The sequence below is a fragment of the Pempheris klunzingeri genome, chromosome 24 (genome assembly GCF_042242105.1).
Source record: "Pempheris klunzingeri isolate RE-2024b chromosome 24, fPemKlu1.hap1, whole genome shotgun sequence".
Classification (NCBI taxonomy): Eukaryota; Metazoa; Chordata; class Actinopteri; order Acropomatiformes; family Pempheridae; genus Pempheris; species Pempheris klunzingeri.
This window is the reverse complement of record NC_092035.1, coordinates 3,676,956-3,794,519: the sequence shown is the minus strand read 5'-3', so window position 1 is coordinate 3,794,519 and position 117,564 is coordinate 3,676,956. Positions and strand designations below refer to the sequence as shown.

At 44.1% G+C, this 117,564-nt stretch overlaps 4 protein-coding genes and 1 long non-coding RNA gene across 16 annotated transcripts; all 5 read right to left on the bottom strand.

Annotated features, from left to right (window-relative positions):
• Positions 1-5,500: 5,500 nt before the first annotated feature.
• On the bottom strand, positions 5,501-6,222 carry LOC139223905 (uncharacterized). The gene is made up of 2 exons (XR_011586056.1): positions 6,190-6,222; positions 5,501-5,632 (listed from the first exon to the last, which is right to left on the bottom strand). It is a non-coding gene; the product is annotated as an uncharacterized lncRNA (long non-coding RNA).
• Positions 6,223-30,959: 24,737 nt separating this feature from the next.
• jam2a (junctional adhesion molecule 2a) lies at positions 30,960-42,646 on the bottom strand. The gene is given in 11 exon segments (XM_070855579.1): positions 30,960-31,805; positions 31,992-32,025; positions 35,263-35,278; positions 35,411-35,518; positions 35,971-36,073; positions 36,327-36,505; positions 36,608-36,757; positions 37,585-37,695; positions 37,886-37,951; positions 42,266-42,359; positions 42,361-42,646. Coding segments are annotated over 11 exon segments (963 nt in total). The 5' UTR covers positions 42,424-42,646; the 3' UTR covers positions 30,960-31,766.
• Positions 42,647-45,394: 2,748 nt separating this feature from the next.
• Positions 45,395-52,576, bottom strand: mrpl39 (mitochondrial ribosomal protein L39). The gene is made up of 10 exons (XM_070855540.1): positions 52,418-52,576; positions 51,530-51,736; positions 51,178-51,317; positions 50,800-50,899; positions 50,602-50,669; positions 49,900-50,012; positions 49,573-49,638; positions 49,322-49,475; positions 48,417-48,464; positions 45,395-45,558 (listed from the first exon to the last, which is right to left on the bottom strand). The coding sequence occupies exons 1-10, from the start codon at positions 52,452-52,454 to the stop codon at positions 45,493-45,495; spliced, it is 999 nt and encodes a 332-aa protein (XP_070711641.1). The 5' UTR covers positions 52,455-52,576; the 3' UTR covers positions 45,395-45,492.
• Positions 52,577-53,404: 828 nt separating this feature from the next.
• Positions 53,405-63,630, bottom strand: LOC139223579 (ras-related protein Rap-2a-like). Its single transcript, XM_070855541.1, has 2 exons — positions 63,317-63,630; positions 53,405-54,609 (listed from the first exon to the last, which is right to left on the bottom strand). Exons 1-2 carry the CDS (start codon positions 63,628-63,630, stop codon positions 54,372-54,374), a joined length of 552 nt encoding a protein of 183 aa, XP_070711642.1. The 3' UTR covers positions 53,405-54,371.
• A 1,652-nt stretch (positions 63,631-65,282) lies between these two features.
• On the bottom strand, positions 65,283-116,503 carry mbnl2 (muscleblind-like splicing regulator 2). Of its 12 annotated transcripts, none has more exons than XM_070855529.1 (10): positions 116,279-116,503; positions 105,798-106,715; positions 83,624-83,788; positions 82,433-82,636; positions 80,388-80,648; positions 77,052-77,105; positions 76,452-76,602; positions 74,635-74,670; positions 73,389-73,483; positions 69,082-69,222 (listed from the first exon to the last, which is right to left on the bottom strand). In XM_070855529.1, exons 2-10 carry the CDS (start codon positions 105,969-105,971, stop codon positions 69,208-69,210), a joined length of 1,155 nt encoding a protein of 384 aa, XP_070711630.1. In that variant the 5' UTR covers positions 105,972-106,715; positions 116,279-116,503; the 3' UTR covers positions 69,082-69,207. The 12 variants fall into 12 exon arrangements, with proteins under 12 accessions (XP_070711628.1, XP_070711629.1, XP_070711631.1 ...); XM_070855533.1 differs by having other exon boundaries at positions 73,389-73,441; XM_070855527.1 differs by lacking the exon at positions 73,389-73,483 and having other exon boundaries at positions 65,283-69,222.
• Positions 116,504-117,564: the final 1,061 nt, after the last annotated feature.

The window sequence follows — 117,564 nt, the reverse complement described above, 5'->3', positions numbered from 1 at the left end:
ATGTTCCTTCTCATAATGAGCTACATTTAGTCATCATTCTGGTGAACTTGGCCGCTGGCTGATTTGTTTATCCGCCTCAAAAAGCAGCAAAATGTTCACGTGTTAGCATGGTTAGCATGGTTAGCTAGCGTTAGCTAGTTAGCTAGCTGTGTGTTGTGTATGTTTGTTTGTGTTTGTGTTCGGCCACTCAGCCTCAGACTGACCTCATTAACCAAAGACAACTCAGTGTCTTCATGGTGTTTTCCTCCGGTAGTTTTCCAGTTTTCTTCTCCTCCTCCAAACATCTTTTTTAAGCAGAAAAACGAGCCGCAAAAAAACGCTCCAACAATCCGCTCAGGCTCCGACGTCATCTGCTGCTGCGGAAGTGTCCTGACGTCATTTCCTGTGTTGCTAACTTGTTGACTTTCACTAAATCTGGAGACTTTTCCGGTGTTTTGGAGACTCTGCAGAGTGATACCTGCTTTCACATCAGTCACTGTCCTCACCGGGCAGCAGGTGTTGCCGTTAGCCCCGCCCCCTCCCTAAGCTCTCACAGGAGCTGCGCAGCCGCAGAGAGGACAGAGCCACTCCGCGTGCACGCTGCTTATGAATCGCGCACGCGCAGAGCCGCCACATTTGAGCCACAGAGCCTCAGTCACTTCCTCACCTGGTCCACTGTGTGTGTGCCTCTCTGGGACAGAAGCTAATCTAGCTAGCTGGCTCATCATGTGTCGGTCTACAGTGTTCGATCAAAAACAGAGAAAGGAGTGGGAATCTGGTTGAAGCCGTTTATTGGAGACGATACACGAGCACGCTGCCTGGATTGTAAGGATGATTTCTAGTCCAAACTTTGATCTAAAAAAAAACATGACAACTCAAAAACATAGTGAAAAGACAAAGCCTTCCAACAGTTCCACCCAAAGCAAGCTGCCATTAATGAGGAAAACACTGAGTGGAGCCACCGTGACATTAGCTATTGCTGAACACTGTTCCATGCTGTCATGTTGACCCATAGGAGCTGGGCATCAAACCCCCGACCTTCTGACTGAGGGAGGACCCACTCTACCACTGATCCACAGCTGCTTCCTCAGAATCCACTGCCGCTCCTCACTTCAAAATGCTCAGGACAAAGTGCACGGAAATGATGAATGGTGTTCTAGCACCAGACTTTCTAAAAAAGATGGTCCAGATGTGGGTGAGCAGCGTTTCAGCCTCCTCCTCCTCCATGAGTCCACTGATGGAGGTGTTTCTAAGGACCTGGGGGTTGTGATGAGGTACTTTAGTGACACCAAACACACAATCGTCTCAACATTTCTGGGGCTTGTTGAGTTGGAGGGAGGAGATGCCAGATCTATAGCCCGAGCTGTTGTGGCTTTCCTGGAGAAGTGTTGTCTTGAAAAAGACAAAGTCCTGGGGACAGGGACTGACAATGCCTCCGTCATGACGGGGATTATCAATGGGCTCCATAAAGTGCTGAAGGAGGAGTGTGGCCTCAAAGATGTGGTTCTGATTCACTGTGTGTGTCACTCTCTGCAGCTGGCTGTAAGTCATGCTTCCAATGACACCACCCCGTAGTGTGGAGCACTTGGTACAGGAGACTTAGAGCTGGTTTTTAGTGACTTCAGGCGCAGGGAGGCCTACAAAGACACATATGAGAGCATCAACTGTGGGGAAAGGCAGGGTCACCCTGAAGTGGTCGCCAGGCAATCACAGGGCCACATACAGAGACAGACACACACTCACTCTCACACTCACACTATGGCCAATTTAGAGTCACCAATTAACCCAGCTTGCATGTCTGTTGGATTGTGGGAGGAAGCCAGAGTACCTGGAGAGAAGCCACGCTGGCATGAAAAACTCCACACAGAAAGATTTCAGGTTCAAACCTAGAACCTTCTTGCTGTGAGGCAACAGTGCTGACCACAGCACCACCATGCTGACCACAGCACCACCATGCTGACCACAGCACCACCATGCTGACCACAGCACCACCATGCTGACCACAGCACCACCGTGCTAACCACAGCACCTCCGTTCTGACCACAGCACCACCGTGCTAACCACAGCACCTCCGTTCTGACCACAGCACCACCGTGCTAACCACAGCACCACCGTGCTAACCACAGCACCACCGTGCTCACCACAGCATCACCGTGCTGACCACAGCACCACCGTGCTCACCACAGCATCACCGTGCTGACCACAGCACCACCGTGCTCACCACAGCATCACCGTGCTGACCACGGCACCACCGTGCTGACCACAGCACCACCGTGCTCACCACAGCATCACCGTGCTGACCACAGCACCACCATGCTGACCACGGCACCACCGTGCTGACCACGGCACCACCGTTCTGACCACGGCACCACCGTGCTGCCCCCTTTTCCATGTACAGTGATCCTCAAAACATCTTGTGTCTGACTTTTCTGAAGTCAGTGCTGGATGAGGTACAGTTGGCCATCAGGGCTTGTGAGGGAGAGCAGGTAGATCCTCTTCAGCTTCTTGACAGCTTGGTTAACCTGATACAGTCTGTGAGTAGCAGGGTGCTGAATCCACTGGCAAACACTGATGTACTCAAAGAGCCAACTGATGGATCCATCAGTCCCAAACTGTACCCTGGTTACCTTCTTGAGTCAAAGGCAGCTGAGCTCCACTTTGCGCCTGAGGAGAAGAACAATGTGAGAAAGCGGTGTGTCGCCTTCAGCATCTCCCTCACTGACGAGCTGAGGGTGAGACTGACAGACAACACTGAAGCATTGCAGCACATGTCAGTTTTCAATGTAGAGGAAACTCTAAAGCACAATAAGAGCCTGGGAGAAACAGAAAGTTAGCCAAGCTCCTGGGCTACTGTCCTGCAGAGAGAGACAAGATTGTCCAGCAATGGTTTGGGCTTCTGGAGTGAGATCTGGAAGTTCAGGGATGCAGCTGATATCAAGTTTCAGGAACTTGCCATGGCTGCTGTGTCTGTGTTGTCCTTGCCACACTCCAATGCTGAAGTGGAGAGATTATTCAGCCAGATGAGGGTGATAAGAAGCAAACTTCAGACCCTTAACTCCATCCTGAAGTTGTCTGCTGAGGCTTGCTATGAGCACAAGCTGCCTGATAATGTTTTTCTCGTTGAAGTCAGCTCCCTCAGCTGATGAACCTGCCATAGAAAGCCTTGACCAAAGAGAAGATGACCTGCTCTTTCTGTGAGCCAGCACAGTGTGTGTGTGTGGAGGGGAAACAACCAAACACTGAACCTGAATCAGGGCCAGACTGGTTGGCATCACTTTCTCACATTGCCATCGACAGTTTTTTCTACTGTCTGTTTTTGGTCGGTTTATCGGTTGTTAATGTTGTCAAGTTAAAACCGTCTTTACAAAAATTTTTTTATAATTATAGCTACTTTCCTTCCTGAGGAGTCGGCAACACTGGTCATTTCCTCGACCTGAGAAACGTCGCAGCGTAGTGACACAAACAGGAAAGTTTAGCAATAACTGTATAGATCCAGTAACTACGGGTGTTAATCGTTCACAGAAAAATGTAATCAATTATTTTCAGATAGTTCATTCCACATTTTCTTTTCATATATTATATCTTTATATATCTTTACTTTTCACGAGTCATTCAGTGATGTGTGTTAGCACTGATCATGTGGGATAAATAAAAACAGTGTGAAGTGTGTGTACCTGCCCGTCGTGCTCTTTTCTGTCCAGGGAGCCTCATCTGGCCAGTTTTCATGAGCCAGAGCCCGTCTGCCCTGAGCCACGGCTCTGTGCAGAAATCTGGCAGTTTGAAAAGAAATGACACAGTTAGATTAAATCCACATGCAAATGACTTCAGACTGTTGATCCATCACTTTGAGCTGTTTCATTATTTCACTATGTCAGACACTTTTAGTTGCCCATTTCAACCTCTTTGCTCGCTAACTAGTGTTCAGTCTTTAAAACCCCTGCCAGGAGTGACTGGTTTAAATTGGTGACTGTGTTCATTAATACAGGTGAATCTCAAAAAATTAGAATATCGTGAAAAAGTTCATTCATTTCTGTAATTCAATTTAAAAAGTGAAACTCATATACTATATAGATTCATTACACACAAAATGAAATATTTCAAGCCTTTATTTGTTTAAAGAATATAAAGATGAAGAAAGAAACTCATCTGACCATGATTAAATCCTCCCCAACTGGACAGAAACAGTCATCCTACAGCAAATGAAGTCAGGACGCTCGTGACAGGAAGTCCGGCTCTTTACAAAGATTCAGCTCTGACGGCTCCTAAAACTCAAGTGTTCACTCTTCCCCAACGCGCCTGCGTTTAAGTCCTGCGGCTCTGTACCTGGACTGTACCACTACTAGCTGTCTTCAGAGGGTCTCCATTAGTACTTCCACATAATGGTACGATCCAACTCTGTCCTCGCTTGTGATTGGCCGCACGGTGTGTCCATCTCTATAAAGGCTGAAGGTTCACAGCTCCAGGTGCCAGACGGCTTTTCTCCTTCAGGTACGAAGAACCGGACGGTTTGCTTCTGCTTCATGAAGTCTTTGGAGGGAGAGAGGAGGAAAACACCAAGGAGACGAGGAGTTGTCTTTGGTTACTGAGGTCAGTCTGAGGATCAATGGCTGAACAAAGGCAAACAAATCTGTGTTCAGTAGCAAGCTAATTAGCTAATGCTAGCTAACATGCTAATGTGGACGGCTGATACATTTCACTGCTGTCTGAGGAGGATTTATGCTAATATAGATCTGTATATGTTAATAACGGCACAGCAGTCTTACTCTGTGATTTTTGGATCTATTGGTGGTTTCATTGTGGCTGGTGAACCTGTTTAGGAACAAAAGTACCAGATTACTGTTGTAATAAACACTGATGGTTCTAATGTTCTCTGTTTGCACTAGAACCAACAGAAGTTCCTCATCAGGCCTCGTTGATCTTTGCAGCTGTTTGCTGTTAATCAGCTGCTGCAGCAGGAGAGTTAAAGCTCAGACTTAGTGTAATGTTAGTTAAAGTTCAGTTTCTTTAGTGTCTGCAGTGAGTTTGCTGCTAATGACTGGACTACAGGATCAATAATCACTGATCACTTCCACCATGTGGCTAATCAGTGGCTACCATGCTGGCTAGTGTTAGCATGTAGCATTTAGCATTAGCATGTGGTTGTTTATAACAGGATGTTCTTCAGGAGCCGAACCACAAAGTTTAACCAGCAGCTTTGAAGTGAGGAATCACAAACTTTATCACATTTAGTCTGTTTGCAGGTGAACTTAACCTATAATGTCATTTCCTTTTTACTTGAGTAAAGAGCTGTAGTTTTATTGTGAAAATGTCTTCTGTTGCAGGTGGTGTTTCCTGTCTGGACTGAAACTGAAGAACCTGTGACAGGAACAGCTTTTGGTAAGAACACTCAACTTTACCTCCAACATCAGATGAATGTGTTTAGACCTGAAATGTGAGCTTTTATTTTCTCCTCACATGTTGTCTCTCTTGGTGCTTGTTTGTAAAGGTAGAATCTAAAGTATCAGTAAATAACAACACAGGATGTCATCATGTCAAACTTTATTTAAAATGAAGAACAATTTTGTTTTTTAAAACTTGTCTCCTTCTGTCTGACAGGATCTGCCTCCATGTTCCTGCTGGATGTCCAGTGAGCAAAGCAGCATCTTCACTGTGTCTTAAATAAAAAAACTGGTTTTGTTGAAATCTTGTTTCCTGTGTCTTTTATATTTTGAGTGATTTTTAACTAGTCTAACTCTTGTTTCCTCCTTGTTTTTCTAACTCTGTCTTTTATTTTTAAATTGTGATTTTGCCTCTCTCTCTCTCTCTCTCTCTCTCTCTCTCTCTCTCTCTCTCTCTCTCTCTCTCTCTCTCTCTCTCTCTCTCTCTCTCTCTCTCTCTCTCTCTCTCTCTCTCTCTCTCTCTCTCTCTCTCTCTCTCTCTCTCTCTCTCTCTCTCTCATATATATATAAGCACGCTGCATGGAAACACAGGATATAAACAAACTTTATTTTGGGTACAAAAAAATAAAGCACAATACTATTAAAGTGAAATATTATCAGGTCATAAACTCATCTAAAAAAAAAAAAGCACAACATTTTGAAGGTGAATTTTTTTTTTTTTTTTTTTTGGAAAGGTGCTATATAGATGTAAGCTATTATTAACAATAATTTACAATATATCAAATAGTACAATGATGCTGATGAATAAGAAGTTATGAGGATGTGGACGAACCTGAAGAATCTTCCTCAGCAGTGAACACCAGCCCACCTGAAGCATGAAAGGAAAAAGAATGAATCAATAAGTGATCACAAGTTACAGCTGGATCACCTTCATGTTCAACAAGGCTGCACACATTTGATGGATGAAATAAAAAAGTGGATATTTGCACTGATGACTTTTCTCTCATTTCATTCCCTTTACATTTACACTGTTGAGATACATTTTCAAACTTGCTGTTAAACTTCACTAACTCAATATTTAGACATTAATGATGATTACTGACATTTCAATGAAAATGAGCTTAAGGAAACACCGAATGATCTATTTCTGTTCCTAAAGGTGGTAAAAATCCAGCCCAAACTAGAAACACTGCTGCTGTGTAACAGCAAGCAGCTTGGTTATTTAAATAAACATCATCCACAGAGTTACAAACTAGAAATAATAGTGAGTTTAGTGTTTAATGTCTGTTGCTGGGCTTTTCTTTCCTCATGTTTGTCACTGTAGTGAAGCTAATCCACAGGTGCTGCTGATTTCCTCTGATAGTAACAGTGTGAAGTATAAAACATGTTCCTTCTCACAATGAGCTACATTTAGTCATCATTCTGGTGAACTTGGCCGCTGGCTGGTTTCTTTATCCGCCTCAAAAAGCAGTCAAATGTGGCAGCCACGTGTTAGCATGGTTAGCATGGTTAGCTAGCGTTAGCTCGTTAGCTAGCTGTGTGCTGTGTGTGTGTGTGTGTTGGTGTTCGTGTGTCCACTCAGCCTCAGACTGACCTCTTTAAACAAAGACAACTCGGTGTCTTCGTGGTGTTTTCCTCGAGTCCTTCTCCGCTTTTCCTTTCGTCCTCCAAACATCTTTCTCAAACACAAAAACGCTCAACGATCCGCTCAGGTTCAACCTCACCTGTTGTGACGTCACTTCCTCAAGCCGAGCACCGTCGCAGCGGCAGTGACGTAAACAGCAGGAACGTTTAGCAGCAGCTCTGTAGATCTAGAAACTACGGGTGTTAATCATTCACAGAAACATCTAATACATTATTTTCAGGGAGTTAAATGGTAAATGATCAATGTTCTGTATTTGTCTCGCGCCTTTCTACTTATTTCAACTGCTCAAAGCGCTTTTACATCACATCCTCATTCACCCATTCACACATCATTCATCCAGGAGGGTCTGATGTGGAGGACACTCTTCCTTCATGCTCATTCCCACAAATGCAAAAATGCACCTGCACATTGGGGTTCAGCGTCTTGCCCGAGGACACTTGGACACGTTGAGCCATCGGAGCTGGTGATTGAACCCCCGACCTGCTGATGGAGGGACGACCCACTCTACCACTGACCCACAGCCGAGCTCACTCCACAGAGCAGGTACAAGTTTGGCCTCACGTGTTTTGCATCTGTGAGGACACAGCGCCCTCTTGTGTCCTGTAGGAGGAACTATTCATCTCTGTTCCTCCACTCCTTTTCTCTTTTCCACTGGTTTGTCTTTTCATTTATTAGATCTTTATGTCATCTCTTTACTTTCCACTCTGGATTTTACTGCCTACACATTTATTATAGGAGGTATAATGGAGCTCCTTGTGCCACAGGTGCTGTTATTAAACACACGACAACATTTTGTGCTCCGAAATGATAAAAACCGACAAAAATTGGTCATTGTCATACACCAAGTCTATGATGGGACAGTGAGGGGCAAGCAGCGCTGAGAGTGACCGCTGACCCTCCTTTTCTCTAACCTCTAGGCTCAAACTAACTCCGGTGTCGCCTCCAGACTTGTGATGAAGCTCTCACAGTGGACCCTCACCTGCAGACTGAGGTTAGTGGCCTTTCTCAGCACACACAGCACATGAGCCAGAGCCTGTCTGCCCTGAGCCACGGCTCTGTGGACAAATCTGGCAGTTTGAAAAGAAATGACACAGTTAGATTAAATGACTTCAGACTGTTGATCCATCACTTTGAGCTCTTTCATTATTTCACTATGTCAGACACTTTTAGTTGCCCATTTCAACCTCTTTGCTTGCTAACTAGTGTTCAGTCTTTAAAACCCCTGCCAGGAGTGACTTTGTTCACTAATAGATAGATAGAAATACTTTATTGATCCCCAGGGGGAATTCTGGTGTGACAGCAGTAAAGGAGTCAAAGTGAGTCAAAGTGACCACCACCATGAATACAGACAAATAAATAAGCAGATAAAAAGATAAAAATGTGCAGATTAAAACTGAAGTGTGATTAAATAAAACTTTAGTGCAAGTTGAAGAACAGAAGCACATATTAGTGTTAAACAGCAGAGGGAGCTGAAAGCTCTCTGCCAGCCAGAGATGGTAACTGTGATAGATAGATAGAAATACTTTATTGATCCCTGAGGGGAAATTAATACAGGTGCATCTCAAAAAATTCAGTGCAAAAAGAGAAACTCATATACTATATAGATTCATTCCACACCAAATGAAATACACTACTCACTAACAGTTAGGGATATTCGACTTTCAGGTGAAATTTCTGGAAAATGTAAAAAGTGAATGCTACAGTGATATTATATCATGAAAGTAGGGCATTTAAGTAGAAGCATGCAATGGTGATCTCTTCATTTTAAACAATGTATTTGAAGAAAAGCTAACAACAGTGGTAGGTATACCACAGTAAAACATTTCAGTGTCTCAATAAATTGGGACGTGGCCAAAGGATGTCCACTCCTCTCCTTTCTGTGACTCTTCCAGTCTCTGTATCACTGTTCCAACCTCCTGATGACACTCTGTGACCCTCTAAGCTCAGTGAACACCTCCGTCTGAGGACTTCCTGTTTGAAGCCTCCAGTGTTGAGGTGCTGCTGATCAACTGTTAGGTGTCGTCTTGGTCTCATGATGTCAGAATGTGAACAGCAGGATGAGGAGGACTGTTTAAATACCAATTCTAACTGAAGCAGGAAATGGATTGGTGGATTCACCATGTAGTGTAGTGGAACAGGAATGATGGAGAATCAAATCCCAAACAGTCCATGAACCAAGAAATGACACGTCTCCATTGCACTTCATCTTATTGACCACTAGATGTCCTACTGGAGCTCTGTGTCATTGAAGCCTCCAGTCATGAACCATTTTTGGAATCAAGTGTCGAAGCTTCAACAAAGCCTTGAAACACACTCCTCACTAAAAGTTAGGGATATTCAGCTTTCAGGTGAAGTTTCAGGATGAACCTAAAATGCATTCTAACCTTTCCAGGTGAACTTAATGTGACCTTCTCTAAACCTTTGAATGCACATGTCCAACTGTTCAGTGTCTCAGTACTTTCTGCACCAGCTGCTGTTCTCTAACAAGAAGCTTAACAGCAACATTCACAACAGGTTTGATCCATGAATCCACCAATACATTTCCTGCTTCAGTTAGAATTGGTATTTAAACAGTCCTCCTCATCCTGCTGTTCACATTCTGACATCATGAGACCAAGAGTTTCACTTTTTGAACTGAATTACAGAAATGAATTAACTTTTTCATGATATTCTAATTTTTTGAGATGCACCTGTATTAATGTCCCCTCAGGGATCAATAAAGTATTTCTATCTATCTATCACAGTTACCATCTCTGGCTGGCAGAGAGCTTTCAGCTCCCTCTGCTGTTTAACACCAATATGTGCTTCTGTTCTTCAACTTGCACTAAAGTTTTATTTAATCACACTTCAGTTTTAATCTGCACATTTCTATCTTTTATATAATATATTTTATATATATATATTTATCCATATAGTATAAGAGTTTCACTTTTTGAATTGAATTACAGAAATGAATGAACATTTTCATGATATTCTAATATTTTGAGATGCACCTACCTGTACATACGTGTCACCATCTCCATCTCCGTGGTCAGCAGCTCAGGGGAAACTCCTCCGACTCTCTTCACCTCTCGCTGTATTTGATTTTGACCCCGGCGGTCGGAGCCACTCGTCCCTGCAGAGCTGGGTGCTGCAGGAGAAGCAGGGGGGAGCAGATCTGTGGTGTTGGAGTTTACTGGCACAGAAGGGGCCAGCAGACGAGGACTCAGATCACTGGCAGACGTTTTAGCAGATTTAAATGGATGAACCGTGTTGTTGTCGTCCCACGAGGAGTTCCATTTCTAAAAGAGAGTCATTAATCAGTGATTTCTTTCACAAATGTGAGCATAGCTAATTTTTTGAATAGTTGAATAGTGGGCGTTCAGCAGGCCAGCTGGCAAATGTGATCTCATTTCAAATGTTTAATTGGTTTTAGTAGAGTGGGGGTGCTTGAAGAACAGGGCAGAGGGTGCTTGTGTAACTGTTGATGAGTTTTTATTAAGAAATAGTTTTACTGACTATTTCCCCAGCCTTGGAAAAAACCCGTTCCCCCGGCACAGGTGAGGCTGGGCTACACAGGAAGTGCTTTGCTGCTTTGTACAGGTTTGGGTGCACAGTTCTGTGGGTGGCCCAGTATGTGAGGGGGTCCTCAGTTCTTTCCAGGGGAGGATCAGACAGGTACCGGGTCACTTCCACTAATGCATTCGCAGTGGCGCTTTGCATTTGCCTGGCTCTGCTGGCATCTTCATCCAAAAGCCTCCACAGGTCAACTCCTGAAAAACTCCTGAAGATCATCAGCACCAGAAATGTCATTAGTCATTCCTTGTTCATAATCAAATCAAAAAGAAATACCTGTGGAGGCTGCTGCTCATGCTGGAGGACGAGGCTGAAGTGGTGGTGCTGCTGGTGGTGCTGCTGGTGCTGCTGCTGCTGGTGGTGCTGGTGATGCTGGTGCTGGTGGTGGTGGTGGTGATGCTGGTGATGCTGCTGGTGGTGGTGGTGCTGCTGGTGGTGGTGATGCTGGTGGTGGTGATGCTGATGGTGGTGGTGCTGCTGGTGGTGGTGATGCTGGTGATGCTGCTGGTGGTGGTGATGCTGGTGGTGGTGGTGATGCTGCTGATGCTGGTGCTGCTGGTGGTGGTGATGCTGCTGGTGGTGGTGATGCTGGTGGTGGTGATGCTGGTGGTGGTGGTGCTGCTGGTGCTGCTGGTGGTGGTGATGCTGGTGATGCTGCTGGTGGTGATGCTGCTGCTGGTGGTGGTGCTGCTGGTGCTGCTGGTGGTGGTGATGCTGCTGGTGGTGGTGGTGCTGCTGGTGGTGGTGGTGCTGCTGGTGCTGCTGGTGGTGGTGATGCTGCTGGTGGTGGTGGTGATGCTGGTGCTGCTGGTGCTGGTGATGCTGGTGATGCTGCTGGTGGTGGTGGTGCTGCTGGTGGTGGTGATGCTGGTGGTGCTGGTGATGCTGCTGGTGGTGGTGGTGCTGCTGGTGGTGGTGGTGATGCTGGTGCTGCTGGTGCTGGTGATGCTGGTGATGCTGCTGGTGGTGGTGGTGCTGCTGGTGGTGGTGCTGCTGGTGCTGCTGGTGGTAGTGATTCTGCTGCTGCTGCTGCTGCTGCTGCTGCTGGTGATGCTGGTGCTGCTGGTGCTGCTGGTGCTGCTGGTGGTGGTGCTGGTGGTGGTGGTGCTGGTGGTGGTGGTGCTGCTGGTGATGCTGGTGGTGCTGGTGGTGCTGGTGGTGGTGCTGCTGGTGGTGCTGGTGCTGGTGGTGCTGGTGGTGGTGGTGATGCTGGTGGTGGTGATGCTGGTGGTGCTGCTGCTGCTGCTGGTGGTGCTGGTGCTGCTGGTGGTGGTGCTGGTGGTGGTGGTGCTGGTGGTGGTGGTGCTGCTGGTGGTGCTGGTGATGCTGGTGGTGCTGGTGGTGCTGGTGCTGGTGCTGCTGGTGGTGCTGGTGCTGGTGGTGCTGGTGGTGATGCTGGTGCTGCTGGTGGTGCTTGTTTATATTGATTATTTCTGTACATTCTGTTATCAGACAGTCTTTCTCTGACTGGTGAATCCAAAGGTTTTGAAGCGTGGCTCCAATAGTGGAGCGACTGCCAGTGAACTCTCTTCTTCCTTGTCCTGCAGTCTGTCTGCCAAGCATCTGATGAGCTTCTGTGCCAGGTGTTGTGCCATGGGGGTGGTGAGCTGTGGATACAACTGTCCTGTTGTATGTGGCAACACTCTGCAGAGGGGGACGACCTTTGATGCTGAAGCTCTCTTCTCCTCGGACAGCTCCTCTAGAGCTGCTGCCGCTGCATCTCTTTCCTGATGGAGACGTTGAAGCATCTCCAGGCTGCTGTTCCATCCTGTGTCCACCTCCAGTCTGAGCTTCTTCACGTTGCTGCTGCATTTGTCTCAGCCTGTGTTTTGCAGCAGTGCTTGTTCTGAAACACACCACCATCTTCCTGCTCACAGCTCTGACTTCATGAAGGCCAGGAGCGGCTTCAGTGTTCTTCTCCACAACAACATCCAGGCAGAGTGCGGTGCATTTACACCGCCTTAAGTTCAAGGTGTTGGCTGCAGCCTTCATGTTGCTCTTGACAGCTGGCCACGCCCCCAGCGTGAACGTTTGGTGGAGACTTTGAAGAACTTTTCATCGTTCATGTCTTTTCTAGCAGCGGACCAAGTCTGAAGTGGATCCCTTCAACCCCCTCGGACTAGTTGGTCCTGGACCGGAGACTTAGTGAAACTAATTCATAGCTTTAAAACAGGTTTCTGACGACGGGAGCCCAGGTGGGTTGAGGGTGACGTAGCCGCTGGTGTCCACGTTCCTAAATCCCTCATTAGCGCCATTAAGTTAGCGAGGAGAAGCACTGCACTTCCGGTTGTCACCTTCAAAATAAGGGCCTTAATTATAGCAGGGATGTGTAATGTGATCAGAAGAGAAAGTAGAAATATATATACAAAGAAAAGAAAGTAGAAATATATAAATACTAAGAAGAGCAGTCTAGTCTGTAAACACAAAGGCTCTTGAAAGGAACCTTTTTACATCTTAAGGTCGTCCTGACATGTTGGAGCATTTTTTAGATTTGTCTTCTGTCCTGTGACTCATGTCCTCAAACATATAAAGATATTTGGGTCCATCATTGTGCTCTTTCTTTTGTCCAGTTTCGATGTGCTATGTTTCAGGGGAATGTTGTGTCTGTTGCTCCACTGCTTTTATCTGACAGGTGGAGTTACTCTTCTGGTCAAGATTTTAGATTCAAAACAACTATCCAGAAATGATCCTGTTTTTCTACAACAAAAGTCAAGAGTGGAGAAAAGTGCAAAACAAAGAATTAAAGTGGTGAAGTAGAATCTAATCCAATAATGTCAGTTATTACTGAATGAACTCTTTTTGATACTTTAAGTATATTTACCTGATCTCTACTTTTAATGAAGTATAATTTGTTTTGACAGTTTGTTTGCCAAGTACTTTACTAACTGACGGAGATCTTATCCAGACTGACGACAGCTTTCCTTCCTGCAGACTTTATGTAATGTCGCCTCCACCTATGTGCTTTGTATTTATTGCTCTCTCTGTGCTTTTCTCCTTCTCAGGCTTTCTGAACACTGATCCCAGAATCCACCAAAGCTGTGCACAAGAAGAAGACGGTGAAAGAGCTGCTGCTGATGAAACGCCAGGTTAGTCACACAGAGACCTGCGGAGGTATTTGGACAAACACGTGAATGAGAAAAGTTTAATACTACTTACATATCTTATATATCATTTATTGTAGGGTTTGGATTTCCTGCTCCATTATTAGTGTTGTGTATGTTAAATGATTAAAAAAGGGTTAAAGCTCTATGTCTTCATACATTTGATCATCTATTTAGTTTTCTTTATGAGGATGGACAAACTTTGAGTTCTTTCATGATGAGGAAAAAGTTAAACCTCCGTCCACTGATATGACTCCAGGCTCCACATATGGGTGTACTTGTTCAAATACCCCAAGCTATGCTCACATTTGTGAAAGAAATCACTGATTAATGACTCTCTTTTAGAAATGGAACTCCTCGTGGGACGACAACACGGTTCATCCATTTAAATCTGCTAAACCGTCTGCCAGTGATCTGAGTCCTCGTCTGCTGGCCCCTTCTGTGCCAGTAAACTCCAACACCACAGATCTGCTCCCCCCTGCTTCTCCTGCAGCACCCAGCTCTGCAGGGACAAGTGGCTCAAAATCACTCTGTTTCACCGGCAAATACAGCGAGAGGTGAAGAGAGTCGGAGGAGTTTCCCCTGAGCTGCTGACCACGGAGATGGAGATGGTGACACGTATGTACAGGTAGGTGAATCTCAAAATATTAGAATATCATGAAAATGTTCATTCATTTCTGTAATTCAATTCAAAAAGTGAAACTCTTATACTATATGGATAAAAATATATATATAAAATATATTATATAAAAGATAGAAATGTGCAGATTAAAACTGAAGTGTGATTAAATAAAACTTTAGTGCAAGTTGAAGAACAGAAGCACATATTGGTGTTAAACAGCAGAGGGAGCTGAAAGCTCTCTGCCAGCCAGAGATGGTAACTGTGATAGATAGATAGAAATACTTTATTGATCCCTGAGGGGACATTAATACAGGTGCATCTCAAAAAGAGAAACTCATATACTATATAGATTCATTCCACACAAAATGAAATATTTCAAGCCTTCATTTGTTTTAATTGTGATGATTGTGGCTCACAGCTCATGAAAACCCCAAATTCAGTATCTCAGAAGTTTAGAATATTGTGAAAAATAATAATAATCATTTTATTTCTTTACATTTGTAGGTACAAATGTCAAAGTGCAAAAAGTTCAGTATGGTAGACTCACAGTGTCTCACTGTAATCAGCTAATTAATTGAAAACACCTGCAGAAGTTTCTCTCAGTCTGGTTCACTAGGCGACACAATCAGAGGGAAAGTGTTCCCAGAGTGCTGAATCCAAGCACATTCAGAGGAAGTGTGGTCGGAAAAGGTCAATCAATCAATCAATCAATCACTTTATTTGTCCCCAAATGGGAGAATTAGTTGTGCAGCAGTGGAAGCAAAACATAAAATACATGTACACTTGAAAAACACAGCGAATAAATACTAAACATCCAATAGCACGAATACCTTAAAATCAAAATAGAAACAAAAGAAAAAACAATGGAACAAATAGAAAATCAAATCAATCAAAACACTGCAGGCAAGCTACCTTTTCCTCCTGGAGCTGAAGGAAATGGCAGAAGGTACAAAGGAATGTTTGTATCTGCTGGTTTTAGCTCGTGGACGTCTGAACAGTGAAGCGGATGGAAGAAAGTGAAACTGTTGCTGTGAAGGACGAGAACAGTCAGACAGGAGAGATTTAGTTTCTTCTAAAGCTGTTTGTTCTACAGATCCTGCGGGGTTTCTAGAGCAGTGCCACTTATTTTACTGCAGACATTAACCACCTTGTTCAGGACATTTTTCTGCTTTACCTTAAGTGACGAGGACCAACAGATGAAAGAAGAGGTCAGCACAGACTCAATAAAAGACCTATAGAACATGGTCATCAGGGATCAATCAACCTGGACTTTTGAGAGTTTCCTTAGACAAAATAGACGCTGCTGACTTTTCTTGTAAATTGTGTTGGTGTTACTCACTAATGTCAGTTTGTTGTCTATTATAGTTCCTAAATGCTTATAGGACTCTACAATTTCTACATCCTGCCCATCAATCACTGTGCTGTCAGGAGGCTGCGAGCGTCTAAAATCAATACACACGTCCTTTGTTTTTGATCCATTCAGAGATAAAGACGAACCCTGGCACCACTTTAGAAAATAATCCACCACAGGACCGTGAGAGGTTTCAGTGCTGTCATGATATTCTAATTTTTGAGATGCACCTGTATTAATTTCCCCCCAGGGATCAATAAAGTATTTCTATCTATCTATTAGTGAACAAGTCACCAATTTAAACCAGTCACTCCTGGCAGGGGTTTTAAAGACTGAACACTAGTTAGCGAGCAAAGAGGTTGAAATGGGCAACTAAAAGTGTCTGACATAGTGAAATAATGAAACAGCTCAAAGTGATGGATCAACAGTCTGAAGTCATTTGCATGTGGATTTAATCTAACTGTGTCATTTCTTTTCAAACTGCCAGATTTGTCCACAGAGCCGTGGCTCAGGGCAGACGGGCTCTGGCTCATGTGCTGTGTGTGCTGAGAAAGGCCACTAACCTCAGTCTGCAGGTGAGGGTCCACTGTGAGAGCTTCATCACAAGTCTGGAGGCGACACCGGAGTTAGTTTGAGCCTAGAGGTGAGAGAAAAGGAGGGTCAGCGGTCACTCCCAGCGCTACTTGCCCCTCACTGTCCCATCATAGACTTGGTGTATGACAATGACCAATTTTTGTCGGTTTTTATCATTTCGGAGCAGAAAATGTTGTCGTGTGTTTAATAACAGCACCTGTGGCACAAGGAGCTCCATTATACCTCCTATAATAAATGTGTAGGCAGTAAAATCCAGAGTGGAAAGTAAAGAGATGACATAGAGATCTAATAAATGAAAAGACAAACCAGTGGAAAAGAGAAAAGGAGTGGAGGAACAGTGATAAATAGTTCCTCCTACAGGACACAAGAGGGCGCTGTGTCCTCACAGATGCAAAACACGTGAAGCCAAACTTGTACCTGCTCTGTGGAGTGAGCTCGGCTGTGGGTCAGTGGTAGAGTGGGTCGTCCCTCCATCAGCAGGTCGGGGGTTCAATCACCAGCTCCGATGGGTCAACGTGTCCAAGTGTCCTCGGGCAAGACGCTGAACCCCAATGTACAGGTGCATTTTTGCATTTGTGGGAATGAGCATGAAGGAACAGTGTCCTCCACATCAGACCCTCCTGGATGAATGATGTGTGAATGGGTGAATGAGGATGTGATGTAAAAGCGCTTTGAGCAGTTGAAATAAGTAGAAAGGCGCGAGACAAATACAGAACATTGATCATTTACCATTTAACTCCCTGAAAATAATGTATTAGATGTTTCTGTGAATGATTAACACCCGTAGTTTCTAGATCTACAGAGCTGCTGCTAAACGTTCCTGCTGTTTACGTCACTGCCGCTGCGACGGTGCTCGGCTTGAGGAAGTGACGTCACAACAGGTGAGGTTGAACCTGAGCGGATCGTTGAGCGTTTTTCTGCTTGAGAAAGATGTTTGGAGGACGAAAGGAAAAGCGGAGAAGGACTCGAGGAAAACACCACGAAGACACCGAGTTGTCTTTGTTTAAAGAGGTCAGTCTGAGGCTGAGTGGACACACGAACACCAACACACACACACACACACACAGCACACAGCTAGCTAACGAGCTAACGCTAGCTAACCATGCTAACACGTGAACATTTTGCTGCTTTTTGAGGCGGATAAAGAAACCAGCCAGCGGCCAAGTTTACCAGAATGATGACTAAATGTAGCTCATTATGAGAAGGAACATGTTTTATACTTCACACTGTTACTATCAGAGGAAATCAGCAGCACCTGTGGATTAGCTTCACTACAGTGACAAACATGAGGAAAGAAAAGCCCAGCAACAGACATTAAACACTGAACTCACTATTATTTCTAGTTTGTAACTCGGTGGATGATGTTTATTTAAATAACCAAGCTGCTTGCTGTTACACAGCAGCAGTGTTTCTAGTTTGGGCTGGATTTTTACCACCTTTAGGATCAGAAATAGATCATTCAGTGTTTCCTTAAGCTCATTTACATTGAAATGTCAGTAATCATCATTAATGTCAAAATATTGAGTTACTGAAGTTCAACAGCAAGTTTGAAAATGTATCTCAACAGTGTAAATGTAAAGGGAATGAAATGAGAGAAAAGTCATCAGTGCAAATATCCACTTTTTTATTTCATCCATCAAATGTGTGCAGCCTTGTTCAACATGAAGGTGATCCAGCTGTAACTTGTGATCACTTATTGATTCATTCTTTCTCCTTTGATGCTTCAGGTGGGCTGGTGTTGTACTATTTGATATTGTAAATAATTGGAGCTAGTTTGTGATTCTATGACCTGATTAACATCTTTCACTTTTGTGTTGTGCTTTTTAGATGATTTTCCCAAATGAAGATTAATGTGCCCGGAGATCTTCTAGTGTGACAGGTATCTGTGGCCTGGAGCATGAAGGAAGGCGGGCTAGCTCCCCAAAGGTGGAGTAATGGTTTATGCAGCTCATTTTATTAAAAACCCAGAAACATTTGGCAGCCATTTTGTTTATTATGCACTTTACACATTTTCTGGCTCCTAGAAGGTGCTTTTGTTCAGTGAAATTCAACCTTGTTGGGAGCAGACACCATTGCTGGGGGAGGGGGGGGGCTTCAAAAATGAGTAGTTTCACATGACAATCCAGGACCAGTAAAACACAGGATTCTGCTCCAAAATAAAATGGGGCCAGCTGTGGGTCATCCCTCACTCAGGAGGTCATGTAAAGGTGCTACACAAATACTGACCATAGGTGGATCCACAGCTTTACCTTTTCAGCAGTGAAGTTCAGCAAATGCAAAATCACTCACAATATAAAAGACATAGGAAACAAGATTTAGACAAAACCACTTTTTATTTAAGACAGTGAAGATGCTGCTTTGCTCACTGGACATCCAGCAGGAACATGGAGGCAGATCCTGTCAGAGGAAGACAATGATGAAGACCAATACAAACATGTAAGAGGGGAGCTGCTGGTCTACTTACCTCAAATCAGTTTGACAATTATATACAAACTTTCCATAAAGAGCAGCAGCAGAATAAAAAACAAGACAACTTGCATTACTTTTTATGTCTTTATTTAGAAATCAGTGCTAAACTGAGGCTCTCATACAAACAGTTCTGTTTGGATCCACGGCTGCTTCAGGTTCTCCTGGGAAAACACACACACAGCACAGCTTTTATCAAAGAGTGACCAGACAGAAGGTTAAACTTGTCATCTGTTCATGGATCATTTGGAAATTGTTCTCTTCATTTTAAATAAAGTTTGATGTGACAACATCCTGTGTTGATATTTACTAATTCCTGATACTTTAACTTTAGATTCTACCTTTACAAACAAGCACCAAGAGAGACAATTATCTACTGCAAGAGTTTACAAATCTTCAATGTTTATTTAGAAATCAGTTGGATGAAAATGATTAGTTTGCTCTGAGGAGAAAATAAAAGCTCACATTTCAGGTCTAAACACATTCATCTGATGTTGGAGGTAAAGTTGAGCGTTCTTACCAAAAGCTGTTCCTGTCACAGGTTCTTCAGTCCAGACAGGAACCACCACCTGCAACGGAAGAGATTTTCACAATAAAACTACAGCTCTTTACTTAAGTAAAAAGGAAACAACATTATAGGTTAAGTTCACCTGCAAACAGACTAAATGTGATAAAGTTTGTGATTCCTCACTTCAAAGCTGCTGGTTAAACTTTGTGGTTCGGCTCCTGAAGAACATCCCGTTATACACAGCTACATGCTAATGCTACATGCTAACACTAGCCAGCATGTTAGCCACTGATTAGCCACATGGTGGAAGTGATCAGGGATTATTGACCCTGTAGTCCAGTCATTAGCAGCAAACTCACTGCAGACACTAAAGAAACAGAACTTTAACTAACATTACACTAAGTCTGAGCTTTAACTCTCCTGCTGCAGCAGCTGATTAACAGCAAACAGCTGCAAAGATCAACGAGGCCTGATGAAGAACTTCTGTTGGTTCTAGTGCAAACAGAGAACATTAGAACCATCAGTGTTTATTACAACGGTAATCTGGTACTTTTGTTCCCAAACATGTTCACCAGCCACAATGAAACCACCAATAGATCCAAAAATCACAGAGTAAAACTGCTGTGCTGTTATTAGCATATACAAAGATAAAAACATGTTTGTGTGGCCAATGAGCCTCAGACTGGCCTCATTAACCAAAGCCAACTCACATCTCACCCTCCAAAGACCTCATGAAGCAGAAAGAGGAGCCCAAACGAAGCTTCCCACTCTTTATAGAGTTGGATCGTACCATTATGTGAAAGTAGGAGGGGAGACGCTCCGAAGACAGGTGGGTGAGGTGGTACAGTCCAGGTACAGAGGACATAGTGATGGCTGATGGAGGCTTTGTTGAAGCTTCGACACTTGATTCAAAAAATGGTTCATGAGAACAATGGGAAAAATGGATTGTGTATGCACTGTTCAGAATAGTATGACATGATGTATGAAGAAAAATGTGTTGAGATTTTAAATGTAACACCCATGATGACCTCACGTTCTTTGTTTTTATATTTCAAATAATTGAATTAAAAAAAAGTTAAAAAAAAAAAAAAAAAAAATGGTTCATGACTGGAGGCTTCAATGACACAGAGCTCCAGTAGGACATCTAGTGGTCAATAAGATGAAGTGCAATGGAGACGTGTCATTTCTTGGTTCATGGACTGTTTGGGATTTGATTCTCCATCATTCCTGTTCCACTACACTACATGGTTGTGTGGTTTCAAGCCGACACAATGAAACATAGAAGAAACATGAACTCATGGTGTCTTATTTGGCACGTCTGGTTGCATGAAAAGCAACAAAGCCTCCATCAGCCATCACTATGTCCTCTGTACCTGGACTGTACCACCTCACCCACCTGTCTTCAGAGCGTCTCCCCTCCTACTTTCACATAATGGTACGATCCAACTCTATAAAGAGTGGGAAGTTTCATTTGGGCTCCTCTTTCTGCTTCATGAGGTCTTTGGAGGATGAGAGGAGGAAAACACCAAGGAGATGTGAGTTGGCTTTGGTTAATGAGGTCAGTCTGAGGCTCAATGGCCACACAAACACGTTTTTATCTTTGTATATGCTAATAACAGCACAGCAGTTTTACTCTGTTTAATCAGCTGCTGCAGCAGGTGAGTTAAAGCTCAGACTTAGTGTAATGTTAATTTCAAGTCCAGTCTCACTGAATGTAAGTGTCTGCAGTGAGTTTGCTGCTAATGACTGGACTACAGGATCAATAATCACTGATCACTTCCACCATGTGGCTAATCAGTGGCTAACATGCTGGCTAGTGTTAGCATGTAGCATTGGTCCCTGCGGTGTCACCTGGAGCTCAGGTGTGTCTGCTCCACTGCACCCTTTGAGGTAAATCATCACTTGGTGCAGTTCAGGGACAAAGTTTGTTTGTTCCCTGTCCAACAAAGTGGACTTTTGCCTTAATGAAACTTCAGACTCTCTTAAATTAGTTTTAAAGACCAAAAGCTAAATCTTTCTAAATAAACATTGAAGACTTGTAAACTCTTGCAGTAGATAATTGTCTCTGTTGGTGCTTGTTTGTAAAGGTAGAATCTAAAGTAAAAGTATCCAGGAATCAGTAAATATCAACACAGGATGTCGTCACATCAAACTTTATTTAAAATGAAGAGAACAATTTCCAAATGATCCATGAACAGATGACAAGTTTAACCTTCTGTCTGGTCACTCTTTGCTAAAAGCTGTGCGTGTTTGTGTTTTCCCAGGAGCAGCAGGAGAACCTGAATCAGTCGTGGATCCAAACAGAACTGTTTGTATGAGAGCCTCAGTTTGGCACTGATTTCTAAATAAAGACATATCAAAAGTAATGCAAGTTGTTGTGTCTTTTTTTTACTCTTCTGCTGCTGCTCTTATGCAAAGAGTTGATAATTGTCAAACTGATTTGTGGTAAAAGTAGACCAGCAGCTCATCTGACATGTTTGTATTGGTCTTCATCAGTCTTCCTGACAGGATCTGCCTCCATGTTCCTGCTGAATGTCCAGTGAGCAAAGCAGCTCCTTCACTATGTCTTCTATCTTAAATAAAAAGATTTTGTCTAAATCTTGTTTTCTATGTCTTTTATATTGTGAGTGATTTTTGCATTGGCTTAGCTCTTGATCCCCTTATGGTCAGTATTTGTATAGCTCATTTACATGACCTCCTGATTCACACACTGACCCATAGGAGCTGGGGATTAAACCTCCAACCTTCTGATTGAGGGATGAGCCACAGCTGGCCCCAATTTGTTTTGGTGCAGAATCCTGAGTATAATGTGAAACTGGTAATTTTAGAACCACCAGCAATGGTGTGTGATCCCAACTAGGTTAAATTTAACTATAGAGAAAAGGCCCTGGTTGGAGCCTGAAAGTGGGCCTAAACATTTAGCTTTAAATGAAGCGCATAATGAGCAAAATGGCTGCCTAAAGTTTTTGTAGAATGCTTTTGTGGGTTTTGAATAAAATGAACTGCATAACCCCTTACTGGGGAGAAAAGCTTCCTTCCTGCTGCAGGTAGCAGCCACACACTGGGATTGAACCTGGCACCTCTGCTCCTCATTGTCTCTTCAGGCTGTGACGTAACCCACTACGCCACAAGCCCTGTCATACTTGAAGATGATCTCGGGTTGCATTTAGCATCTTCATTTGGGAAAATCATCTAAAAAAAAAAAAAAAAAAAAAGCACAACATTGTGAAGGTGAAAGATGTTAATCAGGTTATGGAATCACTTTTTTTGAAAGGTGCTATATAAATGTAAGCTATTATTATTATTAACAATAATTTACAGTATATCAAATAGTACAATGATGCCGATGAATAAGAAGTAATGAGGATGTGGACGAACCTGAAGAATCTTCCTCGGCTCCTCAGCAGTGAACACCAGCCCACCTGAAGCATGAAAGGAAAAAGAATGAATCAATAAGTGATCACAAGTTACAGCTGGATCACCTTCATGTTGAACAAGGCTGCACACATTTGATGGATGAAATAAAAAAGCGGATATTTGCACTGATGACTTTTCTCTCATTTCATTCCCTTTACATTTACACTGTTGAGATACATTTTCAAACTTGCTGTTGAACTTCAGTAACTCAATATTTAGACATTAATGATGATTACTGACATTTCAATGTAAATGTGCTTATGGAAACACTGAATGATCTATTTCTGATCCTAAAGGTGGTAAAAATCCAGCCAAAACTAGAAACACTGCTGCTGTGTAACAGCAAGCAGCTTGGTTATTTAAATAAACATCATCCACAGAGTTACAAACTAGAAATAATAGTGAGTTCAGTGTTTAATGTCTGTTGCTGGGCTTTTCTTTCCTCATGTTTGTCACTGTAGTGAAGCTAATCCACAGGTGCTGCTGATTTCCTCTGATAGTAACAGTGTGAAATATAAAACATGTTCCTTCTCATAATGAGCTACATTTAGTCATCATTCTGGTGAACTTGGCCGCTGGCTGGTTTCTTTATCCGCCTCAAAAAGCAGCAAAATGTTCACGTGTTAGCATGGTTAGCTAGCGTTAGCTAGTTAGCTAGCTGTGTGCTGTGTATGTTTGTTTGTGTTTGTGTTCGGCCACTCAGCCTCAGACTGACCTCATTAACCAAAGACAACTCCGTGTCTTCATGGTGTTTTCCTCCGGTAGTTTTCCAGTTTTCTTCTCCTCCTCCAAACATCTTTTTTAAGCAGAAAAACGAGCCGCAAAAAAACGCTCCAACAATCCGCTCAGGCTCCGACGTCATCTGCTGCTGCGGAAGTGTCCTGACGTCATTTCCTGTGTTGCTAACTTGTTGACTTTCACTAAATCTGGAGACTTTTCCGGTGTTTTGGAGACTCTGCAGAGTGATACCTGCTTTCACATCAGTCACTGTCCTCACCTGGCAGCAGGTGTTGCCGTTAGCCCCGCCCCCTCCCTAAGCTCTCACAGGAGCTGCGCAGCCGCAGAGAGGACAGAGAGCCACCGCGTGCACGCTGCTCATGAATCGCGCACGCGCAGAGCCGCCACATTTGAGCCACAGAGCCTCAGTCACTTCCTCACCTGGTCCACTGTGTGTGTGCCTCTCTGGGACAGAAGCTAATCTAGCTAGCTGGCTCATCATGTGTCGGTCTACAGTGTTCGATCAAAAACAGAGAAAGGAGTGGGAATCTGGCTGAAGCCGTTTATTGGAGATGATACACGAGCACGCTGCCTGGATTGTAAGGATGATTTCTAGTCCAAACTTTGATCTAAAAAAAAAACATGACAACTCAAAAACATAGTGAAAAGACAAAGTCTTCCAACAGTTCCACCCAAAGCAAGCTGCCATTAATGAGGAAAACACTGAGTGGAGCCACCGTGACATTAGCTGAACACTGTTCCATGCTGTCATGTTGACCCATAGGAGCTGGGCATCAAACCCCCGACCTTCTGACTGAGGGAGGACCCACTCTACCACTGATCCACAGCTGCTTCCTCAGAATCCACTGCCGCTCCTCACTTCAAAATGCTCAGGACAAAGTGCACGGAAATGATGAATGGTGTTCTAGCACCAGACTTTCTAAAAAAGATGGTCCAGATGTGGGTGAGCAGCGTTTCAGCCTCCTCCTCCTCCATGAGTCCACAGATGGAGGTGTTTCTAAGGACCTGGGGGTTGTGATGAGGTACTTTAGTGACACCAAACACACAATAGTCTCAACATTTCTGGGGCTTGTTGAGTTGGAGGGAGGAGATGCCAGATCTATAGCCCGAGCTGTTGTGGCTTTCCTGGAGAAGTGTTGTCTTGAAAAAGACAAACTCCTGGGGACAGGGACTGACAATGCCTCCGTCATGACGGGGATTAACAATGGGCTCCATAAAGTGCTGAAGGAGGAGTGTGGCCTCAAAGATGTGGTTCTGATTCACTGTGTGTGTCACTCTCTGCAGCTGGCTGTAAGTCATGCTTCCAATGACACCACCCCCGTAGTGTGGAGCACTTGGTACAGGAGACTTAGAGCTGGTTTTAGTGACTTCAGGCGCAGGGAGGCCTACAAAGACACATATGAGAGCATCAACTGTGGGGAAAGGCAGGGTCACCCTGAAGTGGTCACCAGGCAATCACAGGGCCACATACAGAGACAGACACACTCTCACTCTCACACTCACACTACGGCCAATTTAGAGTCACCAATGAACCCAGCTTGCATGTCTTTGGGATTGTGGGAGGAAGCCAGAGTACCTGGAGAGAAGCCACGCTGGCATGAAAAACTCCACACAGAAAGATTTCAGGTTCAAACCTAGAACCTTCTTGCTGTGAGGCAACAGTGCTGACCACAGCACCACCATGCTGACCACAGCACCACCATGCTGCCCCCGTTTCCATGTACAGTGATCCTCAAAACATCTTGTGTCTGACTTTTCTGAAGTCAGTGCTGGATGAGGTACAGTTGGCCATCAGGGCTTGTGAGGGAGAGCAGGTAGATCCTCTTCAGCTTCTTGACAGCTTGGTTAGCCTGATAGAGTCTGTGAGTAGCAGGGTGCTGAATCCACTGGCAAACACTGATGTACTCAAAGAGCCAACTGATGGATCCATCAGTCCCAAACCGTACCCTGGTTACCTTCTTGAGTCAAAGGCAGCTGAGCTCCACTTTGCGCCTGAGGAGAAGAACAATGTGAGAAAGCGGTGTGTAGCCTTCAGCATCTCCCTCACTGATGAGCTGAGGGTGAGACTGACAGACAACACTGAAGCATTGCAGCACATGTCAGTTTTCAATGTAGAGGAAACTCTAAAGCACAATAAGAGCCTGGGAGAAACAGAAAAGTTAGCCAAGCTCCTGGGCTACTGTCCTGCAGAGAGAGACAAGATTGTCCAGCAATGGTTTGAGATCTGGAAGTTCAGGGATGCAGCTGATATCAAGTTTCAGGAACTTGCCATGGCTGCTGCGTCTGTGTTGTCCTTGCCACACTCCAATGCTGAAGTGGAGAGATTATTCAGCCAGATGAGGGTGGTAAGAAGCAAACTTCAGACCCTTAACTCCATCCTGAAGTTGTCTGCTGAGGCTTGCTATGAGCACAAGCTGCCTGATAATGTTTTTCTCATTGAAGTCAGCTCCCTCAGCTGATGAACCTGCCATAGAAAGCCTTGACCAAAGAGAAGATGACCTGCTCTTTCTGTGAGCCAGCACAGTGTGTGTGTGTGGAGGGGAAACAACCAAACACTGAGCCTGAATCAGGGCCAGACTGGTTGGCATCACTTTCTCACATTGCCATCAACAGTTTTTTCTATTGTCTGTTTTTGGTCGGTTTATCGGTTGTTAATGTTGTCAAGTTAAAACTGTCTTTACAAAAAAATTGTTATAATTATAGCTACTTTCCTTCCTGAGGAGTCGGCAGCACTGGTCATTTCCTCGACCTGAGAAACGTCGCAGCGTAGTGACACAAGCAGGAAAGTTTAGCAATAACTGTATAGATCCAGTAACTACGGGTGTTAATCGTTCACAGAAAAATGTAATCAATTATTTTCAGATAGTTCATTCCACATTTTCTTTTCATATATTATTTCTTTATATATCTTTACTTTTCACGAGTCATTCAGTGATGTGTGTTAGCACTGATCATGTGGGATAAATAAAAACAGTGTGAAGTGTGTGTACCTGCCCGTCGTGCTCTTTTCTGTCCAGGGAGCCTCATCTGGACAGTTTTGCAGCGAGCACATGAGCCAGAGCCCGTCTGCCCTGAGCCACGGCTCTGTGGACAAATCTGGCAGTTTGAAAAGAAATGACACAGTTAGATTAAATCCACATGCAAATGACTTCAGACTGTTGATCCATCACTTTGAGCTGTTTCATTATTTCACTATGTCAGACACTTTTAGTTGCCCATTTCAACCTCTTTGCTCGCTAACTAGTGTTCAGTCTTTAATACCCCTGCCAGGAGTGACTGGTTTAAATTGGTGACTGTGTTCATTAATACAGGTGCATCTCAAAAAATTAGAATATCGTGAAAAAGTTCATTCATTTCTGTAATTCAATTCAAAAAGTGAAACTCATATACTATATAGATTCATTACACACAAAATGAAATATTTCACGCCTTTATTTGTTTAAAGAATATAAAGATGAAGAAAGAAACTCATCAGACCATGATTAAATCCTCCCCAACTGGACAGAAACAGTCATCCTACAGCAAATGAAGTCAGGACGCTCGTGACAGGAAGTCCGGCTCTTTACAAAGATTCAGCTCTGACGGCTCCTAAAACTCAAGTGTTCACTCTTCCCCAACGCGCCTGCGTTTAAGTCCTGCGGCTCCGTACCTGGACTGTACCACTACTAGCTGTCTTCAGAGGGTCTCCATTAGTACTTCCACATAATGGTACGATCCAACTCTGTCCTCGCTTGTGATTGGCCGCACGGTGTGTCCATCTCTATAAAGGCTGAAGGTTCACAGCTCCAGGTGCCAGACGGCTTTTCTCCTTCAGGTACGAAGAACCGGACGGTTTGCTACTGCTTCATGAAGTCTTTGGAGGGAGAGAAGAGGAAAACACCAAGGAGACGAGGAGTTGTCTTTGGTTACTGAGGTCAGTCTGAGGATCAATGGCTGAACAAAGGCAAACAAATCTGTGTTCAGTAGCAAGCTAATTAGCTAATGCTAGCTAACATGCTAATGCTAGCTAACATGCTAATGTGGACGGCTGATACATTTCACTGCTGTCTGAGGAGGATTTATGCTAATATAGATCTGTATATGCTAATAACAGCACAGCAGTCTTACTCTGTGATTTTTGGATCTATTGGTGGTTTCATTGTGGCTGGTGAACCTGTTTAGGAACAAAAGTACCAGATTACTGTTGTAATAAACACTGATGGTTCTAATGTTCTCTGTTTGCACTAGAACCAACAGAAGTTCCTCATCAGGCCTCGTTGATCTTTGCAGCTGTTTGCTGTTAATCAGCTGCTGCAGCAGGAGAGTTAAAGCTCAGACTTAGTGTAATGTTAGTTAAAGTTCAGTTTCTTTAGTGTCTGCAGTGAGTTTGCTGCTAATGACTGGACTACAGGATCAATAATCACTGATCACTTCCACCATGTGGCTAATCAGTGGCTACCATGCTGGCTAGTGTTAGCATGTAGCATTTAGCATTAGCATGTGGTTGTTTATAACAGGATGTTCTTCAGGAGCCGAACCACAAAGTTTAACCAGCAGCTTTGAAGTGAGGAATCACAAACTTTATCACATTTAGTCTGTTTGCAGGTGAACTTAACCTATAATGTCATTTCCTTTTTACTTGAGTAAAGAGCTGTAGTTTTATTGTGAAAATGTCTTCTGTTGCAGGTGGTGGTTCCTGTCTGGACTGAAGAACCTGTGACAGGAACAGCTTTTGGTAAGAACACTCAACTTTACCTCCAACATCAGATGAATGTGTTTAGACCTGAAATGTGAGCTTTTATTTTCTCCTCACATGTTGTCTCTCTTGATGCTTGTTTGTAAAGGTAGAATCTAAAGTATCAGTAAATAACAACACAGGATGTCATCATGTCAAACTTTATTTAAAATGAAGAACAATTTTGTTTTTTAAAACTTGTCTTCCTCTGTCTGACAGGATCTGCCTCCATGTTCCTGCTGGATGTCCAGTGAGCAAAGCATCTTCACTGTGTCTTAAATAAAAACTGGTTTTGTTGAAATCTTGTTTCCTGTGTCTTTTATATTTTGAGTGATTATTTTTTTTTTTTGCATTTGCTTAACTACTCTGCTGAAAAGTCTCTCTCTCTCTCTCTCTCTCTCTCTCTCTCTCTCTCTCTCTCTCTCTCTCTCTCTCTCTCTCTCTCTCTCTCTCTCTCTCTCTCTCTCTCTCTCTCTCTCTCTCTCTCTCTCTCTCTCTCTCTCTCTCTCTCTCTCTCTCTCTCTCTCTCTCTCATATATATATATATAAGCAAGCCACATCAGAACACAGGCTATAAACCAACTTTATTTTGGGGACAAAAAAATAAAGCACAATACTATTAAAGTGAAATATGTTATCAGGTCATAAACTCATCTAAAAAAAAAAAGCACAACATTTTGAAGGTGAAAGATGTTATTCAGGTTGTGGAATTTTTTTTTTTTTTTTTTTTTGAAAGGTGCTATATAAATGTAAGCTATTATTAACAATAATTTACAATATATCAAATAGTACAATGATGCTGATGAATAAGAAGTTATGAGGATGTGGACGAACCTGAAGAATCCTCCTCGGCTCCTCAGCAGTGAACACCAGCCCACCTGAAGCATGAAAGGAAAACCAATGAATCAATAAGTGATCAGAAGTTACAGCTGGATCACCTTCATGTTGAACAAGGCTGCACACATTTGATGGATGAAATAAAAAAAAGTGGATATTTGCACTGATGACTTTTCTCTCATTTCATTCCCTTTACATTTACACTGTTGAGATACATTTTCAAACTTGCTGTTAAACTTCACTAACTCATTTCAATGAAAATGTGCTTAAGGAAACACTGAATGATCTATTTCTGATCCTAAAGGTGGTAAAAATCCAGCCAAAACTAGAAACACTGCTGCTGTGTAACAGCAAGCAGCTTGGTTATTTCAATAAACATCATCCACCGAGTTACAAACTAGAATTAATAGTGAGTTTAGTGTTTAATGTCTGTTGCTGGGCTTTTCTTTCCTCATGTTTGTCACTGTAGTGAAGCTGATCCACAGGTGCTGCTGATTTCCTCTGATAGTAACAGTGTGAAATATAAAACATGTTCCTTCTCATAATGAGCTACATTTAGTCATCATTCTGGTGAACTTGGCCGCTGGCTGGTTTCTTTATCCGCCTCAAAAAGCAGTCAAATGTGGCAGCCACGTGTTAGCATGGTTAGCTAGCGTTAGCTCGTTAGCTAGCTGTGTGCTGTGTGTGTGTGTGTGTGTGTGTGTGTGTGTGTTGGTGTTCGTGTGTCCACTCAGCCTCAGACTGACCTCTTTAAACAAAGACAACTCGGTGTCTTCGTGGTGTTTTCCTCGAGTCCTTCTCCGCTTTTCCTTTCGTCCTCCAAACATCTTTCTCAAACAGAAAAACGCTCAACGATCCGCTCAGGTTTAACCTCACCTGTTGTGACGTCACTTCCTCAAGCCGAGCACCGTCGCAGCGGCAGTGACGTAAACAGCAGGAACGTTTAGCAGCAGCTCTGTAGATCTAGAAACTACGGGTGTTAATCATTCACAGAAACATCTAATACATTATTTTCAGGGAGTTAAATGGTAAATGGTCAATGTTCTGTATTTGTCTCGCGCCTTTCTACTTATTTCAACTACTCAAAGTTTGGCTTCACGTGTTTTGCATCTGTGAGGACACAGCGCCCTCTTGTGTCCTGTAGGAGGAACTATTTATCTCTGTTCCTCCACTCCTTTTCTCTTTTCCACTGGTTTGTCTTTTCATTTATTAGATCTCTATGTCATCTCTTTACTTTCCACTCTGGATTTTACTGCCTTCACATTTATTATAGGAGGTATAATGGAGCTCCTTGTGTTACAGCAGTTAAGGAGTAAAAGTGAGTAAAAGTGACCACCACCATGAATACAGACAAATAAATAAGCAGATAAAAAGATAAAAATGTGCAGATTAAAACCAATGATCAAATGTATGAAGACATAGAGCTTTAACCCTTTTTTAATCATTTAACATACAAACTACTAATAATGGAGTTGGAAATCCAAACCCTACAATAAATGATATGTAAGTAGTATTAAACTTTTCTCATTCACGTGTTCACGTGTCTACAGATCTGCTACATTTCCACTTCCTCTGACCTTCAGAAAAGGAGCTTGTTTTCACGCAGTGTTTGTTTCTCATTTCCACAGGACCTAAAGAGTGGACTCACATGCCTTCGCGTGGCTTCTGAGGAGGCGAATGTGGAGCTGTTTAGGATCTCCCTCGACCAGCCGTCTTCGCTGCCGCTTGTAAATGTTAAGGCAAGTTGTTCAGCTGTAATAAAACTGGAGAGTTAACACACAAACTGCACAACATGATGTATGTGTGTGTATTTCAGGCGTTCAGTGGAAACACAGCCCTGCACATCGTCAGATCGCTGCAAAACCTTCAAAGTTATCTTATCGCCATGACAATGCCATTAGATTCTTGCTGCAGATCTGAAATATATAAGAAAGCAATAAAAGCACAGTGATGATCTGAGTTCCCTCTTTTTTTCCAGGTGCAGAACATGTTGTTGTTGTTGAGAATGACACTGGGGGGCTTTAAATATAAAATGTATTTTATTGAGACACCATTCACATAAAACTCTGAACAACCCATTCACACACGGTCTAAAAACAGTGGCACAAAAATATAAAGACAGAAAAAAGTAAGGCAAGTTCTTTACAAAAAACTGTGATCATAGATAAATATGACAGACAACTTAAAAAGGCACAAGGTACATATATATAGATACTTATAAAAAGAACATGCAGGCACATTAGGATGGAATGGGGTTGGCTGGAGCGTTCTCACTCAGATCGTAAGGATCTTTTGTGGCCACAAGATGAAACCCTGGCGGATGCTGAGGTAAACTGCATTTACGTTACAGCAGAGTGACAACAACGCTTTACCTATGGCTTCAAGGAGAGCCTCCTTGTGATGACTCAACCTTATTAAAGCAGACAGATCCCTTCAAATCAAACGGTCAGTCTTTGGTAAACCAAAACAAAGGTAGTTAAAACGATTGGCCTGCAGAGAGGAGGAAACATCAGTAGAGAGCCTCACCAGTCCCTGGATCATTCAGAGAAGATCCATTGGAATTTCAGCATCTGACCACCAGGGGGGAGCAGAGCGCCACAGAGCTGTACTTAATCCCATAAGAGCAGACATGACAGAGGCGACCCACACAGCAAAGCAAGAGAGGGAGGAGAAGCCTTGGCGAGTTTGCTTGTCATAACCCAACCGGAAAGGAGCGGCGGAGGGAGGAGGTGGAAATGAGCGTGTGTGTACTGGAAGACCGAGAGCTCGTTCAGAGTCCAGAGAGAAAAGAAAATCAGAGAATCCAGTGTTGGCACCTTATCACGATGAGGGAGGTGTATTCTCAAAGGAAGGCCGGCTTCTCAGAGCATGAATGACTGGGTGTGTTTGAAATCCTGGGGCTGAGGGACACAGAGAAACAAGTATCAATAAGTGATGAGTTATGGCTCCCCGTGGCGGTGTCATGATTTCAATTAAGAACACAGCAACATTCATTAGATGAGTGTGAGCGGCTCGTGCTTAGGTCAGCACTTGGGGGAGAGAGGGGGGATGCAGGGAGGAAGAAAATACAAAAAGAAAACCCTTACTTCTTGGGGCGGAGGGATGTAGTTGACATTGGACCTGAAACACAAAGACACAGTGAGCACATGGGACAGTCTGACACAGTCACAGAGAGGAGAAGACACTGGAGGCGGACAGCTGTATCCTCAGTCATATCTTGCCCCACATAAATAATGCACATCATACACAGAAAACCTCCCATTGGGTAAAAAGGAGAGTCTGGCTCTGACCTCACAGGAGTGTGTGAGGAAACTGTGCTTCCTGTGCTGGACGCTCAGTTTATTAGGCAAAACCTGATGCAGTCTGATTTAATCATCCTGCAAGAAATCCAGCCCTCATGAAGGTTTAGTGAGGTGCATCTAAAGAAGTGGCAACCAGCAGACTGAGAAGAGGAAGTAGTCGCTGTATCCAGACAAATAATCAAATGAGGGGTAAGTAAGCAAGTTTTTTATTTTATTATTTTTACATTTGGACAGAAGTGGGCTAGCAGTTTCCCCCTGTTTCAAGTCTTTATGCTAAGCTAACTTTTCATGCACTTATTTCTACTTCTGTTATTTTTTCAGGTTTGTCAAATCCAACACTATTTTGTCTGTTGAGCTCTGACTGATCCCATCCACGCTCGTTCGCTCTTCATCAGTAGTGTGATGCTTAAGTTTTTAAGTTTGGTGTCCAAATTTCACCAGTTGAATGTGAGCAAGACACTTTTGCCTTGAAATGTCCCCGTGGACATGTCAAAGAAGGACGTTAAAACAGACGAGTGTATTTACTTTCTTCAGTTGGCCTTTTCTGCCTGACGGTGCTGTCAGCTGTATTAGGTTAAAACATTGCTGTCTGGTGTTGGTGGACTTTAATCTGGTGTAGTCTGCTGCTCTGGCTTCTCTGTTTATTGGATTTGAAACACTGGTATTAGGAAATTGTGCCGTGGAAACTGAGCTTACATGGTGGTGAACTAATTAGCCTCATCAGATGAAGACTCGGGCAGACAAAGGCGAAGGAGGACCAGTGGGCTCTGTATATTTTCACTTCATTTGATTTTTCCTCATTATATACGAGTGTATAGTTTTAAAAGTAAAATCTGACAACTTGCGGTTTGCGGGGGAGTTATATATCAAACTGTTTCTTAGCCGGATGCAGGGATTTGCTGCTGGTTCCTTAATGAGACAGCGGCCCAGGCGTATTTTAAACTCGTTTACGATTTTCAAATTGTTACGACTTCATTGCTTCTGTATCTTTCTGTTGGCCCAAGGGTCACACTCACGTGTCCTCGGTTCTGTGCAGGGTTTGGCTGCTGATGTGGGCTGCACCGTGACACTGGGAGATCCAAAATGACCTGTAGGGGTCAGTTTGTTGGCTTGAAAAAAGGGTCAACAAGAGGGGGGTAATTTTGGACTGACACTGCACACCATGCTTTTATCATGTCATTAGTATGGAATATTAAATCATTCACCAAGGTGTGCTCCAAAATTGACTTTTGTATGTGTGCTTGGAAATACAAGTTTATCGCTGTAACCTTAGTTCTAAGAACTTGTTGTGAAACTCAACTTATACAAACTTTCAACAAAGAAATTACAGGAACAAATCTAATGTACAGAACTAGCATTTCAGCCAAAAAGTTATATTTTCAAGCACAGTGTGAAATTACAAACCCAACATCACACATACAGAGCTCTTACTTGAACTTATTTTCAAGCATGCCTTTATGAATCATTTAACATTTCATATTTTAGCAGCAATGCTCTACAGACATGCAACCAATCATGATGCAGCAGAGCTGAACGAAATACTGAAGTGAGCAGGTCAAGTGGTGAGCCAATCACATGCAGCAATCCAACACCCCAATACATAATGTCTAACTCCTACGTGTCTCTTTTCTCCTGCATCCCTTTCAGGTTTGTATTACAGCTGTGTCCTTGAGTGGGTATTCATCGGTAAGTGGACATTTTGTGTTGGGTGTTCCCCAAGGCTCCACCTTAGGCCACGTATTTATTATCTATCTATTTATTTATCAAAGCATAATTCCTATAAAAACAGTTCCACCTGTGTTTTCTTTGACATAACATAATGTCAACATCATTTTGTTATAGTATCTATATTTACATTACTTTTGCTCTTTTGTGGCACAATTGATAACCATTTATTACAAGATCTTCTAATGACAGTAAATTACACAACACTTGTGAGCTATCATCATCCACGGACAACGCAAGTCTTGTTTTAGCTTTTAGAGTCTTAAATCTTAGCAACAGAAATTCTTTTTCACAGCAACCCTCAGTCTTAAAGTGAATCCAAAACTGGACCCTGGTCAGTGTTTAACATCAACCATTTTTCTCTGAAAGGCAGAGCTACCAAATCCTAAATCTGCATTCCTACTCTGTTAACTTGTTCCTACTATTGGTGCATTGAAAATCATGTCACATTGTCTTTGAGTCTTTGTGAAGAAGCCTGTTCTATAAATAGGAAGTTGACACTGACAGCTCCAGTTAGCTCAGTGGAATAAACATCAGACTTTAACATAGACAAAGAGCTTTCGCATCAGCTTCAAGGAGAGCTCCACAATGACTCTCCATCAAGCTCTGCACAGTAACAAGCCAGTAATCAAATAACATAAAGTCAAGCAAGCGAGTTAGGGCCATTCGCATGAGGACATGCATTTATGTCTCTGTGGTTTCTGGCACAACAGCCAGTCAAGCATCAAAACGTCCTCACGCCCACTCTGGTGTGTTCGCAGGACAGGGCCTGGTATTGTGTGTAAGGGCACAGCACTAACAGCCCTCTGTTATGCCACACTCTCATTCTTCAGATCTCCTCAATATCTAAATAATCCGTTTCAAATTACCCATCCAATCAGTTTAATTGCTTGCGATTTTTTCTACTGCCAATATTTTGCTCCTTGCTGATTAACAGCCGGTAATTATTCCATAATCATGTCGTGCCGATTATTTCTCCTCCGTTAATTGTCGGCATTTTTAGATCATCTGTCTTGCTACGTTTTGACGGAATTTCAACACGTGTACATGTGCGTGGGACAGGCAATCGATTTAAAAAAAAACACCTTATTCCCATGGTTTTTACATCTGTTGGCGCCAATCACGAGATGAGTAGAAACACAGGCGCTGCTGTGGCTCAGAAACACACACAGAGCCACAGCTGTCACTCTATACAGCCCTGACTCAGCACACAGACGCGCAGTCTAAGTGCAACGACAAGCGTCCCCCCCTTCCTCCCCCGATCTTCAGTGTGTAGGGTATTAGCCTGCGTTTGTTCACATCAATGGTAATGCAATCACAGAGCTCTTACCTTCCTCTGTGTCCTGCTGATGGAGGAGGAGGGCCGTGCAAGAGAAAACAGAGTGAATGTCACCTTTTTGTTTTTTTTGTGTTTTGGAGAGAATTAAAAATGTTCACGTTCAAACAAGCAGGCAGACAAACTGAAGGGACAAACTCACGGCTGAAGAAACCGTTGCGGTGCAAGAGGAATCCTCCACATCCACAGATCACGATGACCAGGCAGACCACCACCACCGCTGCCACCACCGCCGAGACGTTGACGTCCTCTAAGGCACGGGAAGGAAGACTTGAGTTATGGTCTGTTCTCAGTACATATATTTGCTTTATTGGAGCAGTAAGTCACAAAAAATGGGCGTCTCCAGAAATCTGCATGAACAGGAAGGCTACATTTCAGTGCAACTGTATCTAACGCCTTCTCCTGTACTCCAATAATATGTCCTATAATTTATCTAGTACATAAAATGGTTGCTTGCATTAACCTTGAGTAGATTATATAATTCATTAACAAGCTGAAGACCTTTCCAAAACATGGAATGTTTACCAAAGTGGCTGCAGTAGCCCTTCACATTCTAAGTTGGTTTGTAAAAGTGTTTCAGATTTTAAAGGCAGGCTTTTCCTCTCCACTGCCTCCCTGATTTTGTCCAGGGCTGAAAGGTGTGGGGGAAGAGGCAGGATAAAGAGTGGAGGGGAAACACACACACACAGAAAAGACACACACCTATCGTCATGTGCTTGCCCTCGCACATCTTGGGCAGTCCCACTCCGTTCGAAGCCAAGCAGCTGTATCGGCCGCTGTCCTCTTTGGCTACAGCTTTAAATTCCTACAGGATAAATAGGTGGGGGAGAGGAAGGGGTGTCAAAGAAAACTTTTATGATGTCAGAAAGAGTGTGCTTTCAATCTCTGCTGAAGTGGCCTTGAGCAAGACGCTACCTCTTATCAAACCAAAGAGCACTTTCAACAAAACTCCACATGCTTCCTTCATGAAGATGTGATACTGCGAGGAGACAGTGTAAACTACTGCCTGATACACACACATCTTTCCTTGTTTTCCTCGTCAGCACACACACACTCACCAGTATCCCTGTGTGTGAGTTGATTAGATGGGTGCGGTTGGAGTGGCTGAACGGCTGGTTGTCCTTGAACCAGGAGTATGTGGCGGGCGGGATGCCCTGCTGGTCCCTACAGCGCAGCTGCACGACTGAGCCCGTCACTGCTCCGCTGGGGATTTCACAGGACGGGGTGTGTGGGGGAACTGGAGGTCAGCACAAGGCAAGAATTAAAGAAACATAAGCGAAACCTGGAAAAACAAGTCAAACGTTCTTTTTCTTCATCATGGAGTCTCTTTCAGTCGTACCCAGGACTTTGAGCGTGACGTTTGTCTCGCCCAGTTTGACCGAGTCGAGAGCAGCACTGATCTCGCAGCGGTACTCCCCGGCGTCCCCCTGGGTCACCCCTTGCAGTGTCACCGTGGCTCCGTCGATGGTCGCCCGGCCCTCAAAGGGACCTGAAAGAAAGGACAGGGGGTCAGGAGGATCTGGAGGAGGAAATGTCTCCCCTGGCTGCAGGCTAAAGCCGCCATGTTGGAGTCATATATCATATTTGTCACAAGGCCAGAGCTCCTAATGAATGTTGATGTTGATCTGAAACTGCTGGATGTGTAAATAAGCACCTGTTTGGTATATCAAGCTAAAAGATGATGATGTAAGCAGCTGAATTATCCAACTGGGGGTTGTGGGCAACTGCCCCGCACCCTAGGGACCCTCAAACCTGGAGCCTGCAGGCCCCCTTACAGTGGATAATCCAGCCAGTGGACTCAAACAGCCATTCAGGAATATACCAGATCTGTGCTGCCAGCAGCTCTTTCGAAGAAATCAGCTGCCACTGTGAAAGCATTAACTCTCTTTTCATGCCACCTTTTAAAGTAAGTGGCCAATGAATGGGAGACTATGGGTCACAGCATTTCAAAGCCTTGACATATTTGAGAAACTTGTCAGGCTAACTGCGCCGTCCATAAAAGAGACTGACCGGGGCAACACTACTGTATGATTTATTATTTATTTCACCCATTAAATCCACATCCTCAACCACAAAGGAGAGAGAGCAAGGATAAGAGACAGGTTAAGATTTTATGCCTTGACACCATTGACACAAAGACTGTGCTAAAATGTCTTTTGCAGTTCATCCATCATTACTCTGTATCTGAGTGGTGTTTTTTTTTTTTTTCTTCCTCCGCCTGTGTGGCAAACCCCTTCCAGCTGGTACTGCAAGCTGATTAAAACAAATGCCTTGTTTGTCATCCAGGGGATAAAGAGCAACAGGCCGCTTTCTCACCTCTGAAGTGTCCATCAAAGTACACGAAGGAGACACCTTTCCCTTTCTTCTTCCACTCGATGCGTGGGTTCTGGTCTTTCTCTGTGCGGAACATGCAGGACAGCACCGCATCTGAAAGCAGGAACGTGACCAATGAGATATTTATGGCCGAGCGGCAAAGCCTTCAATCAGTGGCATTTTTAACTGCATGGTCTATTTATAGCCTCATGGTTTATTCTGTCAGAGGCAATCTGATAGAGGCAGCCACTCCTCAGGGTAGAAGTGACTCGAATGTGAGATGAGCTGCTTTTTTCTGCCTCACCTGAGAACTCGCGCACCTCCACCTTGTGTCTGTTGGTCGACACGGTGACGGGAACGGAGGGGGTACCTGGAGGTGGTGGAGAATAGGAGGGGAGATTACAAAAAAAAAAGAGGGGTGAGAGAGGATCGGAACGCAATATCGCTTGTCATCCATTAGGGGGCAAGGTGAATTGGGTAAAGTGCTCCACATTGCCCGCCAACTGCGAGAGGAGAATGCTTAATGGCCGTCTTTGGTCTCTCTTGCTCTGCCGTCTGAGGCAAACTCAGCCGCCCTCCTCCAGGAGATCTGAGGTAAGGGCAGGATTACTCCCCCCTCCGCTTTAATCCTGCAAGGTTAAGGAGCAGTCCGCCGTATGTTCATTTAAACGCAGGTTAGGACAAGGTCAACGGGCATCTCACAGATTAACCTGATGTATGGGGGGCATTAGCAAGACGAGGGCTGTCCATGATGGTTTCCCATGCCACACACCCACCCACCCCCCCCTCGCCTGTGTGACACTGATACCAACACATCCAAACAGGAAGAGGAAGCAGGAGCTGCTTTTCCTGTGCGCTGATTGGTTTACGGGGCGGATTATTGTCTGTTGTCCTGTTGTTGATTTCAGGTAAAATGTGGGTGAAGGTCACATGAGGGAGAAACATGCAGACTGCAAGGACGGTAAGCACTCTGCACCACAGCCTAAAAAAATGTCTGCAAATGAAGAAAATGGAAAGATTTTTACACTTAAGGCCATGCATTTTTGAAATTACATAATGAATGTTGAATGGGCCTCTGGGGTCCACGCTCTGAACATTAAAGACTTTGGAGAAACTTTGGAGAAACTTCTAATTTGGCGTAATAAAGACGTCACCCTCACATGCTCTTGAGAGAAGAAAGCCTAACTTAACTCAGCCCATGAAACACACCCTCACACACACACACACACACACACACTTACTTTTCCTGCCATTGTTTCTGCAAAAGGCATGACATACAGATTACAATCTCACAACTCTAAATTTACAAGCACGTATACTGAAATTACTATCAGTTGTCCACTTTCCTGTTTGTCAGTTAATTCCTGTGCAGGCCCATTGTTACTGGATTACTATGCTTCATGGAGGTTTGCTCCTGTGAAACAAGGGCTGACGTGGAGGAATGGAGGGCCAGAGAGACAAAGGGCAGGAAGTGTAGAATAAAACAGGAAGGCGGCCATGTTGGGCCGTACAAAAAGACCAGGCGGTTTGCATGCACATCCAAAAAGGTCTGACTCACTCTAATTTCCACAACAGCTATTTCTAAGTTAGCTTTTAAATAAACAACAGCCTATACAATAATAATGTCATCTGCCAAATGCAGCAGAACGCAAGTTTTTTAAAAGCTTTTCCTGAATTTGGCTCAGTTTACACCAGCCTCACTTGGTCAAACTCGGAGCTAAGTGAATTAAAACTGCACGCTCTCCCTCCAGACGCCCCGTCTTCGCCTCGCTTTGCCATGTGTTGACTTGCGGCAGTGTAACAGGATTATCATCGTAGCCTTGGCTCGCGTACCTCGACACCCTCTGAGGAGCATTGTCTCACTAAAGGATGAACAAGACGAGGGAGGGAGATATGAGATTAAAAAAAGGACGAGGAAGAACGACAAAGGAGAGATGAGCGGCCCTAAGAATAGAATACAAATGAAGTGGAGTGGAGGAGAGTGGAGGTGGAAGGGGGGGGCAGAGACCCGCAGAAGCATGAATAAAAGAGAGAGTGGGATTGAAGGCGAGGGAGATCCTCTCAGACAGTAGGACTGTGAATGGGAGAAGCTCTTGTCACATAGTGTGAGACCAAGCCGGCCGCCACCTTGAAGGGTGTCTCTTTGAGAGGAAAGAAGTGTAGCAGGGCTGACAACACGCCTGCTCTTTACTGCTGAACTGACTGACACACACACACACACACACACACACACACACACACGTCAAAAAAAGGCCAAAGAAGCTCGGCATGTGAGGTCCCGCTGCCACCATGTCGTGCTTCATTGTACTACCAACACTGTCAGCTTCAATGGCCTCAATTAGCTGCAAAGGCGTCGAGGCAGACAATGAACACATGGCCCGTTCAGATCGTTTCACAACTGCATGGTGGGTAATGATACCATGGTGTAGCTTTAAATAAAAGCCTCGTTGTCCAAGAGGTCAACAAGAAGTGTTATCCACGTTTAGAGACAAACGTCTGCCAGCATGCAGGCGTGTCACCTCAGTGCTGTGGCTGTGCTGTTGCTCAGTCGTCTAGATGACTTGCCAAGTAAATCTATGAAAAAATCTCCTAGCACCAAATTAAAATGCATGAGGTGCCCGAATGTACAATACAACTCTACAAGGTGTTTAGTCCAAGGCAGGAATAATGGTTCTCCAAAGATGCACATAAACATCTCAGCAGATCTGTACAGACTCATTTCAAACTTCACCAAACCCTTCATTCTCAGTTAGCCTGACGTCGACAGCAACATTGTTCAGTCAAGGCGTAAAGTGTTAGATTGAGTACATTTGCAACACCAAAAAGAGAAGTTTTAATGAGCATTAACCAGAAACTGAAATGGGTTTCAGAAAATCGCTTCTATAGACTTTTAAAAAGTTTTTCATGTGATTCACAGCATCAGGTCTCTGATGCCCCCCCAATGGCATCAGATATGACCACTATGGTGTCTGAAGCGCTTCTGCTAAGAGCCTGTTGTGGCTCTGAAGCACAGAAATATCCTGACGAAGGCATCAACACAGACTGAGACACACACACACACACACACTCACACACACCTTGTGCATGGCATTAATATCAACCAAACACTGCGGCAGCTTACACTCACAGAGGGGACAGCCACCCTCTTGCCTGAGCAAAAATAGAAAGATGGCACGCTCGCTCCTTGGCACGCAGCTTTCCTCTCATTACGTGGTCCGTACAGAGTGTTACAGAGACTGGGGTGGGTGCTGCCAGAGCTGTGCCGAGGTCAAAAGCATGGCGCAGTAATAATTAAGGCACTTATTCAAATTAACAGGGAACAAATGAAAGTGGAAGGGAGACGGACCCATAGGACATATCCTGTCTGGCTGTGTGATAAAGATAGCGTGGACGTGGACGGCACACACGATTCAAGGCTGTGGGGGTACAGGGAAGCACAGGGTGAGGACTCTGTGTGTGTGTGTGTGTGTGTGTGTGTTCTCTATTTGAACAAAGCCTCTCTGTATGACTAACCCTGTGAGCAACAGCTGTCTCAGTCAGACACGGTGTGAATGTGTGTGAGAGGCTGAAATAGGGGAAGCTGGGTCTCTTGGAGAGACACACCCAAAACATTTCCTTCTTTTTTTTTTTTAAACAATACACTCTGCAGGCGTTCAGTCGAGCTGTGGCAGACCTGCTGCTGCTCTGTTAAACTGTTGACATCTATCTGCGTGCCAGATGATGAGTGATTTCTGTCAGGTTGTCCACAGCAGGGCCGGACACACACACACCTCTGTGAACTCGTGACCCGGTGGCCTGACAGGTGGCAAAATGTGGACAACACTGGGTAAAATATGCGTCACTCACTCTCACTGTCTCATCACATCCATCTCCAACTGCTCCTGCTCCCCTGGAGTCCTGACAGCTCTTCTTCTGCTTTTTCTGTTGCTGCATGTCAGACAGGTTTCATGCAGACTTATCATGGAAAGTTAATTTTGTTTTTGCAGTTTAAAGAAGCAGGTTTTCACATGTTCTTCCATGCTTGTTCTGTTCCAAACACCCTCAGCGTCCTGGTAACATCCCAGCTATGAAAACACCTCGTCACAAGGAAAAAACAGTTTGAAGTTTCTGGTGGTTATCCAACCGCTGACCTCACGCACGGATACGCCACCTCTCCTGCCAAAACGGTGCCCACCCGCCACCGCCATGCCGCCCACACCCTTAGATGGCACCACGCCATGTGCAACTTTAGGGCCAACTTGGAGGGACCTAACCTGGCTGCAGCAACACCACAGACCACTCTCACAGGGGGAGGGGGCTTTAAAGTAAAGTGGGGGGGGCTGCAGAATAACACTTAAAGTAAGCACACCAACAAAAAAACATCTACTTTTACATTTGTGATGAATTTATCTTTTTAGAACCAGTGAGTTCAAGTAAACTCTTTAAAGTGTAATTTAATAAAGTCACTAAATTAAATTAAATAAATAAATCTGCCACACAAAAAAAGATCTTAAGCCAAGAAAACTATATTAAATGACTTGTTTTGCAGCGTACAGATCCCAGCACATCCATGGACAGCTACTGTAAAGAGGAAATATTAGACAGAAAAAGTAACAAGATCAGTTAATCTGGTGGAGAGAAGTAGGGGAACACACACACACACACACAGAAACAAGTCAATGAATAGTTTCCATTTGTCACTTACATTGCATCAGTAAAATAACAATAGGAAGATACACGGACGTCCCCTCCATTATCATCCACAACTGTGGCGGAGTCTTGTCTTCCCTGGACGCAGCGAGGCGGCAGATCCCGAGCCTCAGCTTTCTTATCGCACTTGTTCACAACTCTCCAATAATTCATCCAGCTTCCAGGGAATAAACTGTTTTCCAGGGGGGAAGCGAGCGGAGCAGAGCGAAGCGGAGCGGACCGACCCGGCGCGGAGCGGAACGGAACGGAGCGGCGAGGCGGCGGGATGAGCGGGACGCACCTCCGGGGAGGGATCGGTGAGAGGCGGCCGCTGTCCGGGCGGAGGAGTGTGGCTGTGGACGGCGTGCCTCGCTTCCAATCACAGACGCGGGCGAAGGTCCGCTCTCTTCTTGTTGTGCGGTGTGGGCGCTGGTGGAGGTGGAGGTGGAGATGGAGGGAGGGACGGAGGGAGGGAGGGAGGGAGGGAGGGGGTGAGCTTATTCAGACGAGCAGAGCGGCGGAGCGCCGAGAGCGCAGCGCCGTGTCCAAGACGCGCACTGCACTACCAACTGGCCACATGACGGGAGGCAACTGGGTATGGCAGCGAGGTGTGGCACCCATCATACCTCAGCCCGGGGTGACCCCCACAGCTTTGCTTGTTTTATTATTATCACTGGAGGAGTTTACTTTCAGTGTTCCCTCCACTGACTGATCCACAAGTTAACAGTTCATTTTAACATGTTATGGTTGTTAAAGCATCCCTCGCTTACACTTGTAGCTAAAGGTTTTATTCATGGTTAATAAATAATCTACTAACTTATGGGAGGTTGCCAGGTTGTGAAAAGTCCCTTTGTCTGATATATGCAGCACATGAACACTTACTTTGTAAAAGCAAAGGGTGAAAATCTGGACCAAAACCCGTTTGTTAACACCAGGAGACTATGTAAACACAAGAAAAGACATTTCTCACAAGCTGGCAACCTTTCAAAAAAGTTCACGGTACTTAAAGTTCAGCTTCATTTTCTAGGTAGGAGGATTCGGACTGCTCTGATTTTAAGGAGGGGAGAAAGGGATATGGATATGTTTGCTTTGGATCAAGATGCTGTGCTCTAAGTGATATCTCTGAGAGGTGCGGCCCAAAAGAATGAAAGGCTCACAGGATGAAGACACAAGGCCAAAAAGTGAAATGTAATATTTAGTGTCTCGTCTGCCTTCTAGATACAATGAATACTGTCATCAGTCTGCAAAGAAGTGTGTCTTTGTCACCTCAGAGGGGGAGAAGCTCCTCCGATATTGACTGTGTGGTGTTCTTTGATTGAATATTATTATTATTATTTCACCGTCAGCTCTGGAGAAGCAAAAATGTGGGTATTTTTAAATGGGAGTTTTGAATGGGAGGGATGTGGGTGTATGTGGGCCGTTAATTAGAGGTGGAAGATAAACGGGATTAGCAATACTTGTGAAGACAGGCTGCAGTCATGGAGTTTGTGATGCTTTTGGGAAACACTTGCGCCGCATTAGAAACGAGAGACGGCTGATGATCAGTCAGCTTTGTTAATAAGAAGCTCCACTAACTGTTGCAGTCCCACAGATCGATGATTCCCACGTGAATCACTATTGACTGAGCTCTTCTCCAAGCTTTGCAAACCTCTGAGGGGGGGACACACACTCACTGTTGACCTCGTATGCACAAGCTCTTTAGCATAAACTGGAGAAGGGGAGCACATTATAAATTCATTTCTAGGAATGCATTATTCCAAAGTGTTTTAGTAGCTATTCAAATTTAATCATGTTTGAGCAGCACGCCGGGCGTTCCTTAATATCTCCAAAGCAGCGAGGAATTTAGGGCACAGATTCAAACATCTCAATCGGAGCTGCTGGTGTGACTGGCTCTTAGTGCAGGGCATATGTCCCTGGGTGTGTCTCGCACGTTGTCAGTGTGTGTTGGTGTGGGGATGAACGGGGGGGGTGGTAGGATGCTTGAGTGGGAGCAACAGCTGCACGTTGGCCAACCTTTCAGGCCCGAGGTTTCGCTCAGTCTTCAGCCGTCTATTGATGGTGACTGATACAGCTGGACTGTGATTAAACTCAAGGGAGGGGGGGCAGTTTGCGTCATTGAGAAGCAGGATTTTAACAACACTGTGGACTTAAAGGGGCTTTTATGCCACCTTCTCTTGTTGTCTCCTGTAGCTGAGGCTCCAATGTCAAACTGGGGGAGGGGACATGGGTGAAAAGTCTGTGGGGGGGGGCTGCTCGACTTTCTTTATGCTGCCGGTGGTCATTAAACATTAGCAGCTGTCTGTAACCACCTGTACTGTTACTGCTGGGCAGCACGGGGGCTCTAAAAAACACTTTCCTTTTTAAATGTTTATCAGTGACTAATGAGTCATAAAAGATGTTAAAGGAGCAGTTCGACATTTTGGGAAATTGGCACACTTGCTTCCTTGCTCTCTGCGCATTAATACGAGAGAAGCGTCTTCTCATCCAGCTCTGGGCAAAACTTCAGATTTAGTTTTTGTCGACGGACTATTAATGATTGATTGTGTCTGCTCTACTCGGCTCTTTTCAATTAAAATGAGGAGCAACTGTGCCACAATAAAAGTTGTCATTTTACACTGATGTGTAACTTTGGTGTGTTTAAGTGAAGCTTCTGTAAAAAGGTGCCTTATGGGAAGTGGTACCAAACTACAATACAGTGTGGTACAGTGGCAGGGATCTTTTTTTTTTTTTTGGACGAGGAAAAGGGGCGAGTGTTGTGTCTAATGTGTCAAAACGCCTGGAATCCTGGGAAAAAAGTGCCTCATGGCTCGAATCCTCCGGCTTGCTCACACTTGACTCCGAACACACTCTGAGGATTGAGAGCCACCTGTTTGACGAGTGACAGACACAACAGCTGCACTGCTGCCTGACCTTCAGCCAACACACACACACACACACACACACACACACACACACACACACAGTCTGCTTTTGTTGTTAAGCAAACTGCTGACACACACACACGCGTCCATTTTCACTCTTCTCTCTCACTCATTCACGCCCACAGTCAGCTGAACAGTTATAAACCTAATCACCAACCCCACCCCCCAGGGGTGTTTGTGTTTGTATTTCCTTCAGGTTTCGTAATGACGAGTGGGAGTGGAAATGATTTGTTGCATGTTTTGTACACATTTATTGAACAAATAATACAGTTAGATGCATGTCAAAGAGTGTATGTGTCTGTGGAAGGTTACGCGGCGGTCGTTACTGGCTGGTCGGAGGTGGAGTTGAGTCAGGAGGAGCGGGTGGAGTCGCTTCTTTGACTTCGACCTGTGTGAAAAAACAAAAAAAATCCCACATGACTTCTTCTGAATTCTTATAATTGTTGTTACATTCTTTTTCTTGTTATGTCTGACCTATTTTCTGTCTTTGGTGGAAGAATAATGGCTGGAGAAAGAGCCTTTAAAAGGACGTTTCTACAGAGATATCAGAGGGGTGTGGGGGCATCTGTTTGTGGCGTGGGCGGCCGTGTTTCGAGCGCCAGCTGGAGGCAGACGGGGGACATGCTTCCCTACTGCCTGCAGCCGGCTCACAAAACGCTGCCGCCCACGCCTCGCCGCTTTTATAGACCCGTTTCTGCTGAGTTCTGTGCGGTGGCGAGTACAGAGGAGGGACCGAGTAGCGCAAACCTTTCAACTACAACATGACAGAGTACAACGGCACGGCCTTAAAAGCATGAAGGTTAATCAATATCGCTTTCAAACCAGTGGAAATAAGACCAAAATTAGGCTTGTCTTGACTTTTAGCACAATAAAATAAGTCCTGAATCGCGTGAAAGACAGAGTTGAAGATTTTTAACAGTTAGATTTCTCACAAATGAAAGTGCACATATTCCGTACTAATGGTGCCGCCGACTTGTCATTTGTGGGCTGTAATCTTAAGCGTTACTGAACATTTTTGGATCGTGGTGTTGGAATATGTTCTAACACCAGAGCTTATCTTGTAAATGACTCCAAGTCCAGGGGGCACAACTAAAAATGCTTTTTTTTTTTAAAAACCTGAGCCCTATTTTTATATGCTGTGGGTTTGAAATGACTGGCAGGTACAAAAACTTTGGGAACTGGTCCAGTAGATGGGTTTGGCTGGCAGCTACAGTGGCTGTGCGTCCTATAAAAGTTGTTTTTGCTGCTGACAGGCTCTGATTTTTAGTCAAAGTGTCTGACAACATTACAGAAAGACCTGTAAGACCCTGTTTCTCTAACCAGAAACAGTCGACATATTGCCCTACTCACACCCACCAGACTCCACTGACAAAAGCAGTCATTTTACCTCACATTCTACTTAATTCTTCATCTGATGCATTATGGTGTTACACAAATATTGTGTCAGATCCGAACTAACCCTTTAAAACACCAAAGTCACAAATAACACAGAACAAACTCGACCAGCAACTCCCCTGTAAAATTCATGTTTTTGTCAATGGAGTCTGGTGGCTCTGAACCAAGCCATATGGCGGCTATTCTGGAAAGTCAAAAAGGATCTTACAGGTCTGTCTCAGGAGGGAAGCTTTCTATAATGTAGTCAGACACTCAGAGTAACAATCGGAGCCTGTCAGTGGCAAAAACAAGCGCTTTTAGTGGATGTACTTCGATCGACTGCAAATGCCGCCAAGGACTCCGTACAGCCATTGTAGCCCGTTAGCCAAGGTTCTCAGCTGCTGCCTGAGGAGATCTACTGGATCTACTCCAAAGCTTTCTGTATCCACCAGTCGTTTCTGACAAAGGGCCCAGGTTTAAAAAAAATGTCAGACATATCCTTTAAGAATAGATTCAGTTTGCTAAGGCTGGCTTTAGAAGTGAAAAGACAGCCTGCATATGAATCTTTCTCCACTGTTTTCTGCCCGGTCCTCGCAGCTCTTCGCTAATGTAACTTGAGATCTCTTTAAACGTTGAGGGACATCAAACATCTTTTTATCTGCAAACACTGAGCTTGACAAGACGGACCAGCGTCTTGTGGTTTTATGTAACAAATGAAAGCGTCTGTGTGGTCTTAAATGATCTGTGTGCATCATGCATCAGGCGTGACTGCTATACTGATTCAGACGTCCTTCAGAGGGGTCCTGGGCCTGTTTCACTTTACAGCTCTTCTCTGTGAACACATGGGACAAAAGGACAGGACGGCTGCCCTCTGTACACATCATACGCACACACGACACAGCAAACATTAGTGCGTCAGCTGATAATATGGAACAGTGTCCTCTAAGACCATAAACCTGATGTCCTGCAGCGTCTGCGGCAGCTCTGCATGCTAATCCTGCGCTTGTAAAAACTCCAAAAAGACGTGATCCAAATATCGTCCACTTTTAATGTCGGTCCAGCTCTGACGCCCGCACTTTTGTCTTTAATAAAGTGCTATTTCGATTCCCTGAATAGCCGAATCTCTGTGAAAATAAAATGTAGGCCACAGAGCACAGTCATCAGTTGCCAAATCAAGTGTGTCTATTAATGAGTACATCCTTTTTTTTTTTTTTCATTACGCAATCAGTGATGCACAGTGAATGCCAGAAAGGCTGCAGCAAGATGTGTTTCGCCTAGATGGCTCCATCCAAAATTAACTCGTAGCCTAGTTTGAATTGGAATTTATGCGTCTCCTTTAGTGCTCGAGTCAAACTTGCTTATGCTCAGACAGAGCGGATTCAAGCGTGCATCAATCTGAGAGTGTCATGATGTACAACTTCTAGAACAAAAGCCTTGAACCTGGAGAGATTTAAAAATACTTCTTCCTTGGATCTCGAGTTAGTGTCTGCGTCTTTGATGCTGTGTTTAGAAAACAGCAGCGTGTCCTTCGTGAGGAGGATGAGACCTGCTTCCTCCTGCACACCGCAGCCAGTCAGTCTCCTCTCTGATTTTGCCAAAATATGAATGCAAAGCAATAAAAATAGGCGCGTTAAATCCTGTCCTCTGGCTGCTTTGTGAAATGTGAGGTGGTGGCTGCAGCCAGGGAGCGAGCTGGCCCGCTGCGGACCAGGCGGTGACTTGGACCGGTATCCAGCACAGCGACACCGGACCACTGCCCTGAAACGCTAGCGGCCCTCCTTCCCCGAGTTTGCCCCAGAGCGCCAGCTTTGATGTCGCTGCTGTTGGACGAGTTGTGAGGTAGAAAACACAGATTTCTTTTTTTGTTCTTACCAGTTTCTCCGCCCGCTGCCTGAGTTTCCTCCAGACTGTATGATGAGCCTGCAGAGAGGAGGACAACGTGACCAGCAGGCACATGTAGACGCTGATAAACCACTTTTACTGAGCATTTCCTGTGCTAATATACAGAACGAGCTTTGATACTGATAACAGAAGAATAAATGTCACATATGATGTGTTCCATGACAACGCTGGTTTTATTAATGGTCTCAAAAGGAACCCACTGTTTCCCTCAGCTGTTTAAGAACATTCAAGCACTTTCACGGTACCTAAATCAAACATGTCCAGACTCTTAAAGCCTTTATAATCAAATCTAACCTGTTCCTATAAATGAAACTGTAAAAATAAAGTTTACAGAATTCCTTTATACTCATAGAAATGTATGCTTTTTTTTTTTTTAAACATCTGTTCATTTAAACTTTGATCATGATTAGTTAATGCTTGAATGCAGGTACAGGTACTTGAATCAGAGGACACACGCTAATGGTCGCCCTCATGACGCCTGGTTTATACCAGATGTAGAGCAGAAAACGGCCCCTTTTCATTTTGGTCCTCGTGTCAGTCGATCTAGCTCCTCGTCTGGTTTGAGGCGCCAGGAGACGACAAACAAATATGGCGACGGGATTGTTTCATTTCAGTTACTGACAGATTGTTGGTTTAAATGAGTGACTGGAGATGGACCACCAGACTATGTTATGTTAGGATATTAGAATTTAAGCACATTCCAAAACTTCCTAAACATAACGGTTAAAATTAAGTGTTTTCTACAGGTCCCTGTCTATAAAACTCACAACTGAATCCACAGAATCATATCTTTAAGGGGGTTAGAATAAATGTAGTTTCAGTTTCTGGGTGTCTTCAGTGTATGTAAGTGCAGTTGTGTCTCCGTACTCCCCTACCTGCAGCTGCAGAGGCAGGGACAGGCCCTGAGCTCGCCGCTGGAGGCCCCAGGGGCCCCGTCCCAGGCTGTGGAGGGCCGTCACCTCGTACTGGGAGCACAGGCCTGTCCTGGCCACCAGGGGGCCCCCGCTCAGCAGCACATGATCACCACATCTGCAGCAAACAGACAAAAGGTAAATGATTAGGAGGAACTCTTTAGAAAAACATCATGTGAAACGGTTTGAACCCAAATGTGTGGATGAAAAGTCACCTGTGGAGCATCACTGTGCCTTTGGGATTTAGTGCTGCTTTCTGTTCCACCTCCTCCTGCTTCCACCTGCAAGAGACAGAGAGAAAGCTCAACAACAGCAGCCACCATGTGTTTAGGAGTGTACTGGGGAGGGTGTCATGGTTCATTTTCTTCTGCCTGCCATAACTTGAAATAAATAACATGGCAGAAAATAGAATGCATATGAATGCTGATCATAGTTTCAACTCTCTACTCATTTTGCCATATAATATTAATAATAATAATAATGATAATAATAAAATAATAGCACACTGTTATTAACAAATAACAAATCGGTCCTCAGTCCACCTGCTGTGTGAGAAGACCTCCAGCGCCACAGAGGGCGCCACCTCCAGGGGCTCCCAGGCTAGGTCTTGGTGGATCAGCTGCTGAGCCCCTCGGGTCAGAGACCGCAACGACTCCTGGGGAGAAAAACAGCCGCGCTGGTTTAAAAATCACCCACAGAGGAGCGGGTACAGGCAGAGATACAGGAGTTCTGTGATCTGACACGAAGCACGAGTCACTCCTCCCCTGCAAGTGCTGCTGACAAATAAAGGCCTCACTTCAACACATCTCCAGCTGTTTCTCTTTCTCACACACAAACACACATTTAAATAGAAACTACAATTTAGGGGGAATACTTTAAACAGCCATCTCTGACCCAAACCCCAAAGGACAGCGTGTAGGCCAAATGATGACTGAAGTCTTGATTTTTTTGCCAGCGTAAAATCTGATTTAGCCTCTGTGGTTTGTGAGAGACTCAGCATTGAACTGTAATTATAATAAGTATATCATTTCAAAAAGAAACTGAATGTCAGCTGAAAATCGGCAGGTTTTGCTGACCTCTATTGGTTCATCTTAAAACTTTCTACCAGAGAGATCCAGTGACATATGGACTTAACTCGTGTTTCAAATATGTTTTCATCTTAAAACGAAGCTCATGCACCAGCTTTGGGAAAAACTTTATATTTTACTGTCGTCAGGGATGGAAAACGTCCAACACACACACACCTCAGAGGGAGTCCATGAGTCCAGCTGAGGGTCCAGCACCACATCACAGCAGAAGGCCCCTGAGGTGACTGTGTGGAAACAAATGAAAAGGAAACTAATGAGCAACCTCTCAGAGTCCAACTACATTTTTAAAAAACTGAAACTACTGAAATGACCTTCCAGGAGTTGTGTTTAATCAGCCCAAACACCTGCACCTACCTGGCACCTCTGGTGTGCTGAGCAGCTCCACGGTGAAGTCGTCCTTGAACGCCGTGTCCAGCACCTGGCCAAGCAAGGCAGCACAGGAGCGCCAATAGGTCTGAGGGGAAGCAAGAGGACACGGTGAACGCCCCAAACTCTTTTCAGATCGTCACTTATTGATTTCCCTGAAGCCACAAGTCACAATGATCCCAAAAACGTAGATAAGTAAAGATGTAAAAGATGCATTTTGGAAGCTCTGAGGTAGCTGAAGTATAGAGTCTTTAAAGATGATCATAATATGTTGTGTCACCAGTATGAACAGTGTATTTGTTGGGCTTGTGTGGTAAAACCCAATCTGAATAAGTTAAATAAAATGTTTTTCTGTTGTTGAAGTACCTGGTTGACCAGTGTTGGGTCACTGTCTTTAAATGTGAGCAGAGTGAGAGAGCAGGAGTGGGTGAGGGGCTGGTGGAGAGACCACGGCTCCCCGTCCACCAGGGCCAACACCGAGTTGTTCACGTGATGCTCCGTCAGGTCTGAGGGAAACACAGAGCAGCTCATCTGAGTGCAGAACAAGCATCTATTTATAGTGAAACATGTAGCGATGCATTATTAATGCATCCAAATGAAGCTGAGGTGTTTAGATTCTCACAGATTGTGGACTGTGTTTTACAGGAAAAGCTGACCTGACTTTAAAGATTAAACATTCCAAGTTGTTTTCCGTTATACCGGCGTGGGAATCACTCACGTCGGGCACAGCTCAGTGGAGTGGACATCCCTTTGTTCATCATGAGGAGTGTACCATCCAGCCCCGGGCCCTGCATGGACACCTCGATCTTCTCGACGCGGGGGTGCAGAGCTCTCTGCCTGGCCTGCTCTCTGGAGAAGATGGCATTGCGCTGGCTGTGGACCTCGGCGGCTGGCGGGCGCACGGCCGCTGCGGCAGACGCAAAGCCTGTGGAAGCAGCAGAGGATGGAGATGAACCAGAATCAGCTGTTATATCGCTCTGTTCAAAACAACCAGACTCCATTGACAAAAAGAGCAATTTAACCTCTCTGAACATATCAGACACCAAAGCTGCATAATAACACAAACACACTAGTCGATCGAGGACGTGTGAGAGGTAAAATTGCTGTCTGTGGTTAAACTAAAAGGATCTTACACATCTGTCTCTGTAGGGATCCTTTCCATAAAGTTGTCTGACACTTTTAATTACAATCTGAGCTTTTCAGTAGGAAAACAAACAGCTTTTTGTACAAATCTGTCACTTTGAACCCCAAATATATATGAATAGGGTCCCGATGTCTTAATAAAAAGGTCATACTCGTGACTGCAGACTTGAACAATAAATAATGACTAAAGAACACCTTAAATCAATCTGAGCCAATTTACTAACCCAAATTACCGCAAACTTTACGACATTTGACGACAAAAAAAACGATTTGTTACATGCTAACTCAGCTTTCTACTTTGCCGAACAAACAAATTAGTTAGCTTTAATTCAAAGCTGGGAATAAAGAGGCAAAATGTCTGTTGTGAAAACGTTAATTTATCCAGACTCAACTGTAAACTTCCATTTCAACCAAGCTAGCTCACATGCTAAGCTAAAGCTAAGGCAAGCTAACGGTTACTCACGGCGCTGGAGGACTTGACACGCGGTCCTGGTCGCCATTGTGAACAATATTTCTACAACTACATTAAAAAAAATGCCTGCAATAAATACAGAAGGGTAAACTGGTGAACGTCTATCACTTATTCCTCTGGTTGAAGGACGCCATGCCTTTTCCGTGTGCAACGAATATTTAGGTCCGGGTAGGAACTCGAGTCCGTGGCTGGAAAGGTCCGTGTTACCTGGAGGATGAAGAGATGTTCCGCTTTGTGACAGCAGGTGTCGCTGTTGGGAGTCATTTCAATGAGGCTTATAAAAAGGAAACCCCGCAATAATTGTTACCATCTGTAGACAGAAAGAAATCAAGTCATATCTGCATGATTTTCATCAAGAAGACAGCCCCTACCAACATGATTTATCTCAGTGTAATGCTTCTTTGATATTCCTATAGGCACTTGTATTAAAAGTTTTGATATTCATGGCGTTTCCTTTCAATTTATTTTAGAATTTCCTCAGTCTCTGTTTCCCAAGTGTTGAAAGACTTCCTCTTATGCTGATTGGATGAAATCCAAAGTTATGATCTTGGCTCTTAAGTCTCGCATGTCCCCAATTTCATCCTCTAATGGACTCTAATGGCACTCAGTATTTGACAAATGCATGTTGGATTTTTCAGGACCAGAATCAGCAGTAAGTGTTGGCACTAATGGCAGCAGCAGGAGCGGCACGACGGCGGGCCAGGGAAGGCAGCCGCAGCACCAAAACACCATAAATCACCCCGACAGAGGCCAAGATGGAGCCAGATTACTGCTAAAAAGCAAAGCTGAGAGGCTTTTGAGCGCAAATCTTATGACCTCAGGGGGTTAAAGTAAAAGTAGAACGGTGATTTCAAAGTTAATGTAAGCTCTACGTTACTTTTTCTTTAAATTCACAGAAAATAATCATTCAGCAATAAAAACACAGGACACATTTGTGCATAAAGATTTATTTTTTGTTGAAAATAAGTGTTTCTGACATGGAACCACTAACATATCTGATGTGACTTAAGATAAATGAACTACACACCGACACTGATGTTCACTTCTTACAATGTAACAAGGCATTTGTATCATCTGTAAGGTGTAAAGTCAAGTGTCCGTACATTTGAATGACTGACTGATCGACTGATCAGTTGATTGATACTGTCTCTTTGGGTGAGATTGATTGTACTCACTGTCTGTGTGGCAGTACAACGTCATGCACACGTCATCCACCAGTATGTCAACATTTGGGATCTTCTGAGCGAATTTCCCCAAAGGTGCGGTTTCCTTTTTCAACATTCGTTCATCTGTTCATTCATTCATATTTAGGTGGGCCTGCTGTGAAATTAAAAGGACTCCTTCACAGTGATGTTACTTGACATCCGTTCGGATACTTGATGATTGGTCTTGCACTGGCAAAAAGTCCCGAAAAGTGCAAAAAGAAAAACACAAGCAGAAGAAAAGACCAGTAAAACTGCTGAGCGCACCGCCACCCCTGCTTGGACCTATGGCTGCTTTCCCAAAGGCGTTTAGCACTATGATCCTCTTGGTTGATGGCTTTTAAGATGGTTTTGGCACCGTGCTGCCTTTGGGAAACCCCGGAAACTTGCTCCTGTTAATCAGGAGGACTGTGATGAATCTGGGAGGTCAAGTGTTGTTATTTTTCCTTCAAGGGAAAATCCACCCAGTGTCTGAGGAGAGAAGAATGCTGAAAATCTAATTCTCCCTTAACGTTGTCTACTTCTGCTTCAGTCAGTGGTTTCCTACATTTCCCAAAATGCCTCTTGAGCAGAGCACAGAGGCCTAAACTGCCAGACACAGAAAGCAGGTAGAAATTGTTTAAGAAAGAGTGAATTTTAGCTCTAAACCCCTCCATCTTCAATCTATCTAACATGAATTCATTTGCATTCTAATTGCTAATCACCCTCCCATCCATCACCCCCCCCAGCAGGTCGGTCGGCTGCTACTGTACGCTGCAGGCGGGGCAGCAGGCCTCTCTCCGGTCCGGCAGCGGGCAGAAGTCCATCTGCCGCACAATCTCGGCGAAAAGCTCGTCCACCATGGTCTTGCTCTTGGCCGACGTCTCCATGAAGGGGCAGCCCCAGTCCTCGGCCAGCGCCTGGCCCTCACTGGGGGACACTTCCCTCTCCTCCTCCAGGTCCACCTTGTTACCCACCAGCACCACCGGCACCTGCTGATACCTGGAAACGAGAGAAATGTAATATAAGCGGAGAGCACAGCTGCTTTCTCCCCCGCTGGGTGTGTTTTGTCACAAACCGAGACGACAGGAACTTCCTGATACCTGAGGGAGAAAGTGTGAGGGAAAGACTAAACGTGTGTGTGTGTGTGTGTGTGTGCATCGTTGGCCTACTTTCTGTAAGATGCTGAAACAATAAGGGTTTTGAAGAATGCACAGTGGAGTAAGTGGAGAGGGATAAGCACAGCTACGTTCGGCTCCAGCTTCCCAGGAGGCCTCCATCACTGCCTGGGTGTCTAATATCAGTAGGCGGTCCCATTAGAAAACTGTCATCAGGAAAAAATAATGGCCTCTAAAACGCTGTGATGCTCTATTTATTCCTGGATATATTATATATGCATTACCGTGGCATGCAAGCTGTATGTTTAATGGCTTCCAATCCTTGTTTAAAATCATTAGCTCTCCACTTTGCATCATTTCCACCACGCACTGAGCATGTCTTAACGGATCAAAAGCTTTCTTCCCCAGTGTGTGGCGGACGATCCCGGTCCTCCCTCTGAGCCATCAATAATAGGAAACCAGGCTGGGGAGAGTAATGGTAAAGGTTATTGAATAATTGAATAAAGCTAATGTGTTGCTCTCAAATGGGGAGGGCGGGGGAGCAATGAGCATTTGGCTCGTACCTTAGAAACAACTATTTTCTACTTATTATGTAGCTTCTTTAACTCTTGCGTGTCCCCTCCTTTGAGTGTATCGACATGCAGAGCTTTAAAGCAAAATATCATGTACAGTATCGGCAGGTTTTAGAGGAAGAGCCACCTGTAATTTAGTAAGGCTGAAAGGTCACTTCACAAAAAACATGGCAGCATCTTAAGTAATAAAATGAGTAGCTCAGATGAATGATTATTCAGAGCAATCAGGTAACAAATAGGGACAAATATTTCAAAACTAGTAATAAAAGCATGAAGGATGAAAATACACTATATGACTATACACTATAACGTATGAGCAGAGCTGCACAGTTTTGGTCTGCAGCTGCTTCCTGGGTCCCTCACTTCCAATTAAAGAAAATATCAACGTGTCTATAATTAGTATTTTAAATTCAACAATGGACCAAATGACTTCTGTGTGAAAGGAGTTGATCGCAGCGGCAAACCCACAAGGAATTATCCCATGACTCGGCAGTTCCCCACAGCTTTATAGCATCTTTCAGCTCATATTTCTGGTTTTACAGCACGCAAGTTTACTGTTTTGGCTCCTTCTCATTGCATTATTTTTGGCCACATCTGCAAAGCAGTGAAAAAGATCTAGAAAAAGTCTAAAAAACCCCACTGTGTGCTGCACACCAGCCCCAAATATCAGACAGGGACAGAATTAGTAACTTACTGGTGAAAATAGTGGAGCATTTAGCAGTTATATATTCTTCAGGAGTTTAAGCTGTGCCCAATAAGTCTCCAAAAAAAAAAAATTAAAAAAAATTATTGTTGGGCAATAGAGTTCTGGCATCTTTGTGGAAACAGTTTCACACATGTGGTAGTAAACAAAGCTTGACACAGTACAAAGACAGTTAATTTGGTCTGGTAGTGCATATTTCATTTCAGTTAGACGCCCTTCATGTTTTCTCTGATTAAATAACTGGAAAATGTCAATTACAGAGGGTATATATTCTCACAACAGGTAATGGCACACACCACCTAATAGCTTCGACCATCACTCATTCCTAAGTGCATTCCATCCCGGCTTATTGATCTGCTGGTGCTATTGAGAAATGGGCTCTTATCTACAAATTGGTGGCCTGCTGCCACACCGCTCAGCTGGGAGAAGAGCTGAGGTGCGGAAAAGAGCTGGCAAACGTCTCACTGAGCTAAAGAGGGCCAGAGAGCAGGAGGAAATAAGTGCAGGCAGCAGGGTGGAGGAACGGAGCACGGAGAGGTGGAGAGGACTTAACACCTGCTGGACCTGCTGGAGTGTCCTTGTGCAAGACAGCGACACCCTAATAGCTCCAAGGGTTTTGTTCTGTGGCTGAGCTTGACCTCTGACACCCCAGGGGAATTAACAAGCTCCCCCAAACAAGCGAAAATGAGAAATGATTACAAATAATGTCAGCAATTTCTTCCTAATTGGTTGAAAACGCGCTTTAGGACTGTCAAGGAGGGAAAACTCGTTCAGAAGGGCTCAAATGCCACAGACTTCCCCGCAGCTTGACATTTCCCCCGCTGTACAACACACACACATTCACGCAGCAGCTGACCTCAGCAGGACAAGCATCTCGCAAGGCCTGTGCATTTGGAAAGCTGGAGTCTAGAGGGTGTGAAGTGTGAACAAGGAGAGCACCATGCAGACAAATGCAATCTGACAGCCTTGCAGGAGAAACTCTATATATAACTACAAAGACACAGGGAGAGCCAGCTTCTCTAGGGTGGGGTGGGGCGGGTGGGGAGTTTGCATGGAGATTGTTTGTTGCAGCATCAAACTACCGCTCCCTCCTCGCCAGATGAGCAGAGACTGAAACTGCTCAACAACACAGCATGAGCAAAAGTCGCCCCATGGCTGATATCACGTATGATTGTAGAATGTGTCAGTCAGCGTTAAGGGTTAAACATTGGCGTACCTCACCGATGTGCTCGCTGTGCTGCTCAACATCTCAGAAAATGTTATATTAACAAAGAAATGAGCTCAACTGTAGTGATAAACTTGATGAGTCTCCCTGCTTTCATCGGCCTCGCTTCTAGCAACAACAGGAAGCACGTTATTGTTGCAGATAAACAAAGATAGCAGCTAACTTTTAAAGAAAGTGGAGCTTTAAGCAGCTGTAGAGCAGCTGTATTTCCCTCAGGAGCTGGTGGAGACTAAATTGAACGAAACACACAACTCTGAATTAATGCTAATTAATGCTCATGTTTGCCTGATGTGAACATGTTCACCACATCATGTTTAGCAATGTTTAAGTACATTATGCTAATAAAACAAGCACCAGTATAAATTTAAGACATTCCTTGTGAAGTACTGCTACAACAGTATCTGTCAACAGTATCTGAAATATTAAATTGAATCTATATAACATCACGTTTTATAACAGGATGTATCAGTGTAACAATCACAATAAAGAATGTCTCCATTGTTATTGTGGCTTTTGTAATATTTGGTAATCTGATATTTATGTGCTGCCTGAGGCGTTTTTTACTCTACACGCTGTATGAATATAAAACAGGAGGAAATAACAAACTTATTCCTGGTCTGGCAGAAGGGTTTGGTGGCAATGCATTATGGGAATTATTAGCCCAGTTGGAATGTGTTTGGATTGCTCGGCGGAAACTATTAGCTGTGTGAATACGTAGCTTTTTGTTTTCAAAAAGCAGTGGGAGGGAGGTCACGTTGGATTTATGGAACAGACAACAGCAGGTGGCAGACAGCTTATATAATTATATGCAGATATGGATGTTAGACTTCTACAATACAGCTGTAAAAAACCAAAAAACCATTGAAGCCATCGTCTGTACTTCATGTGCGAGAAGCCACATGTTGAAATGCTCATTAACGGACTCTTGAATAACTTTTGCTGATAGAAATTTGACCTTTAGAGAACACAGTAACTAGCTGCTGCCATTTGCCTCTGCAGGGTGTTATTCCAACTGTTGGGAAAAAGGCAAATACACAAACCCTCCCACACACAGAATCGGTGTTTATACCTCACAAAAAAAGGATGGACTCTACATTTTCCACTTAGCCTCAGGGTATAACGGCCTTATTAAGGCTACCTACTGTGCTAAATAGCTGCAGTGACTTCACTTACCCGTTTTCACAAGGCCCACAGCACAGGCAAACGCACATACAAATTACAAAAGAACAGTCAGGCATCTCCAACATGAAGCCCTCCAACCCTGCAGCCGCCTCTTTGCTCTCTGCATCTGCTGTTAATTAGCAGTTGGAGCAGCCACACAGTGTGACAGCCAGCCCAACGCATGTATCTGCTTGTAGGACCGGACAGATAAACTCACAGAACCTATATCTCCTACACTCCCAAAGGGTGTTACAGCTGCACAACAAAGTGTCTACAGCGAATGTTTCTGAAGCCGGCGACACGAAGAAGAAAGCAATGAAAACAAAACAACAAACCGCAAACATTCCTGTGGTAAACAGACAAAGGCAGGGCCTGCAGAGCAGATGGAGAAGGTCTCTTTTTTTTATGATGAAACCCCAAGCTTCATTTCCATCTTTAATGATTCCATCCAGCTCCACAAGATAATCTCCTTTGCTTTACTTCAGATGCACACACAGCACAGGCAGTGTGGGAGTTCACTCATTAGTTCACCTTGGTTGTTTTTAAATTGACTTTAATTGACTGGTTTTATTATTTATTAAAATAAAGAGGTGGGTTTTGTGCTGGTTTCCTAAAAGAAGAAACCCAAAATGGGAATGTGAGGAAACTTAAATGTTATTAATGTTTCAGATTCATTCTCCTGATGTGTGTTGAGGCCTAAAGTGGAGGTACAGACATCATTGCTAGCTGCCAGACTTCTTCTTCTTTATCTTTCCAGGCATTTTTCTACCTTTCTTAGGACAACGGTCAGTACTGTAAGCTTCCTGTTTCACCAAAATACACACTGATTTAGTCACTCGGTAAACGTTCCCTTAGAATCACAATCAATCTGGCTTTCAGCTCTTTAGTTCCAGCTAATCATCTAAATATGGGAAGTCCCAGATACAAGAGGTCACAAGATGAATGTCAGTGTTTATCAGCAGGTTAGGAAATACAAAAAGAAGAAAAAAACATATTTCTGCTGCACCAAATGTTCTCAAAAGCCGTCTTAGAGAGGAACATCACTCTTCCAGCTATCTGCATCTCACTGACATACTCAACCTGCAGGTATAGCTTAGCTTTAAAGTGGAGAACGACCATTGGAACGCAGCACAGCTGTGTTTTCAGATACGCGAGAGCTGCCAGAAAGCCACAAGTCAGTTCTGAGCGTGATAAATGGTGGAGGATGCTGAAAACACTTTCTCAGGCACAGTGCAGAACATATGTTCAGCCCCAGCACCTTACGCTCACACACTAACACACAAACGATGAGCACTGTACTGGTGGAGCTCCTTAGCTCACATTTTAAACCGAGCTGGCTGCTTTAACAACTCCCTCCTTCCTGATGGCAAACACTAAAAGCCTGAGGTCAGGAAGTTGTTTTGTACCTACATCAAAGTGCCCCCTGGGATACGTAGTTTCGTCTCCCCACCCTATTCCCACTCAGCAGCGCGTGATGCTCACCTCCTGCTATTAGACACAGCATCAGTGCAGCGTGAAAACACAGCCCGGGTGCTTTGAACGCGCTTCCTCCTCCTGAGCCGACACAATTATAAACCTTCACATGCAAGCGGGGAGATTATTAGATTGTGAGGAGAGCTACACCCAGATGTTGTTTCCATAGATAGCAACTGACATGGGGTTTATTTGGTTAGTCTGTGAGGTACTTAAATCTACAAAGGATAAAGTGTGTCAGAGATGGTGTGTTCTAACTAAAATATGCATCAGTCTTTCTGCTGGGGAAAAGAAAATGAAGCACACAGCTAGCCTGCTGACTTATTGTATGACATCAATTCCCCTTGTTAATGACGATTTGTGTTACATGTTATGCTTGTAATGAATTTGCAGCCATGACGTAGTCGACTCAATAAGACATGGGACAAAAGTGGTGTAAGAGGTAGACATGAGCATTGTTTTAAAGCCTCCAGCCTCCATTTTCAGTGTTTGTACAGATTCAATAAATTAAATGTAACATGTTAAATGTGTGTGTATTAAAAAGTGCTAGTAGGCTTTGTTACATTGGGACAGGACCAGGCTAGCTGTTTCCCCATGTCTTTATGCTAAGCTAACTGGCTGCTGGCTCCAATTAAATATTTACAGTATCTTCTGATCTACTTCCTGGCAAGAAAGCAATTAAGTATTTCCCAAAATGTTGGACTGTTATTCTAAGAGTATTTCCTGCCTCTCACTGCACCTCCTCATGCGTATAAGCCACAGCGAGGGTGATTTTGGCAGCGTGAGCCCATGGCTTCACACCACCTACACCACACAGGGCAGCAACATATAGGATCTCACTTCTTTCCCATGCCCACCCCTCCCCTCCATATACCCCCACCACCAGGAGGCCCGCATAAGCATTCTGGTTTATATGAATCCCTAATGGAGGCCTGATGTCTTCTTGGCTTCCAACTCGACACAATCCCATTAAGTTCTGGTGAGTGGGCACATACTATATCTCTGTGTGGCGCTTGTTGCTGCTGCTGGCTCAGCAAGAAGTTTGGGAGGAGGGAGGCTGATCTCCTGGAGACAGCTAATGGAAAGCAGGAGCTGATAATGTCGCTCGTTTTATTAAAGATGGACGCTCGGTGGGTGCCTGCGTATGTTTAAAAGACTGATTGAATAAACTAGAGTGATATAACATGATGCGGCTGCACTGAGCGGTGACTTAGTGTTAATTTCTCGACAATGTATGATTCACCGCCACACAAAAACAAAATTTCTGTGCTCTGAATGTCCCATTGCATACTAAGGAATGAGACACAAATATAATTCAATAAAGACACCCAATTTCCCAGAGCACATGGGTGACGTCTTCTAAATTGCTTCTTTCGTCCAGCAGCCCAAAACCCCAAAACACCAAATTTACGATTGCATAACAGAGAAAAAGCAGCAAATCCTCATTAAATGTTAAACATTTTGCTCGATAAGAAACTGAAAATGAATCATGAGAATTGCTGTAAATGAATTTTGGCCTTCACACAACCATTAACCCAACATCTGTGTACACTTAGACAAAACACTGCCTGTTGTGATTAGACCACTCTTAAACGGAGAACATGGGTTTTGGTCAGTGTGCATATGGAAGAGCATTTCACTCATTTGTACTTTTGCATATACAATAACAATCCCTGCTTCAAACCCAGAGCAGTGTGAAATAAAAGAATTAAATATTTATAGATATACACTTGAGGACAGCGGTGGCTGGTGCAGTGTGAGCTGCATTGGGTGGGCCAGCTAAAGGCAGAGCGCAGTTTTTATCCATCATTACATTTTTCATTTCAAAGGAGTTCCCTCGTGCACTCGTCCCACGCTGAGCCCCGTCAGCTGTGACGCTCTCCTGCTTCCACTCGGCCTGTGACGTCTGCGCCACGGGAGCATCCAGTTCGCTCCAGGGACGGAGGTGAAAAGCACTGCACCAAACTGTACAGGTTAAATAAATGATTAGAACACAGTTAGATAAATAACTGTGGCACTGCCCTGCTGCGTGATGTTCTCAAATGTGCTTCTTCAGTGCTACTTCACTGATGAACAGCTGCAAATTGCGCAAGAGAAGAAGACTGATGTAAGTAACACAGCAGGTAAGATCAGGATAAGAGATGTTCAGTGACCAGTAGTCCTGATCTTAAACCTTGAAAACCCTTTTTACACTCACAGCCAACCTGCAGGTTAAAGGATCATTGCGCCTTTTTACGACTTGCTACCTATTTTCATAGTTTTGTAGAAGGAGGAGGTTACTCCAGGAAATATTCATGTGCATAACCTCCCCATAAGACCACAAGTGTATTTTTTTACACAAATTTAATATAAAGTACCAATTAGTGAGCTTTGGAGGAGCTGGTAGGTGTATTTTTCTACCTTTGGACAGAGCCAGGCTAGCTGCATCCCTCTGCCTACAGCCACTAAGCTAAGCTAACCAACTCCTTGGAGCGCCTTCCTAATTAATAGACAGATTTCTGAGCTGGTTCAACTTGTAACTTTTAGACTCTGCATGCAGCACTTGTGTACTTTGGTCATGTTGTTGTACAAAATACTCCAGTACTAGAAAGGGCATTTTAATCTAGACACTTCAAGCCCCTGAGGGTTTTAGGCCCAATTAAATAAAACTGAAATCTAAGGTCATAACTGCAGCATAAATCTCTGGCATAAAAATCTAAATTGTGAACTAAAACCTGAATAGATTGTATGATTGACTGTAGTCAAAGCTGTTGGCTGTCAGTGTTATTAAAGAAATGAAGGCAGGCTCTAAGCCAAAAACACCAATATGTCGCTACCAAGAGGAAAGGTCAGTCTTTCTTCCACCCGCTCACTCTCTGTCCCAGCCACGAGATGAGCTCAGTGGATTTGTTGAGTAATGGACTGGACTGATGAAAGCCGTCCAGAGTTAGTCATGTGCGAGAGGCAGAGAATATCAAACCCAGAGAGAGTTCAGCGGGTTGATATATGACAGGTGAGCCGCAGCTGGGCTCTTATGAAGAACATATGAGCTGGTTGCAGCTTGTCACGCAGCGCTGGAGTAGATCAAGGAAGAGGACGGAGATGAGAGGATGCAAGTTTGAGATGATTCCAAGGCCGGGTTATGAAAAAAAAAAAAAAAAACATAACATAAAACATACATTTTTTTCTTCAAGTGGAACTCATGGGCTTTTGGGGGCCCTAGGGAGGTTCCAGGAGGTACTCCATCACCATGAGAAATAGTTTATTGCACTGTTTTACATCACAATAAATAAATTAGAGGATGCTAAGGATTGAGTGTGATAATTATGACTTTCCCTCCCACCAGCACAACCAACTTTTGTGTCCATATTGCCTCCAGGATGTTTCTATTTAAAAGGCCTAAACATGATTAACAACCCCCTGCCTATTGCATCAGAATATAAAATACAGTGGTGGTTTACATAATAAAATGACTCACCGTTTGACCCTGATGATCTGGTCTCTCATGGGCTTGATGTCCTGAAAACTTTGCTGGTTGACCAGACTGTAGACCAGAATGAAGCCCTGGCCGTTCCTGATGTAAAGGTCCCTCATTGAGGCGAACTGCTCGGTGCCGGCTGTGTCCAGGATCTCCAGGACCGACGGAGAGGAGTCCACCTCGATCTCCTTCCTGTAGAAATCTTCAATGGTCGGATCATACTTCTCTATAAATGTCCCGGTGACAAACTGGACCGTGAGCGCGGACTTCCCCACCCCGCCGCTGCCCAGCACCACCACCTTATACTCCCGCATAGCGCTCCCGTGGACTTAAATCCGGCATGCAGAGAATAAAGTCTACAGCAGCCGATCAAAGAGGCGCATCCCCGTGCACAGCAGCCCTGACTCACACTACAGCCATGACACAGGAGCAGCCTGCGGTAAATGAGATGCTCTTGCAGCTATAGGCGGGCAAACTGAGAAGATGCTGGAGCATTTAGCCCTGGGATGCACAGCCACAGCCTCTACTGAAGGATTCCCACGCTATCTTGCAGGGACACCATTCCAGAGGCATCCATAATGCAATAAGGCGGCGGCGTGGTAAAAATAAGATTGGCTATTATTAGAAACAAGTAGACAGCACATCTTTTATGTGCCGACACAACAGAAGGCTACCACTACATTTGTCTGCACAGTGGGGTACAGTCCAGTTAAAGGCAAAGAGCCTATTTGTCCTTAAAGAGGCTCCAGTGCTGGGAATCCACGCCTCTGGAGTCGGTGCATGGATGTTGCTATTTCCTGGAAAATATGGAGGGTGATTAGTGCCACACAGATGCAGTGGAAGGATAAGAGGAAAAGAGGAATGCATGTGATCATAACATCTGTATTATATGTCAAATATGAATATATCATAATGGAAATCAAATAGCAAGTTGAATAGAAAAAACAGTGGTAGGTTGCTTGTTTCTTTTTGGTGGCATTAAGCTGCTGTTTGCCCTCATTTTGGATATATTAATAATAAATATTTTGGAAAAACTAATCAATGAATAGTGCAACCAGTGTGAAACACTACGCTGCACCCTAAATTAGGGGGATTTGCTTTCAAAATGACAAATATGTTCCTGAGCTAGCATCTATATTGCTCAGTGAGCCAAATTTCAAATGGTAAACGTGGTCACATTTAGCAGGAAGTGATTATTGGACATTACTGTTGTTGTCTAATTACAGAAGCATCGAGACGTAGTGAAGAGAGCCGAGAGGGGTCTTTGATGGAGGCAGCAGACTTATGACACACAGTGCAGCATTTAAGGGGGAGAATGTGTAATAGAAAGGTTAAATTAGAGGGAAAGTAACTTAATTTGACGTGTTTTTCAGGTTATGATCAAGTTTGCATGAATAGGGTTATTCATAATGGGAACATGTGATGTGTTTTGGAGGGAGATTAGCTTACCTCAAGCCTTCAGTCTGTATCTCATGATCATCTATTTAATATTACACAAGTATGCCTCTAATAGCACCGAGACTCTAACTAACTTTACACACATCAAAGTTAGCTAGTACGCTAACTATACTACAGCCAGTAAAGTGGTGGTATTAATGACCCCTCATATAGGTCAGTTTTCCTTATCTTAAAAAAGAAAAAGCTCCACTGCAGTAACAGGAAATGTCACAGAAAACAACAAATAAAAGAGCGCTTGTCCAAGGCCTTATCGTCCTGCTGATCATCTGGGGCAAATACTTCACTCTGGACAGCTCAGGCCGACTTTAATGCTGCCTAGACCGCAACTGATCAGCCAGTGATGTGCTTGTGTTCCCCTGCGGCAGTGGACTTCAGGGCCGGCAGGGGTCAAAGGACCTGCAGCCTTACTGGTGTCCAAGTGTAAAAACAAATATCTTACTGGGACGAGTGTCTGTCGGGGCTCTAACACTGCACAGACTGGACACAAATAAGAGATCCAGACACAACATTCCTTTGATTTTCTTTATTTCTTCCTTTCAATAGATTTTACACTATCTTGCTGGAACCAAAGAAACATTTGACTATAGAAACATAAAATAGCACAAAATATATGCAAAAAGAATACATTTAAAAATGATTACATTGAAACTATAAATCCGATGAGGGTCTTCTTGTCAATTAATCCTTATGTTTACTTTGTTGTTGGGGTACACTGCAGCAATGATGGCACAGTCAGTCACACTTCATAACCTGCAGTCTCCGCTGTAGTGCCCTCTGCTGGCTAAAGCTGTGAGTTACAAGCTCCAAACAGTCCCATTGAAAGGCAATGGGACTAGAAGATCTCACTACAGATGTGGGAGAGCGGAAGTAAAGATCAGTGACTGTTCGCTCTGCTGCCGTCGCCCCCCCGTTTGGCCTTGAGATGCGCACATTAAAACCTTGAAAAAATGATTTTAGATAGAAAGATACATATTTGAAATGAATTGAGAAGGGAGTTGAGATGAGAGACCCGTTCAAGTCTCTTTAATAAATTCCACAAGAGAGCTTAAAAACATAAAACCTTAAGCACGATGGACTCAAGATAAGGCAAAGTGTTTGGATAAGCTGAGTCTGCTCAGTTGATTAACTGCTCAGAAAGTGCTTACATTTTTCTTTTCGTCAGTCAATCGTTGCCAACACATTTCAAAAAAAACATTACATCTCAAGAGGATTCCATACACAAGGGCGCTGCGGATCACCAAATGAGGACATTTTTTTTGTGTACAGACTTTTTTTTTCCACTAGAAACATTCAGTACGTTATCATTTAGTAAGAAAAGAAACTATTGTTTTCTCATGCAACATGTTAAATTAAAGTTATTTACCGGTGGTTATCTGCTTTTGATTGATAAACAGATTTGTTTGACTAACAGGGGAGCAGAGACCTCTAAACCCTTAAAGAGAATGTAAAACAGATCACATCTTTAAACAGTATGAAAAGTGCAATCCTTAACTCTAGTGATACATACGCCTCGAATAAAATGTCTGTGTGTGGAACCTAAAGGTCCTTTGTCGGGGGAAGAGTTGTACATCTGAACTTATTAATTTATAGATTATTTAGTTCTTATATATATATATTTATATATAATCTATGTAACATTGATGACTTTAAATCTATTGAAGTGTTACAGTCACAGCACTATAGAGGCTGTTATTTGCTAATGAAAATATTAGGTCATTGTCATAATCTCAGTGAAGAATAAGAAATGTTCATATCTTCTTTACAATCTACCTTGTGTACAGTGTTCTAGCAAAAAGAAACAAAAATCAACTTAACAATGTCATTTACAAAAATACCGAACTTTAGTAATTGCAACATTTGGTTGCCACAGCAACAACTTAATATTGTTATGAAATACTATTATACTAGAGTGAAAAGTACATCTTTTTTGAAATTTTCTTCTCTTTTTTTGGTAAAATGTCATCTATACAATAAACATTTTTTTTTCCAACAACACAATCAACTCTATAACTATGCTCATTACTGCAACACCGTGATCTTTTTATCAATGAGAAGGCAAGAAAGATCCAGTAGCTTTTCGGCTGGTGGGTTGAATTTTAAACCCCACCCCTCAGACGTGTGCGCCGCTTCTCATTCGCTGACCTGACAGGTTAGACCTTGAAATGACCAACCGTGCAGAATGTAGCACAGCTCAATAAATTACATTCATTTCAAAATAGAATAGTTAACAACATTGTTTTTGACTAAAATTTGACCAAGAGTAACATAAGATAAATTACAACAAAATAGAACTTTTACCACCGTCCACAAATATTACATACAAATCAGAATGCGTGTGGAGACAATCAGAGTGAGTGGAACCAAAATGTGAAACCAGAGAGAAGCACTCTCGGCCCAAGGTATGATTGTGGATTGTCAATGTTAATCAAGCACCATGAAATTACATCAGAGTTTTTGAAAATGGGGAAATAAGATTTAGTATTGTGAGTTAAAAATGGAAAAAGTAAAAGTAAAATAAAGAGATGGTTGGTCTAAAAATAATAAAATACAATTTATGGTCTTGGCTGAACAACAAATGATTGTTTTGGGTGGAGGTGGAGATGGTGGTGGAGGGTTTGGGGGGGTTCAAACATACCTTGATAACAGACACAACACAAATTTTAAATAACTTTGAATACATTTCTAGAACCGTGAATATAAACTCTCAAAATAAGAGACACTTTACATACATTACACAGTTTACAATACATTTTTTTTCTCACTCACGTTCCTCATGTAAACTACTCAAACCATGGTAAGAAACGATGGTACACCATGAAAAGTCACCAAACATTCTACAAAGCTATTTTTGATTTGTCGTTTCTTTAACTTCTTTTGTTTCGATAAAGTCACTTGTGATGTTAATGAGCGGTTGCCGGAAACCGTTTTCCGGTAACGATTTGCAAAATGTGATGTCGTTTCCCGAAAAAGTCCACGTCGCTTCTGACAGCCGGTGTGTTGTGTCTGTGACGTTTAGTGATACACTCTGGATGCGTGTTGTTGATGAGCATTTTTTAGGCACTTCTACAGTTTTCTAAAATGGAACAGGATTATCGGTGATAGTAGGGTTGGACAGGACAACCGACGGTCACAGATAGCCCTCCAGTCGAAGTTCAAGTCATCTTTTGCTTGACGAGCGTCGTCAAATGCACCTTTTTTTTTTTGTTTTTTTTGTTTAGTCTTAGCACTTATATCCCTCACCCACCCCCCAAAACCCTCTCCGACCAGTCCTGGTGTTGTCGTCACCTGCTAGACCTCGCTTCAAGTCCCCAGTCTGCCGGCAGACCATCAGTCTCCAGATACAAACACGCATGCTCACACACACACAAGGCTTGGTATGTCTGGAACGAACCCTCAAGCTCGGTTAAGCCCTTGGCACAGACCCGAGCCTTTAGGCTTTTCGGTAATGGCCACGACCGTCTCCTGTCAACACTGGGCACTGTCCTCCCCTGTCCCGACTACATGCAAAAATCCGTGCGCAATCTATCCCACCGCTCCTCCTGGACAAAGACCTGAACCCAGCACCCACACAAGTAAAGGGTGCGTTCTGAGCAGCTTTCGCAATGGCAAAAGAGAGAGAGAGAAAAAAAAATAGAATTTATCAGGGTGTTAAAATGTGGCTCTGCTTTCTGGCAGGTTGATTCCACCGACTTCTTCCAAGCCGCAACTTTGGCAAGATGTTTCCGGGGTTGAAAAGTTGGCAGGGGGAGAGGAGGGTGAGCTTCATCGTGGCATCTTGACAGCATCTGGGGCAAGTAGGGGTGGGTGGGGATGGGTTGGGGGAGGGGTGGGTGTCACGAGGTACCCTCGTGCGGACAGTCCCGTTAAGAAAGCACGAGCCTGTCCATCCCGAGGACATTCAACTTTGTAGAGAGAAAAGCAAAGACCGCGAGATGAAAACCCTCTTGAAAGCGCTGAGTGCGTTGCTGTGGTTGTGCACGGGTTTCTGTGACTCTTCCTGTTTTCCACCTCAACATTAAGCACTATAGTTCTCATATAGTGCAAATCAAGCATCTTTTTTTTTTTTTACTAACCAAAGGGATGAACATTGTGCAGCGGTTTTTCGAATAAATATGAAAGAGGGGATCCACGGTACTTTGGGGAGAGCAGTTGTTAAAATGACCTTTATAGTGTATCTGCTATGTATGTAGTACTATACATAAGAATATTTTTGACTTTTTCATGTTAATATTTTTTTCTAGCAATACATACAGTATATATCTTTTTTCTGTGTGTGTTACACCGGCACTGCAGTTCTTACGGTTAAATTGAAGTGTTACACTCTTAGCATGCAGGTTGCTGGACTTCTATGGGAGAGGTAAGGTAGTATTTACACAGGGGCTGTTTTGGGTTTCCTAGTGCAGCTTCGTGACACTCCATTCCCTTCCTGACGCTTACTTCAGGATGATCTGGAGGACAGAGACAGAGAGGCAGAAACCAGGAAGGGAAGGACAGACGACAAGGAGAGAAAAATTTAGTTGACCTGTAAGACAGAGGCTTTATTCACTCACATGTTCAGTCATCTACTGTGCAAAGCTGCATTGCCATGGCTGAAGACACAGTGTGTGGGAGTGAAATTCCAACCGATTTTGATTCATTACAACATAAAAGAAAATACACAACAACATATGTACATAGATTTGATGTTTTTATCTGTTTGGTGTCTATTTAAGATCTGGGTCAAACAGTATTTGCCATGTTCTGCCTACTTAAGGTCTCAGCGTGCCTCAAACAAACCGTCGGCTCATCTAACAGCGTCTGCAGCCACATTAATGACAACACAACATGGCAGACGGTTGTCCAACAAGGCAGCGTGCTTTGTTGTCAGCCGCTAATACCTGCTTCACAAGGAGAGCCGTTCAGTTCGGCCCGGCAGAGGACTCCTTGTAGTCGGCTGAGATTGAGGTCAGATCGCGTTCCCTCCAAAAACAACCCACTCCAAAATTCGTTTGTAACCCGACCCAGACCTCTTCCTCTGAAGGGTCCTGCACATGTTTTGTTCCGTGCTCGAGTGTGATTGTTGTGTTCTGATCTGCCCGGATGAATCATACCAGGAGGGAAAAACTGACTAGAGTCCCGTTCAACCAGAGTAAACAACACATGTTCCTTGCTCTCTTTTTCATCCTTCACATAACTACGTCCATCGGTCGCTCTCTGTGTTTACGACCGAGTTGTTGGAGAGAGATCAGGGAGGCATCTGGAGGGGGCCGCGGCGATGAGACACTTTAGACGTGGTCGGACAGCACGTGTGAAGCATTCTGAGACATTTAGCTCGGTGGTGTACAGCACAACAACAGTGTCCCAGAACATCGGGCCAATCACAGACAAACACTTGTCACTGAAAGAGTACTTTTCTGTCCGACGTGTTAAGTTGTGGTCACACCACCTGCCTGGTGCTTCGGGCAGATAAGAGCAAACGCTTCTAATTATTCGCAAGTGACATTTGACCCAGGTCTGGTCACCTCTGCGTGTATTCTCTCTTTAGATAAACACTAATCCACCATAAGACAGAGAGAGAGAGAGAGAGAGAGAGAGAGAGAGAGAGAGAGAGAGAGAGAGAGAGACACACATTGTCTATTGAGGCCCCCCCCTCAATAGACAATGTCTCTCTCTCTCGCAGGTAGAGGAGCTGCTGGCTGCCATCATGTGGTTGCCACTGGCAGCAAGCCAACACCGAACAAAGCTGCATGGTGTTTGTTAATAGACAATAGACAGCCAGCAAAGGACTGAAGCCACTGGTCACATCACACATCACACATCACAGGAGGTCACCGGAGTGTGTGTGATGTGCACGGGCTGAAAGGAGAGCCCGCTCCATGCAGCAGTATGGAAAGAGGAAAATATTACTGGGTGCCAGATGGGTGGGATGAGCCGGAGAGGATGGTACACCCCACCCGTCTGGTACCTCAAGTGGGTAAAAACAAACAGGAATTGTTTGCAGGTCCTGTTTGTCTTAGATTTGGTGCAGTGATACCGGCAGCATGTTTCAAATCTGGAAGACAGCACTTCAGTTAGATAGTGGGTGATGATGTGACGAGTTGGATGATTAAATAAAGTGAATTACAGATTAGTATCAGATTATTATTCTAATTACATTGGATCTTAGTGACCTGGTCTATTAATCTTAATAAATGTGGTAAGAATGATCACAGGTTTCCCCCACAGGGAGGTGAGAGATTGAACTCTGGTCCTCAAGCCAAAGAGCTGCTCAATATAACAATTCTATTTAATTCTAGCACTTTATCTTCCTATCAGCTAAGCAGAGTGATCACATGTAGCCTGTGGCCTGTGATGTAGTGCCGTGTTCAGACAGCTGAGGGCGCTGAAACTTCACAGCTCCCTCAGCAGAGCCTTCACCAGAGAGCTCAGCGCTGTTACCACATGAGCTGGAACATGGACTGATGTGATTGGTTACAGCCTGTCATGTCACAGTGACAGTTCAGAGGGTCGAGAGTTGACCAGACTCTGAACCTCTCAGCACGTCTGTGACATCCTGTCCCTCCATGTATCACTGTCTGCTTATCTAACTGGATTCACATTTGAGATCATTAAAACATTCATCTTGCTATGTTAAGTTCTTTTAACTGGAGATGCAGCACAGGTCCATGATTACAATTCTCACTGTGATCAAGATCCGTCCAAATGGTCTGGCCCTGGATATGAGAGCATGAGAGCATGAAGCCATGTGACAATCACAAAGATGCTAGCATTAGCACAAATTCAGAATTGCAGCTCGCAAATTCGGACTGAGGGGTTGTTTTTCAGCAAACCCAGTGACGTCGGCAGCATGTGGCCTTAAAAACACCAAACATGATCTGGGTGTTTATTCTGAATTAACCATACGGTGAGTGTCTGTTGTAAACGAGGCGTGTGCTGTATGCAGTGCAGCTGGTGATTATAAGTGTTAACTGTGTCCTAGCTGGAGGGATGTTTATGCAGGGCGTGGAGGTGGTGGTGGTGGTGGTGGGGGGGGGGACAGAGGGGGATAGAAGGAGACAGACAGCGAGGGCTGACGTCAGTGTTTCTCCAGCTCCTTGTCCCACATGCATCTTTAAAGAGCAGCTCTGCTTCCTGCTGCTACTGCTGCTGCATGCCAATTACAGGAAGAGACGGTGACTCACAGGAAGTGCACCCGCTGCTGGCCTATGAGGGGCAATAAAGCACAAAGTACCGGGGCCAGATCCTTGGAAGATGATGGAAGGTGTCTCAGAGAAATCAATTTTCTTCTTTTCAATCTTAAAATGGACCTGGATTTCTTTTTTTTTTTTTTTTTTAAGTGAGAGTTTCCATTCTCTTTTCTTCCTTTCCAGATGAGATATAGGAACTGTTTTAAAAAGCAGACTTCCATTTTCTCAAATTGTTTAATTCAAAAAGAACTGATCTTCACTCCATAGCTTTCATTTTTCTTTACAATGAGCCAGTGAGGTCAAAGGAAGTAAGAAGAAATGAGATGAGATATTATATCAGACTGTCGGTCCCTACAACTAATACTAGTCAGCACTGCTCAGTGTGTTTAAATCTACACTAAACATTTGCACTTTGATTTAAAAACAAGAAACGCATACAAATTGACTATATTTCTGGGTTTTGAATGTTCTCCTAAATCAAGACGATTTCTGCCCTGTTGTGGACAGTTTGCTGAAAATGACAATGCTTGCCCTTTACTACCTTCTCATCTGTTCATCTGTGTGTCCTCAAGACACCTCTATACTTAACTGCCAGTAAATGATTGCCAGCTGCGTGAGGCCAGAGTGCCAGCATTGTGCTGAAATTTCCAGGTTTAAAATGGGGCACACATGCGTCACTCTGGCATTCAAACCTGGCCCCACTTCCCTGGCTCCTGCTGACACACAGCAACAGGAGAGCCGCCGATCAGAGGCCATTTTTAGACCGCTCCTGTGATCACTTTTCCTGTGTCTGTCTCGGACTGACAAGGGTGGCCCGTAACTGTTCCCTTACATGATTTATTCTCCCTTTAATCCCGCGACAAGGTAAAGGTAAAAAGGTGAAACTGGGAGGGGTAGAGACAGAGAAAAAAAAATCCAACATGGCGGCCGTTCTGGACCAGCTGTAAGTGCTTGCCTGTATGTATTTGCTCGAATGTGTGTGTTTGCATAGCACACAAGCAGTACAAATGGTGCCCCCTACTGCAGATGGAGAGGCTTATGTGACAACAACAAGAAAAGTGGAAAATAAAACTTAAAACAGAACATGCAAAACAAAACCAGGAAGTAGTGCAACACAACACAACTACTATTTTGCAAATGTGGGAGCTCTGAAGAAGTGCTTGTTGGGAGCGCTTAATGGGCCCGTGCACGGCTTTTCACAAGAAATCTAATACAGAGCACTGGCAGTGGCTTGCTGAGGTAGCCCCTCTGCTTTAAATTCTTTGGAAAATACCCACTCACAGGCCTTAATGCCAGTGTGAGCTCGCCCAGTGCAGGCGGACGGACGGATGGGGAGGGGCCAGGCGTGGGCTAAGGCTCAGCTGCAGGTTATTGCAGCTCACTATTATAGAGCAGTACTTATTCAGAGCTCCAGGGACTGATGAAAGAAAGCTTTAAAAGGAGCAAACCTGATTGGCTGGTGCTGTTGCTGCGTAGGGGACACTTGTGGCAGGAGTTGTTGCTGCAGAGACAGTAGCAGGCGTAGCACTGTACATCATTGGGACTTTGTTTTGAGGGTGGGAAAGGGAAGGTGGGGGTTGGGGAGGGGGGAGGAGGAGCAGGAGGAGGAATGGGGGAGAGGGAAGGAAAGTGGTAGCAATGGACAGGTAGGTGGAGCATTATGGTACCCATGGCAACCGTTGTGATGTGTGTGTGTCGGCGGTATCGTTTGTTGTTGTTGTTGTTGTTGTTGTTGTTGTTGTTGTTGTAGATGGCGGTGGTGGTGGTGGTGGTGGTGGTGGTGGTGGCAGATGTTACAGAGAGCCAGCAAGCCATCGTTAGGGTTACACCGGCAGATGGCATGCAACCATTCACAATGCAAAGCAAGGAGGACAGAAAGAAAGAAAGAAAAAGAGAGCATGGGAGAAAAAATAACAAAAAAACAAGAGGAGAGAAGCTGATTACAATCACAAATAAGGAAATTTATACGGAAAATCAGTTTGCTGTTTTTCCCAGAGAAGTTGAGGGGCACAAGACACCAATTACAATGAATCAATGACATTTTTGGCAGCAGGGATGGGAATTTTATTTTTTTTAATCCATGTGGGGTGACAAGCTAAACAGCAGGAGGCTGGATGCTTCATCCACGAGCCAAAAACATGCAACTGTGATGGATTGCCGTAATACCCATGTAGGAGCTGCTGGTTAGCCGACTGGGACTTTTTGTAATTCCCATCCCCTTTTAGCAGAGACAAATGCTCCAGCTATGAGGCTGAAATAATTTCTCTGGGAAACTGATTTAAATTTCCTGATCAACACAGCACAGCAAACAGACAGTAGCTACTCTACAGCTCAAGAACAGATCAGTCTGAAGTACTTTATCCACACTACTATTTTAATCATAAACAAACAGTCATTAGCAAGAAAGTCAGTAGGGAAACAAGAAGTGAGAGTCACAACTCTTTCAGGTGATACAAAATGGACTAAACGTGTCTCATGTCATATCTCAGCCTGATGAAATGAACAGTTAGAGAATTCCCTATGGGACGTTTTAAAAAGTTTCATCACCACCACAGGAGGTGATGTGGTGGAGCGATGGCCTTTTGTCTCACCTGCAAGGGCTGCAGATATTGCCCACTCATCCCACTCCAACCCACCCCACTCTTATACATCAAACAGTGTGTGTGAGTGAGCAAAGGGAAGGTCAGGACCTACCAAGACTGCTAGCAGGAGTCATGCACAAGACTGACCCTGTTGTGTTCATGCAGAGAAAGACAGAGAGAGGGAGAGGGAGAGGGAGACAGAGAGGGAGAGAGAGGAGGAAATAAATGGGTTAATTGAGGGAGGAGAACAACAAGGTTAGACAAGACAAAAAAAAAGGCTTCAAGACTTCACTCAGCTTAGATGCTACTGTTGCAGTGGTGCTGTAAGCCAGTTATGAATGCAGTTAACAGTAGCAAGCAGAAGAAGTCCCTTATTCAGCTGTGGTATTAGTGAGGAAGTACTGTTTATATACAGCAGCAGGTCAATCGAACATAAAGCAAACTTAGGTATAAGCTTAGCATGTTGCAAAGCTGGTTCAATTCGTTTATTTATTGTTGGCAGATGTGAGGAAGGAAATAACAGATAATCAAAATATTCAGTCACCTATTAAGTTACTTAATATTACATATGTAGGTGATTTACTTAAAATTGTCTGCATTGTTTTGTTCCTCAGTTTTTTCCGTAATATAAGGCCCAAGGTCAGAGAGTGTCTTTGTTGAACACCCTGCAATTATTTAGCTGCAACTACTACAAATATAGTATAAATAATGTAAATGATAAGCATAAATAATCAAACAGAATCTAAATAAGTCTTGAAAAGGAGAGAGAGGACTAAATAATAGAGAGAATAAAACTAAAGAGGTGATAGAACCACACAGCAGCATCATGCATCATCAGCACAACCATGTGACTTCCATCCAGTTGTGGATCAAATGAAGATGGGTGGGGTTCACTGCGTCAGAGCCATTCAGGTGAGCGTCCATCATATCAACATTACTGAGAATCTCCTGTGACCTTTTAGGTGCTTACTGATGTTTTCTACATGATTGAAGAAACCCCAGCCATCTGAAACTTTAACTAAAAAAATGATCTGCAAACACGACTGTAACCCAGGGCTACTTCCCACACACAGATACAGAGGGCGGTGGGGAGGGAGGGGGGGGAGGAGGGGCTGTAAGGCATCTCACACCACAGGAAAACAAAAAGAGTAGGAAGAGAGACGAGTGAGGGATGGGATTCTCACTCTCATGACTGTGGCTACAGGCTACCGCATTAGCTGCAGTTAACTCATCCAGCGTGTCACCCGAGGGGGCCTGAGCTACAGTTAGTTTCTACAGAGAGAGCATTTTGTTTTGGGGGGGGGGGGTATAGCTGAAGAGGAATAAGGGGGCAAACTTGGATTAATTCGGGAAACAAAAATGAAACACTCACTGAGAAGGCCGTGTTTGTTCAGAACTATACGTCATTATTTCCTTAAAAGGCTGTTCTGTATCTTATCGCCTGAACATAGCTACACAGCCGCTGTGTTGGAAACAAACGGGCTTGTTTTGCTCCTTTGTATGGCTGGGCGTCAGAAGAATGACATGTGGATCATATTCAAGAGGTAATATATTCTATCTTTTATTGCTCTGATCAAAGCCCACAATGCCCCTCCACCTGGCAGCAGTTACGTGTTTATACCGGCAGGCATTAGCTCAAAGTTCACCAATGGATGGCATGGTGAATAGTTGAAACATTAGCGCACACCGTCACAGCGGAGCTCCTCATGTGCCTCACTCAAATGAATCCCCTTCAGAAGGAAATACAAGGCGAAAGGGGCAGATCACGGCAATGTGCTCTCACTTAAGCAGAGAAACTCCAAAAAAGATACGTTTGTAGTGGATGGACGGAGAGCTACAGCTGCGTCTGTGTGTGCCTGCATGCTCTGCATACCTATGAGTGCTTCTATCTGCATCTGTTTGCCGTGCGCATCGATCGGGAGCTCTTACCTGTGGGAAAGAAAGTGGGCTGCTGGAGCTGTGCGTTGGCCAGCGCCTGCTGGTAGTGCAAAACACTGGGGTTGAACAGGGAGCTCGCTCCGTTGCTCTTCTCAAGTGCTGGTCTCTTTGGTAGGGGCTGGAGGACGCCGTGGGGGAACGCCTATCCACCCAAAACACACACACACACGCACGCACACACACACACACACAACAGAAGCACAGCAGATTTGAACTGTATACTTCCATAAATCAACAGTGATATTTGTAAATCTGTTATTTGTCTATGCACAGCACAACAAGGCAAAAATGGAAACTTGCTGTAACTATCACAAAGACAATGAGAAACTACACAATAGCAAGGCAATCAACAACACATCAAAGAAAACAGTGTGATCACTGGAATTATTTTAACATTACATTGTAGTTGTTCATTTAAGAAATGTAAAGTACAATCTAGAATTCCTACTGGTGATCATAAATGATAAATATTTATACTTTAAAGTGTCTTACAGGGTTTCACAAAACAAAAGAGCCAACTTAAATTTTGTGAGTGGCTACAGTACAATTAAAGAAGCTACATGCAAAGCAAAAGGTGAAAGGTCAAAGTACCAGGTCTACAGTTGCCTCGAGGGGTCGCTTCATTGCTTTGGCAGTCGACTGAGTCTTTAATTAGCAGGCAGCGAGCACATGATGGCAGTGGGCCAATGGGATTCAAGCGTATTAACATACAGGTAACAGCAAGCAGAGGTGCGTCATGGGGGACAGCATTGCATTGTGGATAGGTGAGAAGGAAAAAAACAAAAACAAAAATAATCTGAATGCAAGTATACCACATACAAAACAATAGGCATGCACATAAACAAAAAATTGTTTTGTTTACTTTAAAGAAACATTGCTACTTTTTTGAATTAGTACAAAAGCAAAAAAGCATCTACATTAACCTTTGGTTAAAAAAAAGCACGATTCTATGATGTACTTCAACACTACTGGGAAAGCATTTAGTAGTAACGTCATCTATCTCTGAACAGGTAAATCAACTTGTTGTTTTTAACATCTATGCAAGAAGAAAATGCAGTGGAGTGAACACAACTGATTCAGACTAGAAATACTGGGCTGACACTTTATGTGAGATCTGAACACAGGTTCTCTACAGTTTTCTACACACACAATAATTATAGTGCTCTTGGAGTTGATTTGGTGTTGTCAGGTGGTTTGGGGCCTGAGATATGTCTAAACGGCCACAACAGATTGGGATGTGAGTGAGCTCTGGTCATCAAAGCCGCTCAAATGACTGAACTCTGCCCTCACAACTGGCAGCAAGAACTGGACGTCTGTGTCGGCAGCTTTTTAACTACAGATAAACACTATTAGTAGCGAGAGGCTGCTGACGTGCTGTCACCTGCGTGGCAGCGACAATACGTAGTCCTAACAAAAAGTAGCTTTTCTGTAGCGCTGTCGGTTCAGGTCTGGCGCTTGAAATACGTCTAACTAAATCTGCATCACGAGCGCATGTGGCTTGTTAGTGTGATCAATGAACTTGAGGAGGTGACACAATGTGAGGCACAGTTTGAGTTCAATCACAGAATGTGGAGCTCTGTTTATTCTAAAATTCCTCCTAGATACGAGAAACATCTACGGCAATTTAGCGTTTACAAATCTAGTATTAGTATGAAGCCAACGGAAGGAGCTAACAGTAAGTCGTTTGATTTCAAGTAGCTGCTTTTGTTATTTGTTAACAACGTCCTTACATTTGATGTCACTGCTGAGAGGAAAAAAAGATGACATGGATGTGATGAGCACAGCACTTAAGGGGTCCATGCACAAGCCTCTTGCTTCATGTATGTGGATTTTTGGAATAGTATATAACATTATGCAGTATATCCTATGAAAGAGAGCGACAGTGCATTGCTGATGCACTGTAGTGTTAACAGACTTAAACGCTGTGGTTAGTTCAAATGGAAGATGGTCTATTAAAAAGTGACATGAAAAGCAAAGATGACTGCATTCGACTTGCAATGAGGAAGAAGATCACAGCATGGCAAGCAACACATAATGTGGCACAGTACAACAACATAATCTCAATAATAGGATCTTCTTACTCTAACTGTATCAGTTAATGTGTAACCTTATCTACAGTACACTTTAGCCTATTTGCTTCAGATTAAAAAAAAAGTGAGTTATGGATAATGATATTACCGATTTGCAGCAGTGCAGCAATACAGGTTTTATGGGTCTCTGCTTCAATAAAAGTGCTTCAGCTTAGGCTAAGAGCTCAAAGAAAATTGGATTAAAGGTGCTGACTAAACAACTCATTGTCCTAAGGTTAACCCTGCTCACCTCTAGCATAGCTTGTAACTGCTGATGGTAAATTGGGAATTGGGTCATAAAGTTGATAAAGTGGGACATATGAGGAACACAGGAGCAGTATAAAGCATAGGGTTGTAAGTGAGGTGCACTAGGAAGATTAACTAAATCTTCTTGTTTGATGAAGCATCGTGTACCTGATGGGGAAGTTGTTGAACTAAGGTACTTGACGTATCTTTAGAAAACAGCACTGACAGGTCAACATGGGGTTAGAGGTCTCAGGCTCTCTTTTATTTATGCATGTTTCTACTCCTTGTTGTTTTCCTACTTTCATGCGGCTGTTACAAAGTGCACAAACAAAACTAACCTGAGTTCACAGTCGCCTTATCGTCCGCACTGAGGACTTAATGGAGGGAGGACAGGGAGAGCAAGCAGCAATGGAGCCAGCCAATGAGAGAGGTATGTGCAACGCGTTAAGCATGCCCATGCCATGGAGGGAAAAAGTCAGTCAGCACACTGGCGCAGTACAAGGTGTGCAAGTGCAGCAGCCAAAGGACCAATCAAAAGAAGCCACTCAGAGCCTGGGGGAGGGCGGGGCACAGGCACAGACACTTGGCAAACTTTCTGTCTGCCTGCACCCCCATCTGTCTGTCTATTTGACTGTTTTTCTGTCTCTTCCTCGACCTGTTGGGGGACTTTTCCAACTAAAGGCAGAGGAGGGTAAACCCCCACCCGTGGGGCTACATCCTCATCCATCCCTGATTCAATTTGCACTGATCTGCAGAGAGCCGCACTTATCATTGAGAGCAGGGGGGAGGTGGGATGGGGGGTGAGCCAGCACATTGTCTCTGTATGAACCAAGGGCATTGGAAAATAAAAGCAGACTGCGGTGAGATAATAACAGATTGTTCTTGCCGCATTACACTGATGCGTTTAGGTCTCACTAAACCCTGTTTATTGTATACAACGGCCTCACTTTGGGATCACTATTGTTAGTGGATTGTTCACTGGAGTCCACTAGAATAAACCAGCAGAGGTGCATATGTTTTATACAGCAATAAAGCAGTGCTCCACATTTTATGTTAGGGTGGGTGTCATCACCAGCAGCATGGGTTTAACATATTTAACCATTTGTAATAATGTCACATGTGCTCTGTGAGCTTATGTGCTGCGATGTGCATTAGTGCTACACACTTACAGTACGTATTCCTCATCTCTGATTTAAACAATCTGTGCTTTGTATCAAGTCTGGCAGCAGGACATTGCCACATCATCTTTGTACCAGAACCCCTGTGCTAATATGACTGTTTTTTGGGAATAATAATCTGTATATTGTGTTGACTTGCTCTTCCACAACCATATAGCCTATAATAGTAACTACAAAAGCCTCCCTGGACATTATAATGGAAGGCTAATCTCTTCTTGGAAAGTTCAAGGTATACTATATACAGTATAGGCGCTCTAAAATAGCCTTATTGTCCCATCCAGACCTTACAAGCTCTATGAGTACTGTAAACATCAGAAACCTTGTGAGATTAGTTTTTCACTACAATGACAAGAATATGTGTGTGACTGTGTTTGTTGCTCCACCACTGTAATAGCACATGGTACAGTAGGTAGGCTGTGGTGCTGTGCTCTCACCATGGCTGCAGCTGTGGCAGCGGCTTGCGCAGCCACAGCTGTCTGGTTGGCCTGGTGTTGGGCGGCCTTAATCTTGGCCTGCAGGTGGGCCGGGGGGTGGAAGTACTTGCACTTCTCGCGGGAGCAGCGGCTCTTGATGTAGTCCATGCAGACGGTGACCGTGTTGTCGCTGGTGTCGATCATGGGGCTGTCGCTCGGGTGGGCGAAGCGGCAGTCGGTCTCTCCGCGGGCGCAGTTGCCTCGCTGGAACTCGCGGCAAACCTGGGAGCAGGAGAGTCAGGCGGGACACACACACACACACACACAGATGTGGACAGACATGCAAGTGCATGCATGTGAAAAGAAAAAAAAAAGAAAAACACACGCAGACATACAAATTGTGAATACTTTGCTTTAAGTAAATACACCAGTACAACCACTGTATTCATAAATATATAGAAAATAAATTAAATTAATAAACACACTTATTAAAAATGGAGGGTGTGAAGAAACCTCCAATGTGTATAACACGAGGAAGAAAGCTGCATGATATTAAAAGCAGGGGTAAGCAGAAAAGGAATAACCAATACAAACACATAAAGGTTGTGCTGCTCTTAGTCTAATCCACAGAATAGAAGGTGGAGCGCTCTTTATTCTGCTGCACCACACTTTTTTTTAAATACAGAGGATAAATTAGTGTTGGAAAGGCCGTAACACCACATAACTAAACTACAGTGTGTGTCAACCCAAATGATCGTGGAATCACTGAAGCAGTCAGGGTTGAACTGTTCGATCACAAGGGGATCTGCTTTTGACTTGACATACACTCTGGGACTGACACACACACACACACACACACACACACACACAGAACACTGGCACTAATTCACATGCTATACTAAAACGCACATACACATGCAAGAACTCTGGTGCACACGCACACTGCCTCTGTGTGGGAGTGTATGTGTCTCAGAGGGATATTGTTTCAATAGAGCCAACTTCATTCAGTTGCTAAGTGATAGCACTCCCAGAGAAAAACACATACAGGCTATGCATCACCTCCAGGTCTTGAGGAGATTATTGTTTATCTTTATACATGTAGTGGGAAAAAAAACAACTCCCCTTTATACATTCTTTCACACCAAGCTTTTCTCATAGAGTTGTTTGCCAGGGGGCAGATGGAGATGGCTGAAGTTGATGTAATTGTCCCGGTCTAAATGCGGCTGTCTGGCACATATTGGTTTATGTTGATCAAATTTAAATCACGGTAATATCACACTCGCTCTTTTTAAATCATGTTTCTGAAACACGCCTTAATTACTTCTGTAAGGGCAAACACGAATGCTTAAGGATAAGGCAACGGGAGAGAACTATCAAGTAAGGAGCCTGATAATGTTGTTCAGATGAAAAAAGACCTGGTACATCTTTTTTGAAAAGAAAATCCTGTGATCCTTTCAGCCTTTAGTTCAAATCCAACAAATGCTACAAGTACACACAAAACTTGGTGGTATTAACAATTCATTTGTGTCACTTATGTCAGATTTAATTATATGAAATCTGGACTTTTTACGAGGTTGAATTGCTTGCCTGGGTTTATTCAAAAGCAACTTCAAAATGCATCTCTTTAAGCCATTAATTATTTGCTAATGACTGATGATATTGCTTAAAACGTGCTTAGCCGTGTTCATACTAAAGGTCCTTGTTTAGGGCAATTTATACAAGTAGCTGCATTCAAAAAGTTAGTTCAAAGGTTAAATGCTGGTAAGAATTCCCATATAGCTTTATTATACTTGTTGCTATGTCAACTCCCGGGGTAACCAGTGAGCTAATTAGTATTTTATATTGTTTTTTCCTGTATTTACTGCACAGTATGTAGAGAATCTTTTCTGATTGTCACACATGTTGTTGTGCTATAAATGCTCTGGCGTAATAAATTAGATTTATTAGCACTATGTATCTATTGCATCGAATAATTATACTTGAAAACCTGAAAGAGGACATTAGCTATGATTAGCTGCCATGCTTGTCCTGTCTGAGAGAAGGAGGACTGTGATTGGATGGGTCACCTCCAGCTTGTCTGTACGCAGCAGTTTCTGGTTCTGGGAGGAGCTGGCGGTCACTGAGACAGGTGGGCTGCCGGGGACGATAACAGGCGTGCTGGGCAGGATGTCTGTGGGCACCAGGCCCATGCTGTGGGACATGGGAGTCAGGTAGGGTGTGTAGCTCAGACCCGCACTAGAGCCCAGGCCCTGGCTGACTGGAAACGTCTGCTGTAGATGGAGAGAGAGGACAGCTTACCAACACTGATTTGAACAGCACCTCTTTGTTGTCATGACTGCTTTTCTTTTGTTGGGTTAGCTATTTTTCGCATTATTAATTGAAATGGTAGAGGGGGGTGAAAGAAATGGTTCAGCGGCACAGATGTATAATGATGGATGTAGGAAGTGACGGTGGCAAGTGGGGGTGAAAGGCATAAAGAGGTTAAAGAAATAGAGAAGAAGGAGAGAAGTTAGAGGAAGGAGACACATGAGACAAATTAACACGGCTGTGCAGCAGGGGGGGGAGATGAGAGGTGAGGTGGGGGAGAAGGTGTGACAGGTAGAGACGGAGCCAGGGGGACAGAGAGGAGCAGGTTTCAGAGAAAAAAGTGGAGAGAGAGGGAAGCGAGGGTAGAAACAAGAGAAGAGTTGGGTTTTTTTTAACCTCTATATACCCCAGGAAGATTTTGCTGAAGCAGCATGTTCTTTTTCAGCTACACCCAGCCTTACACTGGTGCAGTTAAACACATTCACACCTGGCAGCTGCCCAATGTAACCACAGTCTACCGCTGACTGCCGAGCAGCTCGCAGAGAGTGGTTGGGGAGGTCTGCACTTTGCTCAAGGGCATCTCAATAACTATTGTGAGAACAAACGTGTGATCTCTCCAACCTGAGGTGTAATCTGAAGACAGGGTAATCTGAGACCAACGTATCTAAAAGAAGGCTGTATCAATGTATTGTTCTCATATTTTCTCAGTGACTCATTCCCCACTCGTCGGTTAAAGCGCATGCCAATAGCATGACACTTAAAGGAATTTATACTGGCCTCATGAACTCATGATGTTTCACAAATATGTGATAATGCAAAAAGTTGATTTCACTGGAACTGATGTAACTTGATATGTAAAGACGTTTTAACAGCCATAGTTCACGGTTATTTTTATAGTGAGTCACAATGCACTGCCAGTCAGTTCCCGCAGCAGTGAGGCCAGCACTAACCACAGGTTGCATGGTGGTGCCGGGGATCATGAACTGCATCTGTTGAGCCAACATGGCGGCCGCTGTCTTCTGCTGGATGAGGTTGTTTCGCCCGTTGATCTCCAGCTGGGTCTTCAGGTGAGCGGGCGGGTGGAGGTATTTGCAGTTCTCTCGCGTGCAACGGCCCTGAGCAGGAAAACAGTGATGGAAGAGAAATGGGGAGGTGGGAGAGGGAGAGGGAGACAAAAAAGATCATTAAGAAACATGTCTCGAAACTTGAAATCTCTGATCGGCAGAAGGAAGTGAAAAGCAGCTATCTTTTGATAATAAACCTGACGATGAGCAGGTTGTGTGTCAGCCTCAGGACGTGGCAGATATGTGGGCACTGATTCTGACACAGACTCCAAAACATCAAGTGCTTGAAGGCAGCATACATATTCATACTTGGAGGGAGTGAAACATACCCTTAGAGGCATATTTGTGCTTCTCGAGTGGGGGCAGCAGGTAGTTCTTGGCTCTGAGTAGAAACATTGTATTAAAGATGATTACCAGTTTCTGACTTGCTAGCTTGTTAACTCTGGCGGGTCTTGGTCATGGGCATGGCAGACAAAGGATGGGGCTCTAGTTGTGGTTCTAGCGATCTAGCATCACGACTAAGACGTGATGGAACGGGTCATCCAGTATTCTCTGTGGGAATGCAAATGCAAGGTTGGCAGGATCAGGCTTACAGAGGCCCTGGTGGATGAAGGAAATTACACTGTCATCCTAGAGGCTAATGGCAAACACAATAATCCAATACGGATCCTCATTTCAGCGCTTATTGCTAGAGTGGGTGGAAGAGAGGACGGGGGTCAGGAGGGAGCAACGTAGTGAGGGCTAGAATCCAGTAGTGGGAGAGGAGACTGGAGCTGTGGGGAGGACAGGAAGCAAAAGTGAAGAGAGGAGTGGTGGAAAAGATGTGGCCTGAGGGGAGTGATATGAATTAGTACTGAGGGGCGAGGAGAGATAACTGGGAAAGGCCAAGAAGGCTACGTGACGTGGTCGGCATGGCACGGCGCGTCTGGGTGGATGTGAAGGAGGGCAGAGGAAAGTGATGCTAAATTAGAACTACAGGGAGGTCCAAACACCCCTTAACTCCATGACACGGCAGTCACAACACAGTGGCCTGATTAGAGATGCCGTACAATTATTTCTCTAATTTCCTCTCATAAGAAAATATGACAGCTCTGCCTAGTATCCACCACAGTGATGAGTTATGACTCAAGTGCTGCACTCAAACACCAATTTAAGTCCGGAATCAAACGTACAAAATGACAACAAGTCACAATACAGAGAGAATGATCTGAGAAACTGGCAATGAACCAGGAGAGCCAGGTTAGAGTAGAGCTGGAGGATATACTGCTGATATATCAATATTGCAACGTTTAGCTAAACCAATGCTTCTTCAATAAGAGATTATGCTTCCTGATGATCAGATATGTGTGCTGACTATTTTCCTGTCAAAAAAGGTGGAATTAATAACATTAATAACAGCTGCATCCAGTATTACATGTGTCAGGTCACATAAAACACTTGGTTATGCTGTATCAGCTAATTTATATGATCACATTCCTGATCATTTAGTATTCATTATTATGTGTAGATATGTTTAGAAAGTGTAAATCAAACAAACATCATCACTAAGATATTGAGAATACTCATATTGACGGTTTTGGTAAAAAAAAAAAAAAGCAATATGGTTTTGTCAGTAGCCCTGTGATTGACTAGCGACCAGTCCAGGATTGCCTCCAGCCCCCCCCACGACCCTGAAGGATAAGCGGTATAGACAATGGATGGATGGATGGATGGTTTTGTCGGTATTGCCAGCTAAGTCTGAGCTCTGGAAGCAGCCAGTGAAACTAAATCAATATAATAATGCATTCCTCTTATGCTTATACTATTCTTAGTAAAGCACATATAGCAGTAACTGGAACACATCCCATGGGTCTTGATGCAAATGAATAAAAAGCATGATATGGATTATTTCGGTTAACACAAAGCCTTGGGAGCCCATGGTGTCGCTCACTGCGCTAGATAGATTTGAAGTGGCTACTCAACCTGTTCGAGTGTATACAGCCACACTGTTTTACCACGTTAGGTGGGCAGGCAAACAGAGAGAGGAACTTTTAATCAAGCACAGCTCAAGGTATAAGCCTGGTGCGCAGTGTAAATAACCAATAATCTTCAAGTCTCATCAGAGGAAAAACTAATAAAACCTGGCTATTCTTTTCTTCCTGACAGATATTAAAGACACCCCACAGAGCATCAAACACACTAGCGGTATTGTTACAATTACTTTTCATTCAACTGATTTGAGGCTGCTGCAAAGGATATTGAGGCTGCAGACGCTATAGGCTTCTTTGTCATTTTTGTTTTCAGATTAATAAGCAAACAAAAATATGAATTGAGGTATTTTGCTCTTGAGACACAAACGCTGGCAGCACAAGTGTCAGATAACAGGCTCGACATTCGCAGAGATCCCCGAGCGGCTCTGTTATGATGAGAGTCACGAGGCAGACGGGACTGACCTCCACACCCTGGTGTTCAAGCTGCGGTGAGCCACCCCTTTCACAGCTCACATGCATAAAATCACACCTGCCCACACACATGCATACTTAATCATACAATCACAACAAGCATCGCCCACACACACACTGGCACATGCGTACATGCACACAGATTAACACGATGTAGAAGACAAACACACACGCAGTTGTTTTGCCCTGTCCAGACCAGAGGAATAATGTTAGCACTGAATCCGGCAACCAAAACCTCAGAGGTGTCAGAACTAATTGGAGCTTTACAGTATGCACTGCCACTGACACTGGGGAAAGGTGTGTGTGTATGTGTGCCAATATGTGTGTCTTGTGTATCTGCATCCACGAGAGAGAGAGAGAGAGAATGCGTAGGCAGGTGTAACAGTGCATGTGTGTGTGCAGGAGAAACTGTGTGGGCGGGTGTGACTCTGTGTGTGTGTGTGTGTGTGTGAGAGGGAGCTGGTGCTCTGGACGGCATCCCAAACCGAGTCTGCAGGGAAGCACAGCATCGCCCTCGCGCCCTACGGAGATCACAGACATGGACGGAGACAAATAAAGACGCGTGCACGCGACACATGCAAACACACAGAGACTGTGGCCACTCGCCACTCCGCTTTGTCAATTATGTGGACTTAGAGTGAAGCCATTACCTCCAGTTTTGCTCCATCTTCAGTTCATCTGTAGCCTGTGAGTGACACATGCTTTTTGCAATTGCTCATCATTATTCCCCGTTTAAAGTGATGAGGTAAATGGTGGTGAAGCTGCTTGGGAGTGTTTCATAATGCACAGACGCTGTCGCACTAAGTGCAGGCCTTGGACTCATAAAAACCTTCTCCTTTTATTCTGTCAAACTTTGTTTGAGAGTCACTGATGTATTCATGATCTATCACGCCATTGTGCCTGGTCTTTGCATAAATTAGATTTGATTTTTCTTCTGTCTTCCTTTTTGTCTAGTTTGGAGGTGGAAGATGCAAATAAATTAACTACCTTCGCATGAAGCTGTCAATGGCATTTCTAGCACTATTCAAAACTGGTGAAAGCACAGAATTCAGAATCCACTTATATAAACGCTAAACATATACAGTGAATGAAATTAATCGGTCATGTACAGTACATGAGGACTAATGACCAAAGAATTCCATCCATCTCACCTACATCCACATATCTACGAAGCTGTTTAAAGCAGGAATGATGACGTGTTACTTTATCTTATCTGTTGCAGTGCCATATCTCACTGCCAAACCAGTTATTACTGATATCGTAGTCGCCTTTTTTACGGCTGGATTAAAGTAAATTTACTGTGGAAATAAGAGTTAATGAGTCAAAGACTAGCAGGCGTTCACAGCGTCTTTTACATGCTTAGATTCCTGGAAATCTCAGCACCTACTAGTGGGGAAGATATGGATTTGCTATAAATATGGTTTAAAGGCCATGAAAATGGCTGATATCCTTGGGGGTGTTTACACATTAGGTTGCACACAAAAGAGGAGAACAGTTCATTTAGGAGAATTTCAGCTGCGTTCAGACTGGAGATATGAGGTCAGGTAGTCCGAGGCTATATTCTGGGCTAATCCTGTCCTGGGAAACACATCGAGGCATTCACAGCTGTCATCAAGTAACAATGAGGATAAAAACGAACACACCCCCACACACGCACATTATGATGCATTCATTAAACTCAGGGAGGTGTTAATTTGTTGGTACTGTGCACAGCAGTTAAAAAGCTTTCACCCACATCGCGCCTCTCTGATTAGCTTCAAGTAAGGGTGAAAATCTAACATCTGCTTTATGGCAGAAGTGATTCTTGCTTTAATAAAACATGGTAAAGTCAATTGCAAGAACTGTAGTGTAGTGATGGCTACACATAGCAATTACAGTACATTTGGAGTGTGTGATTAATACTAATGATCATCAGTGCAGGGTGCAGGCTGCAGTTTGCCACACTTGGGGATTCAAAGCACATAAGATGAGGTAAGCTTTGTCGAAAGGCAGCACTGCATCACGGAGCGCTCGTGGCTCGTGGTGAAGCAGTGAGGTGGTCCACCGACACGACAATGACGGTGCTAAAAAGCGACATGCCTGCCCGCTGACAATGCTGTGCCATCATCTGGTTTCAGACCTTTATCTTTTTTGAGAGGGTGGCAGACACACGCAAACACACAAACACCCACACAGACACACACTGTGCCTTCTGTCTAAGCCACCCACTCAGAGCAGAGCAGAAATCCATTCATCGCGGGCATTGCCTCCGAGCAGCCGTCTATGAAAAGGATCTTTGAAAGCACCAAGGTACCTCTGTGATTCATGCGCCAGCCGCCGGTGTGTAGCCATAGCTACACGGTGAAATTATACCTTTCAGCAGGGTCGCTCACATGGCAACCTCTTGTTGTAGGCTGCACCGTCGCTCTTGTGTGTATGAAATGCTATGATCCATGCTTTGGGATGCACTAATAGCTGCTTTGATTCAGATTGGATAATTATCTCCTTGCTTCGCAGTGAAAAATGAACAACAATGAAGGAGAAATCAAAGATAAATTAGCGGTTGTTTTCACTTGAAATAGATCCTCTATCCGACAGACATTACTGCTGGCACGTTCTTCAAATCCCCACAGTCATCGCCAACAAGATAGCACTTATTGTCTGCCAAGTTTCCATACAGTAGTAATGTCAATAAAAATGTGTTCCATATTAGGGTTGATCCAGGGGGGAAGGGGATAAAGGGAGCTCATTTCATAAACAGATTAGGATTACACTAACTTCCACTGAGGCTTCTTTAATTGTTTTTAGTTCTTGTAATTAGGGTCTATTAATTATTTCTAGAAATCCGTTTAGACAGAAACATTCATTTTGTTATCCAAAAGTTGTTTGAGTAATTTACCAAGTAAAAACGACAAGGACTGACTGATTTCAGTCTTGTAAATGTGAGGATTTGCTGCTTTTCTCTGTTTTGTGCCACTGTAAACTGGAAATCTTTGCATTTTGAGCTGCGTCAGTTAAACAAGCAACTTATGTCCCGAAATATTTTGATCTGCATTTTTCTGAAATCTGTTGACCAAAAAAAACCAGTTGACTAATCAACTTTAAATCTAATAAACATATTTGCTCAGCTGTTTTTGCTGGTTTGTCATGTGTGGCATTAAAAAGAAGGAAAATTCTTTTTTCCCAGCATTCCACTGATCACGCTCTAAATCACACAAGGGCGTTCACTGTTCACTAGACAAACCTTTTGCTAAGGGAGAGAGGGAGAGAACAAAACAAGGCAAACTTTTTACCGCAGTAGACACACAGCCATGAGAACACAAATCACAAATAACCCAATTCACCCAAACACAGTGACCGAGTGCTGAGGAGGGTAGAACATTTCTCCTGCCCAAACACAACATAGCTGTCATGCTGCGACGCTCCAGCTAAGGCCCACAGATAGTGAGGCAGGGCACAGCACACAGATCAACACTGGTGACCATATACATTTTTTAGCACCTGTGACCCACTTCTTTGCACTTTTGTTCACCTCTAATAATATTTTCAGTGTCTGCTTTCGGCTGCTGTTTGGATGTCTTTCCACTGACAGCAGATGACATTTTAAGAATGAATATGTTCATAATGTTAACCAGACACAGACAGACTCTTGTGACACAGCTGCACCCTGTGAGTGCCAGCTGTGACATTTCCCTCACAGCAAAGAAATCTGACAGAAGGTAAAATCAAAAGCATTTTCCCTGCAATTAGTCGGTAAATTCAAACAAGAACCATGATTAAACTGTGATTCCCTTGTAGAGCTGGCCCTGAGTCAGTCTGAGGAACGTAATTAGCCCCCCAGAACATAACACCTTTACAACGCTGGCCCAAATGGTCCATGGATAACTGGCATTAGCATCCCCTGCCTGGGCTTTACGCTGCCATCTTCATTGGTGGCAGAAACCATTTCCCCGACCCCCCCCCCACCCCCTTCATCAGCACGACTGAATGGTCAGAGTGATGACTGTTGTGTGTCTGTGGGTGGCACAGACACAGAGGGCCAGTCTTCCACCCCCTCGGCAGAATAGCGCTTCAGTTGTGGGCCCCTCCGTTCACCACTGTAACATTTGCATTTTGCCCTCAATGGGCGCTCTATCCTCGGGCCTGCTGGAGACAGAGTGTGGCTGCCTATAGACTGCAGCCAACAGAAGAGCTGTAAATGTACTGGTAAAGGCCTTTAGATTACATTCCTGTGGTTTCAATCACCCTTAATAGAGAAGATAATGCCCTGGTGTTTATCCTGGATGGATATTCTCATGAGCTTTTCTTTCCCACATCAACACTCCAAGCCAAGAAACAATATTGATGAATTACATGGTGACGAATCTTGGGAATCTGGGATGTGTATGTGGACACGATTCTCCATTAAGCCCCCTGTTATCCAGCAGCACAGACGAGCTGGGTAGGCTTTACATATCTGAGCCCTCGTGATGTCTCTCTGATGCTAGCACAGCGCTCAGTGACGTGATCAATGACAGTGTGACGGGAAGTATTGGCAGACTGCAATCCAGAAAAAGAAAACAGGGAGAAAGATCATGGGGAAAACAGCTTGAAAAGATGTGGGGTCAGCACAAGACTGGCTACTCGTGACGGCTGAACGCACCATCAAGGCTGCGGAGGAACCCCGAGGGTCCGAAAAATGGGCTGTGACATGAGAGCGAAGCAGGATACTGATAAAACACAGTAAACTATATTCCCTGAAGGGACAAGCTTACAGTAAAATACCCACATAGGCAACTGGTCAGGTTTAGTGATTTGGCTGGTACAGTATATTTTTGGACGGCTGTATCCTACAGAGAAAAGTCTTCTTCCCCCCGTTCATCCGATTGTCCTTCTCAGCGCATGAGGAGGAGGGCCGCTGTGAGAAACTGACACTAATTTTTCTGACATGAAGCCTGTGATATGTGTAATCCCCTTAGAGCATAGCCGAAGAACCTGTTGTATCCCCACTGACCAGCGAAGGCGCGGGGGGGTGGACAGGCGCTCACTCTTTCTCCTTGTCTCTCAATGTTCCCTCGTATCTCTCGCTTTTCTTTCACCCTCAATGGCTTGTCCTCGCAGCGTGGCATTTACATCCTGCCATTAATGCTGTGTCATTTGCATTGTTGCTCTTCCTTTGGCTGGGTGTTTAGTTGACAGATATTTGGGGCTATAAATATCCAAGAAAGAGCATTTCTTGGCTTACAACTACTGGAACTGATCCTGGAATCATCGCTTCCAGGAAGTTATGCCTCACCTCCGTATTTTGAAGATGAAACATAACAGTTGGCTTTCCCTTTTCCTGACCCCGTCCGCCCTCTCTGCTTTCTCAGTCTTCGTTTAATATTCACATTTCAGTTTGAACCCCAAACCCCCCACCCCTCTACGGCATTAATGAAAAGAAGACTTGTTCTTCTTGTTCATAATGTCCGTCTTTCTTTTTTCTTCTTTCTCAGTTTGCCCCACAAGAGTCTCTTTTCCAGGGGCACTAACAGCTGGTTATAACAGTTCACCAGAAAACCACTTCAGTGAAAGCCCCCAGCTATAAGACACCGACAGGACAGGCGCTACGGTGCTCACAAGATGGCAAAAAAACGGACCCAGTGATCCTAGCACCCGGCAGAGTCGTGAGGCGCTGGATGCACATGGACAGGGCTTCCCTTCATCCTCAAACTCACAGAATGCCCCCTCTTAAGGATCCTGTTTTGTTTTTGGGCTCTAATGGATCTGTTCGGTCTAATGGATCAGTTTGAAGCAATGAAGCTCCAGGACACCAGGAAACACTGAAAATCCATTATGAAATGATAGCCAAAGGCTTTTTGCCTACATTCAGGCTGGTAATGGAGACCATGAATCAATGGTGAAGAGTGGGTAAGAACAAGTCATTTAAATGTAAAACTGTAGAGGTACCCCAGCTCCTGAATCCTTTTCAGCTCTGATTATGTTGTGATCAGGTATATTTGGCTTGGCTATTAGACCACAGTACAATTAGTGCTAATATGAGTGAATGCAAACAAGGAAATACACTTAGTGCAAAGGACAGAGGGCAGGTAATTTGGAAACAATACTCTGCTTTCTTTTTTGTCACATCAAGCACACAGGCGCACACACACACACACACACACACACACAAACACAAGACTGTGTTGCCTCAGCAGTAATTAAGTGCCTTTGTTTCACCAGCTGTAATCCCACAGACGGAGGAGTAGTACTGCAGCTGACACGCCTGAGATTACCCAAGGAGAGAGAGGGGAGGAGTGAAAGAGATACATTCAGGCTGGGGGAGAGTGGGATAAAGGTGAGATAAAAAAAAAAAAACGTCCCAACAGTAAACACTCCCACCTCCATGGGAGATGCGTAATAAAGGCCGTCTGTGCACGTCATGTGCCTACGTCCAAGTGTCGCAAACATCTGAGTGTGTCCGTTTATCTGGTTTTAACTGACAGCATTTTTAAATGTCAGTCTTTCCCTCAGCTCCTGTTGTTTCCTTGCAGATCGCTGTGGTGACGTTCCAGAATAGTTGCAGGGTGTTGTGCATCAGCTCCGAATCACATGCTAGCGCTGTCACTTTGCAGCACCGGCACTGCAGCTGGTGATCAGTTGGCTCAGACTGCAGCACAGATGATTCTGTGAAAGCTGTTTGTCTACTTTCACTACTGTACTATTTGGAAATGGTACGCCAAGGCCATGATGTTTGGTTCATTGTTGATGATGATGCATAATGTTAGGACATTTACTCTTTTAGTCTATGATTGCCTCTAAAAACATTAAAAGTCCACTGCAACCAAGTGAGAGGACACTCTATAGAGCCAGTCTTTATCAAGCTCCTGCTGTAGGTAATTCTCTATACTAGTGCACCTGAATTGTCAGCACTATATAGTGTACATATACTTTGTGCAGGTTATGAAACAAGTTTTTGTTCCTCTGTCATCAGCAGTTGAAGGATTTCAACAGAGGAGCTTTCATGTAGTTCTGCAGTGGAAAAAGGCACCAGCAATTTAAAAGCACCAGTCACAAATGAAGGTTATCAGCTTTCAGGTGATGGCTGTGGTAACTACCCATGTCGGATGTGCATGTGTGACTGTTGTGACTGTTTTTTGGAGAGGTGATGGTCAAAGTGCGGCTGCAGTGGCAGCATTGTGAGGCACCTGCAGAGTCCAGGTCCCGCTGCTAATCCAGCTGGAGGCTGGAGCCCTGCTCCAGTTAATCTGATCATCTGTGACCTGCTGAGACATGAAACCCACCCTCCAGAGCTCCTCTAATCTGCACACACACCAAACACACGTACAGAGACACCGGCATGTAGGCTGGCAGTTACACATACAAACACTCATGCCAGCATGTGCTCACTCACTCAAGTGAAGCAACCGTTCTTCTCCAAATACACACCTCTACAAATACACGCCCTCAAGAAAGGCTCAGCTATGACAATGCCACCTCTCAGTCTGTTGATAGGTGAGGCGCAGCTAAAAGACTGAGGTATTAACCTGCTTTCGACAAGCTGTCAATTCCCTGTGCTGAGAAGATAGATCTTGTCAGCTTTGCATTGATATGACAGCAGTCCTATAGCCAGCTGGAATGTCAACTTGCCATGCTGGCGAAAGATTTCATCGAAATAGGTTACGTGATGTTGATGCCCTAGTTTGAGAAGAATTGTGCCACAGCCCCGAGAGGAAACAGCAGAAAGCTAGTGGGCCTTATTTTAATTTCCTGATTTTACATTTATTAACACATAACTCAATTTCAATCACTCCGTGGCGCTCAAAGCTGCCACTACTCTGCAGCGCTCTAAAAATAACCCAAACTCACTACAAATGCTAAGGAGAGAAATTAAACAAACAATGGCAGAAAATTTAAAAAAAGGCTAGCCTACATCTTCTTTCCCCGCTGACACTATCGACCGCGTGTTGAGGAGTTGTGTAAATCCATAAAACAGATAAAGGAGGATAATGAGATGGAAGGGAGAGAGCAGATCTATTCATCAAAGCCTCTTTCTAACATACTCAGCAGATAGGGGCCGAAATGTTGTATGGCTGCTTACTCTCCAGTTTGGAGATTAAAGCTTTGGTTGCTGACAAAAAAAAAAACTTGAGAGGTGTAGGTTCATAATTCAAACTACAGAGAAACTGGAGAGCCCAGTTACTCAAGTACGAATTTAGATGCACACTAGTATTCCTGTTAAGAGTCTTATCTTGTCTTTGATCATATTTGGGACATAATAAAAGAAGCCTCCCAGTTAGTCACATCACTGTAGACACGATAAGACGAGTAATAAAAGTTATTTACATGCCACAGTGTGCTGGTTGCTTGCATGATATAATTAAGATATGACACTGATGTGTACAAATGTTCAATTATGTGCAGTTTTCAAACAGAGCCTTGTGCAATTCGATCGCACAATTAGGGCTGGGTGATTAATTGAATTCAAAACTAAAATTGTGATGTAACACAACAGAATTATCAAATCGCAAAAGCTGTGATTTCAGCCTGTGGGTCACGTGGGGATTTGGCATCGAGAGCGACAATACGTTTTCATTCAGAAAGAACATTATGAATGAAAATGAAATTCAAAAATGTCACCACGAGGCAAGAGAGATACTCCTGGTGCACTTAAGTCTGTGTGGTTTATTACTGCAATGAGATGAGTAGGATTCACATTTAATTTTAATCATATTAATGTTCACACCAGGCTTGTTGTTCTGCACTGCTTTGTCCTTCTATTTCCAGATTTGAGTCTTGATAACTATATAACATGTTTACAAGGCTTTACCAGATCAGTATTCTACTGTGGTTGAAGGCTTTTACAATTTAAATAGCTAAATAAAGATGTTACTCATATCAATTCATGCATCATTTCAGGTCATTTCATTAGAGAATGGAGGTCTGGCCTACATGAAAAAGCACTTTATATGTTGACTGAATCCAGCATTGAATTGCTCATACTATAAAATGATTTATTGCTTAATAAATAGTAAAGAAAGCTAGAGTAAGGGATTGAATATTGAATCGCAATATTGGTCAAAAAATGCAAGTAGATTATTTCCCCATATCTTTCAGTCCTGTTTGCTATGCAACCAAAGGGGAATAAGGTGCTACATCGCCTGGATCGGCATGTTGTTTGTTGGTTGTGATGATGAGGCCTCTGAGGACGTTCCCTCCCGTGGGCTGAGGAGCCTCTGAGCCCACATGGAGATGATGAAAACAGTCCTCACACGGTTGAGAACACTGAGGTAGAGAAGGCTGAGCGAGTGCTTATACATGGCTAAAGTAATAAGTGCCCTTTGTTCGAAGAGATGAGATCAATAAACCAGGGTACAGTGACTCAAACGGCCTTTGAGCTGCAGTGTGTGTTTTATCTTAAAATCGTCGGATGCAGGTAAACATATTGACCACACCATTCACCCATGTCATCACCCTGCTCTTTTTCCTGTTTTCTCTGAGGTGAGCCTTGGCTCTGCAGAGTGAATGAGTCAAAAAGAGAGAGAGAGGCTGACTGTGTGTAAGTCGGAGGAAGGGAAACGCAGACAGACTGGGATCAGAGAGCGAGCGGTACAGTGTGTACTGCCTGAGCCACGCTGTCATCAAACCTGACGCTACCGTGGATGTTTTCATGGTTTGCACCAGCAAATGTGGTGGCGATTTGTGCCTCCCACTGGTGCCACTTCTCTTTCCCTCCCATCCTCCTCGCCCTCCCTCGTTCCCTCACCCACCATGGGTCCACCCTGCTCTGTGACAGTGTGCGCTGCCAATTAGTGTCCTCCACCTGTCGCTGTGGGTCACTGGTGCAGGCATCTGCTGGGTGTGAAATTGGCCATCTCACTTTCGTCCATGAACTTTGCATGGCCCCCGTCGGCCCAAAAACACTCACACACACACACACACAGGCACAGATATGCGGGTATGACCTAAAATTGACCCTTATGGTATGGCCACCCTGTGTGGTCGGGGGAAGGGTGCGATACAAATAATACCTCTAGCTTGGACTGGGCATTAAAACAAACCCTCCCACCTAGAATAGAACGCACTACCTTGCATGTTTTGGGGTATGAAAGACTTTCAGAGGTTTCAATAGTTTGTGTTCTAATTCTTTGTAGCGATGCCACCACGTTATTACCCCAACAGTAATGATGGCCAAAACTACAGAAATACGACTTGTATCGTAATAAACTTGATTTATGCTTCAATAAGGAACACATTTTAGTGTTGTTGTGGGAGTGATCCCGGCTGAACAAAAGAGGCATCAATAAAGCATCATTAAAGAACCAGTATCAAATCTACATTAGCAGAGCGTATATTTGTATGAAAACATTTATAACAATACCCAGCGCTCCCTCTAACTCGACAGCTGTAAGCCTTTCATTCACTAATACAGGAGTCATTTACACCAACTCCAAGACTTTCATCCAGGCAGGCTGTATCAAATTACCCCAATTTGGAGCAGATACACTCCAGCCTATTAAGCCTGATGTTTGTGGGGAAAGTTAGCTTGGCCATGTACAAATTGTCTACTGTAACTACATGGCACTGACTGCAACAGCATTGTTTTTACGTAATCAGCCGTTGTAGACCAATTATCTTATCGCTCTGATTCAATCCTTATCCTCAACATGATGGGGTAAATGATTGCCTCTTATTCTGTGGCTGTTGCGGTTGAAAATTAATATTTAAAGTCAGTGTGCAGGGAGAAAGCACCAGCTTCTTAAGTGCTCCACTCTCAGCTCATCAGTATCTGCAGCACAACAGACAGCACAGGGATCGTCTCACAAGAACTCACGGCCGGCTCCATGTCTGCTGCGCAAGCCCATCACTGCCACTCGTCAAACCTGAATAAAATGTGAGTCCGAACAAGAACACTTCTCGGAGAAGGAACGGGTTCACACAGGGCCCACCCCATTGTCATGCCAACGTGTTTTTTGAGAAGGCAGGCCGGTGCCAATCACTGTCGGAGCAGGATACACTCCTCACTGCATTAACGCACAATAATTTTATACGGACATACTGACATATAAGCCTAGACGGTTCCTGCACTGACACGTCTTCACATGGGACTGGGATGTCATGCTAAGCCTGGTTCACAACAGCCTGTTTGACACAGACTAATAGTCATTTAGACAAAAAAGTGGAGGGAACCCATTCTGGTGCAGGGCCCCTAAAGATTGCATTTCTGTTGCCTCATTAGATGGAGCCAATTAAGAAGATCTCTGTCTCATTATAAAACCTGGCCCATGGGAGACAGCTGGGTCTGTCTATCTAATGTTCGTAGCTCCCAAGGTGTGTGTGTGTGTGTGTGTGGCTGGGTGGGAGTGTCTTAGCTCTGTGTCTTTGTAAGTTTGTCCATTTTATAACCAGAGGAGAATTAAAAGAAACCTGAGGGGAGCAGTCAACACATTTCCAGAGCAACGATTAATTTCTGTGTTAAATATGGGCCACAGCAAACGCCATATGCTTCAGTATACTGGCAACGCGAGGAACATACTGTGGCTAGCAGTAGGCATCTCTGGCCTTTCCAGGAAAACAAACACAAGGCTGAAGTTAGTGGTTTTCCGAGCATGATCCACATTTTGAACTGAAATCATGATTTCGGCTGAACAGAGCAGACAAATAAATGCTACTCTCTGTAGGAATGAGATTAGGACAACCTGAGTCTGTCTTTGATGAGTGATGATGAAACTACGCATCAATAAATAATGAGACCAATACTAAAGGTCAAGCACACAGCAAGCCTCCTGCCTGGCTCGCCATAGATCTGCCCTCAGCTTTACTGCAGAGGTGCTCACAACAGCAACAACTACTGCAGCAGTAAGGGAGTTTGTGTCCAGCTGGCATTGAAATCACCAAATGTGAGGATGGCATTGATTCTACAGTACTGATTTAAGTTGACGTATTTTTACTGAGAGACAAAAAAAAAGACTGCAGAGAATCTAGTACTGGATCAGCACTGTGGGCAGCAGAGAGAGATGGAAAAAGCAGATGACTCAGAGGTAGTGGGTGGATTGAGACCAGGTGAGACACTGGTACAGCAGATGGGCAGATTTTCAGTGCTCAGCCTCTCCATCATGTTGCAGGCGGCTCATTGGGTGACGAACACCTACTATTCAATCTGACATGAGCAGCAGTGCCATACATTTTCTGTTTTATAGAGCAGATATAATGGAGTTCAAGTTCAAAACTAGATCTCCATTATGTGATAAAACATTGGCTGCGTATAAGCAGTTTGGTGTGGAGACGAGGCAGATCACCCTACATATGTGAGGCCTGGGCAGCACTATAGAAATGCTGGGGCGTCTCCAAGCAATACAGTGAATGCCTGAATACAAGGGGCTGATATTCTGTAGCTAAGCCAAATGGCACAAAAGTCAATTTGGTATCATTATTGTTAGTAGTATAGGAGGAGTAACACACACTGCCTTTACATGTACCAACACCGCCAAACTATTCTCAGTTGTCTCTGTGTTTTATTCTTAGTTTGGCTGCTCACATTAAAGGGCAAAACTGTTCACTAAAAGTCCTGTTGCTAGGAAGATTTGCTCCCAAAAATGAGTCCACACACTGGAAAACAGCAGCACCAACAGCACTCACACGTGAAGGAAGTGTGACCTCACACGTTCCCAATAAAGCATTTCAAAAGCAAGAGAGAGTACTAGTGTACAGTTGGCTTCAGTGTCCAGTTCTGCAGCGAGACCCAGAGGGAGACAGTGAAATGTGGGGATCACAGCAGACTCTCACACATACACAATCACACACACACACACATGCACGCACACACAGATGTGGGTCAGCGCAGTGGCCCAATTAAAATGCCAGCATGTACCCTACTGTATCAACTTCTCTGATCAACAGCAGCACAGTGCAACACTAAGGCTGTAGTAACATCAATAACCTTTGGAAATGAATGAACACAAACTGATGACACTAATATGGAAGATAAAGAAAAAAGGTAGAGAAAATAAAAAGCACTACAGGTGCTTTAGCATCTTTTACAAGTCTTTCATTTACATGATTAAATAACTGTAGTTTGTGTTTGCAGTGAGCCCTTCACTGCAGAGGGCTGACTGACTGACTGGACCTGGGTCATGAGACTTTAACAGTGAGCTGATCTGACGTCCTCCTCCCTCCCTCTTATCTCTTCTTATCTTTGGACCTTTTTTTCAGATCAGCTAGACTGGGGCTGTGGGGTGTAGGGGGTGAAATCACATGGATCAAATGAAATTTGGCATGGTTCGCGCTGGAAAGACAACGTGTGTGCGTGCATGTGCCTGCGTACGAGGAGGCCTGTTTAAGGAACGGTGGCGGTGGGGGTCTCCTAGGGGCTCATCAAAGCATGCCGTGTCCACTGCAGCCCAGCGTTAAGCTCAAGTCAGTGCCTCATTGTGTCTGTGTGAATGACCCTGGGGGAACACCAACTCCCGCTGCGCCGCATGCATTCCCCTCCACATGTTTGCTCTGCCCAGGGTGTGGCCCAGTTCGAGAGGATTACGCTGAGGAATGCAGCCGAGCCCATCTTTTAAAACAAGGGGGGGTGGTGAGGCAATGGGCATGAAGTTCATGTTCACTGAAGCTTCGTAAGAATCCAAAAAAATGCAAATGCAATAAGCCGAGGGGGAGGAAGTTATAGTTAAATCAGAAAAATCTCTACATTTTATAAATTTGCTAATAAGTTTCAGTGGCTTTGTCTGGACTCTTAGCTATGGAGTAACAGATTAACTCGAGGTCACAGACACTTTCCTTCTGAATCTTTGATAATTGGTTTAAAAGTGTTGCTGTGGTTCCCTGCCTGGCAAGACCAGTCATTTACTCCCTCCTTTTTCACTCCTTAATCTGAATCTCTCATTCTCTTCCCTTCCTTTAATCGCTTAGCCATTCAAATATTAACAACTTCCCTTCCTTCCATGTTCCCTCGCTTCTTTATTTACCGGTTTCAGCCATCCCACGCCCCCAAAAAACACTTATGCTCTTTTGAAGCAGAGTCCGGATTAAGATGTTCTTACCAAGTGAGGGAAACCAGGGCGCCTCACCCCCAGGGGGACTGCGGCGAGTCTGTGACACAAATGAGAAAACACACCACACACCTGAAAGTAGCTTCTATTGTTTCTCCTGCTTCACCACTTTCTTTTTGAAAACAGCAACTTGACGAAACATGATAGTTCCAGGATGGACCAGACTGTCCCCCACCTCTCAGACTATTGAAGCTCAGTCAGGCGTGGAGGTCACCTGGTAAAATGTGACTGGTTCAAAGAAAAATTTGTGGGTAAGTAAATCTCATGTTATCAGGCATCGCTCTGCTGCCTAAAGGCTTGAAGGTCTTATGTTTTGCAAAGTTGACACATATAAAACACTCTCTAGCATGTATGAGTATTTTTTTTCCAGTATGGAAAAATAAGTATTGAAATGACAATCTGTCCATGAGCTGCTTATTCTTAGTCCTATTTTCTGCTTTATTTAAAATCTGCCTACGTGTGTTATGTCATATTTGTGCAATGACAAGCAGTCAGAAACAGAAATTCAGACAAATGCTCAGAATATGAACAGTGTTTTACTGAGAAAGGAGGAAATGTAACCCAGTCAGTGCAGCTGGAGACAGCACTGAAGAGAAAACACTGGAAAAGCAGAGAAATGAGCATCAACAAAAGGCTACTGTCAGAGGCACAGCCAATGTGACATCATCACATGACTGGTGTGATTGCATTTACTCCGTTAACGTAGGTATTCTCGCTCATTTCCTACAGCCCCTCCTCCCCTCATCCCCTTCTCCTCGATAACATGGTTTCCATGGTCACAGCGCAACAGGTATCAAAGCTTAAAGAAAATGCCTTCATTCACAACATGTCATTTGTGATGCTGCATGGGACGCACTGATTATCTGTCACCTTCTGCACAGAGTAGTTATAAGGAAGCAAACATATTATATATATATTCAATATTTATTCTTTACAAATCAATGGAAATCTACCTGATTTTACTTTTGGTTCAAAATGATGTGCAGCAGCAGCTGTTTAAATAGTGGGATACTGCTTACACATGTGCCTCCAGAGACCTGAACTGTGTTGAGCTATAGTGCCAATTTCTGCAAGTATAACCATATGTCTTTAACGTGATATTTGTATTATCACCTAATGGTGATGTATCTTCACATGTTAAATCATCAACACTATTGACACAGATTATTGTGGCTATAGAGAGAGCAGCTGAACTGTGATGGGAGCCACAGGCATGCTGGAAATCTATCGTGTACGAATGAAAAAACTGCTGATGTGTCCGAATATTTCCCACTTCTACTGCTGCTGTTGTTCAGGTCATCAGTGTCAAATTTCCATGTCAGGTCTCAATGGAAATGAATGGTATCTGTAAACTATATCAGTTCTTCCAGTCAAATGTGAATACAGCTTTAGTTGGACAGAGATGAAGCTGCTTGTCCTATTTTGAGAGATGACAAATGTGGCATAGAGAGACTATTTCTAAGCCCACTGTGTAGAGCAGGAGGACAAAAAATAATCCCCTAGATATTACACTATAGAAATGCTGAGAACAGCACTGAAGTCAGGGTGCTTACGATGGAGACGGCAGGAGCAAACCTAGCAGGGGTGATTCCTCATCGTCATTTGTCCCATGCATATCAGAAAATTCAAATTCAAATTTTATTTTGGTCGCATCTGTTTGAGGTTCCCAAATCTCACTACCCCAATCCCTATCCTTCCATGGTCTGGTGACTTCATAGGCTGATCAGAAATCTGAAAGGCCGGGTTTTTATCCAGGTCTTATCGATAAGAGTGAGTGCGCACACAGGGGCAATAATGGAATGATGGTCTCAAATGTAATTTATACCCAGCAAAAACACGAGGCACTTTTCTCCTCTCCATTTCTTGCCATGAGCAGTGACAGCAACCTTTCTGACAAGTCCCACAGCTTTGTGTTTAAAATTAATTAGACCTTTCAAAATCTGCTTTCCAGACAATGATTGCCAGGAGTTTGCCAGTTAGAGACACCTATAATTTACATAACATCATCTAAAAGAACATTTTAAATGCTGTGCAGCCCAAACACCCAGTAAATCATGGGACAGAAAAATGAAACCATGTTGCGTGGTTCTACTTGGCACAGCATACGTATAAATTATTTTAAGACTTTTTGAACTCCGGATCAAGATTATGAATTATGTATTTCTTCCATTTTGGCAATGGGCTGCAAAATGTGAGATTTAGCAAGAGGGGAGTTCAACAGGAAGGAGTCATTGTCATCAATGGACTGTTTTTTCCAAACTTGCCTATCGTTGCCTGACAAGTGCAACAACAGAGTTACACCTCCTACTTTACTCCTCTCCTGAGTTGTACCTTTCACGTGTTTATGAAAAGGACCCTTCTGATCATTGGCCAAGTCACGCCTGGCAGCACACAACCCTGGCATGATAACCCTATCAGATGAGAAGACCCAGGAAGACGATACGGGTGTAATGGGGTGGAAATCAGCCTGCCGTGGAGCGAAACACATTTCCTAATGCATAATAAAGCATTCATTCTCTTAGCTGTCACGAGGAAAGTCTTTGTGAGAGAGGGGGAGTGTTGGAGTTAAAAGTACAGAGAATCCTGTATTCTCGTTCTATCACTGGGTTGTTTGCTGAGAAGAGGGGGTGAGAGAGAAGGAGTCGCTGCAATTAGAGACAGCTCTGTTTATACGCTTAACAATTTAGCTGCTTTATGCTTTCAACTGATAGGCTTACCTGGAGCAGCCTAAAGTGACAGCAACAGATTTCCTAGATTACTGATGTTAGAAGCAACCTATAGGAAGCAGTCGTAGGGTCACAGCCATGATGTTGGCTGGCTGTCATGGTACTTGCATCAAAGCAGACTGGTAAATTGGGTGCCTAGCTTAACAAGCAAAGTAGAGAACCCTCTACTATGAACCATGCACCTCTCAAGAGAGTTTCAAGAGAGCATGTTGCCTGCCACCACAAATCACAGCCCATCAGGCTAGCCTGTCAAACAAAGACCTGATGGAGGTGTCCATGGGTTACATCAAGCCATCCACACATAGCAATAGCTGGGGAGATGAGATGGATTCCCTTTATCAACAGATGATGCTGATGCTGTGAAGTTGCCATGAGATACTGGCAAAGACCTTTTCAAATCCTTTAAAGGTGTGTCAGACCACCTTGTGTCAGGCAAGAAAGATGACCCTTTTGTCCCCTATGGTCAAGTATCTCTTACAGAGACACATAAGCTGCGTCTCAGTTCAGGGGCCGCATTCCTCAAAGGCTGCATTTTAAGGCCGAATGCGTCAGAGCGATGCTGCAAAGCTGTCCTATTTCGAAGGTTAATTCAAATATGGCCGTCTTTGCCAAATTTGGAGGCTCCAACAACTAGATCCTCCATTTCCTCTATTAATGATAAAACCAAAGAAAATAATAATAGAATTAAAATTTCTGGCTCATCTCTACAAGCTGTGATCTGATTGTCAACCACAGCTGTCAAGGTTGCTAGGTGACAGGAGTGGTTGCTTCGTGATGCAAGGATAAGGGCAGGAATTGATGGAGACGGACACAGAAAAACCTCCGTAGAGCAGACCGTCTCTGTCCAGCCTTAGATCTGTTCAAACCTTCGAAGGATGCGGCTCCTGAACTCAGACACAGCGTCAGATTTTGATCAAATGAATGGAGTACACCTACAGCCCCATAACCTGGTGGAGGCCTGCAAAAGTTCTGTCTTGATGCAAGAGCAAGATTGACAGCAATGACAGAAGTACTGATCCAGAGGCTTTTGAGCGTAATGATGAGAGCACTCCTCATAGTGAGATCCCTTATTAATGTTTCCGTGACAGGATAAGGAACAAAGAGTGCACACAGGCTAATTATTCATTCTATACAGCAAAGTACGAGTGATGCACAAACTGCCAGTGGATTGTATGGTCACTATTTGTAGAGGAAACATCATAGAGAATAGTCCAAATGAAAGGTGGCACTAGTATGTGGTTGAGCGCTCCGGTCATTTAGTTTCCTCAGTCAGGGATGACTGGTTGGAGTTTTCAAGGCACAGCAAAATCATGTCACGTGCAGAGGGTCCATGTCAGGCCTTCCCTTGCATGGTGCAACAACAAATCGATCCCGGTCAGCTGTTTGCTCATTAAACCATAACGGCTCGCAAAATCTGGCAGCTGGGAAAGAATGTGAGTCAATGACTGACTGCAGGCAATAACTCAGGGAGCCGTACCATGAGCTCAGTCTTAACTAAGAAAACAGCTGATGGCACCATACAGACAGCTTGTTCTCATGGTGTCAAATAAATAACTGACCATCAGCAACTAATAATGAAGGGGGCTTTTACACAATCCATACATCTAAATGGATTTCTAGCACGAAAAAACCTTAATGTGTGGAAAGCTTGCCATGTGGAGGAATAGGTCACAGTTTAACCACCATTTTTCTGAATGTATTTAATGATGACTTCAGGTTTTGAAAAATGTGAATCTGGTCTCTCTGCTTTGACCTTGTAGACAACCTAGAAAAATGTGACATATACTCTCCACACACTGCAGTGCTGTATATGTTAAATGCAGCTACAGTTCGCACTTAAAAAAAGCCAAACTCCTCACAGTTCCAGTGTTCTGCTCTAGTTTCTTTGGCTATTTATCATTGTCACTGCTGGGTTTTTTTTTCCACACAGCTTTAAAATATTGGATCGCTCGTGGATGCGGCCATCTTATTTGTTGCATGTGGGGGCTTGTGTGAAGCGACCCTGTTATCGTTAGGGAGACTTTTCAGTTAGTCTACCACTATTTTACTACTATGAAAAGGCAAACAGTGCAAAACTAAGAGCACTGACTATAGCACGTATAACAGTGATATAACTTCTGGCAAGAGGAGTCATGTTTTATTAAGGAGACAAATACTTCAACTTGGCTTTAAGGCCCCTGTGGATTTTCATATCAACCAAATATAGTCAATAATGAAAATTCTATCCCTTAAGATTCTGGTCTCAAGTTGGGAAAAAACACATCTTGAAAATGCAACACTTTAAGCTCTTCTTGGATCTGTGAGAACCAAACCTTAGAAAACAAGCTCTGGCCGTTTATGTTGTTTGTTGGTCGTGTGTGACAGCTGACATGCACCCAGGAATAGAAGCCCTGGAATGACTTCAGGCGATCAGATGTTCGCCCACAAGTTAAGATGATGGACAAGGCATGGTAACATTAGAAGAACTTACCGTATAAAAAAAAACCAAACACACACACACATCTATGGTGACAGTGAATATGACAACAGACCTCTCTGGCCTTTAGCTTCATAGGTCAGGCTAGTCTGCTAACTGCAGCACAGCATGGAGACCTGACACACATGCTAATTTGAGCAGACAACCTAAACCCATCCACCGTTAGGAACCACAAAGCTTTTATGTCAGATTCTATATTGGAAGAGCAGAGATGTAATCCAATTATTCACATTTGCTTTACATTATTTGACAGTTCCATGAGGTTGTGTAAAGAGAAATACATCAGCAAATGGAAACCATGATGATTTCTGCAGTGTAACCTGTATGTCATTCATATCAAGAAATTAAGTGAGGAATAGAGCAGAGAACAATGTAAAATTCATGAAATCCCAGCAGTTACCTTCTGTATTTTAAAGTTCTTACCTTTAATGAGTCAAAGCAGGCGATCACTCTACCATTCTCCACCTGGCAGCTTTTTGGTGGGTGGGCAAATTTGCATTCCTCATCACTGCGTGAACAAGTCCCTCTCTGAAACTGCCGGCACACTTCCAGGGTCAGCCATTTTGTGTCCCGTATCGAGGCAATGTTTAGAGCCATGTCAGCAGCACTGGCTGTGGAGCTGGGGTGGAGTGGAGCCACTTGGTTTAAGGAGGAGGCTATCCTCTGAGGAGCTGTTTCAGAGTGTTCCAGCAAAAAAATAAAACACACAACAACTAAAACTGATGGAACATGTAGCTATTAAAGATCTGCTTCAGGTCAGTGGATGAGGTTTGTCCTTGAGGACAGGAAAGTGGAGGTAATGGACTGGCAAAGTCTCTGTGGCTGGAGCATGGGACTGCACTGCTGTTGTGGAGTTTGTCACTCAAACCGCTAATTGTTCATCAATCAGTAAATCTCAGGTGCAGACCTCTGACGAGGCAGAGGGGGCATGCTCAGAGATATACTCTACTGGTTGTACCAATGTCCCTAAAATGTCCTTTGTATGAGTGATGATATCTGTGCGATGGTGAATGTTGGGGAGCAACAGTGGTGCTATTTTGAGGAGCAATGGCACAGTTTAAGACAACACAAAGTTTGTGGCTTTCTATTGTTTAAACGTCTTCAGTAGATACTCTCTCTGAGCTTTGGCACCTTGGCCAGCAGTGCAGCAGCTCCACCTCTTCGCTTGGGGTTTCTTTCTTCACACTGAGCACAGGTAAAGACAAACCAAATGGTCAGGGGTGTTTGCAGCTGAGCTATGTCCTTTCACGACTGCCGAGGGACAAATCTGGAGCTCTTCAGAAAACACGAAGGGATCTTCAAGTAGGGATGATGTCTCACAAGGCACTTTCTGTCAGCAATCTAAATTGGAAAGAGAAAGAGGTAGAAAAAGAGAGCAATGAAACAACCAGAGTGAGTGAAAAAACAGCTTGCTGAATATGATGGGCAACTATTTATCTAATAGGCTTGAACGGGCATTAACAGTGTTTGTGTATGCATGTCAATCTGAATTTGTGTGCATACTGCCCCGGAGGGGTGCTAGTTCTGAAGGATACATGGCTGACGGACCAGAGAAAAGGCAATTGTGAGGTTATTCAGAAGCCACTTGAGTTTAAGTCCCCAGCACACTGCTGTGTGCCATTGTAAAGGGTGACTACAAGCCCAGTGGCTCTCCAACATATTGCATACAAAGCAGTGAATGGCAAAAGCCTCTGTGCTATGAGACAGTGGACAAGAGCAATCGAGTCAGTGCAGAGATAGAAAAAAGCCCCAGGGTCCAACCCGCCCAGTAGAGCCATGCATGGCGGGATGGTGCAGCCAATAGAAAACCGCGCAGCGCAGCACTATTCCGGGCAGCCATCCAGCAGCCACAGAGGGACCGAGACAGATGCATATGCCAGTGCCAGACACGATTATGACGCTGCCCAGCGTCCTGCAATATTCACTGGTCTCTCACCGTCCAAATTAGATACTGCCTCATTGACAGCAGCCTGTCAATTTGGATTCATGGGGGGGGACGTGTGATCTCTGCATCATCCTGTAAAGGCAATGGTCTCTGGTTGTCTACGCAGACAATTGGTGGAGCAACAATCTGAGGAAGTGACCTTTAGCTTGAGTGTACAATATCTAATACTAAGCTACTGCGCAGGGAGCTCTTTCCTTTGCACATCTGGAAATGTTTTTCTGCTAACTGGGGGTGGGGAAAGGGGGCTGAGGACACCAGACTGGGGGAGAAGAAGAGGGGTTGTAAAAACCTACAGCACTGGTTAAAAGATTCCCCTTTTACTGTTCTTAACATATTAACGGATCTATGGAAAACAGACAGGACCAGGAGCAAACTCCAAAACAATGATAAATACTGTGGGAACAATATCTTCAACAAGGTCTGAAGGCATACAACAAGCTTCACTTGGTCTTAATGAAGGCGAGTTGAGACTTGTGCTCAAACCATCTATGCTACTGTTAAGGGAGACAGAAATCCCTGCACAGATTCCCTCCATAGATAGAAACCCTTAGACAGTTGTCATAGAGGTGTACAGTCCTCCACGTGTTTTTGTCCTGCTGTCCTGTAGACATAACATCATCCTTCATCTTCGTCTGATAGTTGAACTTCCAATTGGAGACTTTGTAGTTTTGTTTGAAATATTAAATAGAAAAAGTCTAAGACCACAAGGGCAAGGCCATACATCCAAAGCCTTCCTTAGACAACTCACAGCAGAAAGATGCCTCCCCTCATAATCACCCACCAACACTATATACTGTTCCAAGCCTATGAATCCAGACCATTGTCTAGCTAATCATATTGTCCCACTTTAGTGCTGATCATGTGAAATGAGATGAGAAGCTTCCTTGCGCGATCGTACTGACGCCCAGGCTCCACTCTCCAAGGCAGGATTTAATTTCACACCATCTCCCCAGGGAGAGAGCCAATCGCAGCAAAAGAGATAGTCAGGTAAGAATCATGTGAGATCTGACCTTTAACAATTAATCCCTTCTTATTTTTAGAAACCATAAAAAGTCTGTGATCAAGCTAACCTACTTTGTAGGAACGCGTGAAGGGATGGTGGCGCTATTTCTTTGTGAAATATGTTGGCCTCAAATGATGGAGCCAGTTGTGCTAAAATCGTTAGGGAACACAGCCATCAGTCATTTGTATTTTTGGTGGAAAATGTGGAGGTTGACAGCATGGGAGTCTTTAATAAAATCATGTAGGCCGACAGTTTTGATAAAGGTTGGATGGAGGCATCTGAAGCGCTCACATGGGACTTGACTGGCAACATTCAAACAATGTTTGTCATGAAAGATATTCAAAACAAGTGGTGAGGACCGAGGATCAAAAAAATCCCATGTGGGTGATGGTATGATACCGATCATGCAGGAACATGACTGCATGTCTGCTCCCATGCTGTATGTTAGTGCAATCTACTGAGGGAATTTACCTGCTGTGCAAGCAACTGTTTGTTTGCCCTTTGTCATGTGCCAAATCTGAACTGAGACTGGGTTTGGATCAATTCTGTAATCAACTGGTTATACAATCGATTAAACTGAAAATTTATCAATTGCAATTTTGTAAATCAATTTAATGATTCAGTCAATGATTAAAGTAAAAACATACTAAGTAAAAGTAAAAAAAAAAACCCTAAAAAGAAAACCAGTGACCCAGTGACATAAATTTGCAGCTAAATTCTGAGTAGACAAAAATGATCAGAAGATGAATCGATAGTGAAAACCTTGCAGCCTGTGCAGCTTTTAAAGACCAACGATGTGGTAAAAACTTAAGGATGTAACCTGCGTATAGTGTGCAGTGTGCTGAATGGGCTTTACCAAACTAAATTTAGCTTAGAAGAGATGGATGTGTACTGTAACAGTGAAATGACGCTGATGCAGCACGTTTGCTGATGCTAGCCCTCTCTTCAGCAGGGACAACAGAGACCTTCTGCACTCCTGAAACACAGCAAAGCCCCTGCCTGAAAGCAAACTGTCATCTTGGGGGGAAAACTGTTACCTCCGTCATGCAACAACATCCCATCTTAAGAGCACAGTGGAAGAAAATTACATTGCAATAATGGAAAACTACCTGAGGTCAGAAGTATAGTGTGCAGTTTTGGTTTAGGCTGGTTCGATGTGTGTCCTTGGACAGTGTGCCTCTGGCTTAGTTTAGGCTAGTTTAGCTTCTGCTGGCGCATTACACCTCCAGTACATGCAGCCTGGCTTAGTTTACGCATCGCTGAGCTTAGCGGTCGTGCTTCAAGCACAATGCTATTGATATAAAGGGAGGGAAAGACAGATGGTTAGCAGGTAGGAAGAGACCATACAGCACCCAATGTTTTGACCTCAGAGATTAGTCCTCCTGTACACCGTCATGACTGAACCTGGTTCTGTTTCTGCAGTCCTGAGTCTTTCCAGGGACAGAAATGTGAAGATTAGCAATTAACAGAAATAGAGTCTAATGATCTGACTCTGACAACAAAGACATGTGTTACCTTTGAGATGGTTTCCATAGATTTCAAACCAGATGCCCTAGGTGTGCGGTGCTGATGTTAATATGGCTGTTTACTGTGGCAGCTACATCGGTAATCCTAATAGTGTCATCCTTTATGTTTTCAGCTATACAAGAACAAAACCTGAAGAGCCGAATCCTGCACATCTGAGAATATCCTGTTTATCTTTAGTTCCTGAGTTCCTGCAAAGCGGGCTTTGTCCCCCTCTGTGTCCTTAGTACAAACAGTGGACAGACAGGGTGACCTGATAAAGCAGGCCAGAGATGTGAAGAAAAGCACCACAGTACTAGACTTTATGGATTACTGACGCTTACTAAGGCCAGCTGGCAGCGGCATTATCTTGGTCAGTCTGCTTAATTGAATGAGAGTCAGCGGGACTGGGGCGTCTCGAGTGAAAGTCATTGGCTTGACCTCTGAATACCACGTATGTAACCCATTAGTCTGGTATCTGCGCGCCCTGTCTGTGCTGTGCAGTTTATCTTAGCTGCTTGTATTTGTTCAGCAGAGACGATAAGCCACCCGCTTTCCATTGGTTGTAAGCCTTGTGACAACGTTTACTGTGCATCAGCCAGGTGTTACCAGCAAAATAAAGTAAAAATACAAACGACAGTGAGAGACAAGCACATGAACTGGGTACCTGAGTGGCTGCATTTCCATTTATTACCATTTTATGCTGGCACACCACAGCTCTATGGTCATTTGCATGGCCAAGAGGAACAAGTGGTCAATGTTTTTCAGGGCAGTGGAGAGTGGGCCTCATTGTGAGGGGAAATAGGTTTCCAGTGAGTAATGGAAAATGAGTGAGTCTTACAGTGCAGGTTTTATCAAAATGTCCTCCATCCCTAACAAACCTAACCTAGCCTCCAGTGTGACATCACCAGCTTGTTGCCTTGCAAAATGTTCCTTTGCATCTTCCAGAGAGGATCAGAGCAGGGCTATACCCTGCAGCCTAATTCGTAATTAATGCTATGGCCACTACGATGCTTATGAAATTGTCTTTGGCATAAGCTACGGCTCCAGTTCAATATCATCAAGTACCATTAGTGATAAGGACGGGTGAGTGAGCTCAGCAGAGGCTATCCCAGGACTAAGCTACTGTTTGGAGGCAATGCAAGGAGCATTTCACAGCGTCAGCAGATAGGTGTGCCCCATATCATAATAGCCTTAGCTAAACCATGATGACCCGAATGGCCCTGCTCCTGATATGGGACTGGGCTGTTCTCTCCTGATCAGTGGCCTGTTTCATAATCCAGAGCAGATGATGGACCCTTTACATGATTTTCTAAGTTTTTATAAGTACCTCCAGAGAGAGTGTCAGTACCTGGTATTGATATCGACCCCTGCACTCAGCAAATGGACTTGTTTACTGTGTAAGTGGTCTTGTCTACTCCCTGCTTAGCCACAGGACTCAGGCGAGTCATCGGCTAATTACAGTACAGTTTGTAGCCAGAGGTGAACGGTGCTGCTCAGATAAACATGATGATTAACAGCATACCCTGCCTTAAATAATCTAAAAGACTGAGGTGATCTGCAGAGGCACTTTACCTACTGTAGCTGATTAAGTGATAAATAGATAATAGATAGATAGAAAATACTAGGTTGGATTAGAACTCTTGTAAATTAGAATAATAAGTGAAACACATCAAATGAATGGAAATCTTAAGCCTTCAAATTAGAGCACTTGAAAACATAAGGGCTGAATGATTCAGCAAACTCACCCTTGTGTCACAGAGCAATCAGTCTTCCTCTTTCATGCAGAAGATGTCTGAAAAACCTACCAACCACTAAATCCTTTTAATACCATCTCGAGGTGCAATTTGCATGAGAGTCAATTCAGAGAAAGGGGATTTCTGGCTGACAAGGTCTTGCAGTGAGGACTTGGTGCTTGTCTGAGACTTATCCCATTATTTTCTCAACAGGAAGGGCTGGACTGATGTTCCATTTTAGAAAACACCCACTTCCCCTTGGTCCACGGCCAGATGTATGACACCACCCTGGCCTTTTCCATGCAGGCGACGGTGTCCACTACTTGACCGCACCAACCAAGCTAAATCTAGGCAGACAGCGGAAAGCTAGGGACACGTCAACCATGCCCCATCTAACTCAAAAGGTTAATTATGATGTGGGCCTTATTAGATCTGTGAAGTTACAGCTTGTTCAGGTCATCGGCTATTTACGTCTGCATGCATAAAGGGTGACACAACATCAGGCCCAGTTCTGAACAAACAATCTCTGACTTTGCTATTTGGAAAAAGTGCACGCCAAGAGTTAGGAGGAAAAACTTTGGGAGAACCACACAAAGCAGGCAGTGACAGGACAAATACCTCACAACACGGCAAGTTTTTCTCCAGAGGGCGAAGAATATGTAGCCCATGTGGCAAAAAAAGCTCCTGACATTTGCACTGAGGAAGGGGTAAAGTCAACGGCTGTGATAATAATGCCTCTCCCTCAGGAGCCGAAAGAGAAAGTCCATTACAGAGCTGGAAACTGCAATGTGGGTAGTTACTGCGTGGCTGCTAGCTCCCAGTGCTCCTGTACATTCATCCCACACTCTCTACATTTCCTTTCCATTTCTTTCAGCCTCACTCTCTTTCTCTCGCACAGATAAAACATTCCCTCGCCTCCCTCCCCACCCAGACTGGTATGCAGCACACTGCAGCAAAACTCCTGAAAAAAATCTATTAAAAAAAGAAGACCAAAAAAGAAAAAGCCAGCCAATATGACGGATCTTTCCCACCTTGTTTCACTGGGTCCCGTAGCTCTTCTGTGTGCCTCTGTCTGTCTGCTGTCCCGAACATAGGAGGCACCCCCGTGCTTCTGTGACACTGAGCTACAGTACAGCTCTCCCTTCAGCCTCAGCGACTGGAGTTAATGACCATGTGAACTGTTGTCATTCCTCGCGAGTTGCCGAGTGCTGCAGCCGGAGGTCCATGCCTAGACAGGGATTTTCTCTCGATGTCTCTCTCTCTCTCTCTCTCTCTCTCTCTCAAGCGAGGCAAGCGAGCGAGCGAGGCAGGCAGGCAGGCAGGAAGCAGAAGAGTGTCTACTCCAACTATCTGGCTCAAACACTTCCAGCCAGACCGCCCCCCCCTCAGCGTCCCTTAAGCCAGCCCCTTCCTGCCCACCAGCCTGTGGCAAGGCCCTGCCCCTTCACAGCTCCAGCCAATAGAGGGACGGCTCCTCTGAATCACAGCTTTCTGTGCGTCTCCATTGGAACAGAGTGGAGTAAGTGATGGGGTGAAAGCTTTGCTTACAGTAACAACCTCTGAATGCTGATCTTAAAAGGTATTTCCCCAATTTAATGCACTGCTCGACTAGCTATTGCATTATTCATTCTTTAGTCATCAAAACTTGATTGTATTTAAATTCAAATCAGCATGAATTGTGTTAGAAGAGAAAACAAGCTCAGGATTATAAAGTCTAGACTTATGTCTCACACAACAAAGCCATGCACAATAATCAAAGAGTTGCTGCAGTCACAAAACGAAGATCAGCCTTTTCCTTGTCTATGTTCCATCATCACATTTAATACCATCCCCCCCAGGAAACAGGAGCGCTGCACCCACTCCCCCTCCCGACTCTCCTCTACCTCCCCTCAGCATCCGTCCTCTAAACTGGCTATGCAGACACTCCTCCTCTCACCTTCCCTCTTACACATCTCTTTTCTTTCCTCCCCCCTGACTTCTCCTCATCCCTCACCTGAGTGTTCTCCTCATATCTCAGAGCTATCTTTCAGGCTCTATTTCAATCTAATCCCTTAGTTTGCTGGACCGGAAAATTGCACAGTAGTGAACATTTCTGTTATTGTTATTGCATCAGAATTTGTTTGGGGGGGAGGGAGGAAAAAGTCTGGTGGTGACTGGGAATTGGGAGTCTTGGTCTGTCTCCTTCCCCTGCCCGCCCTCTCCCCTCCTCTCCCCTCCTCTCCCCTCCACCCGGCTGATGACATGCTGGTTGGCATCATATGAGCCGTGAAACCGGAGCGTCACAGAACTGATGAGTCAGAGATCCAGCTTCATGACTTTTCGATCCAGATTCAATAGAACAGCTGTACCGTCTGTCTCTCCCCGTGTCTGTCTCTCTCTCTCACCCTCTGTCCCTCTCTCTCTCTGCCTCTGTCTCATACAAAGGCTGTGAATGACGCGGCAGCCTGGGTGTTTCGTTGAACATCAGTGAGGCTAAACATGCTTTACAGTTCCATGATAAACAAACCTATTACTGCCTGCTTCTGCTTTAATAGCTATATATAATCTGTTGCTCCACAGGCAATAGATTTGTCAAATGGTTTTGGGGAGATGGGGATTGGGGGGGATTAACCTCTCTAGCTTGAAAAACTGTCTACCTCAGCAAATGGCACTGAATATTGACGTCATCTTAAGCATCAGGGCACCTGTAATGAAATAACACAGACGAGCGTCCTGCCATTACATGAACATGAACAGGGAGGCGGGGGGGGCATCGGCCTTTGTCGAAAACAAAAGTGTCGCCTTACACCTTCTGTGAACGTGGGCACACTATGACATGTACACAGATGTAAGAGATTTGAGGGGCAGGGACGCTCCTGGAGTGCAACAACTGTATAGGCCGTTACTGCAGGATGAAACATGACTGGTTCGCTCAGGAAAAAACACAACTGGGCATGCTAGGATTCATCAACGACGATAGCAGTTGTACAGCTTAACCATTGCTGATAGATTAAGCTTATCAGTGTCTCATTTGGCTGCAACTTGCTTCTCAATAACCACATTACTGTCTAACTGTCAATAACAGCATAACAAGCCCCGCTCGCAGCTAATTTCTACCGACAGACCTCAGATAGGCTACCTCCTAAATAGATTTGTTCGACAGGAAAACAAACAAAAGCCTGGCAGACAAACAAGCTGAGCCACTTCCTTCCCACATGGTATCCCCTCCCCTCTTATTATCCCTGTCCTGTTTGACCCCAAAAAGCTTGGCTCACTCACACACAGGCCGATTCTGTGGCCCAAAGCGGCTTCATTTTCAAATACTAAAGAGGTTTTCTGAAACAATGGCTAATTACAGCAAATGAAGATTGATGGGTTCAAATTGTGTATGAAAATGCTCCCCAGCGCTGAATACTGTATTGTGTGTTATCACTACTGGAGAGTTTAAACACCACAGAGGAGGGAAAAAAAACAGGGCTCAGAAATAGGGCACCGAAGACAGATCAATGAAAAGGCAGCTGTCTTTTTCTATTATTAGCCGTAATCAAATATCAAGCGACAGAGAGTTGGGCTTCCTTCCGCTTGAAGCCCGTTCTGGTAAGTCCGTCACACACAAGGCCACGTGATGATTGCGAATAAACAAGTGCCTAATGGATGTCTAGGCAAGCGGTCAACTGGTGTGTTTTGGAGCAGATTCAAGGCTGTTCAAGAAGTAAAAGGTTAAAAAAACGATCAAGGAGAACTGGAGTCACTACATTAAAATTCCTACTGGCTTTGAAGGAGACGTCTGTTCACTGGAGGTTTATCTGGTGCTAATTTGATATATAACATTCATGGTCAGTTTTATGTGCTGTTGATTATAAAAAGCTCATTTCCTAACAAACATAGTGCACTGTGGATGCTATGAGCCACTGTAATAGCCCTTATATACTCCAGCCCAACATCCTCTTCACATTTTCACACTTGATAGCTTATTTAAACTTAATGCAGCCTGCTGCCTGTCTGCACCCTGCTTCCATTGGTGCAAGAGATGTCACCTTGCATTTTCAGATGGACCAATTGCTGTACATGCCCTAGCAGGTAGCCTGATCACAACTTATTAACCTTACCCAGGTGTAAAGGCTCTGGCTCAGCCTGCAGTAGATTAAAATGTGCCTCCACTTAGGTCTCATTAGGAATGCTTTATTTTTTCTTGTACACAGTAATTAAACCTAATAGTCCATTAATCAAGGTGCCATTACATTTATTGTATTGTTTTTACATCTGCATTACATAGAATATGATAAGGGTTCACTAGAACATGGGTGCACCCTGTCACAATGACGACAACGCCATTGCCGATTACAACTGACTGTATCATATTCAATCAATAATCGATCATTAATGAGTTACCATCAAGCCTATCGCCGCGATATTTATCATAAGCTTCTGTATTGGCTGCAAACATCATGTCCCAGAAAGCATACCATTGAAGCGGAGACACACAGCGACCACTGCGACGTAATGCACGCTCCCTCGGTGTTTGTTGTTGCTGGAGCTGCTTTCACTAGTTTCCATTAGCTGGACACAGACTGCGAGCTAGCATAGCAATCCAGTCAGCAGCGCATCATGTGTGGGACACTGGAGTTGTACCTTTACAATCACAGCGGCTGTTTTCGCCACAGCGCTGTAACAAGTGTGTAGAAGCAGCACCAGAGCCTACGGGTGCTAGCTGCTAAGCTAACTACCTGCAGCTTACCTGATGACGAACCTGTCACATCCAGCTGCACTTCAGCCGCCGCCGCCGCTTCTCCAGAGCGCTATTTCGGTTCGAACGGGACCCACGGTGTCGGATCAGGACGGCAGAAAGGGTAAACGGGCTTCCGCGGACACTTTGACGCTATTTTCTTTTTGGCAGCAAACTTTTTTCGCTTTCGAAATGTATGTCAGTGAAAGGCAAGAAGTAAGCTATCGCTCCCTACACGCTAGCTCGCTAACTACTTTTAAGGCTAGGGTAGGAAGCAACAAGCGATTTTGACAGTTCGATGAAATGTTGAATGTGCTTCGCTAGGGGGTTGGTGCTACGGTCTAAACATTAATAACGCATTTATTATCGACTATTTGAGATGTTATGGGCTGCAGTTAACCGAGAAAGCGTATTTAATTGTAACGTATCGCTACATGTCGCTCAATTTAAACACGGAAATCTACTTCTGTTCGATAAACAACACAATGCCCACCCTACAGTAGAGGTGGTACAGTCCAGAGGAACCAAGGGTAAAGGGAGGGGGGTGCTTGTTACCTAGGAAACAACAGTGAATCTCCCTGAGGGAAAAGATGTGGCCACTGATTTATGAACTAGTGTCTGTCTGCCTCTCTGTCTGTCTGTCTGTCTGTCAAAGTAGCCTGCCATTGCCAAGATGAAAACATTAAAGACATGTGACAAAACCTATTGCCATGCATCCTGTGTTAATCTGAGCATTTCTGACACTTTTACACTCTTTTACAGTGCAGCGACCTCATCGAAGCCACGATTTCCTGGATCAGTATTGATAATTTATATATTTTAGTTATTCTAGTATAATAGTATTGATAGAATTGCATAATCTTCCTCAATATGCATCTAGATTACTGACGTGACACAACGTGAACTACCTTTTATACAAAGTATAGGTCTTAATTCTTCTAACCATCCTGATATAGCATACTGTAAAGTGATGTGTTGACTTATTATATGTAGTTATTGCTATTTTACATCTGTCAAAATAAATCTAATCGCAAAAAAAATGTTTAGTTTGATTTTCTTTTAAGCCTATCATAGACTGTCACTCAGCACAGCATCACCACTTGATGCTTTACAGATGAGCGTGCACATCCCCAGCATTTTGCAACCTAATTGCCCACAGCTGGCTGGATTTAGCAGTCTGTGACACACAGAGACCCGTTGTCAGCAAGAAGCGCAACGAGTCAACAAGGAGCAAGTCACAAATATCCCCGGAATGAGCAGAGAGGCACAAATTTAGCCCCACTGACTGCTGCCCACGC

Bases quoted from the DNA above. Each gene is read 5' to 3' on its own strand.
- LOC139223579 (XM_070855541.1), bottom strand. From the start codon at position 63,630: ATGCGGGAGTATAAGGTGGTGGTGCTGGGCAGCGGCGGGGTGGGGAAG. The intron at 54,610-63,316 runs GTGAGTCATTTT...TCTCGTTTCCAG, and splicing joins CAGATCATCAGGGTCAAACG to GTATCAGCAGGTGCCGGTGG.
- mrpl39 (XM_070855540.1), bottom strand. From the start codon at position 52,454: ATGGCGACCAGGACCGCGTGTCAAGTCCTCCAGCGCC. The intron at 51,318-51,529 runs GTGAGTGATTCC...TGTTTCCCTCAG, and splicing joins TCCACTGAGCTGTGCCCGAC to ACCTGACGGAGCATCACGTG. The intron at 49,476-49,572 runs GTGACTTTTCAT...TGTTTGCTGCAG, and splicing joins GGCACAGTGATGCTCCACAG to ATGTGGTGATCATGTGCTGC.
- mbnl2 (XM_070855527.1), bottom strand. From the start codon at position 105,971: ATGGCTCTAAACATTGCCTCGATACGGGACACAAAATGGCTGACCCTG. The intron at 74,671-76,451 runs GTAAGAGCTCCC...TGAACACAACAG, and splicing joins GCCCACTTTCTTTCCCACAG to GGTCAGTCTTGTGCATGACT. The intron at 69,223-74,634 runs GTAGGTCCTGAC...TCTGTCCTCCAG, and splicing joins GACTCCTGCTAGCAGTCTTG to ATCATCCTGAAGTAAGCGTC.